Raw genomic sequence first — 144,179 nt, 5'->3', positions numbered from 1 at the left:
GTGAAAGTTTTAAACTATAGATCGTTAAATACAAATTGAAGATACATACTAGTATAATAATAATAATAATACAGATCAATAAGTTCAAAACTTTGTATAGTCTTTTGATGAGAAGCAAAGTTTGTACTGTTATTTAAGTGTAAGTTATAAACAGTATAATTATATTGTTTACAATGAATAATTTGTATTTTATGATTTTGTTCCTTTAGACATTAATATAAAATCTATATTTAATATTATACATCGTTAATCATAGGCATTTATCACGTAAGACTGTTCTTCGGTTTGCAATGGTTATATTTTACCTTATTGGGTTTGATACAATACAATATGTGAATATACATGATAATATTTATCATATTACGTAACCAGTAAATTATTGTCGCTTAAAACCGAATACCTATTTATTCGCGCGTGTGCCTAAGATTCACGATCTTGAAAACTATTCTCTGTTCACTCGTGTTTCGACTATACGTGATTTCCCTCAGAAAATCAATAAACTTCCTTTGAAACGCCAAATACTGAAGTAACATATCATACACACGCTCGTACGCGTGCTAAAGTCGTGAAAACAGAGATTATGTAATATATATATATATACATATATATATATATATATATATATGTATAGAATATTCGATCTTGAGTACACGAAGTGGCGTTTTTAGTGTCACAGCCAAAAACATAAAGTAGTTATATTTATTTATTAACTTGTTTCTAAAATTAATTTGCCAATCTTTACTCTTAATGGTAAAAAAAGAAGAAATATGTATAATAAATTGTACATACTAATCATAGAATATTCTAATCTACAATCATTGATATTTCGTATGAATTAAAACATGTAAGTTTCCATATCACCTTAGATAACATATATTTATATCTTGTATAATTTTATTTGAATTCATATAGTATTTCACATGCATGGAATATTTTTTCTTTTATATGTAGAAGTTTTCTCATAGAAGATGTTTAATTTCATGCAAGAATGATTGTAACTCATATTACGTAATATTAGATTAATTTTCTTTTAAAAATATCTATATTCCATGGGTAGTCTATTTCATGTTCTATAACTATTTAATTCGTTTATTAGATAGTATTTTATTAGAATAATTATGGTTTAAAATATAATTTATGATATTTTAAGGTTAAATACAAGAACGCAGTAAAGTTTTTTCATTTGATTGTAAGGATAATTATTGGGCCGATAATAAATACGTTCATAGTCAATAATTATTATAATATAAATTATAAATTCACATTTGGCGGGAGAATAAAAAATAAAAACCGCAACTCGATACTTAGGATTACATAATAAATATTAGGTCCCACGAAATGTAGTGTTTTATGTTGTTATAATATTTGTCTTAATTCTCTTTTCCTGTTCCAGATTCGAGCGATCACGATTGGCAATCATAAAAGAAATTAAATTTTGATTTGAATTCGGTTTGAATCGCATGCAATTGTTTTATGCACGGATAGCAATGCGGTGCGAAATATTAGAATCCGTCCGCCGCATCCTGTTAGCGCATGGTGTGTGGGTACGAAAACGATTAGGAACTCGAGGAAATCGCTCGGAGCGCGAGGGCGAGTGTATGCAACGACACTGCAAGGACGCGCTAGTGACGTTTCGAAAAACCCTTGGCGCGAGGAGGACGAAGCGTCGGCCAAGGAGTCACTCGCTCATCAGTTCCCGCGGCAGAGATATATCGTCCTGTGGCCGTATCGTCCTGCCCGTCACCGCGTCAACTACACCGTCCCCTCACCTCGCCTGCCCTCGTCACCATGCGGCCGTCACCACCGCCGCTGTCACCGTTTCACCGCTGGTGGACGGTGGCCGTGGCCATCACCGTTGCCATCGCGTGGCCGTCATTGCTGTCCGTGGCCGCTGCGGCCGGTCCCCGCGTGTACACCGCTCCGCTGGACGACACCGGCCGATCCGTGGTCTACTGGACGGTTGATTACGCGTTCCGTTCCGTCAAGTTCGAGGTGCACTTCGCGACGGACGGCGGTCACTACGACTGGCTGGCGCTGGGCTTCTCGGACCGCGGCAACTTCACCGGCGCCGACTTTTGCGTCATGTGGGTCGACTGGAAGGGCGTCACCGGCATGCTGGTGAGGAACGATATCTGATCGTTTTAATTATTTATTAATTATTCCACGCGCACCCGACCATCGCTCGACAACTCTAAGGGACTTTTTCGCTATCGCTTGTGCTTCTCGTATAATGCAGTACTTCGACGTAGTTTTCACTAACGACCACGTTCCAAGGCATGCTTTCGACCACGGTCCCGTTGAATACGATCGAAAATGGAGTGCCGTTGAAACGTCATTTAAAACCCTTGACCATGTCAATTTAAAATTATTTAAATATGTACACACTACGTATTACGGACGACAATATCGTATTCCTAAATGTCGTAAAAGAAAACTTGCAAACGAATTGTCCTCATGGATAATTAAGTTATTTAAATAATCCTACCGGATATTAGGTGTCCTAATAACAATTATACTAATTTATAAAAAACAATGAAGAAAAAATCGCAAGTTAACGGTAAGACTTAGTGATATCGATAGAATTATGTATCGTTTCAATATACGTTTTTCGGTTTTAATCCGTTGTCATAGACGAGCTTGATCTGTAGATTAATTTTGATGATCATCAATCTTTAGAAAAAAAAAAAATAAAAAAAAATAGTAGAGGAGCTCGGTTCCACTGCGCAACCCATCCCCCCCCAATTCGAGTACTGATTTATTTAGAAGGAGAAAAATTTAGATAGAGAAAAAAAAGTCTCTATAAGTTTCCGGTATTCAAGACTGGGGTTGACAAATTGGTTAATTAAGTATATTTGATAATAATATTGCAGATGATGAATTTTTAGTTGGGTATTTATAGTTTTGATGATCATGTTGCAGACCATTGACATTTGTCGAATAAAACCGTTTTCTGTAGTTAAGACCCGTAATTATTAAGCTTTCAATTGTTTAATTAATAATTAATTAAAATGTAAAAACAATTATTATTTTTAAAACTTATGGTTTTATTTAAAAATACATTCTCATTGATTCGATTTCGGGATTTACGTATATTAAATATAAAAAACAATTGAAAAATTTTCGTAGTTGCAATACAAAGGATTATTTTTGAGTTATTTAATCTAAATTTGATGAATATTTTTAAAAATGACCGTGACGGCGAAGTGTATATGCAATGTCATTGCACATTTTTGTGTAAGCTGACTATAGCTGCCTATATAAAGAATTTATCAATAATAAAAAATAAAAAATACACTCAAATTACACATTTATATATATTTACACAGTTATATATAAGGTTGTGTTCATTTTATTTTCATTGTGTCATACTGAATACAATCAAAATATTACTCGGCTAACATGGTGGCCGTTGCACCCAACTTAAAATAACTTAATCAACAAAATTTAATTATAATAATAATAATAATAATAATAATAATCATCTACTTTTTTTTCTTCTCCCTCGCCTTTCAACTATTTGGTGTTGGCCACCTTTGACCTAAATCTCCACTCGTCTTGATTTTCTAAATCCTCTACGCACACACCAACAAACCTTATATCAATATTAATCGTATCCACTCATCTCTTTTTTGGTCTTCCTCTACCTCTTTCTCCTTCAACGTTCATTTTCATAATCACTCTTATTGCATTTTTTCCTCTGACCTCATTATATACCTAAATCATCTCAGTCTAATTTCTCATATCTTATCCACTATCAACGTCACACTAATTCCATTTTACACATATTTGTTTCTTAATCTATCTTCTCTTGTTACTCCACTTCTCCATCTAAGCATTCTTATTTCCGCAATACTCATAATCTGTTATATTCTCTTATCAATTGTCCAACACTTCGAAATATATAGTATAATTGGTCTCAATGTACTCCTTTAAAATTTACCTTTCAGCTTCATTGGAATTATCTTATCATATAAAACATCCGATGCCTTCAATTTCTTGTTATCTTACTCCAAAGCCATACTCTATATACTCTGTTTTATTTCTACTAACTCTCAATCGCTTTCCTTCAAGGGATAACTTTCACTCATTCAATCTATTACAAACTTATTCCAGACTTTCTCCTATCAAAACTATATCATCAGTAAACATCATATACCATGGTATCTCGCTCTATACCTCTTTTGTATCTTCATCCATTACCACAGAGAAAAAAATAAGGGCCTAGAAATGACCCCTGATGCACACCAATTCCTACATTAAAGTATTCTGCACATATATTCCACACATTCTTTTGATACTAGTCCTTTAGCCTTCATACATATCTTGAATCAAATTTATGTAAATTTTTAAGACCTCTTTAAAACTTTTCTTGGCATTCTGTCATACACTTTTTCTTAATCTATAAACACCATGTATAGTTTCATAATAATAATAATCATTCTGCAGGACACGTGGACGAACGATGCGGGAAGAATTTCAGTTGACGAACGACAGGATTGTGATGAATTCGATGTTGCTCGAATTCATGGAGGAGTGATTGCTTTGACTTTTACACGGAAATTCGATACGTGTGATGACGAACGCGATTATTTGATCGAAGTAAGAACAACTGGAAATTTAAAAATATTATTTAAATTTTGAAAAAAATAGTTGGATCAATTAGATCCTCATAACAATTTTTTTTATTTAAACTTTTAATAGGTAGGTATTTTTTTTAACAAAATTAACGAAAACGAATAATATTTTGTACAAAAATAATAATATAAAAGAAAAAAATTCATTGATGTCAATTTATTTAACTTTTTCATGATTACATAATCTTAATATTTTTATAAATCTGTTTTAAATGTATATTTACCATATAGCTTGTTTGAATCTATTTAGAATCAATAAAGTTTTCTTAAGGACTGGTAAAAATTGTCATATTACAAATCATGCATTAAATTAGACCTTAAATCAAAATTATCTGCGTGTTTACGTGCTATGCTTACAGCATTATTAAAAAGCAAAAATTATTCGTAAAATTAAAATTTTTCATGGAAGGGGTGGTTTATACTAATTCCCCGGTGAGCAATAATGGTATTACATTTCGAGTTGGGACGTGCGCTCCGGCCAGACGAATTTCTAATACGATAGCATTCTACGCGTGCCTACTAAAAGTTTTGGCATCCTGTTAGGACGGCACTACCCATTTGGTGTGGATGATGGGCGGTGGTCCGTTGTTTGCGGTAGACGGGTTGCTGGTGTCACAGGCCAGAGCGAAGGGCATGCAACGAGTTCAGTTGCTGAAAGCGGAGAGGCCGCAGGTCAAGTTGCCAGACAAAGTGTCGGAAGTGGACGTATTGGCGGATAAGGTAAAAGTGCCCGCGGAGGAGACGACGTACTGGTGTCACGTGATGAAGATTCCATTGGACCTGTCGTCAAAACATCACATCGTCAGGGTAAACGCGAAACGTATTTAATGAGATAATAATAAAATCGTATTTTCACCTGCTTATTGTAACTCCAGTACAATATTAATTTGTTGTATTATACTACTATTTGCATATGGCTTTATTCAATCAGCAAAAACAAAATATGATTCATTTATAAGAAAATTAATAAGTAATTAAACAAAATACAAATTATAATATACAGGTATATATAATAATAAAAAACTGTCTTAATATAACGCTGTTTTTGTGTTTTGTATAACCGATGGTTGTACACACACGCTCGGTAAAACGTTGTTGTTTCTGTGCACCACAGTTTGAATCGGTCATCGAAGAGAACAGCCGCGGCGTGGTGCACCACATGGAGGTATTTCACTGCGAGGCCGGTGCCGACGACCAGATGCCCCTGTACCGGGGTCCTTGTTTTTCGGAAAAACGGCCGTATAAGACGCAAGTGTGCAAGAAAGTGTTGGCCGCCTGGGCAATGGGAGCTCCTGCATTCGTCTATCCTGAGGTTGGCCACATATGTCTGTAAATAATGATACCGCGTTTGCTACTTACAACATCGCTCGACTTGCATTTCTCACATTATTATTACCTAACTGAAACGGTCGCACATAAGGATGGGAAAAATGATTCGCTTAAATGATTCGTCTCATTTGAATCAATTCACTAAAACAACTTATTCTTAGATTCGTTCACTGACTCGCATTTGATTTTCAAAATCAACGGTCAGCAGAAAAAACAGCTCCCTCTGTTTTTTGTGTCCTTAGAATAATAATGAAATTTTTATGATCAAGTCAATCGGCTGTTCAATAATTGAATTTGAAGTACTTTGTCCAAAAAAAAAACAATTAACTCAATGTCATAGATACCAACATTTCGATCACATAAAACCTTATTGCAACTATCAATCTCCTCAAATCCAACGGCACCCACTCAACTGATGAGTATCCCAAACCCAAAGAAGAATCATCCAAATGCGCACTATGTAAATGACTCCATTCACTTAACTATCTTTAATGTTCAGATTATAAAAATGTCCAACAGTGAAAAAAACCCCTATCCAAAAATTCCTTTTAAAAGAAACGAATATTTCAATAAAAATTAATAGTATTTGAATAACAGTTTATTTTGTATACTGTCCGGGCGATTGTTAACTCAACCAGAATATCGGTTAAGATAAAAAAGTAATAAAAGGTCTAATGTAAATTCCGTCAGTTTTTTTTTCTTACCTATAATGGGTATATGTAAACTCCGCTAATTTTTTTGTGTTTTGCCTGTGAATCCTTTCATAGTCATCTAAAAAATTCATTTTAGAATGTTCATATTTTTAGTAAAGTTCTTACCGAATTTCAAACCCATACTTATATAAAACTAAATGGCATGGTTAGGAAAAAAGCTAAAAGATTCGAAATAAAAAAAAAAAAATGACAGTATTAGAGGATTCTATAAATAAGTATACTAATGGAGTAATGCATGACTTAGAATATTTACAAATTGTATCACATAATTTTAGTTTACATACATGACATAACTATATACTTGATTATACTTGATTTTCTTTACTGGCGGAGTTTACATGAACTCAATTTACTTGTTTTTTTTTCTGGTGGAGTTTACCGTAAAAGAAGGTACTTGTGGCGGAGCTTACATGTGCCCATATTGTCCACCGGGTTTTGTAATTTAATGTGATGATTTCTCTATATTTTTTAAAACTTTAGCACATTCTTTCAACGCAGGGGGACTTCAATGCATAACATTCACTATGGAGTTGTTACTCTAATAACCAAAGAGAAAAGTTACTTCCCCTTATTTTAAACGATGGTCAGCTTTCGTTTGTGTCTCTACCTGGTCCCACTTATTAGCCTTATCATTCAAATAGAAACCTTGACATTCTTGATTTTTTCATAACTAATACTCCAAACCACTTAAATATAGTTATCTAGAGTATCAGTCATGTATACAGCGACCATACTCCTATACTCTTAATAGGAGGATCTCCTAAATTAAATGTTCAACTGTTGTTCACAAAAAGCTATTACTTGGGATAAGTTCAAAATTAATTTAGACAACTTAATCGATCTGATAGTTTCATTAAAAACGCATGACGAAATCGGAAATGCAGCCATATATTTGTTCGAAATAATAAAAAAAAAGCCGTTTCTTCAACTAAAATCACCCCCTCTAATTCTTCACCCAAAAAGACTCTCTGCAACTTTCACAACTTATCTTTGGTCAGGAAAGGTGCGCTAGATCTTCGTGGCAAAACTCATTTTTTTCCAGCGATATTAACAATATTAACATATGATTGTCGAAAATCTATATATATAAAAATTTCGTGTCACGATGTATGTTCGCGATAATCTCCGAAACTACTGGACCGATTTTGATGAAATTTTTTACACCGTGTGTAATTTGGTCCAACTTAAAATATAGGATAGTTTTTTTTTCAAATTTTTTAATATTTTAAATATTTTAATTAACTTTTTAATAAATGTGTATAATTGCATGGTGTATTTCGGTGTATTTCTATCACCGGAAACATCGATGAAAATTTAAACGCCAATGACATCGGAACTGCATGTATTTTACCTTCAAGCTACATCGGCAGTCCACGGAGCATGCAGGAATACATACAAGATGCGATGACTTATGTACGTCATTACGGTCGACCTGATTTGTTTGTTACATTTACGTGTAATCCAAATTGGGAAGAAATAAAAAGTTTGTTATTACCAGGCCAACAATCAATACATCGTCACGATATCGTTACACGTGTGTTTAAACAAAAGTTAAAATCTTTAATTAATTTAATCGTAAAATATTCAGTTTTTGGTAACACACGTTGCTGGCTGTATTCTATTGAGTGGCAAAAGCGAGGTTTGCCTCATTTTCATATTTTGGTTTGGCTTGAAGTTAATCGCGCCGTCTCGAGTTTTGTTTGTTATTTTTATTTATACAGTTTAAAAATTTATACATGCTAAAAAACCAACTAATACGCGGGAAACGCCGTGTCGGGATAGCTAGTATTATATAAATATAATATAATTGAAACGAATTGATTGAAGTTGTTTGAACGATATTGAAATAACCGTTTTCACTTGAATTTGAATGAATTCGTTCACTGAAATGGCTTGTTTATTTTGAACGAATCGTTCGTGAACGACTCATTCTTTGTGGCATTTATATCCGTTTTGATTTCTTACACAGGAAGCCGGACTGCCAATTGGAGGTCCGGATTTTAATAATTACATCATGTTGGAAGTGCACTACAACAATCCCGGATTGAGAAAAGGTAATAATCACTTAGATAATATGTGCATAAATAATACTATTAAAGGTTAGATCAGTGATTTAAACTGAAATATACTTATGACGAATATAAAGAGATATAAACCCTTTCATAGTTAGGTATGCCTATTATGTAGTATCAGATATTGAAGGTTGGATTTATTTACCTCCTAAATTCCTTATATATTTTGTCATAGTTGAACCATGGGATTCATGGTATACCATTTATACATACCATTCTCTCTGTCTATGGTTTCAATCTGTAGATTGGTTTGCAGCCATCTTCCATTATTCCCTCTTATCCGCCTTCCTTTTCATTTCCACATACGAGTCATCCAATGATATGATCCTTTATTATCTGTTGAATGAATTCCAATTTTGTTCTACCCCTACGATTCTTTCTTTTTACTGTTCTTTCTTTTATCAGTTTCAACAATTTATCGTGTCTCCTGATATGGCCTATCCATTCGTTCCGTCTTCTGACTATGTTATTCCATAGTAACTATGTTATACCATTGTATGGTATTATATCGTTATAATACATGTGTTTCTTTTTCGTCTTTTGACCACCGCGTATTTGTATTCTCACAGCATTCGAATTGACAATGGTAATGCAGACGGACGCCGTTCGATCACTATAAATATAACTCTATAAGTCCAATTAGCGTGCATTATTTTGTATTAGTGGTACAGATCTCGTCCAAAACTGATTAGTTTTTGATCTCGAAGTCGGCTATATGCGTCGTTCACTTCAATACATAATATTACGTCGTGTATTGATTTAAAACCGACCGTTATTTCAAACGGGATTTCGCGCATCGATCGTGTTATAATTTGTTAAAAATATGTTATAAACCACAGGTGTGACGTTACAGGCATGGTGGATAGTTCCGGCGTCCGCTTGTACATTACGCCGGAAGTGAGAAAATACGACGCGGGTGTGATCGAATTGGGCTTGGAGTACACTGACAAAATGGCCATACCGCCGAAACAACAGGATTTCATACTGAGTGGATACTGCATCGCTGAATGCACGGCAGTGGTACAGAACCTTCACACACATACATGATATCGAATACTATTTGCGTGTGCAACGCGTTTAACCAGAACAATATATTTTTATTTTTATTTTCTGGTTCAGCTACCTTAGGCGTACGGACGAGTTTAGTTTTTTTTCCGAATAAATTATTATTCACTGTAATATCGAACGGTTATAAAGTCAATTTGAAAACGAACAGCGTTCCCCGTAGAACGTGTACAAAAGATATTATAACCGATAGCAGTATATTTCAAAACGATGAAGGTTTTACGTATATCGCGAATGATTAGCAAACAATTATCAAATCGAGTTATCGTTTTTCATGTATTCAATGAACAAAGAGTAATGTATACAATTGGTCAGTCAGTTTATAACTGTTGCGGTGGAAAATAATTTTCTTAGGCGTAGATCAAAATTATTCATCTAGCGCTATCTAGTTGTTGAACTTCACTACTTGGTACTAAATACATTACTACGTACATTTCGTCGAGAGATCTCGTTCGCTTTTTCACCGCGAACAGCTCCGTTTACTCTAACAAATTACTTAATTCGAAAAAAAAAAATTCATACACTATAGTATAACCGTAGACTAAAATAGTAAGACCATTATAATAAATAATTATTTTTTTATGTTCAGTGATATTTTCATATATTAAATATAATCTAACAATACTATTACACGATTAAATATAGGTAGGTAGTATATAACATCTAATTATTTTAAAAATTGTTGTTTTATATCTTAAAACCTCTCTAGATGTCGATCGTAAATATAGTTTTGTAATGCTCGAAATATCATGCGTAAAACAACATTTAAGTCCATGGGACAAAATGTATTACCTAAAAATGCATTATGCCAAATTACATTTTCAACTACAAACCATTTTTACTGTTATCTTAACCATTTCTGTAATATATTGTAAATTGTATATAAAAAAAAAAAAAACATTTTCTAAATATTTTTGATGATATTAATAATGATTTTCTAGAGTATTCCACCGACGGGAATTGAAATCTTTGGTTCGCAACTACACACTCATCTGACTGGCACCAAGATCTACACGAAGCACGTGCGCGATGGACAAGAGTTGCCGGAACTCAACAGGGACAATCATTATAGTACACATTTCCAAGAAATTCGCTTACTCCACAAACCAGTTCTAGTGCTTCCTGTAAGTTATTTTAATATTTTCTGGTAAGTTGTAGCCGCTTTTTTTTTTTTAATATTTACTTCTTCTTCTAATATTGATGTTGCATTAATCAACTTTTAAAAAAACTTGATTAAATAACGTACTAAAAACAATCTAAATCATTAGAAAATAGATCATAGAATAATCATTTGAATCTTAAATGTTACATATTTTTTTTTTTTTTTTTTGTTTAATTTATTCGTCATTTTTAAAAAATCTATAAAAATACATTTATCAAAATATGCATTTTTCATTGACTGTTATTCAATGTTCAAAATAATTATTATATTTTTTTGTGCCAAATAAACCAGTGCGAAAGGATGCGAGAGAATGAGATAGAGTGTGTGGAACATTGGAGCATAAAAATGTTGTAATTATTTGAATAAAACTTGTTTGTCTCTGAGCGCTGATATAGCTTATCACAGATTTGTGCCATGATATATTTAAAAGGATTTTGTGTCGCGAGGTCTTGGAGCAAATTACACACCTCCTTGTGATACCGGCAAATGAAGAACTACTGTTTGTCTACGAAAAGTATATACACATATATATATATATATACAAGTATTACATAGACGTAACAACGTATACAATAATTATGTAATGGATATTAATAGCAACTTTTTTTATTTTCTTACAGTAGGCAATTGCCTATAAATCGTCGTCGTATCGTCACAATATAATAACAATAATATAAAAACGATAATAATAAAAATCATAATAATAATAATAATAATAATAGTAATAACAACTGTTACCGCAGTACGTGCGTATACACAGAGTTGTTGCAGTCGTTGACGAACGAACAATAGTGTATCGGTCTCCCCCCGCGGAGAGGCATGCTGAAGGTGGCGGCGTAGATAAATGCGCGCGTGCAGTATACCTAACTGTGTACATAATATGTATCTATACTGTGCTCATATACGATACGTATAATACAAGGCGGCCCTGGTGGAAAAACATAATGGTGAAAAAGTAAAATATAAATAAAGCGCCACGTAGACCCTCAGGTTTCGCCAGAGTGCGATCCAATTAACCGATAGAGAAACACCGTCGTCGTGTACATTATACATTTGTTATTTTTTTTATTTATTTTTTATTTTTCAATTAATTATTAACACAATGCCTCAGCGATCAATAAACCGAAATCATTCGGTCGTCGGTGGTTTATGTACCGTACAATGTACATAATAGCGCATGCGTGTACGTGTGCGTCTGCACAATTACCCAGGTATACGTATAGCAAAAGTCACGGAACGCGTAGTGCACACGACTTAATTTAGTAGGCAATATAATCGAACACGGAAAAAATATTATCATGTTTCTTATGGGACATCCGATATCAGTAGACAAAAAATTATGTTCATAACCGCAAGATCGCTATTACACCATTTGTAGTACTTGGTTTGATAATACATGTTTAAAAATAATAGAACATTCAACGTCAACGTAAAAAGACACGCTTTTATAAGTGATCATTGTATCCTGACTCGTTGGACTAAATAACCTAGACAACATTTAAGCTGAAAAAAATATGGTTTACCGCCGTGGTCCGGTTGGTCCATAGCATTCAGGGACATATTTGTATGAGGAGTTAAGAGGCCTCAGTTCCATGAAATTTCACAAAAAAATGTTGTCTACTATTACCCTATAAAATGTAAATTGTAGAAGCTCATGTTATCATTGATATATGGATTATTAGTTTCAAATTGTATAAATATCTGACATTTTCGGCCGTAACGATCAAATTGAAATTGAATATAAATTGTTTCATTAGTATTATGTTAATTTTCTTTTATTATGTAGGTATTTTATTTCTTTAATTTAGTAAATGATAATTTTAATTATGTTGATATTTTATTTTATCTCATTAATGATTAAAAAAAAAATAGATGATTACTCAGTAAAAATTATAATTGTTTACTAACATTTTAATTTTTAATTTTTATTTAATTTTGTTAAGAAAAAATTCTCCAGCCATCCAAAAAAAAAAAAATCTTAACACGCCCACTGATATTATTAGTGTATAATATAACAGATAAACCATTATTATTCTACTTTATAATACCTAACAATGATAAACCCGTTGCCAGCACCCCCCAGTATGAAATACTCTAAACATTACTTACAATTATTAACAATTATTATCTTAATACTAATAAACAGTAAAAAATTGAAAAAAATAAGTAAATAAGTAGCACGCGATTTGCATAAATTCGCACGACACTCCCTTCTCCTATAAAATCGAAAATCCAGCGTGGGTTGGCAACACATTTCGCTAGCATTTCCCTCTGGTCAAAATTAACATATTCAAAAAATTTTTTTGCATATTTTAGCATTTAATTCGCATGAAATAATTATTATAAATAATATATTATTATAAAATAATTATTATTATGATAAATTAGTAAATATTTCAAGTATTTAAATTATATGTAAATTATACGGTTTAATTTGAAATGGAACAATATATTGTTTCATATAATTTTTTAATACTATTGTGTGTAAAAATGTCTACTTTTCTAATTTTTTTATGATGTAGAAAAATGGTCAAATTTAGAATTGTTCCTAAAAAATTAAACGCGACCAAAGGTTAACAATATAATTGAATAATTTTTCGTTGCGTTCATCAAAATTAAAGATTTATATAATTATATTTGATTTTATAACTGTGAACAATATTCTAATAATTTTACCTAAATGGTATATTTTTTTAATCAGAATATAAGGAGAGCAAAATAGCTTATTTCACACATAATTTTCATTTGATATTATAAAATTAACAGATTACTTTGTACAAACGAATTGGGTCTTTTCCCATAAGAGTATGAAACCTTCCAACCTACGGCGTCATTTTGAGAAAAACAAGAATTTAACTAGTCTTTGGATTTTTTTTATAGACAAGCTAGGAGAGTTATAACAAAATCATAAAAAATTTAAGAAATCGACAATTTTAAGTAGTAATAAAAATGCCACTTTAACTTTGTTTGAAGAAGTAGCTCAACTTGTTGCAAAATCTGGTAAAGCTCATAGGCGAAGAACTAATTCTTCTAACTGCAATCGTATTTATTAAAAAGGAGTCCCCAGGACCAATTTAAATTTTAGTTAGGGGTCTGTGGCTTCATACTAATTGGGAAGTTCATCAATCGTAATTGATTCAGCTGTATTATAGCTGATCATAAGCGTAGGGGTATCTAGTGTCAGGGTGGGAGGGTCATGAATTCTCAAAATAATAAATAATGTGACAATATTGAACTAAAACTGTCAATATTTATTTTTATTGTCTATTATTTAGTTCGCTTAAAATCGATGTCATATTAGTTATGAGTTTATTTGTTTATGTTTATGGATACTCTGAATTGATCCACTTAAAAAATGTTTAATTTTTTTTTTTAATTCAAGTGTAACACCAAAAGAAAAACGTATTTTTATTCATCAATAATAATAGAAATGAATAAAGAGGTATGGAAGGAATAATGATTTGCACGCAATTAAAATACTTATTTATTCAGAATGGTACCTAGTTAACTTAATTAATAGTTTTGTTTGTCCTATATTCGATAAAATATCGATTTACATATTTTTGTATCTTAATGTATATGTATATATATTTACAGGGTGATGCGTTAATTACCACGTGTCATTACAACACAGAAAACAGAAAAAATATCACACTCGGTGGTTTTAGTATAACCGACGAAATGTGCGTCAACTATGTATACTATTATCCTAACATAGAATTAGAAGTTTGCAAAAGTTCAATCAGCGATCAAAATCTCAAAAGTTATTTCAAATTCCTGAACGAGTGAGTATATATACATATAGACTGTATATTTATGTTAAATATTTATAACATAATGCATTGTATTAATTTATACAATAAACATAATATATATTATATATACACTAGTATATTATTATTTTTTATTATATTATTATTTATTTATGTATAAATGATATTATATAATATTCATATACGTGTATATAGGCGTATATTAAACCGTGTACTTACTCGTAAATATGATTACAATACGATTATTGTTGTTATATGTATTATTGTTAAAATGTCACATTAGTTATGAATCATGATCAAAATAATTTCGCGGTCGTAGACCGATTACTAGACAACCCATGAATACGATATTATTAATATTTTACGAGTCGGTCGTCTTTCCATGTACCTCAGGTACATCTTAGGTACATCTCAGATATTAATTTCAATAAATAATGTACGCAAATATACGTAAACATACACTCAATGCAATTCGAAAGTCAATCATTGTATTTCTAGAATTGTTCTCTATAGTAGTATATATACATATAGGTGTGGTTTTATCGTGTGAATCAATAAATAATATAATATTCGTGCGTAATGATATGTTTTGTACCATTTTAAACGCAAAAAAATAATCAATATTGGGTTTCAGAATTAATTAATTAATTAATTAATTAATTAATTAATTAATTAATGAAACTATAATGCTACAATACGGTAAAACACTATTTACAGTGTTCTGTAGATTTCTGTAACTTTCTAAGTGGTTATGAATATCTCTATGTATTATATTGTTAATTAAATAAACCGCTGTTAGAATATACGTATATATATATATATATATATATTCCTTTTGTGTGATCCCTGGCACCATGAAGTTAATACTAATGCAGTATACCAATATAAAATATTTGTACATATGTAAATATTTTATAAAACCGTGTAAAAAAAAATTAAAATAAATTAATACGATATTTATGCCGATCAAATTAATTGTATTTATTATTAAAATAAGAATAATTTAAACTCAACGATTTATACATCGTGGACATCAGTACAAAAAAGAATAAAAGATGGTTTTGCATTTATATAATTCATAGAATACTTTAAAACATTTGTCACAGATCAATGTTAATCATAACTATGGTTTTTCACATTTGTGAAATATCAATGAATTTGAAAAAAAAATTTTGATCTCGTCTTAAATCAATAATTTTGTTGATAATTTGATACTGCACTATAATTTGTTTTTGAAACTAAAGGCTTCTAATATGTTAGCCACTTGGTCAAATTTATGTTTCTTGAGTTTTCTATTTCAACTGAAAATAAAGAGATATTATTGTTAATCATATTAAATTATACTTTACATTGAGGTCCAACATGACTTAGTTTAATGTGTAAAACATTAGTATTATTTCCCTTAGAAATTGATTTCTAAACTAGGTAAATCGAATATTTTATTAATTTAATTTTTTTTGCGTCCTCCTTTATACTCGGACCGTAAAGAGAATCGATTGCGTTCGTGTGTATAAATACATAAATCATAAAATAAATAACTTTTTATGATCGATATAATTGTGATTAAGCAATAGTCACTGACAAATGAACAGAAAAGTAGTTCGATAAACGTGCCGGAAAACTCATTCAACATGATGTAACGTTACAGTTCAGTAACTAATGTTATGATCAGGGGACGGACTTTAATGCAAAATACATTTTTTAGTGGGTAGAATAGGGCAATGCTTTCTAAGTGTATAATTCGATTCATACATCAGAGAATTTAATAATGAAACTTTTATTTTACATTTTTTTGCATTTTTCAAACTTTTTCAGTTTTTAAAGCATTTTTTGACATTTTTAGAGCATTTTTTCATTTTTAGGACATTTTTCATATATATTTGGTGCGATATAAAACTAATTGGTGTCCGATTATTAGTAGGTACTCATAGAGTCGTTAGTCGTGTTCGCTATCGTAATTCGAAAAGTGTGAAAGATGCCGAAAATTAAGCCGTCTGATCGTTGTCGTTCACGTGTGTTTGTACGAGAATTCGGTGAAAACAATTATTAATTATTAATTAACATAAAACATTTTTCAGGCTAAAAAAAAAGATAAGCGAAAAGACAAAAAAGTTTTTTTTTATTGTATATATTTAAATATTTTTTTTATAAGATAAATTTTTTATAATGATGAATTTTTTATAAATTTTAAGTTTTAATAATATTATACACACACAAAACTGTGCAAAATTTTGTTTTTATCGAATTTAATAACATTTTTAATGTTTTTAGTGCATTTTTTTGATATTAAAGCATTTATTTAAGGCATAAGGTCGTATTTTTTAAGGACATTTTTCTTATTTTTTAAGACATTAAAGTCCGTTCCCTGGTTATGATGAACTTGTAAAATAATTATATAACTGAGTCTATAACTTCGGGATTTTCAAATAACAACGGAAAAAACCGTCTGCCCGCAGGTGGGAGAGACAGCGGACGTCACCGGAGCGGGCTGTGAGCGTCAACTACAACGGGATCGAATGGACGCCCATGCGAAGCCGCGTGTTGCACCAGGTGTACGAGGAGAGCACGCTGTCCATGCAGTGCAACCGGAGCACGGGAGAACGGTTTCCGGGCGACTGGGAGAACAGGCCGTCCACCAAAGTGCTGTACACGCTGCCGCCGCCGGCTAGGAGCTGCCGGTCCCCGTTATCCACGTAGTCCTGGAAAACCGCTGCAGATGACCGAACGTCGTGAGCAACAACATCCTTCCGGCGCGGCACATTCTCGTCTCTACATCATCTTAAACTTCGTACTCGTAGCACGCGTTATCACTTATCACAATATTACACACCGCCCATCGCTATCCACGACACAGTTCTAAAAGACAAAGCTAATAAGTCTTATTTCCCTTTTGGATTTCCGTGGCTGTTTCCTTAGCGATATCGTTTTTTCCCATAAAATTGTGTTAAGATATTTGAACGGATTGACTTTCTTCGAACGATTCGCCTTTAATACACAATCTATCCAATTTCTTATTTCAATAATCATATATTCAGTTTTTTGTTCTTTAATGTGTAATCCTACTTTCTGTGCCGCATCGTTTAGTCTTTCGAAGAACCGCCTTATCCTATCTTGATATTTTTCTATGAGCACTCCGTCTTCTGCGTATACTTATATAGACTTTATACAAAATCAAAACATAAGCGATGAATACATTAGTTTAATGTCTAAATATATACAAACGTTACATTCTATTCTAGAGTTTATGCAGGTTAAATCAGTACGATGATTATCGATTTTTTTTTTTTTTTTATAGACTACATGACATACAAATAACAATTTATTATACAATTATTATTTTTTTTTTTTTTTTTTAATTAATACAATTATTGTTATCTTTATATAGCGATATATACTACAGTCAATCTGATTTCTATTTCCGAACGCTAGTGTATATAGACAGTTTTTCGCAGAAGTTGCTCTTTGATACGCATGCTGAACACGCATTGAAAAGCGGCAGTAGTAGCGACACTCTAGGGTTTAGACATCAAGTTATTTGGTTATAACACTATAAAGAATATTTTCCAAGTATTATAATCAAACAATTTGCATATTGGTAGAAAATAGTGAATAGTAATATTCGGTCGTATAATATTGGTCGCATGTTAATCGCATGTCAATCGTGAGACATTGAAACACTATTGTGCATATTTGGTTTTTCTATATTATATTAAAAATAGTTATACCAGTTTTTAAGCTGTACTGTTTAAACAATAGCCAAAGTATTTTATCGTTATAATGATACGATTCGGGATCGCAATGTTTTTAATGTTTTGTAATGTATGACAGTTTTAAATCAAGTTAATGCATTACACTGAATAATGTTGAAATCATCGTAGTGTTTTCAATATTCCATTAAATTACAAAAAAAAAACCCAAGAAGTTAAAATATGTTAGTACATTGTATTTTCATGAATTGTTGTAAATGACAAGTCGAAAGTTTAAATAAAACGATAAAAATATATAAAAATGAGTAGAACATATTATTTTTATTTTTTAATTGAAATATATAGTATTTAGAATATTTGAAATTCATTTTTTTTTTTTACAATAAGTACCTAAATGTTGTGAAATTAATATAAAACAAACATAAAAGTACAAATAAAGAGAAGAGGGAGCCCATCAGTGTGGGAACTTTCACACATTGTTAATGAAAATCTTAAGTCAAATTTTCCTTTTTCAACTGTGAACGAGTAGATCAAGAAAGCTTTGTCGTCAAATTATTATTATTATTTATCTCAAATAATAAATATTTGAATATTTATCTCATTTAAATACGATTTTAAATATAAATTTTTTTAGCTATAAAAGTCTTTAATTATTATTGTTATACCTATAATAATTTTAACGCTACTAATCTGTATTAACGACAAAATTATTTTGTGACCAATTTTATGCGACCTATATAATTATATCGTGTAACTAAATTATACAAAATCCTTAAAAATATTAGCTTTTTAGTCCATCTGAACATCGTACAAAAATTATTTTATAATGTAAATTGAAAAGAAAAATGTTTCAGTCAACAACACAATTTGAGACATTTATAAAGTGAATATCCATGACAACTGTTATTCCGAAATAGATAGTTCACTAGTAGATAAATCTATAGAATTGTGTGTGAGTAAAATTTAAACTAATAAAATATTTTAATAATATTAATGGAATTACATTTTATTTTGTACGATTTAAGCAGATAAAAATGCATTAAAAATATTTATAAATTGTATGGAAATGTCGTATAAAAAAATAATTAAAATGTTATAAAAGTGTTATTGTAATGTATTAAAAACAATTCGAAAGCTATAAAAATAAAAATTCAAGTTATGTGATATAATATTGAAACATATATGTAACAGAATAGAAAATAGAATAGAATAGTTCTGTCTAAAAAAAAATAACGAGTACATCTTATCCGTTATCCGTTACTTACAAAGAGTTGCATCGAGTCATATATCAACCAATTTAAGTTAGTAGTCCATATATATTATACGTTATACAATATTGTTTTTCGCGCAATGCATTGAATTTTTATAAAACGCACATGATTTGATCATAACGTTTTATTCACTAATCTATATTATAATATGGCAGATATTAATAAATAGCAACACATAATATGTTTTTAATGTTTATTTGAAAATATTATAATATAGTAAATTATCTTTATAAGAAAATGAGTTAAGCTGTTTTTTATTCCATTGGGATAAATTAAGAATATATTTAAAAAAACAATCTTTATCAAGAATGTGAATACAAAAATTACATTTTGTACTCGTACTATGTACATGGGCATTGTCACAGAGGGATGATATGGGGGATGAATCCCCCCGTGGCCTTTTTTTTTTTTTAGTAGGATGGATTTTCATAATTAACAGATAAGTGATATTTAATATTTTAATGAAAAATAAATAAATATTTTTTTGACTCGTTATCATTTTCCAGGCAAATATGCAATTGGTATACAAATAACAGATTCAGACCACGATTGCAAATTAATATCTGTAATCTAATATTATATTAATGTAAAGTGTAAACAATAAATTAGTCTCAATATACCATCGGTTATACAAGTCAGGCGCGTTATACAAGCCAGGGAGGTTATTACAGGTATAGTAACACCCCCCTCAGCAGTGGTATACTTGATATGTTTGATTATTTTGCATGACTTATGTATCATAAGTCGTGATTAACACTTATTTATCAAAATGAAATATATATTACGATAACAATAATGTAAAGCACTAAAGCCGGGATCCGGCATTAACTAATAATCATTAGTTTAGTATCATTATAGCTCTAAAAAGTACACAAATATGCATGCAAATATGCTTCTAAAATAATTAAAATATACATTCTAATATGTATTTATATGCATTAGGAAAAAAAAAATTACCACACAGTACACAAAATAAAACGTGTCTATCGGAAGTAAATGTATCTTTAAACTCCGAAACAAAACTTTGTAGTCGGCTTATCGTAGACTGTTGTACTTTTGGCATTACACAATAATAAATATCTCTTACTGTTCATCGACAAAATTGATTACTTTACCAATTAAGTACCACTGCAAGCAATGAAAGATCTTTTTCCTCTTTACGACGCTTAAAAACATATTTGAGGAAGACAACTGGTGAAAATTGGTTGAACGGCTTAGCAGTTATGAATATTTATCGGGATTCAGTCGTAACCACCGACGAAATAATAGATATTCTAGCTTTAAAAAGTAGACGCATTAAGTTAATTTAATTAAAAATATTTATTTTATTTTATTTATATTAATTATCATAATATATAAATGAAAAATTTAAATATACGTCAAGTAATCAATTTCGTGTGTATAATTTTGTCAATTAATTTTGAATAACACCCCATCACCCTTAGAAATTTCTAGCTACGCGCCTGATACAAGTGATAACATTTATATTTATGAATTGTTTTTAGCGATTGATGAGTTAGGACTGACGACTGATTTGTATTTTTATTTTTGATCAAAATGAAACCAAGTAATTCAAACATACTAAATTGTTTTAAAAAAAAAAGTTGGTTCCTCCTACAAGTAGCACTGATATAGAAAGGTGTAGGTGAAGTAGACAAAAGTTAATTGTCTGAGCAGTCTGATGTAAATTGCTGTATGTTATTTTTATGTAAAAAAAAGGCATGTAGGGGCTTGGTCCCCACGGCTCATCTTTTAATACATTTTCATGTCCACTTTGAATAAAAAATACTGAGAATGCTTCTGACTATGCACCTCCACCAGAGAAAATAAAAACAACCAATCCAAAAGCTTTATATTTTGTTACATTTATGTGGTAACTTCTTTAAAATTATAATTCACTAGTGCATTAATAATAAATAAAAGGTACATTCAAATTATATGAATTTATATATTTATGTATAAACAGATTCCGGAATTAAATTTATTGGTATAATTGTGTCATTATTCGGCGAATATTTAATATTCAGGCTATAAAAAACCCGCTTTAAATATTTTTTCGCTGGTGTTTTATAACTATATTTTAACTATATTTGTCGTCAAATAAATTATAAATATTATTTTTATTGATATTCGAAACACTAAACGTGAACTACACGTTTATGTACGATACGTTGTCGCGGGGGCAATGCATATTAGATCGTTGTTATTTTTAAGTAAAAAACCGTGTTCGTGTGTCGTAGATTCTTATTAATAGACGTGACTTAATGCGTGTGTAAACACACACACACACACAGACACACACACATATATATATATATATATATATTAAGGGACTAGCTTAAATCCATTTCCGATATGTTTAGCTCGTATCGAAGAAAATGAGAGTGAGAAGAGTACAAGACGGCGTTAAAAAATCTGGTTGGACCGACCGAGATATAGTGTGATATGTTATCCGCCGTTGTTTAACTTTTACACCGAGCGGGTGGTGGTGGTGGACCATGATAATGGTCGATCCATAGTAAACACTGCAGTTTATCACTACCTAGCTGTTTTACTAATACTCAGCGTTTCATCCAATATTCGAATCGCAACCGAATGAAAATACATTTTACAACGACGACGCAGCATTATAATGACACGTATCACGCAATCGTGTATGAATACCGGTTCATATAATATTATTATGGTTATTGATATCGTAGCAGCAGCAAAAAAGAATTTTGGATATGTTTTTCGAAGATTTGAATATTTCCGTACCAATTAAGCAGGGCGATAGTATGAGAAGAGAAAAGAATATCAAGAAATCCTTTAAAGAAATAAGTGTCCTGGAATACAAATACCCGGAATCGTACAGACTCATAGAATTCATAACCTTATTAAATAGAACTTTGTATATGTAAGTGAAGTGAAATGTATGATTAAGATTCGCACGAAAAAATGTACATTTATTTGTTTGGTCTTTCTTGCTGTGCCACTGGACATCACGCAAACGACCGAATACAAATATGAGTACTACATAATATACATCACATGTATACTGCTCAAGTTTGACATATTAAAGAATTCTTCTTCTTCTCGTCCCACCGAATCGATTGACAATTCAGAATCTTAAGTGTACATTTTTATAGACGACTAACTGATTCACCTTGATTCGGCCGAGTTATATTTTACTATTATAGAATAGAGAAACTATTATTTCGACGTAAAAAATATGCAGGTTGAAAACTCATAGAAATGTCGTTAATGAAATTTATTTTAATTTATTTATACTATATTAATGAACGTGAACAGCAAATGGTCTTTATTAAAATCTACATTTAAAACAAACACAATAAATTATTTCCTATTGGTAACTAAAAAGTGTTATATAATGTTTATGTTAGCGACGATGTGTATAGTCATGACACTTTATATAATGACTAGGAATTTTATGTAATATAAAACATATTCGGTAGTTTATACAATTATTTAAACGACCTAAGAATAATATGAAGTGCCAAACAATGTATAAGTAATATGATAAACTTTATTGACATTTGTAATGTAATATCAAAAAGTTATGATGGGTTCCGATTGTTACTGTTACTGAGGTAATGTCGATAATTATTTATAGCTGTACTCTGTATTTGTAATTTTTACGTTTCAGTCAACTAAAAAATGTCGTAAGTGTATAATCGAGTGCATGATATGAAACATCACTTCAATACTGAGTTATTAAAGCGACAATATCATGTAAAAATTAGTGTATTTTTATTTAATGAATCGAAGGATCGTAATTCATGGCAGAATTCTCTTTATTTACCCATGAATTAGTTACTCTTTCGGATTTGTAGCTGTTTGATTGGTTGGTCGTTTTGTACGGTGTTAATATGTGTCTTTGCGGACGATTTTTTGGCTTTCTGTATTCGATGTCTATCCCTATCCTGGCTGAGATGAGCCTTAATTTCTACAGACGATTTTCTGGCTCTCGGAACACTATATCTATCCCAATCCTGGCTGCAGTGAGCCTCACGTTCCGTTGACGATTCTTCATCTCTAGCTAAACGTGCTCTTTTGGCATTAACTGTACTACGACCTACTACTGTGTTCGAACAACGACTTTCAGACATGAATTTATAATTTTTGTACAAAATTGACTCAGTTCAATAAATTATGGTTTTAATCTAATCTTATTGCAATGGTAACACACCATACATATAAATCAAATTAATTAATAATATAAATATAAAAATGATAATAATACAGTCTTCAGTTTTTTTTTATTACAAAAAACCTTCCTCTTTAATTACTTTATTAATTAAAAAACCCGCATCAAAATCTGTTTGGTACGTAGTTTTAAAGATCCAAGCATAAATAGGGACAGACGCGGGAAATGACTTTGTTTTATTATTTGTACTATTTATAGATATACATATATACTATTTATAGTCACTTGATTAATGCCATATTACCGGGCTAATATCGACTTTATCCAAATGTTATAATTATCCGTCACATGCACATACTCACCCGAGTTCGTCTGTCGATATTTAAAAAAAAAACGACATGCACAATTATATTATTTTTTACTTACTCGTAATATATATGGGCGGACTGCGTCTTTGATTATATGTTTTCTGTGTGCATTCAGGTGAACAAGTATTAACGAAAAAGATATAATTTACTATATTTCTATTAGGAAAAAATTTTACTGCTTCATAACCTACGCGAATTTCGTTTTCGCTCGACCCCGAGGCGAGTATTTTTCCCCAGTACTGTCAGAACAAATTTACCGACACACGATATGTAAACTTTATGAATTAAAATGGTTCCTTTTGGGGCAAAATTTGGTCGCTTATCGTAAACGCATACATGTTTTTTCGTATGCGTTTATCACCTCAAGATTACGATTCGTACATACACATCACAGCGATTTTTTTTTAACCAGAATCATTTCCTAAAACGTGGTGATTATATATATTTCACTATTACGAGAACACACTTTTTGCTCTCTGAGTTAGTAGCATTACATTCCACGGTCATTCGGGTCGAGACTTCGTAGCAGCGGTTATAATATTCGATAAAAAAAAAACGATTTTGAGCGGTGTGTTGAAAAATTCGTTGCCAATTCAAACTTTTTATATCCAAAACATTCACTTAAAAGTTGAAATTGCGAATTAAGGTGTTTTTTTTTGTACAAAGGAATTCCATGGCGAATTGCACGGCCGATAAAAATACAAATCGTACTATTATAAGGACATTAATCCGCATTTTTTGTTCAATAACGAGTGCTATTTAGACTCGATATAAAGATATATATGAAGATATTAACGCTACTGAAATTATTATCGCTCTAAAAATGGTATCAGATTGCAGTGTTTGCACGTAGGTGCCTATAGTGTAGAAGGCCGCGTAGCGCATTTCTTTAATGTTCGTTTAAGTAATGTACGTCATGCAAGTAATTATGGAATAACAATAACAGTATTACACTGTAAAGTATCATATTATGAATGACCGCGTGCAAATGTTGAGGTGTACTCCATTACGAACACGTTTAGTTACTTTAACGATCATTGTTTTTGATTTGATTTGTTTCTATTTTTTATTAAGTTACGTTTAACATTATAATCGAACTTACTTATAACGTCACCATAAATTCATATATGTACAGAAATAATCGCATTATACGTTGCACGAGTGTGGTGATTAGCGTTTCGAGGTTTATCGCGTTACGACTATATTTGATTTTATAACATTGAAAATGTGGGTAAATCGACAACAAAATATGTAACAGGAAACTATAGTTATAACTATAGTATATAATTTTATATATAACCACTAGAGGTTTACGTTATTTCAACATACGCAAAATACAAAAACGATTGAGTTATATTCTTCGTTACTGATATAGTGATATTTAAAACCGTTACTACAGCCACTACCTATAATTATCTATTTATCTAATCCAATTTAACATTCATTGTCCATTGATGAAATTTAGTTTTGCATTTCTATCATAATGTGATTATGCCGTTTTAATTTCATCTGAAGTGTGGTTTATCTTGTAGTACGTCGATTTCAACTGCGATCAGTTAAAAATATTGTGCTAGAACGGAAAATAAATGGCAATAATATAGCTGCGATTATCGCTGTGTTCCAAACTCTGCTGTTCGAAACGAAATCTCGCCTGTATGAGGTACGTTTATTTGATTTCTGAAGTCACCGTGTAGTTGGCGTCAAAATCGCAAGAAATCATTAAGTACTTTGTCGTATAACACTCGTATGTACTTCAAATCAAATAATAACACTGATTTTTCTTTAATAAAAATGTGCTGAGGTATCTCCTGAAATGTTGTAAATGGGGCCCTACAATTGAAGTTTATCTCGTGCAAAAATGTATTATGTCACAGATAGTGTATGTTCAGCAGCAATGGACTACAAAAATACAAATCATATATAGTTGAAGCTATCTAAGAAAAATTTACAAGATTTAAGGAAAAAATATTCATTGGGATTAATATACTACAATATTAAATAAAAAATTAAATTTATATTACACGTTTTGTTAAGATAGGGCCCAAAAGAACAGTAGGTACCCCTTAAAATACAGGTCTGCGCACACCTATGCTTCTGCAGTCGAAAAACCGTTCAGTACTTTTTTTCTTGGACAACCGTATTGTGCATTAATGAACCATCGTTTTCTCAACGTATTTGTATCGTTGGCCATATTCCTAATTTTCCCAATTCTCAGCGTACATTTACACTCATATATTATTACTAAATGTATGGTATCCATGTATTAGCTTATTTGCATGACTTGTATATCTACTCAACAAATAAAATTACAATTCCACAATTTCCCACATAATACTAACAGTTGGTGCGGCTAGTAGTTGGTGGTGACGCGCGCCGGACGTCACGGGTTAGCGGAGCGTATTCGTGGAGGCAGTGGGTTGGTTGCCAGAAGGTCGTGCGCGGAATTGAATTATTTCGAGCGAAAGGAGCAGAGAAAGAAAAAAGGTTTTCGGCGGCGGGGCAGTTCCCTTTTGTCGGTGTTTTATAAGATTTACTCGTTTTTGAAACAGGGCATGGTATGCGTATGTACATGTATTTCGCGTGTATATACGAGTTTATATATATATATATAAGTAGATGGAGTAAATAGATGTAGCAAAAAGAACGATCGTTCTTCATTTGTCACGGGTCCGTGGTCACTGGTCCCTGACCTCAGAGTGTAGTTATGAGCTCGCACATGTGCGTGTGCGTACAACCGGACCGCTAATACATCATAGTCCTTTGGGGAAAATCTCTCTCCTTACCTCGCCCGTACAAGTGGAAGTCTCACTGTATACTAACGATATTATATATATGTACGTGCACTACTTTTAGCCAATCAAACACACGTCGTCGCCTTTGCACCTCGATAAAAGTACGGCGGCAACGGACCAAGATCGATTGTGCTAAAAGCCTGGGTGTGTTTTATTTATGGCTGTACAGTTTATCTTGTTTACCAGGGCGTAATCGAGTGATGGAGGACAGGGTTTTGGGGGGTAGGAGTCGGTGGCCATTATGTGTGCGTAGGGGTATATTGACCGGCCAACTAATTTTTTTTTTTTCACTGAAAATCAACTTTTTCACTAGAAAAATCCACACCGATAGTGTATATATGATGTAGTATACGGCGTTATTATTAGCACGACGTCGATAAATATCGTATCCCCGTTCTCGTCCCAATATCTGAGGCTGATTTACGAAATAATGAATAATTCAAAATGCTACGGATTTTTGCACCGCACACACATGTCATATTATATACTGCTCCTCGCCTCCCGTGTTCCGCTAACGGAATATATTATTATCATCATGGCGACGACAATGACGGTAACACTGAGACACGTCATAAATCTCCGACGACCCGTATCAAAACCTACTATATATAGATTAGCTGACCCGGAAATGCTATGCTATTGCTGGATTTTATTTTATATATTATTTTTCTGTCTGGGTGTATTTATTTACCTATATAAGTATGAAAAAGTATGATCTGTATGTAATCAAAAAATATAAATGTATATAATTGCCACTGGTTACCATTTTTAATTTTCTACCGACATTGGTTACCACACTGATATACGAGTCAGTTATTCTTCATACGAGACAGTATGTTTTTTTTAACACAAAAAGGATAAAATATAACTAGATGAAATTGGACACATATAAAATCAAAATCGTTGTAATAATAACTAATAATGGGTTTGTTTTTATTCGTGATACCAAAGTATCTACTTACCAAAAATATTTAATATGTAAACACATAAATAAATTGGTTTTCGGTGTGGATATTGGAGCTATCGAGCTGTGGATTCAAAACTTCTTCATAGAACGTGGGAACGCGAGAACAGGTTTTTCAAAAAGACATATGAAAATCGGTTCAATATAGTTTTATATATGTATGGACCTTACGTAGCCTACATAGAATAACATGTAAACGACATGCGTGCGAGCATTGTAGTTGAAAATTATTTTCTCTATAGTTTTTAGGTGTAAAAGACCGATCGGACTAATTATAATCCGAGTGATTGGGAAAGGGGGGGGGGCAAATCGCAAATTGGTGTTTTTGATTAAATTGCCTTACGAAATTTTGAGCGAAACGACTAATGTATCGTACTCTCCCGACCACGCCCTATAAACGCTTTTTCGGGAAGTAAATGCACTGAAACTCGAATGCATTTTGAAAAGTGCTGGACAAAGATTGTAAGAGTAATTTTCGATTTAAGTAGTTTTACCGATATGAAAAAAAAACCTAGAAATATTGTTGAATATCGTCTCACAACGGCTATAAGTCAACAATTTGATTAGGACAGAACCAATATATGTACAATATTGATTCGTATTCGAGTTGTGGTAATATTATTTGTTCATGATTTCTACGTGACAGATCCCCAATGATTGCGATAAGTTTACCGCGATTCGTTTCCATGTGTAATGTGATTCGTTTAATCACCGACACAGAAACACGATCATGATACGTTACTAGTTACAACAATTATCATCGGTCGGACCACCGGGAATATAATAAAGGCACATTATATAAACTTCATTCAACGACGCTGAACAATATATAACCCGCGCATATGTAGACCCGGCTATTGTTAAATCCGATTAAAATGTCAATGGGTCATGTGTATAGTTTGACAAAACCAAATATTGGAACAGCAATTGTACGCTATTCGCAATTATGAACTCGAAAAGGAAATAAAATCAAGTGCAGTACCGTATTGTTATCGAATCGTCCAACCGTTTAACGACACTTGAAGAACACTTTAAAAGGTCATATCGATGGTCTCCCTCCGGCGGTGATTTACATTATTTTAATGATGTAAGAGTGAGTTGTACGGTTGATTAAAATACTCAAGTTTGTTATATATTAAAAATTCATATTATACCTATTCGTGTATTAAATATATTGGACTCGAAAATGGAATTTTGTTCAACATTTGATGTTGAATCATTTTACATGATGTGCAAGTAACACAAAACGATGTAACCCATTGTATTTTAATAGTGTATCGGAACAGTCAGAATACATAGAGGCCGAATAAGAAAAAAAAAAAAAAAAAAATACGAAAACTCCATGAAAAAGGGAATGTGAAAAATGAACGTCAAAAACGATATAGCGACCATACCGGGACACTTCGGAAAACTAAAGGAAAAGGAATCTAAGTCCCCTCTAATAGATTGTACTAGTATAGACGGAATAAATCTATGTATAGGTTAGTAAAATACTTGAAAACGAACATAGGGTAAGCAAATGCCCGCGCATTTATTGTCGTAGAAAATTAAACCGATTATACTAGGATAACGTATATTACTTTTCACCGACTTTGCTCTAAAATTAGTGATGCACAAAATGTTTTATTCGATGCACGCAATCTGTAAACTGCGTGCTTAGAGTTATGTTTCAAAACATTGTAATTTATAATATCGCTTACAAAATAATAATGAAATTATAGCGTTATTACTCCGGCACATAAAGTAAGAGGAAAACCCAATGATAAGGAGGGTAAGTTCAGGAACGTATTAAATTATTAATATGAATTACATCAGGCAATTTTATTGGCTATTTGAACAACAATTGGAACATTTGGACACGTATTATGAATGATTTATCGATTTTTCGCAGTAAGCTGAAAAGAAACGTTGAATAAATTTGTCTTTTAGCTGCCCCGCCGCATTGGACAGATTATTTTGAGAAAAAACATCGTGTGTAAATTAGATAAGATAAACGAATGGAACGTTATAGTTTTTAGCAGCATACAACAAGGGCATATTTGAGTTATGGCCATGGAGAGGGGGGGCGAAATTAATTTTTCTTTAATAAAAACTTAAAAATAATTTACAGTTCATTCATTACAGGAGCGTATCTAAGGGGGTTTTCGGGTCCGGACCCCCTATTGAAATTTCTACATACTCAATGGTTTAATAGTAAATAGTATATAGTGTATTTTAATTTCCCACTATTTGCAATATACGAGTACAAAGTTTATAGATTATATAATAAATCAATAATGTATAAACCATGTTTAATTTATACTGCTTAATAATGTATTTTTTTATAATATTGTACTACCAAATAAAAATTTATTTCAAATTATAGTATTTATTTATAATAGTAAACCTTTGTGTAGAATATGTGTGATGTATGTATAACTATTGTGACTATTACTATAGTTATTAACAATAATCTGTTGGTAATAAATTAAACTATAATTATAACTAGAGACAAGATGAAATAAAAATGTTGGACCCCCTCCCCTCTAAAAAATTCCTGGGTACGTTATTGGTTCATTATCTACAGCTCATGTTCCTGTTCCTCATTCAAGTGAATAAATAAAAATAAAAGTACCAAATTGAACTTAATATTTATTTAATAAATATATTTAAAACCTACTGTATATAAAAAAATATTAATAATAACAACACAAATAGTTCTTATATTAAAATTGTACCTTTAGTCTGAATCCTGTATAAAAAAAAAAACAACAAATAATCATAGTAGTAATAGTACTCATTAATTATTTTTTAAAAACTTTAAAAAACAATTAAGATAGGTAACTTAATTTAACAAATATCTAAGTAGAAAACATAAGGTTGGTAAGTAGTCAAATAACAAATTTCAAATTTTTTTTTTTCATTTTGGCAAATTTGTTGATTGTTTCATCAATGGATACAATTATATTTTTATACACACGCAGCAAAGCCAAACCAGCTAGTCTATGCTGGCCTATTCTTGATCTTAACCATGTTTTTAATTCAATTATGATATATGAAGATAAACAAAAATTGATATATTATTTAATTTATTATCATATTATAATGATAGACTAGTAATTTATATTTTTAATTATTTATACATAATTTTTTTTAAACAAATCAATGTATTATATTCAAAAAAAATATGAACCTTGGTGGGGGGCGAATGCCCCTTTCGCCCTCTCAAATACGATCTTGGTATACAAGGCGTTTTATAAATATCTGATGTTCAATAATTTAAACGATGTATTTTATTGTAAGTATAATATCATAATAATGTAACTACTGCAGTTGACGAAATTATAAATCAGTACCATATGCATTGAAATCTCACGTACCTATGACGCATCGATATAATTGACGGTAAACCAAAATCATTCTCTTCGAACTTTTACATTATGTTATATTTACAATGCGAGAGTAAAATTGGTTTCACATTAATCGAAGGCACTTATGCGGTCGACACACATACAAATAAATTTATAATTATCAGATCATAATGTTGTATCTCGTGTGACAGTCGTAAGATTAATTATGTAATAGTTTTGCTTTGTTTTTTTTATCAAGAGTAAAATTCACAATCTGTATACAACGATAATAATAGTAGTTACACATATAGTTATCGAAAGCCCTGGAACAGCCCTTGGACGGTTTTCAGGTATGCGCACAGCTGATGCATTTCAAATGTTCAACGAATTAGACATCGGTCGAAAGGTTGTACACATATTATAATGTATATGATTTCACCGCGTCGGTGTCGAATTTACAATGCGGTCACTCGAAAAATCTACTCCCTTCGCGCGGTCTACGTACTGTATACACTTATGTGCATCGCAATAGCTCGCGTAGGTACGTATTGTAAACACAATACATACGAGTGCATTATTTAATGTGTGTGTAAAATCGTGAAACGGTCGCCTTGTACGGTAGAGTTGTACCGTTTGAGTTCGCATAATATAGCGCGTATACACATTAATTCGCGTGCGCGCGCGTGTGTGTACGGATTGTGCACACGTATAACCATCGGCCAACGTTCGCGTTTAAGTTCCGATTTGTACAAAGTCACCGTATATACGTATATGTATACGTATTTATTGTGTGCGCACAATGGGATTGAATTATTCATGTATCGTGCGTCGGGACGGTGGCAAAGGGGTGGTTTATGGAAAGAAAAAAAAAAAGAAAAATAAAAAAAATACCGAAAATATAAATTACTATAGCAATGATTTGTACTCCGTTTCCGAACGCTTCCGCTTCATTAACAACAACGACGACGTCATCGCGTACAATTGAAAGAACCACCGCCGCTAAGTCGTCGGGAAGGAAATAAAAAAAAAAATAACAATAACGTATACATGTATAACTAATACATGTGTATATTAATCATGCACACGCGGTAGTACATATTATAATATGTATATCGAAAAAATATGGCACAGGCGAAACGACGTCGCCGCCGGTTTGGGTTGAACGAGTTTTTAATTGTTAATAATAATAAAAAAGTCGAGTGCGCTGGCGGTAATAAATCATTAATGGTCTCTGATATTGTTATTTTTACGAGTTTACGAGTGTACACTACGTGGGCGCGAGTAGGGTGAATTTCTCTCGCGTACTTAATAATATACATGTAACGTGCATATCAAACATGATGTGTACATGCCCGCGCGTAATATAACGAACGAAATTCGTTAAACACGTGCGTTTCGAAACGTTCTCCACCGCAGATGGTTTGCAGCGTGTATTATTTTATTATTATTATTATTTTTTTTTTAATTTTAGTCTTGTTCCGAACGAACGGTTTTTCATTGTAAATACTTTTCGATACGCCGCTTCCTCCACCTTCTCCTCGTCCTCGTCCTACTCCTCCATTTCGTCCGACTTCTCCGCTACATCGTCCAAAGTCAATGTATACAATATTGGCAAGTGTGTATTATACCATTATTATTTTAATATGGGCTCCTACACCGCAACCACCGACGTGCAGTATCCTAACTGTACAGTGGTCAAGAGGCCACTCAAATGTGTTCGAAACCGACTTTAAGCTCGTACTCCGCAGCTACCACTCGAGTCTATGGCACTCGCGGGTTAACCCCTCTCGTCGTTTTACATATAATTCGTACCACACGCATTTATACGCACACGCACAATAGCACGCACTTATCTCTTTCTCCTTCTCTCTCTCTATCTCTCTCTCTCTCTCTTCTCTCCCCCGTAGTGTACCATTAATGTACCGTATTATTATATTGTACACGATTTTTGTTTACTCGATCGGAAAACATATATACCTACGGTAACAATATGCGTATTTAAACATTACACGTGGACAACGAACAACGTTCATTGTTATACATCATCGTTTTCGATACGCGAATGGGATAATTTTATACAGCGTGGAGGCGGCCGACGACGTGTTAAAATTAAATAAAAATAATGCTGAATTGTACGCAGCCCAATGTGTGTAGTAAAATCGGATGATGACTGTTTCAAAAATCACCAAGATTAAACCGTATTTTTCATCACTCGAATGTGCTCAAATCGATCGTGATTGACACATTTATTTGTACACACGAAATCGAAAACGATATTTGTGTTACTGTTTCCAAGTTTAAGAGTATATTGTGGTGTTCATGAAAAAAACTTTATTCAGATCTAAAAATGCTACTTATCTTAAATCATTTTTGACCGTAATCGAAATGTTGATGAAAAAAAAATGTGCATGAATGTATACGTTTTTTCTATTATACAACGATCCGATCAACAGACGTTCTATTTCCAGATGAAAGTGGAAAGTATAAATTGATTATTTCGTGAAGGGTAAAAACATTCGCTCCTTAGGGATTTTGTCTGGTACTTCACGCTTAATTGAGAAACTCGAATTTTGCTTTGAGTTTTGCAGTATCTATTTCGAGATCTCTTTCCGAGACGATATGAGTGCCACATAAATAACTGGTGTGAATTCAACAAACTATAGCGTAGAATAAAAAATAATGGATATTACGCGTCTATTCTGAATTAAAACCATAATTTTTAAAACATGTTTTATTATGATTGATCGAGATTTTTTTTTTTTTTAAGAATATTACTCGTCGGAATAATTTTCAAACCAACATTGAACGGTACGGCACTTTCCATTCCTGCACAAACACGACCCAATATCGCATATAAAAATGGTACGATGGAGTAAAGACTTATAGAATCATAGAGCCTTTAATTCCGCATACAAAAATTAGCAAGAATTAAAATCGGTTTTTCGTTGTTGGCGATTATTGTTTTACTGAATTTTTCAGGAGCGTTGACAGCAATTCCAATCTGCGTTCACCCCTTGATAATATTGACATAGTTTTCAAACCAATATTTTATATCCGCTATCGAGCAATATTATTGTGACTATACACTTATGATAAAAAAATAAAATTTGCTAAATTTTCCCGTTTTTTCGCGTAATAATATAACATACTATAAAACATATAAAATATATTGTACAATCGAAGGTAAATTATTGCGCGGGAAATGCCTGTAAAAGATATCAAATCTGCCATCAATAATATATTACAATATCGTAGAAAATTTAAATAAACTGACGTTTATACAGTTATCGTGTGTTATAGCGCTGCGTCATAGTTTTTAATATGAAATCGAATACTATCATACGTGATCGCCGTCGTCACAGATCTGTCACAGAGAGAGTGAGAGAGAGAAAAATAAATAATAAAACACGCATAAAATATCGTTTCACGATAGAAGGGTGCGATAACGTGTACGGGACCGATGCGCGTTTTCGTATGTCATATGGTGGAAAAACATCGCGTAAAGAGTATTTTATTATACTAAACACATATGCAATTATCACATTGACAGTTTCAATTAGTTATCGTTTCTGTCAAACGGTAAGGTTTTTATTTCCCTCCTAAAATGGCACTTTACATCCCTTTCGACCTATACACGTACTTCGTTTGTTATCGAACGGTGCCGTGTTCGAACAACGGGTTATTACTATTCAAAGATGCATAGATATATTTGATCGCTGCGCGCAGTAGTTAGTTAACACACGCGTTATGTCGGCTACGTTGCACATAATCATCGTTATATACCGTATTGCACGTAAGCACAACGTGTGGGTTAAGTGTGCGTATACTAGTTTTTGAGATCCTTATCGGCATACACGTTATTACAATATACAAACCCGTACTATATAGAGTGTAATATAGTGTAACCCGAACTATCGACGAATTCCCGCCGGAGAGAGTGGATCATCTGTTACCGATGATGAGAGGGTATATATGTATTTATATTGTTGTTGTATTCGTATACATTGTATGTGGTGACGTAGAGCTATCACACACATACACGCAAGCGTGCGCGTTCGTAGGATAACGGGGTGAAGGATTTAGTGTCCACGAGCGCTGTTATCGAGATTGTTGCGGTTCGTTAGTTTAGTTCCTTTGTCGGTTCTTCTTTGGACGCGAGCGTGTGTGTTCACATAAGGGGAAGTAAGAGAAAGACTTAGGGGTTGCGCGCGCGTGACGGAGTGACGGGAGGAGGACGGGGTTGGTTATTCTAATTTATTCCTTTTAACTCGGCGATCGCGCGGAACCCATTAATCCCGGAGACTTCGACGGGACAGCCAGAAAATCCACCGGAATAGGTTGCCGCATTTTTCAACCCCCCGCTACTGATTTTCCATTCCTCAACGCATACTGACGCATCACCCCTACGACTCCTCGTTCGCCCACACATTATTAACCCGTAAAAAGTTTCAGAACTCGTATACAGAGCACGCCGCTTGTACACATATAACTATAAATGTATATTTTACGACGAAATTCGCATACGTGTGCGTGCGCGGGAAAGTGTGTGTGTATTGGTGCACGCGCGCTCGATTGAATACATTATATCGGGTTCGCAGACAAGCTCCATTAGCTTCCGGTTTTCTAAAAACGAGACCGAATTGTCCTTGTCCGATCGCTTTTCTATCTCGCACGCACGGTATAAAACATGAATGCACGCGTGTGAGTGTACGTGCGTGTATTTCATCTGTTTCTCTTCCACTTCCACCGCAATACCCGGTAGTTTTCCTTTTCGCATCGAGGCCAATAAAACTCGGGGATGCATAAAATGCCAAAATCGTTCGTTTCCAATGTGGAAATCCTTTTTAAACGGGTCTCCATTCGATTTGCGTGCGTGCGTACATCATGTTATGTATGAATATATATATATTATACCTCTTTCGAGACGTTTGCATGTGTTCCGCAGCTTTTACTGCGCTCAATATATGTGAGATGTAAGCCAATAAAAATGACCAACGACGAGACGAGTATCTTTTTTAAATAACTGTACAGTAAAATAACTATGTTGTAGTAAAATCGTATACGATCTAATAACTATAAAATGGCGCATACGTCCACACACACACACACACACATACACACATTAGATATGCATATTCTAAACGGCAATGTTAATATATATATATACACATCGTTGCTTTCTGGGTGTTAGAATCTGTACATAGTGTGTTAAATTAACTCAACGCAAAACACACGCGATCCACAAAATAGCACCACTGTGAGGTTTTTTTGTTGAAAATCGCGTTTCATATGTAGTAGTACCTAGGCATGACGAGAAGGGGGAAGGGATGATCCACCTCGGGTCCGGGTTTCTCTCTTCACAGCCTTGGTAGTACCACGAAATAGATAAAAGTAAGTTCCTTAAATGAATTGTTCAAACTCGGTCACTGGCTCTTTACTTTCTTACGACTTTTATCAATTACTTTCTATTGCATGACGTGTGCTAACATTTCAACTCAATCCGGCTTCATACGTAATAAAGCATTTGTTAAGATTTAAGAAAATTCTTTGAAATTAACTGAGTGCTTATATTTTTCGGTTATTATTTGTTCGGGTATAATAATATTGTCTGTTTTATTGACTAGACACGCGCAAAGCCAGCCTTTGAATATTTTTGTGGTTTTTTTTTTTTTCTTAATATATTATTAGTGCTTTGCTTATTGAAGTTTAGAGAGTTTTTACATGAAAACCTGAATTTTGATTTGTTCCGAATACCACAATATTCCTGCGAAATGTGTCGAAACTGAAAATGTCAACGATATCACAGAAAAATTTAATTTACGGATGTTTTGAAATTATTATGCTGCAGGAAAATAAATAAACTTATTTTAATTAAAAAAGATCCGATACACAAAAGTACTTAACGGAATGTCATCGTTAGTAGAGTAAAGAATTGTTCGTGATATATACGTACTTTTAGGGCGAAAATATTGAATCTATTCTATTATAGCATTATCATATTATATAGCAAACAATAAAAATAATTTATTACGGAAAACCAATACTGCAGTAGTGCATAAAATGTTATAAATGATAAGATACATACACACAGGAACGTAAATATAAGTACGAATTGTACACTGTAATATTGGGCGCCAAGAACAAGAAAACACGTGAAAGGTTTTTTAAACCTGTTCATAATACGCCAATGAAGACCAGCAGCCCAAATAAAATGAAAGAATACAAGAAAAACTGTGCGTGCGCGTATTTGTGGCAGTCGGTAGATTCGTATTGCTTATCACATTTTGTGTACGTGTACAACGGTCGTGATTTCGGCGGAATTCGGAGTCGCGGAAAACCGCAGCAGAGTGCCGGAAAGACGTGCGCGCGGTGGAAAACAATATTGCCGGGGGTTTGTGTTAGCCTAGAGGGTGGTGGTGGTGGTGGTGATAACTAACCGGGGACGGGATAGGCTGTGGCGGCGGAAAACCGAAGAAAAGAAGCTTTGGCGTGCACCGCAGGGGCGTCAGACCGATACCACTTAACCGTCTACTAAGTAGCTTAAATCTTTTACGACACACACACAAAAACAGTAATATATAAACCGGGGCATTCTCTCTGAGCGCGCACTGTGAAGTCGCCTTGCACCCTCGGTGGGGGTGGTAAAAGGGTGTCATCCCCTTAACTTTTATGTATATACACACACACACATATATATATATGTGATGGCGTGGTCTATATAATTCATAGGATAACTGAGATTTTCGTTGTCCTTCCGTCTTTTTATTGTTCTTGGGTATCGCTCCGCAAAATAAATGCGCCAATAAATCAACGGCCCTACCGCAGTCGACGACACAACATCGTATGCACTCTGTACGTTCATATATATAAATGTATAAAAGAGTATTATACGCACTGCACATAGTACAAATATATAATTTATATATGTATTTTATACGTCTTACGCTGTGTCTCGCATTGGCGTGTATACGCGTTTGCAAAAGTTATGACACGCGCAACACTTTCGACGAAAAACCTTTCGGGTGCCGATTGTGTGCTTGTGAGTGTAGTGGTTTAACGCTTCGAGGAATGCGTGTGTGCGTGTGTGTGTGTGTGAACGTGTATGTAAATATGTGTGCGCGTGTGTGTAGACGATGACGTTGGTTGTGGATTTTTCCTGACGCCACCCATTCACTACCGTACACATATATTACACACATTGCGTAGTATTATTTACGACAGCTATACGATACGATAAATAACGTTATTATTATTGCATTTATATACACATTATAACGATACTGTACGAAACGTCTCCACCACTTTATGTCCTCGCACTACGTACGTATTACGTGCGCGCACGCATGTACAATATGTATTGTACGGTAGCGTTTTGACACAATTTTTCGTTCAGAGAGACCTCGGTGTTATGTTGACGCGACAATAAAAACCCTACGAAAATTCTCCGGGAAATAATAAAATGGCACGTTCGAATCCGCGTTCGAACCCAAACACATTACTGCCCGGGAATGTGTTGCTCGATACATTTAAAGAGAAACGCAATGGTCGTTAAAATGCTGGTATTTTGTAACGTTAAAACTCTCCGTATAATAACATAATGGATATTACCATTGCCGTAAAGAAAAATGGTTAAACCGAAACACCTAACAGAAGATTAAACACTATGGCATCGGAGTTCAACGTTTTAGTTTGCGGTCCTTTTTTATAATTATTTGCAAAAAGAGCAGGGTTAGGTATACTTTTTAGTAAACTCAAGAGAAATATATTTCTGATCTAAAAATGATAAAAATTATCGATGTAGATTCACGAATTTTCAGAATAGTTCAAAGCCATGAGATTTTAACTGTAATATCATTTTTACGTGGAATTTCATTTATAACTGCAATACTTTATTATTACATATTTTACGACACGATATTCTACAATAATACGATATTAAACCATACAGTATAAACTACGATATAACGTTTTTATTTATTTATTTATTTATTATTTTACGTCCCAATAGCCACGTCCAAATTATACGCGTGTGGTAGCTTGTGCGAGATCGTGTTTAATGGTTTTATACGTGTTTTGCGTGAAATAATCTAAGTATAAATATAGTGTGGATTTATTTTTAGTGCAACAATACAACTCTAATACCGTTTAAAAACGTATTAACCGCACTTTTAAAGTCGTCGCGTGAGAGACCGCGATTTTTCATCGGTGCCGTGTTGATGACGCGTTGACAATACCCACTCGATAAGTCAAAAAGTGGTGACGAAATAATAGAATAATTAAAATATTTGTTCTACCGCAGGTACGCCTCGGTTTCACAATTATATACTCTTATAGCGCATTTGATCATTTTCTAAAATATTATACAGCAGTTGACAATGTTGTGGAAAAACACATTTATTTGTCTTCCTACCAGGGACCAGAAACGTAACCGAAAAGAACCAGTACTGGAAATGGTTAACCTTTAAAATTTAGGAACCGTAATTGAAACTGGAACCTTTATTTCCAAAAATGAAAAACCGTAACCCTAACCGTAACCTTAATTATAAAAGGGTTAATTTAGATCAGTTATTTAGACTAGTAAAACTATGGTAATGACTATTTTGTCTGTCCAATTGTCGGTTCAAAAAATAAAAGTCAAATCTTTTAATGTTTTTATTATTTTGTGTTGTAAACAGTAATAGTGTAATGCATATAATTAGTAAATTTGTAATATTATTATTATTATTAATTTTGTATGTATATTTAGAGCCGGCTTTAGGATGGAGCGAGGCCTAGGGCAATATTTTTAGCCGAAGCCACTGAATTAAATTTTTTGTTTATAATAAATTTTATAATAATAAATGTTAACCAAAGGATACTATTATTAAGACTTATTTTATTTTTATTTAAAAATGAGCATTACATTAATAAAAATTAACTATATCATAATAATTAATAATTAATAGTTTACAAGACATTATTGTTTATTTATAATTGATCGTTTGCCTAAATATCATAAATTAAATTATATCATTTACAGATTAGAGAAAATTGACTTTTCTTGCTTTATACTTAGCAAATTCATTAATTACTTCGTTGTAGTCTAAGTTTGAAGCTATATCTTTTTCAATAGATAATATTGCAAGTGAAGAGAGTCTTTCTTGCATCATTGATGTTCTTAAATATGATTTTATCAGTTTTAATCTAGAAAAATATCTTTCTGCGCTGGCCACAGTTATTGGAATAGTTAGTAATATTCTATAAGATATATTAGCATTAGGAAATGAATTTTGTAGATCTATTATAAATTGTAATACTTCGATGGACGTATTTATTTCTACTGGTAATATTTGTCTGATAATTTTTAACTCAGATAAAAGTTCTGCGCCATTGATGTCGTGTTTTTCACCATCTCTCAGGGAAATGTCCAAATCAAAACAGCATTTCATCAAATCATTTTCACTTAAATTACGTAATTTTTCAGGAGAATATAAAAACCCAAACATATTAGAATACTCTTTAAATTGTAGAAAACGTAATTCCATAGATTGTATAGCAGTATATACAATTTGATAAAAATATTCAATTTTAAATTTTTCTTCTGGTGATTTCTGAGAATTAATTGGTTCTTCGTCTTGCTCATAAGAAAAAAATCGTTTTCTTTTTCGAATCATTGTTTCTTTAAACACAAGGTTAATATTTAAAATAGTTGATATCTCTTTAGCATCAACTATTGCAGAATTAAATCCGATATCTCTATAATTTTTTAAAAACTGTAGTAAATCTTTTAAACCGTTGATTGCGACATCCAAATTCATATCTCTTAACTGTAATATTTTGCTAACGCTATTGACCGATAGGAGAAGATCATACCATATTATTACGCTCACAATAAATTCCAAATTTTCCAATTCATTTATCGCAAGTGATTCAGCTTCATTTTTTATAGTAGGTTTAGTTGTACTTTCAGCTACTTCTATAAGAGCATCTCTAATTAAGGCAGCATGATATCTTATAGGTTTTACGCTATCAACTCTACTTTCCCATCTAGTTTCCGATAGTCGTTTCACTGAACAATTAGGCACATGTTTTTTTAAAATAAACCATCTTATTGGAGAAGCTGCAAATAACGAATATATTCTATTCATTGTACCAAAAAATGTCATTGCTTTCGAATTACATTTGGCCATATCTCCTAATAGCAGATTTAGATTATGACATGCACATGGAGTGAAAAATGCTTTTGGATTTTTTTAAAGAATTTTAGCTTGTACTCCGTTATACTTACCTTTCATGTTAGTGCCGTTGTCGTAACTTTGCCCTCTACAATCTTTTATATTTATGCCAATTTTATCTAACTCCGAAAGAATAGTTGAACTAATATTTTCTCCAGTTGATGAATGTATTTCTAAAAATTTAATAAAATGTTCTTCAATTTTAATTTTTCAGAATGCATATCAACACAACGCAATATAATCGATAACTTTTCTCTATGACTTAAATCTGGTGTACAATCTAGTATAATTGAATAATATTTTTCTGAATTTATTTTTTTACAAATTGTTTTTGATACAGAGGATACCAATATATTAATGAATTCATTTTGTATAGTTTTTCCTAAATAATAGTTATGTATTTCTTTTGATTGAATTCTTCGAATATGTTCTGAAATTATGGGATAAAATTTGCCTAACATTTCTATAACCCCCAGAAAATTACCATTATTTGAATTAAACAATGTGTCACTTTCACCCCGAAAAGCGAGATTTCGTTCTGATAAATAATGTACAACATAAAGAATACGAATTAAAATTGCCCGCCAATGTTCTGTTTCCTTTCTGATTAATGTTAAATTTTGTTTATCAATTGTTATGTTTTTTTTTCATTCTTATTTCACAACTAATCCATTTTTCAATGTTGAGTAAATGATTTTGAGAACACTCATGACTTTTTATTCTCTCTGCAATATGTTTCCAATCATTAAGTCCATCATCCGCCAAGCCACTATTACATGCATTTTCAAAAAGTTTACAGCAAAAACAATGAACCACATCTTTTTTTCTTCGAATAAACTACCATCTACGTCTAACTTTTTCACCATTAGATAAAGTTCTATAAAAATAATCAACTGAGAATTTTCTCTTTCTCTCACTGACACTAATTTTTATTGTAAAATCGTAATTAAAAATTTCATTTGGACCTTTTTCAATAATTGTATCTCTCTCTCTAATACTTAAACTATGAGGCCATTCACCAAAATCTTCAACATTTTGAAAAACACTATAATTTTGATCATAAGTCATTTCATTTAAATTTGAATTAATACTTTCTACTTGATTCATATTTAAATTAATATTATTAGAAATTTCTTGTTCGTAATTAAGACACAAAACGGGATCGGTCAAAATTACATTTTTGGGCGATTCATTCAAAGAGGAAGTACTATTAGGAAACAATGGGGCTTTATTTTTATTCTGCGATTCTATTTGATTTATATTATTTTCTTGTGGAAGTTTTAAAAACTTTTGAAAGGCACCAGTTTGACTCTTTAAGAATTTTTCTTTTAATTTTTTTTTTTTTAATTTTTCACTGCCCAATTCAAATTTTCTAAATTTATCTCGATCACGGCCTATTGTAAAGATAAAAAACTGCTGAAACAAGAAATAGTGAAATATTATTTTAAATATTTCCAATAACAAATAAAACCACAATCATTTGTCATTTAAAAGAAACCTTTTAATACTTTTTGTTTGGGAGGGGGGGCGAAATTTGTGTTGTTTGTAAGAAAATAACATATTTAAATTTTTAAATTTTAAGATCCTTCACTTCACTCAGAATCTAAAAATGGTTTTTACATAAAAGAGCATACTTAGTTATTATAAGAAAAAATATTTGTATAAAATATTTTATATTATACTATATAGTATTGCATGAATTCTATCCATTTTAAAATAATATAAATCCACGCTTTAGTTATGAGTAGAGTACGGATTTATATGCACTAAAATGTACCAAAATATGCCATCTAATATGCTGTCAAAATCGTAAAGATGTGCAAGAAAAATAATTTATTGGTCAAAATAAAAAAATATAAGAACATTATTTACATCAAAAATTTGTACAATAGTAATAAAAATATTAATAACGATATATTTAAATATTATTAAAAAGGTATTATAAATTAATTTATTTTTTTAATTTAATTATTATTAAAATAAAAATATTTATATGAAAATATTTTTTTCCTTAATTAATTAAATTATTAACTTTTGGAAAGAACTCCTTTATTTTTTCTGAAAGACGATTACAAACATGAGCAGTACATGTTAGATAGATCATATTATTAGTATAAAATATTTTCAGAGACGTCCCTGCTTTAATCATACTATAAGACGCTGTGTCTGTTAATTATTTATATATTAATTATTAATATACACTGTTTCATTTCCTCAACTGTCTATAATAATTAATAACTTAAAGTTATTGATAAATTAATATAAATTAATTATCTTATCTTTATTTTAATTTCTATTTAGTGCCTATAAAATTTACTTTTGATTTTTTCACTTGACGAAATATTATTGTATTAGGTACCTTTTATTAAAAAATGTCTCTTCAGTATGCAATAATTTTTGAACTTTGTTGCAATATGCGAAAATATACAATAACTATGAAATATGCAGAAATATGCGAAAAAAAATTAATTTCAATTTTATTTATGTATGTTAAATTGTTAATGCTCTCATTTGTAAAATGATAAAAATATAATCATTGAAAAATTAAGATTAATTTTTATAAAAATATTACTATTTTAAATAAATGGGTAATAAGAGTAATTACTTACGAAAGTAAGATGCTGCTGGTTAGCGTTTGATGGGGTTTCGAGAATGAAATTAAAATAATTATGATTCTGGATGGAGTCATTGAGTCACTGTGGTGTGTGACAAATAATAGCCTAATTGATAATAACTATAAACATCATTGTAAAAGGTTCGATGGTGAGAATAGGTATGATTATATATATTATTCTCCATTGGCATCGATAAGATATGAAAAAAAAACATGGAAAAACCCGAATTGAGTACTATTAAATTACTATTCATAGCAATTTGAAACTTCATGCCCTCATATTTATTTAATATAATTTATAAAGCAATATAACTTTAAGATATTTTCACGCGAGGCCGAAAATGATTTATAAAAGCGTGAGGCCCGGGGCAGGGGCCCCGCCGGCCCCTGCTTAAGGCCGGCTCTGTGTATATTAATACATTACATTTTACTATGAGTATATCATCTATCTTGTCTATTAAGTATTAAATATAATCAATGTTTATACAAATTTGTAGCTAAAACAGTAGCCAGCATTAACTTTGATTCCTAATTAAAATTAAATTTTAAATTAAAGATATTTATTTCAACAAATAATATTCCACAATATTACAAAATATTTTACAAATTTTTACTATGAGTTGGAATATAATAACAACCTAACTCAAAGAAATATAATAGATTGATATAATATATAGGTTAGGTCAACCTAACCTAACCTGTATATATTTATAATTTTTTTTTTTAAATATTTATAATACCTTCTATTTTTATGAAATGAAACAATTATAATTTAAATAAGAATAAATAAATAATTTCAAATTATTTTTAATAAATCTCTAGTAATCAGAATTAACCAAAACTAATCGGTTATAGAACACTTAATCTTTTAAAAAACCGAAACCCTTAAAAAATTAATTAAACAACCAAAACCGAAACCGGAACCGAAAAAACCTATAGGTTCCAGCCCTGCTTCCTATACCATCATTCACCGTACCTTACCAAGTCCCGCAATCAAACTGTTATTAATGTTACCACGTTAATGCATGTGCTCATAACTAAAATGCTTGTTACCCATACCTGACAATATCGACATTTAGCCAATACACCAACTTTTAAACAAAAATGACACATAAATAATAACAAAATTTCAAATGTGATTATGACGTGAGAAATTGGATCAATGGTGGTTAGTTGCAGTGCACAGAGTGACGACTGCTTTTACGCGTGTCGAATACAGGATATTATGTTCGTTGACGTTTCGCTTAACAGGATTTCGTAAAGTTGTTCGTTTCAAATATTAAATAAACCGTCACGTGTACTTTGGGGTTAACGACATTATTTTATTACGATTAGCAAAGAGTGTATGAACATGTGTGTAAGTGTGTGTGTGTGTATATTTTTTAGAAGCGATAAGCATAGTAAGGTGATATTACGAGGTAGTTGAGTAGATGAATATTATTGCAGTGCCAGTTTAACATGAATTTTAATCGATAACTATCATTATATTTTTATCGTTTATTTTGGATATTTCGGTGGACTCGATTGATTACATTAATGTGATAACTGTACTAAATAAATATGCTTTTAAATTTACATTTTTCGACAGCTTATTGTATGTAAATAATATCCTTGATATTCTAATTGTGTCAATAATATTTTAGTGTTTGTGTATAGTCCGATACCTCGTTACCAGTATATTATTAATGTATATTTACTTCATAATAATGAAAACGCCGAAATCTTATTAAAAATAGCAATATACAATTTTTTTTTTTTTTATTATTAAAATATTCGATTAATAAATAATTATTTGTTGAACAACTCCTATTTGACCATGGAAATTTTTATTTCGTAACGCACTGGCGAAAATAAATAATAATAGTTGCTAATAAAATGAATAACAACGCGTTCCACTAGAGTTTAACAACCAACTGCTTTTTATAATGTCGGCAATGATAACTAAAATGTAATATTAGATTAAATTTCTATGATTTGTACGCAATGTACATTTACGTATTACGTATACATACGTGTACAATAATATGTCATTATACCCATTCATTTAAATATAGGTGTATTACGACTTGAATTTAATTATAAATCTAAAGATACGCTAATGATTGTTTCCCATGATTAGTGATATAAGTCATTATTTTTCGAAACCCGTTTTAATAACATGTGGAAGAAACGAACGCAGCGCTTCATAAAATGTTCTAGTTTAACGTCAACATTTCCAATAATTGGTTCGTTTTCGTTCCACTACTATACCTAGCTAAATATTTCCTGGAGTATTTGATTTCTGAAGTACTGCAATTATGTTATAAATCCAAAACAGAATGTATAAAATTAATATCCAAGATAACCTAGAATTATATATTCGATCATATAATACTGATGTGTATGTAAGATGAATCTGAGAATAGGACGTCTACAGATCTTGAAAAACAAAAAAAAAAATTGGATTCCTTCAAAAACTATAGATTTGTGCGCACATATACGTATTACATACTTGTATATAGTATATATATAACTTTCGATTTACCAATTCGAAATATATAATATAAGGGTGGAATAAAACATATCGGATGAAACCAATTTCGTCGGGCCGATGATTTCCAAAATCGTTTCCGGTGTCAATTCGAATTTGAATAATTCATCTCGGAAATGCTCGCGGAAAAAGGGATCTTTCTACCCTTCCGGCAGCGCAATACAAATATACAGATATATATAAGTACACCCACACAGGGGTTATTATTTTTGTTCGCACCTTTCAAGTCGTCAGAGGCAACGGTCCCTAAGCATTATAATGTGCGCACGCAGCGAGCGTATTATGTATTATAATATACTACCCTTTTTTGGCGAAGGTCCTGTATACTAAATCTACCCGTAGAAGGTACTGCATTACGATTCGTGCGGCTCGTCACCCGAGGCGGAGCGTGACATGACTCTATCCCTGGCAAATCTGACTAGTGTTGCGATATTATGTCAAACATATCTAATCGAATTCGTACGTATTTTGAAAAAATTTTATTCCTTGCATTCAAAACCTATCTCTTTTGTTAAACGATTTTTACTTGTTCTCGGTAATCGGAAACGAAGAAGAAATTAGAAATCATCATTGGACAAAAAAAGAAAAATAGAAGACGATTTACCTGTATGTTAAACGTTAAAAAGTCTATAATTTATCGTTTACACGCATTCAATTTATGAGGTATTCTGATATTAAATCAGCGCATTTAACTATAAATATTTTTCATTGGATTTATAAAAAAAATGTTGTAGAGATCGTGATGAGATAACAAAAAAATTATTAAAACAATAAGCAAATTTAATAAAAGTTCCTCACACGGACATATACTCGTATGACGCGAATAGAATGACGGACGGGCATTTTACTAACTGTACCTTAGGTTTCTGATAGATCACATTTCTGTTGTTGGCTTTGTCTATTAAGCTATTTTAAATGACAAGCCGGTAAATTATAGTTTAAGGGCTGGTTCTAAGTGCACGTAGTACTAACTATGGTCGTCGCCAAGAGGATGTTTTAATGTGTCTATACAGATCGTATGTATATTTTCAGCCGAACAACGTTTGATGGTGTCCGATATTCAAAGGTTTTACAGTAATATAATTCGTTTTATTACACGTTTGCCGGTTAAAAATGATTATGGAACAAACGATCGTGGTTGATCGAATCCTCACGACGCGTGTTTGCAGTTATTGCTATTGTGGCATCCGTTATACACGTTCTCTGTTCAGATGTTGTAATCAAATTTTGCGAACCGTCAGCAGCTCCTCCGCCGTGCGTCCGGCCGGGAAACCCGTAAGAAGGAAACGATATAATAACTTTGCGGACCGTTCGGATCGTCGGGATAAACAGATTTGTCTTGTTTGTGTATTACGCAGTGCTGCGGACGCGATGTATAATGCATTAAAACTGTACGGGAGAGATGTTAGGGGACGGGGAGGTGATCGAGCCGGGTCGGATGTGTAGTGTCTCGGTCCGCTCCGAGCCCGGTCCAATTACGTCAAGTCACACGACGGAACGCGCGCGCGCACCTTATCCGCGGTGGAAAGTGCTGCCACTCGCCCCGTTCGGCGGGCGCGGCAAGAGGCGGTTATATACGTATACATACATCCGTATATATACGGCTAAAAACACTTTATGAATACGTAATAAACCCGAGCGGAGTCTGTTTAAATTTAATATTGCTGCTCGCGTATTATAATGTATATATATACAGTTAGGTAGTTATAACGCGTTAAAAACACGAACCGAAAAGCCGACAATTTGCGCACATTTCATCCCTTCAACCGTCCCGAACCCTCGACGACCACCACACTGTCCACTAACCACCGTGCTCCCCGCGTACACATACACTGCCGCGTGACGCAACGACAATCGCACTGACATACTTGGTCATTTCGAATTCCGCAGATAATCCAATTGAAACGGCCACACTCCGCGTCCACACGAATATAATTTATGCGCGCGATACGCGTACCCCGGGTCGTTGTTGTGTTAAAAGCATATTTTGTTCGAAACGCGCTTCGGGAGTAAAAGTATTCGTTAAATTATCTATTTTATCCTCCCCCCTCCATGTTTTTAGTATCGACAAAAATGGATCTACGTTTACAATTTGGATCGGGAGAAGGGTTAATTAAGGAGAAAATGGGAATATTTAAATTACGATACCTCGCAGGTTAACGAGGAATCTTAATGGAAACGTTGTGGTGGAAATATTTCGGTGAACTCGGTCGTTTTTCGTATATTCAAATATTTTATTTGGTCGCAAATACACGCATGTAAACCATAAATGATTTCAGCCGATGCAAATATTTAAAACCCTTTTATTTTACGAAAATTAAATGATAACACAATGAATCGAGATTAACATTTAAGTTTTGACCCTTCTTCTATATATTTTTTCTTATATTTGCTAATTTGCCACTGAAAGCTGTTATTATCGCCGTATACGCGTTAACCTCTATATATTTTTTATAGTATATAGTTTTTCGGATGGATTAAGTCTCTTTTTATCAATTTAGTTATTATTATCTAAAAGTATATCTAAAAATGGAAATCATCATTAATGATGTGTACCTTACTCGTGTATCCGAAATTTGGGTTTGAATATAAAAATAAATATGATATGGTTATGATATTTATATAATAAAATTTCATTATAATAATTGGAATGCATAGAATAAACCTTTGCGAAGTGTAGAAGTATCGAATTTTAGTCCCAGATAATATCAAACGCTTTTAGTGAATAAACACATGACACAATTATAGCTCCACAATATACAGACAACCCCAAGAGAGGATTTGTTAATTTATATATACATAATGGAGGGATGATTAAAGTTTATATTGTTCCATTATTTAAAATTAGTCTATTCCCTTAGGAACTTCCGACAAACCAAATTAGTGAGTCTTGAGCGGTTGTATTGAAAACACTCTATACAAACTACATTAAGTTTCCAAAACTATAGTTCTGTTGATTTTGGATTTGGATATTGACTCAAAAGCAATGCATATATTGAGGTGATTATTATAACGTAATATTATTATAATATCGGAGTATTTAAATGTTGCTATTGTCTTACATGATTATGCTCGTACTCACGTATCCGTATTAAAATATATGATCCATCGACTATTCTGACGTTAAGATACCTGTTATTTTCCAGTTATAATAATACGTTTCAATATACTATTCGGTTAGCAGAATTTTTATTATCATATAAAAATTTGTTAAGATATAATTTCATCGATTTTGTCTCAAACTTTTTAGGCTTTGGTAAATGTGAGTTCTTCGTTTTATTACTAAACAAAAATCATACAACAGTAGTTTTACATGTTTTCTGCGAGGTTATTAAGCCGTCGGTACTCTTTCAGTTTTAGTTTTTTTTGTTTTGTTTTTTTTGTTTTTTTTTTTTTTTATTCAAGTACTATAGATCACTGCATCACAGCGTTTTATATAGTACAATGTTGTACTTTGACGACACAATTGGAATTTGGGTTGCGGCACAAATATTTATTTTTTTCGTAACATCAAAATGCATTTTATTATTAACTTGTGTTTATCATTTTTTTTAATCGTTGCAATAGTTCTGCACTGCAACACCAAAAACGTCTAGGTACAATACATTACCTAATCGTATAAACAAATACACACTCACAAACACACGAATTTAATGTATTATAAATTACACAACATATACGTTTACAATACGTGGCCAATAATGCGTGCACATAATATATTAGTCGTCGATTCTTAGTCCCCCCAACACACACACACCACCGTATACCTATATATTCACGAAGTGCGTGCGTGTGTATACAAGTGTGTAGTCGCGGGATTATATTATTATGTTCGCGAACAATGTACTCTCCGGCTGCTGTTGCGGTGGTCTCGCCGGGGATAATGCATGCGAAAACTATCGTATCAAATTAGGAGCATTTAAAGCGTTTTCAGTGTCCCATAGAAATTAATGACCCGTGTTGGCTGAAGAAAAGGGTGGTCATTGTTGCCGTGACTAATTTTCACTTTCCGCTTGCTGACGGAACGCTGCAGAGAGCTACTACCCCCGTCATAGTCCACGGACGGGGTGATTCCGATCGTATATATAAGTATATTCACACGTACGCACTACGATGACGAGAGAATATTATTGGTTACGGCGCGCGGTGCATTTTATATGGGTTTTTGCGTCGAACCGCGGCGAATCGCCTAAAAGCGTCTCTTTGTGCACACACACCACCCCCGACGACGGTACAATACATTACAGTCTAGTGCAATAATAATCCGTTCGGTTCATCGTTGCTGCGCAATATTTATGTGTATTAGCACAAAGGATCGTATAAGCGAGGCATTTACCACGTTTTTTGTGAAGTCTTTTACTCAAATTTGCAGAATATTTTAAACAGACAAAAAATCTTCAGCGCGATCGCCGTAGACTCGAGCGAGAATCAATGTTTACTAATTATGATGGGTGTACAGATTTTACATTGACTGTGTCAAACTGTATCGTTTGATATTTGCAACAGTGGCGTGGCCAGGATTTTTCTTCCGGGGGGGGGGGGGTGGTCGGTTTTTTACACAGCGGTGGTTTAGTTTTTGCAACTGATGCACAATATTATATGCATTAAATACCTACTATCACAGATAGATAGTAGTAAAATATTTATGCTAAATTTTTTAAATATTTTTACTTAGCGATTTTCATAGACCATTAATGCATTTTTTTTAACATTTCTGCAGCCCCCTAAGTCCCCCCCACCGTGGCTACACCACTAATTCGTGCAATAATAACAATACATATTTAAACAGATAACAGGATGTTATTACTGACGCTTCTAAGAATAGGTCACACTTTGGCATAAACACAAACAATTCATGGGAAAAAAACCATGTACCTGAACCAAGCATCACTAGCGATTCCGATGTCTCCATCTAACACCTACTATTAGAATGTCGTTAGTTTAAAGAAGAAATAAATAAATACAACATCTGAAATAGCCTCTTTCGATGCCCCAATAATGAACCTTCAAAATCTACAACACTCTAAAATGTATTAAAAATATCAATTCATTAAAAACCATATAATAGTACCTAACTAAATGTACTTATCTATTTTTTTCTTTTTTTGACTTATTAATTTAAATTATGTTTATTAATATTATTTTTATTTGCATTATCAGCAATTCAACCTTTTCTTTATTATATTTTTATAAAAAAAAAAAAATAAATAAATAAACCTATATCCTGATATTTTAAGAATCATTATGTAACTATTATTATATTGCTTCGGTACAAAACCATGCTTTACTTAGATACCTATGGTCAATAATTGTACAGATAAAACAAATATTCGTGTTATCTAATCTGTATAGGTATGTGACTGAAATAAAATGCTAATTTGTCATGGTTTGATATGGCGCTAACAGTGTGACGGACAATTGTATAGGATAAGATCTTTAGTTTTTTTTGTACTCTGACATAAGAATACAGGTGAGTTTTTATTTAAATTGAACTATTATTTCAGTTTATTATTTATTTATATTGTATAGGTTAACTGTGACTATTATTTTCAGTTACAGTTAACCTATACAATACGTAAAAGAATATGTCGAAATGTCGGTCGAAAGAAAATCAAGTGTTAAAATGAATAAAAAAATAAAAATTAAAAATATACACCTTCAAGCAGACCTTAAACGTTATTAAATAATGTTATAAGTATAAAGTTAAAATAATAACGGGGATGACAAACATGCTTCACTTTGAGTGGATGATTTTGGTATAGAAATATCTGTATGATTTTGTCCGCTTCGTTTTCATGAAGCATTACGAACAACTACGTTTTAAGAACAACTTCACAGGTGTATATTATTAGTATACATATTTATTGAGTATTATACATTTACAATATGATTTAATATTTTTAATTAATTTCAGTAGGTATGCTTTTAATGTTTTACATTTTTCATCTTGTTTATTTATAGACTTTTATAATTTCCGTACTAAATAAATACTTACCGTCAATCAACTATTATAATCGAATTGGAATATATTGCCGTGAGTAAAATTATTATTACTATTATAAGAGAGTGAAAATAAATGTATTTTCCACGCGCGCATCGCTCTCGCCACGATCGGAACACGCGCTCGTACATAATTTATTGGAACGATTACGGGTCATTTAGACTTTTGGATTGTTTATTTTTTTTTTTTCGCGTGCACCGGCTGCTGCAACACGCTACAATATTCTGGCACCGGGCCCAGACCGTGCGGACTATGTATAGCCTGTGATGTTCATATTCGACCGAGTGGACGTACAGTACACGAACTTCAAAGCGGTGGTGTGCGTCAAGTGAACGAAGAGCGAAATTATTGAAAAAAATTAAATAAATAAAAACACACAATCGTCATGGCCATTTAATACGACTGCGAGCGTTGCTCCCGACGTGATGCCATGTTATATCATAATGTAGTTCTCCTCTCCACTGTACAATATCTATATACATACACATACACGTGAGCGCATTCGATCCGGTATAACGTTCAGCTGGTGCGTGTCGCATAAATAACAATAAATGATGCTAAATTCGTGTGCCGTTCATAAATGGGCTTCTCGTCGTCGTCGATGATGATTGTCGTAACCCCATCGGACAAAAGAGATTCGCTACACACACTCGTATTCGCTACATGTACGTACACACGCGCGCATAGATATTATACTACGTACGCAGGACGATGGTTTTTCAGAAGGGACAGCGGCGGCGGACCTTTTAAACTTCCGGCTCCGTCTCATTGCTCATGCCCCTCCTTCGGTTCGCCGAGTCGGTACTGAACGACGCCGGTTTCCGGTTCTCTTTTCTAAATTGTTGTTAAAGCCCGTCCGGGTCGAATATCGTTCTTTTGTCGTGCGTTTATCGGCGATACACGCGCCCCGCGCACAGGGGTTGCATGTGCTATTTACAGATATGATAATGTACATGCACGCGCGTGTATGCGTATATAGAACAAAACAGTTGAAGTCCGAAACCAACCGTTTTGTGTGTACGGCGCGATGACGGCATTCACCGAGTTAGTTTTGTTAGTTAGTTAGTTCTGTGACCCGAATCGATTTTTCGGAAAAAATATATATCATACACGTACAATGTCTACGCGCGCACACCAAACCATACAAACTATGAAGTGCGACACGTACTGTTTCAAATGTTTCCTGTTTCGCGACGGAAGAGTGTAGTCGAAAGAAAAAAAAAGTACAATCGGAATTCAACACTGAAATAAGTTTTAATAAAAAAGTTTTTAGAGAAAGTGATTGTTTGTGAAAACTCCATTAACCTCTTTTTTTCAGTCACCACGTTTACACACACATATACGTAATACTTACGGTGTATTATATTACTGACGAATGTATCATAAGTGGATATATAAAAGAGTACCTTTTGTGTGTGTATTGTGCGTGTGTGTGCATGTAGTGGGGATGTCAGGATCAGGTCAGGTAGGGCCATGGTCCTACCGAAAAATAACTGACCTCACCAGTGGTCTTACCACTGGACTGATCTTAGACATAATAATATAGTAATTTATCGTTAGTAAATTTATTTTTAAGTAATTTTTTCATAGTATTTAAAATTATATAATATAATTCCTAATTAGCTTATATTATTGTAATTATTTTTTTTTTCTCAAATCTTTTTTTTTTTTTTTTAGCACTATCATATAACTGTTGGATTCCTATTAGGAATTAATATTTTAATAAGCGTTTTGCCTGTTGGCCTTACTTAAAAAAGAACCTGGTATCATTATTATCTGCGTGTAATGTAATTTTATTTCGATCCTTGATAACAGACAGTTTTCAGATGTGCTATATCGAATTGTTCAACGACAAGTGTACGCACGTTGTATACCTATTATAAATCTACACTACAAATGACATAAAAACAAACAAATCTCCTGTGATTTTATTATTTACTTAACCGATAATCCCTTTTTGCAAATAAATAAAAATATGATTAGTTTCGAAAGTTATTTTAACGCAAACAAATTCTTGTACAGCGTTATTATATAGTTTAGTAGTATAATATGTATATTTATATATAGTGGCGCAAACAAAGGTGTTTTGGGTGTCTGGACACCACCTTGAATTTATAGAAATTTAATTTGATGACTATCGAAATTTTTTTTAAAAATGCTAATATTTTCGATTTATCGTTCTCAATTTTACGTCATTGGAACCTGTATAAATACGGGTTGAGCATTTAGCATTATTCAGATGTAGATAGGTTGTTCTATTGGCAGTGTTTTACTGGCCATTTCCCGTATTAATAAATTATTGCTCGTCGTGGACTTTGTTACAGCCACATCGCCGCGAGTATATAATTCTTAGCCCAGAATATCTTGTTATTTTAATTTTTTGTGTTTTTAACTGTTTGTTAATTTATTGTGATAAATTAATAAAACAGTAAGTTTATAAGTTTAATATACCAGTGTTAAATTTATTCACCTACCTATCTCTCTCAACCCACGTCTCAAGATTACATACAACGTGCTACGACGTTAAATAATTAATGTGGTACCGATCGTAGTGTCCTGCACAACGATCACTACAAAATTAATGCCAAGCATAGAATTACAGGTTCGAATAAGATAATACAATAAATATAGTATCAATAATAGTGATTCGAAATTCAATAATTATTAGTTTTTTTAAAAAATAACTGTACAGGTGTATACATATTATATTATATATTTACCACTGGCGGACATCCCCATTTGAAAAACTCCTGGTTGCGCCACCGTTTACGTACAACAGACGATTACGTTAAAACGTTTTTCGTTCGTCAAAAAAACGTGCCAATATTAGGTCACACAACGCTTTAATCCACGACTGTATTGCATTGTAATTATTAAAATTATTTTTGACCGAAGGTAATTATACGAAATTCGTTCAAACGTGCACCGCCGCGTTCACAAAATATTGTTTGTCCAAAAATTGTTTTTCGTACAGAACAAAATAAAACGAAAATACATGTATAAGGTACAAATATGCGCATGTATACGCGATACAGAGACACGTAGATGATGTGTATCCGGTAATCGCATTACCTCGTGCTCGGTATATTACTGCGTTATTAAATTAGAACCATGTCATTGTCGTGCCGTTCTTTAATTATTATTGCCGAGACACGAGCTATATGTATGTATAATATAAATATACGTTCGTATAAACGTAATTTCAATTAATTTCAATCCACCTTATGTGCTGATTCGCACGTAGATATATATTTATACGGTTTCGTGCCATGACAGAAACGAACGAATTCTTGTCAAGTTTCGTCGGGCTGACGATGGTTATGTATATCAAGCAGTTATTACAATGTACACCTTCTACATAGTGTGTTTCGGTATATACCGATGGATTCGTATAAGATATAATACCGAAAGAATAACAAAGACGCGGGAATGTGCGCGCACACGTCCATGTTATTACAATCGTGTCGGTTTCCCAAGATATCATAGGAGCATTGGATACAGACATAATATTTATTATTATACTATACGTATTATACTCGTAGTATAATTTTCAGATTTTGAACTAAGCAATCTTTAGATTCCGAAAAACCTATTGGTCTTATCATAATGTATTTATTTTTGTCCGTCTACAATGTAAACTCTGTACGATTTTGTTCAGGAGGCATTTAATCATCAAAAAATGGGGAAGGAAGCAGTTTTGTTTAGTTGGCACTTTCAGGAGATCATTTTTCGAATTTCTCGACAGTTTTCCAAATAATTTGTTGAAAAAAAAACTAGCCATGAACCCTGATATTTTGCCTCTTTTTCATAATATAATATATATAACGATGTGATGATACATATATATATAAATTACGCCGAATGTAGGAATTCCGCAGTATGGTTAACGATTTCGAGAAATTGGCAAACATTTAATTTTAATTAAAACATACTTTTTCCGTGCAATTGTATGTCCATACAGTTGTTGAATACGTGAATTCGGCAATGGTAAAGTATGCATGTATTATATATATACCATATTATGTTGTGATAAATCGAACAGAATCCTAGTAAAACAATATTATAGATGTTTTTTAATTGTTCTTTCATACCAATCAAAATCAGAATTTTAGATTCTGAGTAAAACGAGGACTTTATTGGTTTAACAATGATGTGAATTTTTTATTTTTTAAAGTTTTTTTTTCAGCTATTTTAAAAAAATTTAAATATTAGCTTTATTTCAAAAATGTTAATAAAATAATTTTGGTTTGACAAAAAATCTCGATTCTGAGTCTTTTTATAAATTACAAATTAGAGAAAAAAAAAAAATTAAGCTTTATATCAAAAAAAAAAAATTACGAAACGATATAAATCACGAAAATTCATTATTTACGTATAAAATGTATAATCCACTTTTACTCTACAAAAACATGTTTGATATATTTCCTGAGTTTAGGGGTGGAAGGTTGGAACTCTCCCCATTGTGTACGCTTCTTCGAGTATCAAATATCTTCAGAAATACAGACTGATCTACGCGACCTCTTTCACTCAGAATGGTTTTCTTTCTCAAAATCGGTGATACGTTGGTTTTCAGTTTAGAAGACCAATACAGCAACCATTCAAACGTTCTTGTATTCACCCGCCCTATGAGCGTTGCTTTTATTTCCTGTTGTGTATTCCGAAGCGAAATATTATGATCTCTATGGCCGATCGTTACCTAGAAATGTTCGGCCATCTCGTAAGAGTGTACCGAAATATTGTGTAAGTGTTCACGACGAAGACGGTGTACACACTCGAGCTTCGTGTTGAATGCAATCACGCGTTGCGCACGATAAATATTTTAATAGCGCGTACAGTCGAACAGTGCACGAGCGTGATACGCTGGGTGTGCGGTCAGCGGTCTACGTATAAGTACAGAATGTACATTAATACACATAGTCGTCCGGGCGGAGAGAAAATACGATTATTAGCAGCATAATGTCGTCTTTCGGTTGTATTTTAAATTTTTTTCGTTGCGGAACGTGAACGGAACGGAATCACGACCGGCACGAAGAGATGAGGAGCAGCAGCAATCACCGGACGCTCACAGATACGTTCGACGCTGCGGTTTTCCACCATCTATGTTGTATCGATCGTTAAGATCGTGTAAAATTATACACCCCGACTTATAACGGTTTAACACGATTTACGGATCGAATATCGGTCCGTTGGATCGACGGAACCGTGTTGAACGCGTGATTGTTCCCCCCCCCCCCCCCCCAATGTATCGATGCGTTCGGAGCGTCTCTTGCGAAGATATATCGCAGCAATATATACCGCACGTTTCAGGGCTCGTTTCACACACATGTACACATTGTATTGGTAAATAACATAATACGTTGACCAAATGTCGTTGGCTTTTCACAATGGGCGACCAGACGGTTATAGTTGGTTTCGTTAGCTTGATTTTTGAACCGTGCCATTATTGTTATGCCCACGTCGCACCGTTTGGGTGTTGTTTACACGCGATAAAGTAATATCACATTATAACATTAACACACTGTTTTATCGAGTATAATTTGTTAACAAAATAAAACGGATTAAACGCACGTACCGGCGCGCTCGTGTACTTTATTTGTACTTAATATACCAAGCACTCGTAAACGGATTTCAATTGAAATGGAACTTAGAATTTCGTGTATAACGGTGCGGTGCTTTGGAAATATCGTGATGAAAAGGGACTATTCGATACTTTAAAAAAAAAAAAAAAGCGTGAATGTCTATTATTCCCAGAACGAGATAAATACCAATGTTTTTTTTTTTGTTTTGTTTGGAAAATAATTACAATTTCATTTAAAGGCCCAACATGTATTTACTGCGGTTCTGAATGCGATTTACAAAACATGGTGTGTTTATTAGATACCTAATATCATAGAATTATTAAATAACTAAATACCCATTTGATTATTCACTACAATGTTGCGAGTAAAGAATATTCTAATGCAGCTTATTGCCCAAAAATATTCCCACGAGGAATATAAATGAAAGATTTTTTTTATTTTTGGTATAAGAAACATTAATTATGGTTTTCAATAACAATCTCGTTGTACACCAGCTAGCTACATTTTATTTATAAATAATATGACGCGATTTAACAACCGCGTTATATTTAACAATATAATATGTTTTTTTAAACTATACTATCATGAAATTATTATTAAATGTAATAAGTATAATTACAAATTCAATATAATTTGTTTTTATTTATCTGTGTATTAGTAAATTATCAAATTTACTATAAAACTGTATAATTACAACTTATATATTTACTAATCTAAATAAGTTTTCTTAAACATGGGCATGAGAAGAAAATGATTAAATATTTATTAATTTGAAAAAAGTTTCATTTGAAAGATGATAGCCAGTACCTGCACTTTAATCTAACCAATAAGTGCTGCTATTTAAATATCATTTTTATGACTTACATATACAAATGACGGTTTTCAACATATACATATAATTTAAATTAGTAATTATAATCTACTAAATATATTATAACTAACCTATATACCTAAAGTTGAATGTTTGATGCGATAAATTATATATTTTGGATTATATTAATATTGATGTAAAACCAATAGTTAAAAACTAATAATTTTAATGCTTCAAATACGATATGCTTTAAGTGAGTGTACACTGTTTGAACAGACATATTTTTAATACCAATAAACTCTTTGTATGTTTAGAAAAAATCGTCTATTGAAGTCTATCGTCTTTTTTCTTTACACTTTGCTACACATATGCCTTTGTTAAAAATTACTATGTAATCAAATACAATACTGGTATGCATTTAATCCTAATAACAGCCTATCAAAAAAACACAGGTATAATAAACCGGAACAAATGGTTTTTTTTCTTTTCATTTAATGTGGTGGATAGAAGTCGGTAAAATATTAAGTGTAAACACGAATTAAAAGATAGGCGCCAGTGTGCACGGACAAAAAGACCGCAAATCGATGATCTTGATTTATTTTTTATTTTTTCTTCCCATTTCGATCAATTACTCAGCAAGCTATATATGATATGTTTTGGTTTATATATATATATATATATACATATGTATGTGTGGTGTGTGTGTGTGTGTGTGTATTCAATAATTGTGCAAAGAGGAAGTATTTTGTCTTATATGTAGAAGCCGACGTACACGGAGGGCGTATCTTGTCAATGATCTGGACAGCAGGTCTGCTCTGTATACCTATATATACTATAACGACCGCACAGAGAGCAAGAAGGCTTTTTGATGGAACATAAAAGATCAGGAAAAATACCGCTGAAATTAAGGTTTAGATTCCATATTGACCGATGTATGGTTTGAAAAAAAAATCAATAAAATTAGGGCTGTTATTATTTGGAGTGATATAGATTGGTTATTGGACTAGTGGTTTTATTTACAATCACCTTCCATGCACAATATATCTTCGTTGTTTCATGTATATTATATAAAACTCACATTTATTCAACACATTTTTAGATGAGGCGTTGATTGTTCCAAATTATTATATTGCTAACTATAGTTTGAGTGTAATAAAATGATTACATTTCTGCAAAAAAAAAAAATGAATAAAAACATTTTATATTTGTTGCAGATTGTGGAAAATATAGTTACTTGATTAATTCATAATTTTATAAAAATATTATTATAACTATCCACGGCGTTAATTATTGACAATATGTTTTCACTGTACGCGTGGATTGGAGATAACTTTTTTATTAAAATAAAAAAAAAATTAAATTTCTCTAGTAATCAAGATATCAATAAAACATTTGTAACGATTACATAAAAAACTATTTTTATTTTGAGGAAGTTAAACATTGGTATTACTTCCAAACATTAATTACATCGATCTAAAATAGTAAATCGCGATTTCAATTCCGTTTATGTCGGCGAGGAGGTATGTGGGAACAATAACTTATAAGTTTTTTTCTTAGTTGATGCAATTAAATTATTTTGTTTATCGATGTTGGTTTATTTCTTGAAATATTTTCATGCAAATCAATAATTATAATTAACTAAAGGAAGAGTACAAATTGTATATTTTATGTATTTTATGAAGGCATTTCATACGTACCTATACGTATTATAGATAACGCGGATGATACGGTATTCAAAATATGCTAAAATTATAGGTCACTGCGACATGTCGGATTAGCAAAAGGTTTAAGTCATGACTCAAAATCGTTGAACTGTACGTATAATTCAGGATCCCATGACTACAAAATTAAAATTATTTCTTTCGGAACTTTGAAAGCCAATTACAATAAATTGCTCAAACCATGCATATTAAACATCGTTTTTTTAATAGTTATTATCCGCATTTAAATCGTAAATTGTATTAACAGTTTATTCATACTATACATATTACAAAATTCCATGCATAAACAAAAATGTGTTTCTGAAGTGGTTGAGGTAACTATTAAAATCGTAATCTATACTCAATTACTCTCACTGAGGCGGCTAAATGAAAATTAATTTTTTTATCTTCAAAACCAAAGTTTTAACAACTTAACTTTAGAAAAATATCGTCTTTTTCTTCTCCTTCGCCTTTCTCCTAACTATTTGTGGTTGGCCATTCGTAGAAAATTAAAGAAAATAACAATAAAAGATAATTATCATAAATGTTAAAATTAATACTGGGATGATATTTCCTACATGTTGTTCGTATAATCAATGTTTATCATCAGTTTTGAGCTTATCGTAAGTTGTTCACATTCGTGTTATTTGAATCAAAAAATATGTGTACCAAATTGATTTGTATGAGAATTCTGCAATATTAACGGTGGTGAATTTTGTTTATGATGACGTAACATACTAGATTACAGTTCTAACAGTGTAAAATAATCATTATTAGACAAACTTTATTTTAAAATCATTTTTTCAACCAAATTAAAAATTAAATGTCAATGTTGTATGTACTTATATCGGTTGGGAACGCCTTAATATACCCGCACGAATTAACAGCTAAATTAAACGGTGTGATATTTTTATTTTTGCTTCATATTATGATAAAATTAATCTCCTTATATATGTTAAATCATAAAACACATTTTAGATCTGTTTATCTTCAGTTTATGGTAGAATTCTTGTACATTACCGTGCAAATTGATTTGTTATACCAAAATTTTTGATTCTGACGACTTGTGAAAAACATGCAAAAAGCTCAAAAATAATGTTACACATCGATTCATAAGAGAAAAACGTACAATAATATAATCTTAGTTTTTATTTTGTCATTTAAGATAACTATCTAAAATCGATAAAACCGTGATTTTGAAGGAAAATAAAAATGTCAAAAAAAAGTCCAGAGAGTGTTGCTAGTTACCCTCAATTATCCCGGAACACTGCCTAAAAATTCTATTCAAACGTATATAACATACTAACGTATAACTATGATTGTATAGTACTACTTGCTTTTGTATACTTTCTTGTTGCGACGCGTTCAAAATACATAATATATGCACATCTCTACAAGAGTGGTTTTCTTGGTTGTGCGTTTTCGGCGACTACTTATCGGGCCTAACTATGTAACATTTATGTACATACATTACAGAACGATCGCGCCATTTTATTTTTAGACCGCGCAAAACCACACGCATCTATATGTACAACGAGTTATTATTTTCACCACTCCGTGGACGATATTGTCACGTGTAGGTACGGGCGAGATGATAAAAAATAATATAAAAATACAATTATTTATTAAGCATTTTAGTATTATTAAGTATTTACAATGTATCTTTCCTACCCCAAAGGCGTATTCGTGTTGAGGCCATGGGGGGGGGGGAACTAATTTTTCTTCAATACAAATTTAAAAATAATTTACAGTTGATTACAGGGACGTACCCAAGGGGGGGTTTTCAGGTCCGAACCTCCCTATTGAAATGTCTACATACTCAATGGCTTAATAGTAAATAGTATATAGTGTATTTTAATTTCCCACTATTTTCAATATACGAGTACAAAGTTTATAGATTATATAATAAACCAATAATGTATAAACCATGTTTAATTTATACTACTTTTTTAATATTATTTATTATTGTTAATTAAATAATGTATTTTTTTTATAATATTGTACTACCAAATAAAAATTGATTTCAAATTATAAAACTCACTTATAATGGTAAACCTTTACGCAGAATATGTATGATGCGTGTATAACTATTGTGACTATTACTATAGTTATTAACAATAATCTGTTGGTAATAAATTAAACTATAATTATAATTAGAGAGCAGATGAAATAAAAATGTTAGACCCCCCCTCTAAAAATTTCCTGGGTACGTCCCTGGTTCATTATCTACAGCTCATGTTTCCGTTGCTCATTCGTGTGAATAAATAAAATACAATTACCAAATTGAATTTAATATTTATTTAATAAATATATTTAAAACCTACTGCATATAAAATAAGTATTAATAATAACAAAACAAATAGTTCTTATATTAAAATTGTACCTTCAGTCTGAATCTCGTACAAAAAAAAAACAACAAATAATTATAGTAATAATAATACCTATTAAATATTTTTTAAAAACTTTAAAAAAACAATTAAGATAGGTAAATTAATTTAACAAATATCTAAGTAGAAAAAATAAGGTTGGTAAGTAGTCAAATAACAAATTTCAAATTTCTTTTTTTCATTTTAGCAAATTTGTTGATTGTTTCATTAATGGATACAATAATATTTGTATGCACATGCAGCAAAGCCAAACCTATTAGTCTATGCTCTCTTATTCTAGATCTTAACCATATTTTCAATTTACAAAAATATATTTTTGATCAATATTTGCAAGTCAAAAAAAATGGAAACAAATATTGTCAGCTATTATGATTATTATTTGAGTTAGGGGCTTCTAGCTCTATAAAATACACAAATATGCATGTATTTGTGCACAAAAAAATGATTAAATACCTATGCACAACAAAAAGTACCAGATATTATGTTGTAAAAAAAAAAAAGAAAAAAAAGTAGGCGAGTAAAACTATTAAGGACTTATATAGCTTTAATAAATACGAAAATATAAAACACATATAAATGCACCAAAAACTGACTTACGAGTAAATATGTGGTAAAAAAAAGTATTATTTTAATTTACTTTGTATTATTTGATAAATACCTCGGTTATGTTTGAAATGTATACTATAACCGTAGCAATATCTGTGGAAGATAATACCACTATTCGTTCCACAACCTAAAATGTTATGATATATGAAGATAAACAAAAATTGATACCAGTGATCATATTGACATTATTGAATTTATTATCATATTATAACGATCGTTATATCGACATACTAGTAATTTATATTCTTAATTATTTATACATTACATTTTTTAAATAAATCAATTTATTATATTAAAAAAGAATACGAGTTATGGGGGTGGCGAATGCCCCCTTCGACCCCCCCCCCATCAAATACGCCCTAGTCCCACCCCGTCGCGTAATGTTATAATAATTCCACACGAGTGTGTCGCTACCGTATATTTATGTACACCGTGTGATGGAAAAAAATAAAATAAAAACATTTTTATATAAAAGGTCAGCCACGGGCCGCGGCTGTAATCGTAAAGTGTATACCGCACGTAATGTGTATTGTACGGCTTTGCGGCCGTGCCGGGACGAGTGACGATACGCGCGCACAGCGTTGAGCGCGCGTTAATTAATCACCGTCCGATGACGGATTATATTAGGTTGACTTAATGAATTCCAAAATCGACTCCGGTTTAGGACGGAAAAAGTTCGCTAATGAAAGCACTTAGGGGGTAACCCTTTCGTACAATAATCATCACAAAAACCGGCCCCTGCCGCGCACCGCCGCCCACCAGACGCGACACCTTTTAAAACGATTTTCGCGCGCGAAACATGTACAACCTTACACTTAATATTTATGCACGAGCTCTCGAGCGGTGTATGATGCGACGTAACCGTACGTATAATAATAACATCGCACCGCGAACTCCAATGGCAATCGATAGGCGAATCCGTGACCACGCCCAGCCCGGCCCTGTTGGCCCGTATACGGTGTGCGGGTGCAAAGCACTCTTAAATAATTAAGTCGGATCGTCGTCGCCGGGAAATAATGCGAAAGAGATGTTTTCCCGTCGCAGGGGGCGGCGGTCCGGGTCGACGACGACGGGGTCGGCGAGAAGGGTTCGTCAGCGGAGGTCGGCTCTCGGGTCTGCGCGTAATAATGTTGTATAGGAGAACCGGCGCATCGCGACAGTGGGAAAAAGGGTTAAAGCTCGCATAAGGTTCGGTCTCGCAGGCGGTGGAGGCGTTTGCGGGGGGTCAGCGGCAAGTCATTAATCATAAAATGTTTTTGGCGCGCGCGTTACGCGGAAAACACAATAAGGGGAAATTCGTGTCGATCCGCGATAATAAGCACCGCTCTCTTGTTTATTGTAATATTACTGTATATTACACTACTACTACTACTACTACTACTACTACCAGCACCACGTGTATCATAATATCCGAAAACACTTTGCCCATTATATATACATTATAATATATTAATATATATTATTACTATTATTACTATTATTATTATTATTATTATTATTATTATTATTATTATTATTATTACTATTATGTATCAAACTCGTGGGCGCGATGACGGCATTGTTTAAGGCTAATGAGGCCGTTTCGACGGTGGAAACGGCCGTGGAAAGAGTGTGCGAGAGAGAGGGAGAGAGAGAGAGAGAGAGAGAGAGAGAGAGAGAGAGAGAGAAAGAGTGAGTGAGAGAGAGAATAAGAGAGAGGGAATGATCGAGTGAAAAAACACAACCGTTTTCATTGCCACCGCCGCGGCGTCATTAGCGTCGACTGCGACGACGGCCGCGCACCGTAATTAACTTGTGTGTGAACTTTTTATGCGCCCGGCAAAGTGACATATTGCGTTCGATATATAATAGGGTGATGGGTGCGCGCGCGCGCGTGTATGTTTGTACTCACACAAACGGTGTATTATATTATAATAATATTATAATAAACACGTGACGTGCGAGGCTTATATGCGACGCGACAGTGATTAGTGTGTCCGGCCATGACCGGCGTCCATGATGCTTTTAAAAAAACGGAGAGAAACGTGTCTATAATAAATAATAATAAAAAAAAAAACGACCAAAGTCCGTGATGGAAAATTTGAAAAGCCGCGAAAAAAATGCACTACCGTACACGAGGACAATCATAATATTTCGGTTTCATGTTGAGATAAAAATAATTTATCTTCGTTATGTATATCAGATTCAAATACCGCTCGTTTACCGACTGGTCAGCGTACATTCAATACTACCGTACCCATTAATTTTAAATGCATTTAGAAATGTACCTATATTATTACGTCCAATGGAATTTTCAAAAATCGCATTTCCAATGGTCAAAACAGTTTTGGACATTGGACTGGGCTGCACATTTCTTTATTTTTGTTTGATTAAGAAATATTTTTTTGTTATTGATATGTTTAATAATTTAATAATAGTTTAATAATTACATCACATCAAAAGAATGCGTGATGATTGTGCCCTTTCTTCAACTAAATATTTTTCCTTATGCCGAAATAGTAACTGCTGTGATTTTAAATAGTAGAATATTTTTCGGTTAATACAACTAATGATTTATAATTTTATGACTAGTCGGTGAGTACTCGATAAAGAAAAATTTGAATATTCATTGTGCAATGAACTGTTGAACTAATCTGTGTCATGACGCCGATAAAGCAAAACCAGCAGAAAAATTAAAAATTCCCCCTCAGCTTCCATTCCATAGTACATTATATACTTAAACATACTTATATATTTATTTACTATTTACCCGAAAGAGGACTAAAATCTAGAAATCCGTTATGGACAAACATTTAGATCGCGAAGGAAGAATGGAAGAAGAGATGAGCAGATGAACAATTATGTAATCACAATTTAGTAGATCATCCAACCCTAAGAGAATCTGGTTATAATTTACCAAAAACAGAACAAAGCAGCCTACAGATATGCTGCTAATTATCTATAGACATTTCGAAAAATAGTGAATAAAATTAATGATTTCGTGTTAATTTACAAAGTTGATATTTTAATCATGTTTATTGGCTTGAAGTTATTAATGATTTAATATTCACTGATTCATAATAATATTATTTATTATAATTTATAAACATGAAAAAATAAAGTATATTAAATTAAAAAAAAAAAAAAATGTTACGGCATATTATAATATTAGTTCTAAACACTAATATTTTATAATAAAAATTTCCTTAATTTATTTAAAACATAAAACTGTCGATTAAAACTTACGATTCATTATTGGATTTACGAGTGTTTAAATTGTTTAAGAACCATACTGGGGCGCACACAAATAAACAAATAAATCATTAAATGAATAATACATTGCCTATAATTATTTGCACAAAAGAAATCTATTTTTTGAACATTAATTCTTTCTAAAATATTTTTCTACATAAAATATTTGCCAAAGATGATGTTGACCGATATTTATTTTTTTTTATATGATGCTGTTTATGATTTATTGCAGGACACACTCGTGTCTTTAGTTCTTTATATGTAGTTAACACAAAATTGTAGCACTCCGATACAAATTGTTTTTCCATTACAATGATTCTCCATTAATTTCGAATACAAACACAAAGGCTGGAAGTATATTATTATCCGACAAACATATAACACCTAAAATGTATACGGTTATATCTGACCTACTACAAGAAAAATAAAAAAAAATAGTTTTATTTTCATCTAAAACTTCAGTTTGACACATGTATTGTGATTTTACAACATAAAATCATGTAGTTCAATGCTTCTATTCAATAATTCAAACTTCTTAACTTCAAAGCGAATTGTTTTCGTATTTATTTAGTAAGTATTGATCGAAGTTTTTTTTGTTTAATTTTAATAATAGTACGAACCATCAGATCAAGACAAGAAAATTAGATAACATAATAATTAAGTACAATCAATGAAGTAATAAGAAAATTGATTAATGATTTAGGGATAGTAAAAAGTAGGGGTTTCATCTTATATCTTAATACTCTAAAGACTATAAATAGGAGAGTTTAATAAATAGTTTGATGAGGGAAATGGAGTATGAAAGAGAGGAGTGCTTCAAGTATGACGGGGAGAGACTTTAAAGTTTACTAGCCAAAATAGTGTAGGACAATCAATTTAATTACTTAAATAGTCTAGAAAAAAATATCAAGTTAGAATTATGCCATTGAATAGTGAGACTACTAAGATTTAAAAATTTGAGGACCGGGGAGAAATCATGTGGAGGACAAGGTATCTTAAGAAAATAAGAAGTAACTTTTTAAAAGTTTCGTTGAAATCTTTCAATAGCAATGGAATCGTATTCGACTTTATACATATTTCATGCACGTGATTATAATGACATTTACAAAATGAAAATAGAAAATTGATTCATATAGGGTTTTATTATCCAGACGAATAAACATGAATATTGTAATAAACTAGAGTGTTTTATTTGTACCAATATAATTTAAACTGTATGCGAGTTTTCTCGTGCATGTTACAATAAAATGCGATTTTATAACGATTTACAGATGGAAAGAAATAGCAAGACTATTCATTTGAATAACTTCTTAGAAAGCGTTCCGACATTCGTTTTTACTTACATACAGTTGTGTACTGTATACATTACATAATATGTATATACATATAAATCACACATACGAGGGGTTTTGTTATTTTAACTAATATACCTTATATATATATAAGCGTGAAAATATATTGGGTTCACAGTGAAATAGTATACGTGTATTCTTTATTTACTGGTTATAAAATTTTGCTAGAACAAAATATACGAGCGAATAATAATATTATTATATAGAACGTGTTATGGTGTGTGCAATTGTGCAACTTTTATCGTTTTCGTCGAATAAGCGAGTGGCTACGTATTAAATAATTTATGAACCGACTCGATTATTTTTTTGCTCCGTGAAATCAGTGCAGGATATTTCACACTAAATAAACAGCATCGAACGACCAAGAACAACAACGTATATAGGGTTGAAAGTTAACTTTGCTGCAAGCCGATTAAAAACAAATAGTTGGGAGTACGGATTAAAGGGAATTGTTCCAAACCATCCTCCATTAAGAAAATATTTATATTGACTTATGATCACTAACGCACTGAAAAACTATCTAATACAAAAAGTACATAAAATATTACTACTGCAAGGTTTGATTCGAATAAAATAATAAATAAAAAAATACTCTTTTTTTTTATTTGTTACTATTTTGATTATAATTGTATTATAAGAAATAAACATTTTTGTGGTTACCGCAATGGACAAATTTTTTTTCTTGTTTTGGCTTGTACGCTTGTTGAATGGGAAAAAAAAAATTAAATTATTAGGTTTCGCATTTAATGTTAATTTAACTACTTAATCAAAAGTTCTCAATACTAAATTAAATAATTCACATATATCTAATGTAGTTACGTAACATATGAATACTGTTATTTTAAAGTCTCTACAACATAAAATAATATTATAACTATAACACATACAACTTAATTGGAAACTTTAAATCATAACGTGTTTCTATCCGGGAATTTTAAAAGTCAAAAAATTAAATTTTAAGTATGTAAAAGGTTTTTTTTAAATAATAATGCGATATGTAGTAAGCACGCGTAATACACGTTTAAAAAATGAAAAACGAATCAATACAGTTATCTGCTATGTTCAAACACTTTCATCGTATCGTTCAGAATATCTAAGATATAAAATACTGTGAAAAAAAAAATACAAAAATAAAAAATACTCTAGGGATCTAAATCCGTCCTACACGCTTCTTCCGAGGTCAGTGATTACACAAATCGTGTGGTTTTAGTATTTATCAGTGTACGGAACGGCGTATCCGTTATCCGTAGCGCCGAGGGGAAAGTACGTCGTGGCGGTGGAGATACGTTCGTTTGTGTGCGCGTGTTACGGCGTAGGGCTTAATTAGAATAGTGTACGAGTCGTTGACAAAGCGTACGACGGATTGTTAATGAGTAACAATCAGTGCGCCCTCGTCTGCGTATTTATTACGTACTTGTACATTTATGTACACGAAACGATACACCAACTTCTCTCCTACTCGTCTTTTCGCCGGTCGCTCGTTTGCGCGTTTTATATGCGCTCGTATACGAATCGAAAACACTGGATGTGTGCGCGTTTGTGTGAAGTCCGCGATAGGACGTTTTAATTGCATTACCAGTGGCGTTGATTGAGTGGTAGCGTACACTGTACCTGTAGACCGCAGTTGTGTCTACGCTTTAATTGCGCGAGGTAATAATAACGATAGTAATAACGACAGCGACGACGTTAATGCAATAAAGCTCGGACGCGGAGTGTATTTATGATCGTCGAGGTGCGCGTAAATAACAATCGCGACGAGGATAATGTAATGCGCATCGTCGGATGAGCGATACCGTCACGCGCGTAACGGGAGTAAACTTTTCCGCGCGAAAACCCGTAAAACAACTACGTGCGGTGACGGCACGAATATGGTATGATACGCAGAGGTGGAACTAGGGATTTTTACGTCCGGGGTAAATATTAAAAATACGCCCTATCACAGACCAATAATCAAATACTATTCTGGAGAATTTTTTTACATTGAGTAATGTGATATCATACTCGTTGAGTTTTAACCTAATATCAGTATTGTACAAAGTCAAAAATATTGAATTAGTTGTTGATAAGTACAAAAATTACACCCTCTAAAATGTTATGTCCGGAGATGATTTCCTGACTTTCACCCCTAGTTCCGCCCCTGATGGTACGACTTACCGCAGGCGGTGTTCGTGTCGCGTGTTCGACGATTATTGTCAGACGGTGTTGAAAAATTGTCTTTAGCGAACATTTGGTGCGCGCAGTGTTCGTCGCCGTTTCGTCGCACAACCGTTGGACACCGTTGGCCCACCCGTTGCTCCCAGACCGCGGCGCGACCGAACACTCGTCCCACTCGAAACACTCGACCGTTCGTGGTACGAATTCTTTTTGAGTTTTTTCACTTTTTCTTCGCACCCCGAAAACAACTATCCGTCCCTTCTGAACATTCGAACGCCGTTTGAATACAGTTTTCGACGTGAAAAGTTTTTGCGCGAAGTTAATGGCGCCGAATCCTCTGCTTAGATCAGGCCGCGGCCTGATCACATTTTTAAAATGAGGCCGAGGATCAGAGAGATCTATGGTTTGCACTTTGCAATATTCTGATCTCGCGATTATTTTCGCGAGAAATGCTGGACGGAATCTGTCGGATCGCTATTTGTATGAAAGGAACGGAAACATTCAAATGTGAATTACCTAAATTGAAATACATAATAAAATATTTTTCGGCACGGTGTTTTTCGATACATGCCAAACTAGTATGAATCATGTTTAATATTTGTAATGTGAGAGCACAAATTATTTTTCTATGCAAAGTAAAAATGAGGACTTGTGGCCGCTGGGGTGCTTGAGAAGCCGTTGTATTTTTATTTGGTTTGAAATTTTAAAAGTTCGACGCCACAGCGCGAAGTGGTACCCACAATTCAATGGTCGGACAAAAGAAGTTCCTCAGTGAAAAAAAAAAACATTACTCGCTTGCAATATATGAAATGTAATTCGATGTTCTGTTGGTGCATTTGATCAACATTTAATAATACATGCACCGTGATTCAAATTTATCATGATTACTGATTAACGCATTACTCCGAATCCGGGATCCCTTTAAGAAGTATGCGTAAATAATGTTACGTACGTCAACAATAACGTTGCATAAACAAGCACGAAACGGAAACAAATGCAGTTTATACGTTCATGTGAAGCGTTGTTTGTTTTGCACTCGATGACCGCTCAAAGAATATCTCCTTTTAACCCAAAACGTGCGAGTAAATAACTGGCTGAAAGCGTGCTGTCTGAACAATGTATCTAAATAAAATTATGCATCGATAGAAAATATAAAAATCTGGAAAAATCGGTTTTCGATATGGTTTCAACAGTTAGTTAGATTTACGCTTGTAACAAAAAAACAAAAACAATTATGGTAGTTACAGTTCACCGTACACTGTCTGCTTCCGTGCTAAAAATTGTACTCATTTTTGTATTTATACATTTTAGGGTTGAAGAACCGGACGTTCCAGTGTATTAATAATTATTATTATTAATATTATATTAATTAACTTAATATTATTTAATGTGTTTTATACGAGTATTATTTATAATATTCACGTCTAGTTGTTTTTTGATTCCCGACTGTTTATTAGCGGTGTTTTTAAAACGTTTATTTATTTAGCATAAGTTACGTCGTATTAAGTCTGCCTACACGGAATAGGTAAACTAATCGGTAAAAATCAAACGGTTCTACCGTGAAATGAATCTACCCCTATATTATTTATTATACGGCGAACGTACAGTACAATGTTGAATGTATACAGGAAGAAAATCAATACATTCAATAGTTATGTTGGCCAATAGTCTATGTATATAGTAGTAATTAAGTGTTTTTTATATCAATTAAAAAAATATCAAACACAAAATTGATACACACAATTTATTAATTAATACTAGTGTCATAGCAATTCACGTAGGTTACCTTTTTAGGATAAAACTTGTATACGTATGAGTAAAGCTACAACAAGGTTAATATTATATAATATTAACAATAATACGTATACGCGTGTGCGAAATAATAAATAATTGTTCAGCGATAGGCAAAGGCGACTAAAGTAGTTTTGTTGATTTAAAACAACACGGAAATCGCTGGTTCAAACTTCAAAGTTAATTTTTAAAATACATTATTGACGTGTGCGACCCGAGGTTTTCTATTCGTTTCGCACACACGCGGGTGAATAACTGTAATCGGTTGCGTTTATATAACATAAGATAATATATTACTATGTGTACAAAACTGTTTATAAATAGCCCGATGACGAATATTTAATGACTATGACTTATATTTTTTCGTGGGTTTTGACTTAATCAAACATTGAACCCTTATCAGTCCGGATGATTTTTGCGAAGAAACGATATTGAGATGCGGTCATTTGACGTTCGTGAAGTGCCTGTAAGTGTAACACCTCTATAGCGACGCGTAGTTGGGCTACTTAGGTACGGGTTCGCCTGGTGTACACTTACGGTGTACGTGAGTGTAACACCAACAACGCGCGTACTGACCAATAGGTCGTCTCGTGCAAATCGTCATTCGAACACGTCACATCGCGCGGAAATCGTCTCGGTTTTTGTCGAGAACGAATTATGCGCGTGTTTGGCGTACAACAACACACGCGTTAATATCGTTCCCGTTCTCGGCACCAGACCCCACAGCAAGGGGTCGGAAGCCTGGCCCTCGACGAAGCACAACAATCGACGGTAAGTTATTGATAAACGCGTCGTCGATTATGACCGTGAAAGTCCGTAACCGCAGAGCCGCGGTCGGCGCAAACGTTCCGAAAAGCTAATTGTGCCGTGAGAAAAACGCCATTTGCGCCGCGCAGCTAGTACGCGCGCGGCTTTTCCGTTTCCTTTTATTCGTACATCGTGCACGACCCACGACCGCAAAGCTTTTCGTTTACGATTTTTCCGTTCCTCCCGTCCAGCGCCGCCCTTCCGCGCGCTTCATAATAATTATTATTTCTATTCGTTTCGGCCCCCATCGTCCGTCGGCCCGTCGATTTTTTTTTATTTATTTTTTTTCATATTTATTGTTATTATCGTTATCGTTATTATTTTTCTTTTCCGTTCCTGTGTCATTGTTATTAACAAAATTATCCGGACGATTTGATAATAGACTTCGGCAACGAGTCGCCTGACAAACCGCATTTAATGAACCCGAAGTTCATTGTATTGCCGGCGCGACCGTCGCCTAATCATCGCCTACCGGATCGGCACCCATTGTGCCGCGGACGCGTTATTAATGATCGCCGCCGCCGCCGCCGCCGATAGTAAACATTCGTTTTGTGAGCCCTTAAAACGCACCGTATATACGTGGTGGGTATGTGCGCGCATTGGTTTACGCGTGGAGAATGTAAAATAACAATGAAGAATTGCGAAAAAAATAAAATAATAAAATATTAAATCGTATTTACACGCGACCGAATTCCGTCGAAACGCGCGTGTCGCACGCAGTGGCCGTCTTGACAAGACAATATCGTAAAGTATTTTATAAAAATAAACTGTAAACGATCCAAATAAGATACAATAAGGTATACCGTGCAAGCGAATATTACCGTACGATCAACCTCCGGCAACGGTTAATTAATTCGTTTCCGCGTCCCCTCTGATAAGTAATTATCTTTTACTGTTATTGATCTCAATCATGCCCACGACTTCAATGCGAACATTGATTTATGCGTTAGTTGACGGTGAAAAAATTAAAAAATCAGAAGCGAGTTCAACAGCTGCACGGTGGTGGGCTCGACAATTCTACGTCTCGTCCGCGCAGAACACGCAAAAATAACTGCTTGGCGATTCATAGGCGCATTATAATGTATTAGCGATAATCTACACGTGTGTTGCTCAAAGGAATCCATCGATTAGCGGTTGGGTTTCGGTTGAAGGTAACTAATGAATATATCACATGTATTATTGTCGAATCATTACACCCACCGAAATCTGCCATCACACGCTGTTACGTAACATCTCACGTTCTCATAAATCTGTTACCGTGTTATCAAACACGAATGAAGATTATTCATTTTTGAGTATCTCAAGCTTGTGACAATAATAATATTTTAATGCTTTGTTGGCACTTGGCATTTTGCATGTGAGATGTGTACTAAATATATACATAGTATTTAGAGTCATGCAGGGACAGATTCAGAGTCGGGGAACTGTGGGTCAAGGCATTTCATGAGGCCATTTATTAGGGATGAAACTGAATTAGAAATGAATACTTTGTGAGAAAAAATAAAACACAATATGCTTATAAAAGTGTATAAGTATATTTATATTACATTTTAGAATTCGTGATACCACCGATAATGACTTATTTACGATTAATAAATATAATCTAATTTTATCAGCGCAACAAACGTACTGAATAAAATATGATTTACTTAACTTTCTACTAAAACGATATAATTTAAAATATAAATTATGAATTGAAAAATTTTAAATTTTGAATATACATGGCATTCATTTTTCAAGTAACTCCGATGGGCCAACTGTCCAAGAGTCCAAATCAAGGTCTAAAAAGAGAAAAAAATTTCCAAGGAGCCAATTTTGTCAACAAATATTAAATGTGGGTTAGCTGATCCTCTGAACCCCCTCTACATCCGCCCCTGGAGTCATGTATAAAAGATATTTAAGAAGTAGGAAACAGTAGCCCACTTTATCATACGATAAAGAGTGGAAATATTTTATAAAGATAATAAAAATAATTTACTCAAATGAGCATCAAACTAAAAATGTACACAAGTGTTTAGCTGTATCATAACAAAATGTAGTATTTATATAGTGTGCATTTGAACTACATATTTTGGAATTGTTGAAAGTGACCGGAAGTGACCGGCCGACGTTATATGAAAGTACACCAAAAATGATAAAGAAATACCTTTGAAAGAGAAGGTCTAATTTTTTATTTTTAAGTTTTGGATAATTTAATTTTTTTTTAGCAAAACTAAACCTACCATGTTTTTATTTTATTTTTTTTCAACATTTTTCAATATTTTAAAGTAATTTTTATTTTATTTCAAAGCTAATTGATTGAGCTATCAACCATCATACGAATTAAACCAGAAATTTTCAAATTATTTTTATAAAATTTAAAAAAGTAAAAAGTTTTTATTAGAAATTAGTATTTTCAAATGTAAATTTCATATTAATTCAAATAGTTTCCAAAAAGTATTTTATTTAGTAGTTAGTAAACATGACAACTAAAATGTACCAAAGAAAATAAAATCAAACGATAAACGATTGACGACCGACTAACAACCGACACTCAATTTTAGAAAAAGTATCACAGCATTTTTTGTCGTGTTTTTTGATTTAAGTTTTCTCTACATATGTCAAAAATTGTCCAGCATCAGCTCATTAAATCCTGTGTCAGTGTCATGTAATTCCAAATTGAATTTCTACTACAAAACAAGTACTTAAATACTATTTTATTTAGCATACAAGACTGTCCAATTATTGACAAACTGAACACTATGTATCCGAGTTTTTCCTGTATTCGTATTGTATTAAAACAAGATTCTTTAACGATTTCGTTAAAAAGGACGACAATCAAATTGTTCTATGTAGACTGAGCACCGCATTGAAAATCAATACTAACGCTTGAGCTGCTATGATGGTCGCTAGTAGTTTTAAACAACGTGTCTTCCCTATTCTCAAGTTGCACTTCTTTTGACCTAACCATTAAACGTGGCAATAGTTCCCCAAATTCATTAAGAACCAGGAACAGTTTTTCAAAAATATTTATTAGTTCTATGACTTGATTTCTGTCTACGTTACCATAAATAACCGATTCCATAAACATATGTGTCCAGTAAATTCTTCGACGTCTTCGATTAAAAATAAATGGCATGTAATAGTTCATTAGGGGTCCATGCATTTTTCGATAAAATTATAGAACTGTATCTCATTGCACTGTGGTATTGCTCCATTTCTATATTTTCAATAAAATTCTTCTTCCTTAACCATTTCAAAACGTAGTGGATCAACTTTAAAATTTAATAGTTTATCCACAGTTTGTTTTAATAAAACAACCAATTTGTAATTAAATCCACTCAATTGCATTTTAAAACCAATTGCATCCCATGTGTACTCAATAAAATCTTCATTAAACAATCTCACGAAAAACTGATAATAATGGTGTGGAATTAATCAGTTATTTCGTTATTGGTAAAAAAATCATTTGAAACAAATACCTTAGGGAATCTGAACACTGTGTATGTTTTAAACCATGATATTGAGATTAAAGATTTGTAAATAATTTATAGATGATCCGGTTCATCTATATGAATTGGCATTAGACTAAAATCAGTAGCAATAAATTCATTCTTCGATGGCATTTTTAAATCTTCGCATAAATTATTTATTTCCCACTCGTTTAAGATATCCGTTGGTATTTTATTAATTTTGTATAATGTCCCGTAATAATTGTCTACGGAATCAGTTTGGTTTCAAATGTTTTCGAAACAACTGTAAATCTTAAATTATCAGGTCTAACATAAAAGTTTTTGAATTAGATCCGTTCTTCATTCTGGTATTAAATACTCGGCCGTTAAAACAACTTTTATTTTGATAGTAATCATTTGTGAATACAATTGATAAAATTTAATATAGTCCATAGGCGATTCATTATTGGATTTATATTACACTGATATTTTTATTTTTATCGTGGAACCATTCTTGGGGTCCTATTCGTTTCAATATATTTATTTATTGAAAAATTAATTTGATACGTCATCAACACGATCAACTCCTTTTCTCGTCAAATAAACATCAATTTAAAAAAGCTCAACGCCCCTAGCTTCAATTCTATGACTACACGAAAGATAGTGGACCACTCTCGTTTTTTTTAAAACATCAAAGATACTCGAAGGACCTTCGTGGCCCAATAAAGTACTCAAATACTAACTAAGCATGCTTTTGTAGTATTTGCTATTTTTAGGAATAGGAAATCTAAGACGAAGTACTCTGATATCCTTTACTAGAACAACAAGAGTTCTAGTCGTCAACTGTTCTTCTTTATAAATGAGATTAGTCCAATATGGCATGTTAATATTTTTTTCTCAATATTTTCAAATTGAGATACAACCAATTCTTCTAAAGTATTTAAATTTTCTTTTTCCAATTCCGCTAAATGCATTAGATGTGAAGAATACCATTTAGAATCAAACTCCAATAGTTTATCACGTATACAAATATTTTTTAAATTTGGAATATCCCACAAAGTCTTCTTTATTCCCGTTCCAAACTGATTGTAAGCATGAATTGGATTGGCTGAACTTTTTTGTAACTGCGTTAGATGTCGAAAATCATCAGCGACATTTTTTCATGCTCAGAATTGATAGCATTGTTTTCTCTTTCGATTGCACTCTTGGTGAATAATTGTTCGAGGAAGAATTGAGCAAATCGGTCCAATGATGGCCGAAGTAATTCCGTCTTGGTAGAAAAATAATAATTCGTATGATTATTTGCCGTATTCGCGTTGTGGGACCCTCTATTTTGTGTTAAAAACAGAGCAAATTCATTTACTACCGGATACTTTTTTTTACCCATAAACAATACGTGTTCACAAAAATGAGCCAAACCGGGCAGATCTTTTGGTTCACTTAGACTATTGACTGCTACTGAAAGAGATGCAGCTCAATGATAGGTATCCAGATCACTGATCAACATCACGGTAAGGCCATTCTACATGACTATACCGCGATATTTCCATGAATCAGACAGACTTTTCAATGTCATCAACGTGCCGTTCGACTTTTTTAGATGTAGTACTGAGGGGCAATTAAAAAAATCATTTTATTTAATAAGAGTAAGAGTGCAACAAAAATAAGTAGGTACCCGTTCATTCGTCGGTGACTCATTGCAAGTCAATTGGCAAGTCGTTGTCCATCTAGTCGTCGTCTTTTTTGTGCAGTGTTTCGACGTTATAGTTGATTATGATGCGTCCAACTGTTCTCGCCGGAACTCATCGGACTTGGCTTCACCTCGGTGAGCGGTGCTGACATACTATGTAACAAGGTTTATTAAAAATTATTTTGTAAACTTTAATATACACCGAATTCTCTAGATCAGTGATGGGTAACTCAAAGTTACTAGAGGGCCAATTTTTAGAAAATTTAAATTCAGTGGGCCAAAACATAGGAAAAAAAAGGTCATATACACCGAAATAATAAATTTAACACACATGACAGCACGACACTAATGATACGAAGAAACTGATATAGTTAAATAATTCAGTACAAACATAGACCTTATACTAATAGACGGAGCATCACTGGTTGGCGGGATTGGGTGGTGCGGTCACCACGACTATTCTCATATCAGTGTTGTCATGTCTGACAACATAAAATATGTTTATTCTCATATTTATACAGTATATTATTATTAAAACATTTAAAAATCAATTTGCATAATAAATAATCCCGTAAAATTAGTCCCTAAAAGAATAACCTTATAATAAAAATGATTATGTTTTTACCTAATTATAAACGTATAATATAATGATATAATATATATATATATATATATATATGTATATATATAATCTTATCATACAATAATTTTTAAAATGCAACAAACGATCGCTGAACCTGAAATTCTATTGCGCATGTGCGTAGTAATTGAGTAATAATAGAATAGCGCTCTCACGTCTAACCGCTGGAACTATACCCATGCTCCGTCTATTAGTGTAAGGTCTATGAGTACAAACAGCTATGCTTGAAAGCTATACGTATACATATATATGACATTTAGACATTTAACAATGTTTAATACCTGATAACAATTATTATGAGCTAGAGTATAGACGCTAAACTTTAAATTTTTATGATGCAATATATGATATAATATTTATACTATTTATTGGGAACGCATATTTTAAATGTTTATACGGCTTATAGTTATAACGCTTATTGATCATATATACAAATATATATTATATTATCCTAATAAAGATCTTACGGCAGTTTTTATAATCCGTTGCACCATCTTTATTATGCCCTAACGTTAAAAGTTTTATTCATGATGTACAATTGTGTTGCTTATAACGTTTCGACTTTTGATTTTATCATTCTATTCTCATGCGCCTTATTAGGTAATGCATTTTGCGCAATATAGGGTAGTGTTTGTACGGTAATGAAAAACACCGATGCAAGTAATTAAAGCAATAAATATTCAAGCATAAAACTACTCCAATATTATTCGAATTTTATATTTTATTTGTTTGAGTTTTTAAAACTAACAAACATTGGGATTGGTATTAACATTTTTCCACCACTAAATGCCACTGCTCCTGTAAGAGTAGCTTCTGTAATAATGTGTCCCTTTATTTACAATTTAATTAACAATTTTATTGTTTTTTTAATTGGAATTAATCCAATTTACCATCCAATTATTACAATGGTTTGAGACGGATCTACCAAATCGCTGCTCCAAATCAAAATCTATCTGGTTAACAAGAGAATGCAATAATAACCGGGTTGCTATGAATTAGTTAAAAATTATCGAAGTCGATGATCAATAAAATTAAGAAACGTGAAGTTGAAAATTTTTAAAATTAAATACGTTTATAATGTGTATAATTGAATATTCCTAACTAAAATTTTCACCCCAAGGTATCCATGTATTCATATGGACATATCATTACACAAGCATACAAATCATCGAATTTTTTTTTTAAATGGTTTTCACGTTTCATAACAATACCTAAGCCGTAAAAATCTTTATATCGATGGGTCGGCAAAAATATGATTTCTTTAAAATACCGTTCGAGTGTAAATACTTCACGTGTAATGTATAGGAACATAATCGATATTGATAAAATGAACGCTACATGCGGTATACTGTAATTTATTATTAACTCAAACAAACCGCAAATACGCCCACGAAATTAGTACGGCTGTCATCTGTGCATATGCGTGTAGGTACGTATCACGTTTGTACCTGCAGCAGTATACCGAATAACTATTATCGCGCTCTGCAGAAATCACGTAATTTCATTTTATTCGGTCGTATTCTATATTATTTAATATACTGTGTGTAGGTAAAAAGTGTAGCAAATGTTTTTTGGGGGGAAAAAAAAAATTCCGGCCGAGTTCGCAACAACGTTTGTCCCGGGGGAACTCGTGCTTACGAAGTTTATAGGTCTTTGAAGCCAATTGTTTTACACAATTGATCAAACTGAAATGGAAAAAAAGGGATATTTTCTTTTATAAAATAAATCTGGCGAAAAAAAAATAAATGAAAATAAAAACCAAAAAGAAAAACAAGATTTGCTTAAGTGGAAAGTTCTTTTTATCACCGTGCCGCAGCCACTGCCGCGAGCTTAACGAATCGTTTTAATTTCCATTAGACCGGCCCCGGGCTCCATTTGTTCTGTACGTTTCGGTGGTGTGGGTGGAGTGGTGCGGACTCTCGGCCACCCGCCGTAAGTACGTCGCGCGTGGTTCGGCCGGAAAACAATGGATGCTCAAATTGGAAGCCCTGCGCGAATAAAAGGCCACGGCGAAGAAGGTATATACATATAATGTATAGAAGTAATGGGACGGTAGAGGAAACGGAGAAAAAAGTTTAAAGAGAAAAAAAAATGATCGAGTTAAGTATACCTTAATGGCGTACGCTTTTCTCCAACAGATTCGTCTGAAGCGTGTAGCGTGCGTGCGGCCAGTGCCCTCGACGGGTTTAACGTTTCAATTGATTTATTTTCCACCGAACGCCGGCAACCAATTTTCCTTATGTACTCACGTGGATACACGTACTCCGTATGAGCATTTGTGTGTGTGTATTTGAGGAGGGAAAAGGATAGGTGGCGTGAAGACGACGAGACGATTGCCAGGATCGCACAGGCCAGGGTAGATTGTCGATGCGAAAAAGCAAGGGGAAAAAATATAAGGAAAGTTTTTGCCACGAAAAACGCACTTTGTTTAGTGGCCCGTAAAAGCCCCCACGCACGCGCATCGAGTCGAAGATTTTTATTTGAACGTCTCACTGTCGACGAACGTAACTCGATTTGACTATTACGAAATGACACAAAATGGGTCTCAACACATACATACACACGTATTGTATATAATATATATTCTCTGTTTTCTTCCTTTTGTACGCGTATAATACACACACACACACACACCTTAAAAACGATTTATGCGCATAATATCTTTATATGTGTACTATATCCAATGGTACTGTATGTATATACGTAACACCCACCCTTTAGAGATATCAATAGCTTTCCTTGTAAGAATTTACTTGAAATCACTTGCAGGGGTTCTACTCACATTTATATACATACATTGTGTGTGTGTGTGTGTGTGTGTGAATGTTATTTTATACCGTAAACCGCATTACGCACTACGTGTATAATGTATGGTACATAACATTCCACACTATGTGCGTGTATGCGATGTGTATTAGAGTGTGTGAAACAACGACATTTATAGATTCTTTGACAAAACAAGTTCAACAAAGTGAGACGGATACGAAAAATAAGCAATAAAAAACGCGCACACTCAAACTGTATAAACAGGAAACTATTTATATGTACGCAATGTAAGTCTATACATTATACCCGCGTACTTACGTAGTCGTACGAATCGTACGTTTCACTCGGCTCCGTCGTCTCCTATAGGCTTTTACTATATTATTATGCGTAGTGTTGTGTGCACACACATTACTCCTCCGGACGGCTATACATTACTATAATACACTGAAGCTATTGTCTCCGAGGCGAATCGTACTTTTTCACAAATGTTTAACGTAGTTTAGATTTAGAACACAGATATAAAGTGCCAGACATTGTTCTCAGTGAGTTGGAAAAAATAACGAAAATTTACATTTCAATTTCTAGAAAATTAATCATGAGATTTATTGAAGGAGAATAATACCGTATATAAGTATTCATGCGTTTCTATGTTCGGAAAAAATATTCACTTATTAAAAATCTTTAAAATTGTTGGTAGGATGTGTCTTGTGTTCTGTTTATATGATCGTGCGCGTGCGAATAAATTATAATTATGAATTTGTCTAAGAATTGTATTAGATTGAAGAAAAAAAAATCGGGCATATTAAGACCATTCCAAACACAATCATCGAAAGAGTGTTTCAGTTCGATCGGTGAGTTACGAAAAATCATCTCGGTTAGAGTTGACCCAAGTGTTATTGCGGTTTTAAGTCGGGACGCCGAACTGCCGAACTGCGTACAAAAATTGCGTCCTAAAGTTCAAAATTTTGGTCGGCGTGGAAAGCAGCGAGTGAGTCAACATGTTTGCGAGTGAGTCAACATGTTTGCGAGTGTGTAAAGTGGACATCGCAAAGTCATGATTGATTTCGTGCACCGAGAACGAGACGTTACGTTGGTGCTAGGTAAAACGTATAACGACCGACGAACGATATGAATCGGTTCTCGGCCGACGAGAGAAATACGGGCCGTTCGAGCGACGGGGAGAAAAATGGAAAGGATGAACGAGACGACTGCGTGCACGGGTTTACGCGGATTGTACAGAGCGCAGTCGGTAACCACGTGTACAAACGCGGTAACGTTTGCAGGTGTGTACCGGTAATACGCGCGACCGCGTTCACTTGCCGAGCACCCCGTGCACACGCGGCGAGAACAAGAGGCGGAGCTCTTCGGTCGGCTTTGCTTCGCCCGCCCGTCGGTCCGTTTGCGCGCGTACAACATAGCGGTTACCCGCTGCCCCCGGGATGGCCGCGATCTTGATTTCCCGTCGCCGCCGACCGCGTATACGGATAGGCTATTGCGCGTACGTATTATATTTTACATATATATACATTTTTTTTTTTTTTCATACGCCTACAATAGCGATTTCGTGTTCCCCCTCCCCCGCGGCCTGTGTCCACGACCCGTTGGAGTTAGTGCGCACGCCGAAAAGAACGATAGGAAATAACGCAATTAGTGGTCGATCGCAGACCATAAGTCGCACCGGGTCGGTCACAAATCACCCGCGGCCGACGCGTTGTTATTAATGATGGTCACGCGACGGCCTAGGTGCGAGAGGGACAGAGAAACGGGTGCACCGCGTCCAATCTGTTGTCTATTTGACTATATTATTATTATTGTAATATTGTGTTCCGTATTCCTCCGCCCCGCGCTACCGCTCAGGCCTCCGCGCCGCGGCCGAAACTTTTCGTGCGTACGCCGGCAACGACAACAACAACAGCAATATTATGACGACCGGTCAGTCGACGCGCACGTACGCGTGTGCGTGCGCGCGAACGACGAGTGTGTGCGCGACGGTTCATTGTCTAGTTAATTTTTTTCAATCGGAACGAACGAAACAAAAAAAAAAATAAAAACTGTACATTCGTGCGCGCTCGCCTACAGCTTTCTCCCCCCCCCCCTAGTTTCGTTTCGTCGTAAAAAATAAATAAATAAAAAACAAAATAAATAAAGCGCGGGGGTAGAAAACCTAACCTACCGGCCGTGCACGAGGGTGGATTCTATCCCTTTTATATCCGCATCCGGACATCGCTTGTCGTATTGGTTTATTTCATTTAGTCCGGATGCGTTCGTTTTTATTTGCCGTAAATTGTGCCAACAAAACGTTGCCCACTATTTTTTTTTTTTTTTTTCATTTTATTGTCGCTGGTTTTTATGCCTTTTTCTGCTCTTTCTTTTTCGCGAGCGGCGCGTACACACACGTACACGCGCACTGTTGTTCTATTATCAACGTTTTTATTTTATCGCTTTCCCGAGTTGTAAAAAAAAAAAAAAAAATTACACGAAACGAAATAATAATAAACATGTATATAATATAATATTGCACAAGGAAATTGAGCTTTTCAGAGAACGGGGAAAAAAAAAAAGATTTATAAAAATAAAAGTCGGTTCAAATCCACTATTCATTTTTATTGTTCGCTTAATTTACAAACACACACACACATTTGTGTTTTATTATTATTTTTAAATTTTCGTTTTTTTTTTTTCTAAAGGAAACCACATCGTTGAATTGTTATCAAGTTAACTGGTAAACAATGCGAAGTATAATAGCTGTAAAATACTGCTTGTCTACTCGCTTATTATTATTCGGTTTTCGTACACACGCATACACGCGCAAACGCACGCGCACGTATACCAGTACTTTTCGCATTGTACAGTGTACAGTTATATGCATAAAACGTGGCAATAAAATCAATTTTTACTCGGCGATTTGTATAAAATATACACTTTTCATGTTTTTAACCGCCATCGTGAAAAGAGACCGTCGACGCACATAAACGTATTTGTGCTACTTTGATATAGTCTTCAACCGAAAACCAACGCAGAAAATAAATCCGGAAATATTTTACCAACGTCCGGATGTGTTCGTTAATGCGGATGAGATTGTTAAAATTAAATCGTTAATGCGCGATTAAATGTACTTAACGACGTCGCAGGGTAATACAACACGGCGGCCAAAATCGTCGTTCTATTTTCAACGTCAGTCGCAGGTTTTTCGACCGGAACCGATTTCGAATAGAGATTCAAAGGTATTTAGGATATTATATTTAAGTTCTCTTCGCCTGCGTACAAAAAGCATAAATGCGCTGCGTAAATATTAGATCTTTATGATCATAAATATCAACAGGTGTTCGATTTGTTCACGATTCACTCTGTTCTTATTTCCTTTATGACCGTTTTAAACATTTTGGTACATATAATATATACTATAAAAATAATATAACACACCCATTAAATACCTTTCATCGTATTCGATTGATTTATAGAAGTACTTATGATCGGTTGTGTTTTCAAAAGTAAACGTGATGATGTTGTTTTAAATTTTTATGTGGCGCAAAATATTTTTATACAACATTTGAAACGAATGATTATAGATTTCCTGAATGTCGTAATCGGAAGGTATCGAGTAGTGTATTGCTGCAATATTTATGCGTGTGTTTAAGGTGCAACACAATTGTGCACGTTGTACGTAGCGCATTCAAGAAGAACTGACAAATCCGCAAGATGCCAACATTTTAAGAATGGCAATTAAGACTAATTCCTAATTCGTAAAAGTGAATGATTTATTATGCAGGTAAGTTAGGCAGGTTATATTCTTATATAAACTTAATAATATAATAAGATACCATAGTAACGCATCTTTTACTCGTATTCGTTGCATTATGTTGTATTGTATACAGTGAGAAATTATAAATAATACTTTTTACAAAGTCTGTTGTTAATAATTTTGGTACGCTAAATACAATCACACTATTATAAACGTTCTTTACTTATAGTATGAACCGTATAGATTTTGATGAGAAAACATATGTCTCGATATTGGTCTATTGCATAATGACTTCTAAGTATATTGCACAGAAACATTCATAAACGTAACTTTATTTGCGATTTCGTACAAAAAATACTTATAATTTAATCACACAAATTATAATATAATGATTATTATTAATGTAAGATTTCGATAACATTTTTTCTTGTCAAACGTGTGGCCTATGCGGGTGTAGAACGGTTTTTGGATCAAAATGATCGTTTTAATATTAGCAATCAATGAACAAATAACACCATTCTGCTGCTGCATTACGACGGGCCTGCATGTAGACCAGTATGCAGAACGAAAAGTCAGAAAATAACATCCATTGGTGTACCGGTGTTTTCTTACAAGACGTTCATTATTATGAACTAGATGAATTATCCGGACCCGAATGGGCGATATTGTGATTGTTTTAGATTAGAACAATTACTAAACCTAAAAAATTAAGGTTGAAAAAAGCGCACAATCATTGTATACTCTTATGATATTATTTGTATTAATTTATATTATATTAATCTACATATTATCTCATTCGATAATTATTGAAATTAACATACTGAGCAAAATATAATAGTTCCCAGGTAAACAAAAAGTAAAAAATCATATATCCAGCCCAAAACTGTGTCTACCCTTGAAAATGGAATTTTCGAAAAACCTCTTCTCATCGTACATCTTGAGCAACAAAAACGTTATCAAATTTCTAGTATATGCGTTTTTTGTCGTTTTTGAGTTGCAACGATTAATAAGTGAGTGAGTGGAAAGTGAATTATATATATATATAAATGTATTTATAAATTATTAACACTTACGATCATTTTCGTTAATAAAACAACATAATAATAATAATAATAATTTGCGTTTCTACGTCTGTTGCCAGCATGATCTGTAATAACGTATAGATTTCCGATGACCGCAAACTCGTTGAATAAATATATAAACAATAATACGACCGCGACTTGCTTACAAGGGCCCACACGCTATGCTGCACACACAATCACCCGTCCATATGTGCACGGTACAATATGTACGTGTGACGGGTTTTGTTGCACTTAAAAAATATATGAATAAAAAAAATACACGCATTTGTTATAATATTCTCGTGGAAACGATACGCACTGGTCGTCGGTCGAGATTAATGAAAACTCAATACCCGCGAGACATATTTGAATTCCGAGTCATCTCTAGTGTGTGACGCAGTTCGCGCGTTAAGTTATAACACGCACTCTTACTGCGAACGCGTATTTTTCGTCTCGGATCGATTTTTCAAATCTTTATATTTGTCTCCGTTAATTATCGGCAGTACGTGCGTGTGTGGGTACGCGGCCGTAGTATTATCTCGTCAGAACTCCGAGGATAACGCGATATTTTCACACGAGTCTACTTTGTATTATTGGTCTAATAACTCTAATAATAATAATAATAATAATAATGAAACCATGCGGGTTCGTTGTGTTATATAATAATATAAACTACTGACAATATATACATATTATGACGATGCACAGGTACAGCAGGTAGATGTACTGCGCTTATGAACGTAATTTGTCTCTCAAAAACCAAAAATAGATCAATTAAAAAAAAAAAATAATAATACGGGAGACGGAGCAGAGAAAGAGCAGAGTAAGGTCCGACTTTAAACGATTTACGTCCCGCACGGTGAGTCGACATGTGGGGGGAAGGAGGAAAACAAAATAAAGGACTTCGGGTAATATCACGCCTTCTGCGTGGCGGCAGGGTGATGCGGTACTATTCCTTTTGTCGGCCGAGCCGCCACGGGGCGGCTTATAAAACAAACAAAAACGGTTTTTGTAATACCGTCCGTGATGCGGAAAATTTTAATTTTTTTTAATGGTTTATTTGTACGTGAAATGGGATTTCAGTTTTTTCTTCTCTCTCTCCCCATCATTACCTATCCATATTATATACCTGTACGCACTGGTTATATTATTCGTTCCATAAGTTCGATTAAACACTCCGCACACTACAAGACAATGCAATGACCGGGAGATAAAATACGTCATATCGTGCGAGAACGATGGGTGATGGGCGATAAGGGAGGAGGGTGCGAGAGCTGACTGTGGATTATTATGGACTAAATTACAAAACGCGGTTACCGTACGTGTACCAAAGCTAATGATGACGGTGAGGTGCTGCGGCAGTCAAATAGGCGTTTACGGCGAATCGTTTTTGGGCATTTGAAAAATTAATAGTCCGCTCGTCTTATGTTGGTTTCATCAAACCGTATACACCACTAAACCGCTTGAAGTAACGATACACAATCTACCGAGCAGCCGATGATCAAGCAAAAAAATAATAATTTATTTACGAATAAGTTTTATGCATTCATGCATTCAGATTAAGTATTACAATTGATAAAATAATAGAATAAAACAACAATTAGTAATTGGTTAATACTCGTGAAAGATTATATAAATTAATGTAACCTATACGTAGAAATTAATAAATAAATGCTCAGCCTGATGTATTATGACATTAGTATGATTATATTTAAATACGTGTACAAAACGTTTAAATACAATACACAGACAACATATTTATTATTTAAACATTATTTAATACTTGTTTATATTATTTACTTATACATTTATTAATTTGATACCATAAACTGTATGCATTGTACGATTGGCTTAATATAATATACTAAAATGTTACTCTGAACAATGAATTATAATTATGTAACTATACAACATTATGCCTATATAATAATACAACTCATTACACTGATTACCCTTGTTCGAGAGCGCGGACCTAAAAAAAGTTGATTTTGATTACACACAACGAAATTACTTTTCGAGTGTCATTTATTTATTTATTGATTAACACTCGCAAAGGATTTAGCTGTATGTCTACAGTGGTTTACAATAATTAATATCTAATAACCTTATACGACAATTACATCTATATGGGTACAATTAACGAAATACACGAAATTTCAATTTAGTTACCGAGTGAAAATTAAAGTAGAAATTAACTAGTTTATTATGTGATTTAGGAAAATGGTAATAAAACGAAAATATTATTAAAAATAGAGACTCTAAACACTTTTTAAAGTTAATACGAAAATAAAACACCTACGGATTTTGATCGAAAGAGATAATAATTTTAAATTGATTCGTCCTCCTTAAGCAAATAGACTTCTTAATCATGTATATCATGTGATTTTTATTTTTACTTATACTTATTATGCTAAGTAGTATAAACCTTATAATTATTATAAGTATAAAAAAAAAAATTGATTCGACTGCCTAATGAAAAATAGCCAATGTATATTTACACAAAAATGTAAAATAATAATATTAATTTTGCTTTTATTTTATTTTTATTGCGAAATTATATTAATGAAAACACGTTTTATTACGAAACTTGAATTATTTTCTCGAGGTTTTGTAACAATATTTTTAAATTGATAATTTTATTAAAGGTATTATTTTTTTTTACATTTGAATGAAAAATTTTATTTTTATTTTTCAAATGAGATTGAAAGTGTATATTTAATTTTTAAAGAAACGTTTTTATGTTTAAAATAACATTAACGTTTTTAAGACTAGAGAATTAATGTGTTTTTGTAAAAGAAAAATACTTAAAAAGTTTTTTTTTACTATAGTTATTTTATTGTTAAATGCGAACATTTGTAGGGTGCAAAATAATATTTTAAACTATAATGGAATAACTTTTTTTTGAAATTGGGAAAAAAATATACGAAATAAGTTTTTTTACGCTTTATAGTGCTTATAAGTTACTTATATTGAAAAAAAAAAATGATCATTTGAAATGAAACAAACATTTGATCCAGTTAAATGGTGTGTACTGTAATTAGTTGTTAGACAAAAGATATTTTTACGGCTTTTTTAATAATTATTCAGAACACAAACAGGCATAATTTTCTTAAATTATATACACTTACATTTCTCGAAATAAAAATATGCAGTTATATAATAATATCAGTTCGATAATTGTACATATTTTTCGTATTATTTGAATATTCTACCCTTTTGAATCATTACGATATTATATTATTGTGTTTCATCCCAAACATCTGCTGGCCCACTCGGAAGAGCATCGCGCAGGAAATATTATATTATGTTGCAAGTCACGATAGTATATTACACTGACGTTCATCTTATTCATATACAATACCCACTGTATTGAGAACGGTACCGTGTGCATGCTGTTATTGAACATAATCGTTAATTATTTTAATTAGTTGCACCTAAAAGTAATAATAATATAATCATAATATTTTTGTTTGAATGTGCGTACGTTGAATGGAAAACGAAAATCGGCGCCATATGGACTATTATAAGGACAATAACTTGTCCATGAAACGCGTTTTCAAACCGAATGAAGCGCGAACGATTAAGTTTGACAAAGATAACGAAATGTTAATTATATTATTATTACGTTATACCATGTACGAACGCAAGGGGGATAGGGGTTCAAAATAAAAAAAAAAAAATTGTAAAAAAAATGGCCTGATCTACAAATGCAATAGATATTTCAAAGTTTCCAATGAGATTTGCAAATAAATTGTATAAATATATGTTATATAATGTGTAACATATATTTTTATCAAAATTTTACTTATTTTCAATCTTCCCCTCCCGTCCTAATATTCTCAGCGTTCACCGCTGTTATACGTTTGTAAATTATATTTCACAAGCGCAGCTCTGCGCATCCTATATGGGTTATGACCGACTAAAATTTAATGACATTTGAACACGTGGAATTCCCATAGATCGACGATACAAAATCAGAATTAGTAAACTACCAGGATCCACTGTTGGATTTTTTCTTTCTTCGGTCTTCACGTATTTACATAGTACCATGCATTCGGTGTGTATAATACTTATTTCATTGAATATCTCCTCTGGGCACCCGCTAAACACCGGCCCTGTGAATCAGTGGTTCTCAGTGGCGGCGAAGTGATCAAAAAATACTACGACATTGTACACCAAAGGGCTCTTCACCGTTCGATGTAAGAATTATACAAATAACACTCATACGTTAATATAAGATAATAATGGATGTAATGATAAATGTAGAATATACTTAGGTAGTACATCTGTAGTAACATTTAATTTCATAAGTTTTGATAAATAGTGCTATCGTTGGCGAACCGCATCATGCGGTCTAAAGGGATTATTAAATAATTGAAAATAATAAGGGATTATTTTCGCCATGATTGGTAGTGCACGTGGGAACCGTAAAAAAAACACGAATATCGAGTAGTGCGAAAATGGTCTTTGAAAATGACCAACGAAAGAAGTGTGGGTGCATAAACCGTTCGCGTATTCCGCGCGAAACGTTTACGCGTTCGAGAACCCGTTTGAGAACGCCGACAGCGGAAACAACACCTGACTGGACCTATTTAATTTTTTTTTTAATACTTTTTATTTTTTTAAAAAAACACCCCTCGCCATATAAAAACGCCGTTGAGCTTCAGGTGGCGGTACCGACCCGATCGCGTCAAACCCAACCTGATAGCCGAGAGCCGAAAAATACACGCGACCGAGGTGCGGAGGCGAAGAGAAGATTTCGGCGCTCTTGCCGTGCACGGCATACCTGTACTCGTTACGGGACGCCCCAGTTCTGTCGCTGCGGGGATTTAATCGAATTCCCAGTCGTGTATTATTTGCGACCGGACCGAGGGTCTGAAGGTGTTTATAAATATATATATACTTACACGGTATTGTGTACGGGTACGCGTTTCGTTTAACGCTGCGGTTTCTGAACGCGGCAAGATCGCAAAATATATGGTCGCTGTCGAAGTTGACGGGGATAATTACATTTCGCCAAACAGTAATTGTACCTAACCGCTCGAGGTGTTCATAACAATACTACGAGGTGTGCACCGCGATCCCGACGTGTACTGCGATCGATCCGTTACCTCGTTTATCACGCATGTTGTGCCGTCGGTTCAGCGAGAACGGTGCGCGGCAACCGAGAAGAACGATAGATCTCACCGGAAAATCGAAAACTAACTGCGAACAAAACGCATCGGAATCATCGTTTTAACCTATCGATAGGCCATTATTTTTCTAAACACGATTTAAACGAGCGAGACGCTGGTATTCTATTGAATGCTAGACGTTTTTAACGTCATATTTCGCATAATAACGTTTTAAATCACTCTCCAGAAAAAACAACGTAACACATCGCCCTACGTTCATTTCGAAACCACGGTTATACCATCGTTTATTTTATGAACGAATAATTCAAATAATTCAGTTATTATTATTTTTTTTTTTTTAATAACATATTCGGTAACGGTTTATCATATTGATGGGGTCATATTGATTGCCCGCAGTGCATATGCTCAGTAGTACCTCGATGATTGACCGGGTAATTTTCATAAAATCACGTGTAAATGGACGGTTGTGTTTTTTTTTTCAAATATTTTTACGCATAATATTCGGGATCACCAAGATTGAATACACGAAAGTGCAGATTTCCGTTTCGCACACTAATGACCGCGTATCGTATTATAATTACCATCCCGATGTCGATGCGAACAACGTCAAACGAAACTTTCACCGTTTAGTCAAAAGTTTATTTTAGCACGTCCGAACGGTTCGATTTGCGTACACGCGCAGTACACATAATTGTATTGTTTATGATCGTGAAATCGTGAGTAGAAAGGTTAACGAAAAGAAAAATATCCAATTACCGTAAATATTTTTTCCCTAGAAACAAAAACTCGTGATTGAATTCCGACGAATATCAATTAAGTCGCGTAATTGAGTTTGTCGCGTGATTTTTAATGTTTTTTTATTTTTTTATTTTGCGTTTCGTTTTCGCGTGCCGAGTTGGAAATCTAATCGAAATACATCGTCCGACATACGGTTGGAAAGTATATATAGTATATGTCGTAACACGATTCACATGAAAACTACAAAAACAATAATATTCATATATATATATATATATATATATGTGTGTTATAACTTGCCAACGATACAAAAATAAAAAACAACTTACAGTTATTAGCGGATAAATAACATTTTACTTTCTCCTCGTCGATGGTAAAATTAATTTTCTAGTCTAATAAGTAGTCGTTGTATCCGTACAAACTATATTGGTGTTGCTGCTGTCGCTGTGTGTGTGGAACACACGGGCTCAGGGCTCCAAGCTTATAATAGGGTACGACGATAAAGATAGATAAATGTGTAGGGAAAAAGAAAATATAACCATTTTATTATAATCGGTGGTTTTATTTCGTTCTGTACACGTTACCGTACGTCAACGTTTCTTTCGCGGCTCGTTTTACCGAAATTAAAAATATAGTCTGGTCACAATTTATTAAAGGTAACGGTTGCCCTGCTGCTGTGCGAGGGGTGGGGATTATAAATTTTATTTAAATGCGGGCCTAAATTAGTGTAGTTGTGACACTGCTTTGCACTTGTATTGCACGAAATTAAATTATATCAACTCGTGCATATGCGTTACAATATTATGTCTACCTAACTGTACGTAGTAAAGTTGTATGTTACATAATGTTATTCTACATCAGGGATCGGTAACCCGCGGCCCGCGAAGCAATTTTTTATGGCCCGCACAAACGTGATTCCTTTTTGTGTTTTATTTTTGTTCAATAAAATTTTTCATACAATTTTCAATACTACCTATTCAATTTTTTTTCTTTATAAATAAAATTTAATCTAATGGTTAATAGTTGATGTTTATTCTATATAGTTGTATAGTCAGTTTAATCTATAAAATTGTTTTTATTATCTAATCGAAGTCGAAAATAATGATGGCTGTACTACTCAGTCATAGGATAAATTAAATATACTTAAGTATATTTAAAAATTAAAATTTTAAATATATTTAATCTACGTATTTAATACATATGTATCTAATATATTTAATCTATGGTCATAGTTACTTTGCGTTTGTAGCAATTAGTATTACAACGTTATTACGCCCGTACATGTGACTGTTTGCGTTTGTAATAGTTTCATTTTACAAGTAAATCCAAACATAATAACGACTAAAAAAAGAAAAATTGTGATAAACATCGTTTTTTTAATAATTCTTGGGTTGATAACTTTTTCGTCGAAAACAAAGGTAAGCCTGATTAATTTGTCAAAAAATTAAATTTTTTCTTAAAAGCAATTTTTTCCTGTAACATTCGTATTCTTTACACTCATATTTCTATGTAAAATAATCAAATATAATAGCAATACAATTATTAGTATATAATATATACTAATTATATTATCATATGTAAATTTTTTTTTTTTAATGTAGCCCTTGATAAACATTTGAAAAAAAAATATGGTCCTAGTGGTTCAAAAGGTTGCCGACCAATGTTCTACATTATATTTTTATCGTGTAACCTATCGGGCGTATGACAACATTCGAACAAAGAATAAATAAATAACTTTAAGTTGGTCTAACAAATTATGTTTTTATCTTTGATTTTCAATGATCAAACTTTCAAATAATAAATCTGCATCCAAAGGATCGTATGCAATAACTTTTTAGATCAAATAGGTTAGGGTAAGTTGAACATTCATGTGGAAAATTTCCGCCTGATTTAAACTTTTTTTGGAGTTGGAAGTTGACGTTTTTGATAAATTCCGAATATTAACAATCTATTCTACTTTTAAATTCCTAAACATTCGATTAACAATAATAATGCTTGATTAGATAATGTTATTCAATTAAACAATTTAAATCATAGGTTATTAATCCGGGGTCCATGGACCCCTTGGGGGTCCGTAGATGACTACTCAGTGGTCCACGGGGTGGCTGTGAGTTTTTTTGAAATAAGCCAAAATAAATTTGTTTTGATAGTATTTTTAAAATAATTATAATTGTTAAAACACTCGAAAGCCATTTGAAAGACAACAATGTTTTTAAATATAAAACTTAGATTACGATAATCTTATATGCCATAAAAAGCTATCGTAATCGTAAAATAATATAACATGGCAATACAATCTAACGAGCAGTTCAATTTAACACTGAAATCTATCACTTCTGTTGACCCGTCACCGTATAATAAAAATTATATTTATTTACCTATATATATATAATTTTTTTTTTTTGCAGGGGGTCCGTGATTTTATTTTATACTTTAAAGGGGTCAATGGCTAAGAAAAGGTTAAGAATCTATGATTTAAATGATAAGATAATTCAGATTTTTAGTTAAACTACATGGTCTTGCATTAAATATTGAAAAACTCTTTAGTACAATTAATATTTTTGTATAGTTATGTTTATATAGCAATTATTTTCTATATTTCTTTATTTAAGTACTCCAAGATTCTCTTTTTCGTACAAGTCATGTTGAAGAAATTATCTTCAATCACATTTTCTTCAACTGTCCATCACTCTTTAATTCACCGTTAAAACTATTTCAATTTTTATATAGTAACAATATCATCTCAGATGATCCATAAATTATTTTAAATTACTCATCTAGACCCATTATTAATATACTACAGTTTTTCGAAAATGCCGAATTTTTAATTTTATTTAAATGCAATCAACTTTTTTTTTTTTTTTTTGTATTTCATGGTACTGAAGTATTCGTAACATTTGTTCTTGATATATACATAAACATATTTTTGTCTTTTTCTTTTTTTTTTCATTTATATATAGTTTGTATAGCTATAATTACTGAGCTGTAATAATTTTATTATTGGATGTTAATAATAATAATAAATAAAGTGTTTCAAGTTTTCTTTTATACTAAGGAATTTCCGAACAAATTGGAAAATTTCTCACTTGGAATACCTTTTGAATATCATTTATTATCCCACACACGATCATTATAACTTCAGAATCCCCATGTAACAAGTATAACTATAATTATATAACTCTAAGTATAGTAATATATCATACGCGTGCCATGATTCGTATTATAAACGTTTATTGACTATTCCTCCTGAGATAACCAATTGGTTTCTGGCTGAATTATAAGAATATTTTTTTTATTATTTTTTTTTTTTACGCAAACCTAATAATCCGTAGATATATTAATTGCCATCAGTGTTGTAAAATTAAGTAATTTAAGTAAGGCGTTATAGCTAATGTTGGAACAATCCGGATATTCGGATATTTCAAAACAAGGATAATATTAATTAGGATATCCGTGATCTAAATATGTTTCAGTATTCGGATTTTTTAGGTAACTTACGCATGATGCATACAGATATAATATTGTAATGGTTTCAAAAGTGTTATTAAATTTCGCATTATTCTCAATCGTCTTCTATTAACTTGAACATTTTGACAATTTTTTTTATAAATTATGATTGATCAGCTATTGTAACTAATATTCGCATACTACGGATAATCGAGAATATTTAGATTTTTGTAATTTCAATTATCTGGCCTATACACTTCGGTTATCCGAATATCTAAAAAAATCCAAATATAGTTATGTCTCAACATTATATTTAATCACACATCTCTAACACGTTTATTACATAAATATACGTGCGTGTGAAGATTTAACCAGATTCAATGATTAAGTCATTGTGACGGACTGTTTTTCTACGGCTGATACAATATTTTTAATTGCCATAATATTTATGATAGAGATATGGCTATATTAGATACGCATCATGCGAATAATTTAATAATATACATAATATTTTCAGACCAATTCGCAGTTATATACAAGCTTTTATTTTCTCCTATTAAATAACGAATTGCATCTATAGGCGGATTTAGATGTCTTAAACGACATGCTCGTATCAGTAAACTTCAATAAATTATAAGTTATACCACTTCGTCGGATATTCTTCCCGATTTCCGATGTAATTTTTATTTATTAAATACATTATATTCACTGTTGATAATCATGGGCGGATGACGATGTATTAACGTTGCTTAATGAGCACAATTTTTATTGCACGTTTTGCCTTACCGTGTTTATGGAAAGTAGTGATATTGATGGTTTCAAGGATGCAAATATTACTGTCAGTCTACATAAACGAATAGCTTCCTTGGCCTTATTTGTTTGTAAATTTTGAATTATTCAAAAATATCAAATTGCTCAATTATCAGATGATTATGTATCATTAATTAATTATGTTAAAATAATGTTTGAATAATTTAATGCGATGTTCATTGGCATTGTTATAAAATCAAAACCTCACTTCCTTTTCCAATTATAAAATTATTTCACTCGTTTATAACGCAACTCGTTAGTAATGATTGTAATTTAAACAGGTTGATGAGTTAATGTACTGTCAACTTCAAACGTTAACTAGCTGTCCAGTTTTCACAAAACGTAAATTACAATTAATGCTAAGAAAAAAAAGAAGAAAAATGTAAAAAATAAATGTTCTATTATTTATAAGAAAATTATTATTTATATAACATTATAGTGCGCTTAATATATATGTGGAACTAGACGTTTTCATTAGAATGGGCTACTCATGAGAGTCATTTTTTTCCATCATATTACCTTAATACCTTATTACCTCAATATACCTTAAAGAGAGGAGGGAGATAAAGAACACTAACGTCTTTTATTACAACGAAAAGTTATAACATCAGTAATTATTGATGGTATAAATCTAAAATTGTGTAACTTTTAATTTAAACTTAAACCATGCATGTTAAATATAAATACTAAATACATTAAAATTTTTACCTTAAAATTAATACTTTTAAAGCTAAACAATGTTCATAGAGAATATTTTTTTTTAAATTCTTTAATCTTATCATAGATGTCGAAAATTTTTGCTATGGTTTGTTCGATGTATGAAAGAATTACATTTTCTAAATGTTCTTGAGTCATGGAGGCTCATAGTTTAGTTTCAAAATTAGTCAACATCGAAAAAGCTCTTTTACATTAAACATTTGTGACAGTTATTATGGAGAAATCTTTTAAAACTTTTATGTGCTAAAAAAATAGTCTCGATACAATTTTCTCTTAACAATTGTAACACAGTCTTTATTCATATGAATATTCATACTATGTATCCCGATATATCATATATATATATATATATATATATATATATATATCACCTAAATCCTTGTTTCATGACTTTAAAAGACATATCATTCTCCATTTCATCTTAAGACAAATCATAATGATTGGTCAATATACTTATGTCATCTTGGCTCAATTTGAATTTTAACAGTATTTCCATTACAGTTACGATTAAAGTGGTTTTTTCAATGAAACGCTTGTCAATTTGTTGTAATAATGTATGAATCAATGGAAACATGGTTTTTTTTCGAATTAAATTTCTATTGACAAACGAGGAATATTATTAATATTTTCCAAAGCTGTCAAAATATTTAATCTAGGATCTTGAAGTATTCTAATGACTTATATAATCGACTGTAAAATAGATTGCATCAGTTCGAGACAAATAATAAAATTAATATTTAAACATTGGGATATAATACCCTTTCCTTTAGCTTTTATTTCTGTTCGCTTTGTTGAATAATTTATTTCTTTAACTATCTATTATTACTATAACTGTCTAATTATTATAGAGAAGTTGTCTCAAATTGATGTTACGGCATTTTTCCTGCAAGTTCATCTAGTTGTTGAAAGGTATTTTAAATTATTTCATATTTTACTCGTACTAACACTTTTTTGAATATTTTTTAAAGTAGATAACCTTCAATAAAATTGTATATTATTTGAACGGTTAAAAAAAAAAAAAATCAAAAATCATACTATTCTCTTTCCGTGAAATGTAAGAATTTACAAGGGCAAGGTTTAAACAATCAACAAAAAAAAAAAAAAATAATAATGTAACTATTGTACATGAGAAATGGATGGACAATCTGAATCGATTTGAAAGATTGATTCATTTTTATAAAGATTGATCCAAATCGTTAATCCGATTTTTTGGTGAATCTAATCGAATCGTTGATACGATATTTTATGCGAATCAAGTCATCATTAATTTTTGATCCGATATCCTTTTTTTTTGTTATTTGTTCTTATTGCGCCGTTTTTATTCTTATTTAAATTGATTCACTATCAAGAATTGCCCAACACTAAAAGTTATTACGCATTTCATATTTTTATCTAATATTCTCTTGACCACAGGCAAATCTGCAAAGAGTATCATCTATAGATTGAAAAAAAATCTTTTATAAAGTAAATCAATATTTTTTTGGATCGATTTTTTTATTACGATTTAAATATTAAATAATATTTTATTTATATTTATTTAATTAAATAAGATATTAAAAATGTATTATTTATTAGTAGGTAGTTTCGAGATATTCCAGAAAGATGAATAAATCGATTGGTTTATTTTCTGTATCATCAAAGTATCGTATTACGATTGCCATTTGCTCAGTCCATCGATCGTCAAATAAATAATAATTAAATTTGAGTAATATGATAAGCGATTACCGATTAGGAAATTTAAACACATTAGGTAAAAATGAGAAAACTTAAAACGTGTACTGTACATATGTACGTATGGATACTCGAGGGCAACATTTTTTAAAAATAAATACCAATAATTTAAAAACTTCTGATAAATATTACGACGGCCAGTTTTTAACTATTCTATATAAATATAACGTAGAATAATTTTTTAAAATTGTTTTCTCGTTTACCTAATTACCTATTTATCTAATACCTAATTTATTGTATAACATTAAAATAAAAATTATCATTAAAAAATATGTTCTTGAAAAATGTATGCATAAATACGTATCTAATAAGCCTGGTACAGTCGGCCCAGGTTGTAGTCCCGCCTATGCGTATTTAAATATACATAAATAAGTTTTTGGTTTTATTGAAATATTATTGATAAGTAATTCAAAATTAAGTTAAGTAAAATAAACATTACTGTATATTTTAAAAATCTTTGTGTTGAAATAACTTTATTTTCGAGTCCTTGGTAGTCATCTTTTTTAAATTATTGGACACTATTAAAAAATAATTAATTAAAATTATAAATGCATAATTTACTATCATTGAAAGAAAACGTGATATACCTGTATTATATGATTATGTGCCTGCACGTTTTGTTTTAAAAGGTCATTGAAATTAATAAGTATTCTAACGTTCAACAAGGATATTTAGTAATTAAAATATTTGTGTTATTAATATATTATTTTAGCATACACGATTGTAGTTAATTTAAAAGTTAATAATTAATTAGGTACTCAAATCAGCTTAAGGTTTATTTCTCTGTGAAGTTAAGAATAAATTCAAATGAGGTATAATGTGGTAAATTTGTTTGAATTCAATAAAAAGCTTGATACTTCTATACATTTCTATATAAGTAGATGATGTCTACGTTGCCTTAGGTTTAGCCAATAAATTTTTGGAATGTTAAATTAAACGTGATGAATGTTCAAAATACAACATGATGCCGTATTCAAAAAATGATTGGTTTAGAAAGTGATATTACAATATTGTCGATTAATATTATTGTAACTAGATCTCGTTTTAGACTGCTAATTTAGAAGTTCAAAGTCTGAAAGTGGTCCAACTGCATTGGTACCTATAGACGATCGTTAAAATCACGAACTGTATTACGAAAATCGAATACACTAGAATTATAAATTACATAGGACAGTTGTATGAGAATATTTCAATCAAATGTTTGAGAAAATTCTTCGATTAATTTTAATTTTGAATATACTAGTATATACCTATATATGTGTACAATGGGTAAACCGAATTATAGCATCTTATTTAATATGAAAAACAATATGATTAGATTTGTCGAAAATATTAGATTGGAATTTTGTAATATTATATTATTACTGTTACTGATGATTTTATCAAGCAGAGAACGAAAATAAATCATTAGTATATAATATATATTAAGTGCATACAGGAAAAAAAGTTTTTAGGAAAGATGTTGTACATTTCTATACACATATACTATATAAAATTTTACTATATAAAAATATATTTAATAATATTCATGAATTTAGGGAGAGGGTTTGAACTTTTACTCCTCCTCTGTGAATGTACCTGATTAAAGTTTTTATACATTTTAAATTTATCATGGCGGTACTATTGCGCGAAAAATTAAATAGATTTTAACAAAATAGTTGTGTTGATTGCAGTAATATTGTGGCAACTAGAAATGAATAGCTCTTACATAAAAATTACTAATGGCCGTCAGTGTTAGAGTTATAAAAATATTTTTGTTGAACGTAATACTAATGAACAAACCAAATATTAGTTTTTTAAAAAAAAAGGAACAATTTTGTAGGTAGTTTACGAAAATTTTCAATAAATCTAATCAAATTTCTCATAGCTTTAAACAAAAATATTTAATCAAATCATGTTCGTAATGTATTTTATTTATACGTCATCATTTTTATCCCTACAAATCGCTAAGTTTGAAAACTAACGGTCATTTTGATTGAAATTACAATATTTCTATGGGTTCTCCCAAAGGTATGATTGCGATAACAGAACGCTTAAAAAAGTAACGAAACATGTAGTATAATGTTGCGCAAAAGTCAACAGCTTAGGTGTAAACGTGGACCTAGGTACTGGGTAAAAGTACAATTCGACCAAGGGCGCCCATATGATGTTTTTCAGCACAGAACGACGAATTACTGCGGATCATGATTGATGTCTGCAAATATTAGAAATCGTGCACAAAGAGCACAAGTACGTTTCTACGGGATTTACTGTTCGCATGTCGGGAATAGCCTAGCGGATGTAAATAAAAGCAATCGGCTTGTAAGACGTCGAGCCGGAGATCCTGACAAAGACGTAAATTTTTCTCCCTCAAATCATCCAGTTATAAAACGCACGCACCGGTAATAATTTGAAATCACACCTCGCACATTCGCGAATATTTATAAAATGAGCCCGGATGTTCAACAACATAACGGATTTTCTTTTCTTTACCATGTCCGCGTCGTCCTCGGTCAAAACGAAAATATTAAAAAATAAACTGCGATGGAAAACCGGCCACCGATATCGTGAGATACCGAAACGAACGTACATTGTTGCGGACGGAACACGCAGGCAGCAAATAACGAGGCGTCGATGTTATCACGGTATAGCGTATATTAAAACGTGTATACGCGCGTATAATTTGTGTCGGAAGAACGCGCGTGAGATTCATGTGCTCGAAACGCGCTTTGTTCGTTGCGCGTACGCCGTCGTGCACAGCTTGCAGCCCAGGCGAGTGTTGAGATTTATATTTTTTGCTGGTAATCAAGGGGGAGGGGCTGATGGAAATTCGTAAACATGTCTGCCAGAAAACCGTTAAGCGCGAAATATACGAATAATACATTTCCACTCGTACTGTACTATAGTATTTATTCGTTTATCTATCCGGTTGCGGTCGTAAGTACAATTACGTAATGAAAATTTGCAAATTAGATCGACAACAATTTCAACTCGGGTGGCACGGATTTGAACGAGAGATAATATTATGTTATCGCATAGGGAATAAAAACAATAAAACGACAATCGTAATAATTATAAATTAAATGTTTAGAAAACAAACCGAAATCATTATCATCAGAAATCGACGTTAATTTTAAAGTTAATAACACTTAATTAATATGAAACATATTTTTTTATTTTTCAATAACATTTTCAAAAAAGTAATTTAAAACAGGGCACCAAAACGTTTTTATAACGTTATAAGTATAATGTTCAACTATTCAAAAAACGATTGAAATCGATAACAGATAACATATAGGTCAACGATAAACGATGAAAAGAGATAACGGATATCGGTAAACGATAAAGGATTGAAAACGGTTAACGAAACGGAAACGAAAAACGATTAAAATTAATATAGAATAACGGAAAACGATTAACGATTGAATGATAAAATAAATTGCCATGGGAAAATATTTATAACTATCAGTGAAATTAAATTTATATTTAAATCAGATTTAGAACATAGTTATTTTTGTAAAATTGACTTAAATTACTAGGTTATATAAACAAAATAAATATAAAAGGATGTTTAAAACAGCAATAAAATTATGAAATAATAAAATATAAATAAGCATTACCAATTATAATTTATAAATATGCTTTCTGAAATCACGTCGGATATTGTTGGCGCGGAACCCGTATGGCTTGCCTCATCGAAAATAATTTCCGTGAACACAAAATAACTAGGTTTTTTTTTAGTAACTCATAAACAAGAGAAAATGGCATTTAGACATACGGATAAAATTCAACCGTTCGTTTCAAGAAAAATGAATTGTTTGACACTCGTCAACATTTAAGGAAAGGCCGTTTATGCGTGCGACAGTCAATAAAACTCGTTCGACCATCCTGGAGATACTTGAAGTACGTGTTTTTTTCCATGGCATTCGTACAATCAGTACCACCACTGTTATTTGTCAGCAGCGTTTTAAATTTTAATCTGGAAGGAGATGCGGACCCATCGGCACTGCCCCGTAATAAATACGTTCCCGGTGCACGTCCCTTTTCGAAGAAATTCTCGTCGGACGTAACGCTGCGCGCATCGGGCGCACCACGTGTGTAATTCAATAATAATGAAAAGGACGACGTACCGCGCGCGCCGGGTTTACTATGCCGTTTCGTACGCGACAGTAATGCGTGGCCGCTGCTCGAAGAATTCGGAGGAACCGCCAGGGAAAAAGACGTATAATGTGGGCACGATAACGATTCGAACGCGCTGTACGTTTTTAACGCGGGTACTTATTAGCGGAGCCGAGTGAAATACGAACTAATAACAATCGTACAAAACCGTTAATAACGACAATAACAACCGTAATGGAAACGACGGAACACAGCAGAGGAGACGCGCGTGAAACCTGCGAGCACGTACAAGTAACGAGACGTCTATCGTCGTGCGCACAGGTATAGGACGTAAGGGACGGGTATAAGGAGACGACGACCGGGGCGGGTATCATTAAAAGACACCGGCAGGGGCTCGTATGATGATCGCACGCGCGCGCAAGCTATATAATCAAAACGGTGTGGCTCCGGAGGAAAATAACGCGGAGTGGGCACGGGGGAGGGGACACGGGAGGCTCATTCGGTTCGTCCGAGTGCACTCGCTCGAATACAGTCCCCGGTGTTCGTGTCCCCGGTGATAATAATAATCGCCGTCGTTGTCTTTCCGTAAACGTATTCCGAGGCTATACATTTCCGACCGCCATTAAACCCTACCGTAGCCGACTGCTGCAAGACCGACCGTGCGCGCGCCAGTACCAATACCGTTTTTTATCGTTTCCCAAACCTCCCCCCCTTTCCTTCCTTTCGACCGTGTGTTCCTTTTCGTCGTGTCCTGTGTCATTACACGTCCGTCCGTCTGCACGTATTAATAACGCGTAATAGTACTTATTATACGTATCACAACCGGCCCACTCCGATCGTGACGGAGCTCCGCCGAACGGAGGGGGGGATTAGGGGGTGGCGGCGAAGAAAGAAAGAGCGATATCGTTGTGCATCCGTACGTGCATACGAAACGGTTCGTGCGTTCACGACTATGATATTTTTTTATTTTTTTTTAGAAACATTTTTTTTATTATTTAATTAACACAATATTAAACAGTGTATTTAAGTAAATAATAAAATACTGCGAACGCGTTGATCGAAGAGGATTTATGCGCATTAAACCGTCATGAAAACAGTACTATCTGCGTATCCATCGTTGGTACGGGAGAACGAAACTAACGAAACACCTCGAGTCGTTCAAATAATAACGCATCGTTCGACGGACCGTGTAACGTCGTTTTAAGCGGCTTTTTAGACTTACGCTCTCGCGGATAATGACTTTTGACCGTCTGATTGTATACTTAAATGTTTTCGTGTTATAACACTTGACTATGCAACTTACATTTTTGTACGTTATAGTCGACGAGTGTTTCGAAATCCAATATGAAGACAGTGCGCACTACGTCACACTAACTCGATGCATATATTATATGAAATAACTGGGTAGAAAAAATGCACAAAATCTGGTATTATATAATTTTATTTTTAAAATTCCATATTATCTTTGTACAGTTTTCATATTATAAAAATAGTACCATAAGTAATTCAATATCTTACATTTAATGCCTTACATTATTACATAACATGAGAAAATAAAATGATGTAATACCAGGATTCGTACATTTTTTCTACTCGGTTACTTCATACATCAATGGTTAATATACAATAATTAGGATTCTAAATGTTAAGTGTTTACTTTATCCAACTAGTATAGAATATATGTACGTTATCCATTTAGTGTGCACTTTAGCAATGTTTTGAACTTTAGCCGTAACATGTATATATATATATGTGTGTGTGTGTGTGTATGTGTGTGTTCAAGAATATAGAAAAATGTATCCAGATTGTAAAAAGGAACCGTCAAAAAAATATACTAATAAAAATCTTTTATTATATTTAGTTAACCTGTACCAAAATAAATATATTTGAGAACATGACATTTAAGATTAAATAAATAAAGATATTTTATAATATACAAAGTCTAATAAATAATATTTACCATTTATAATAATATTTTTAGTTGCCACACTAAAAGTACTGAGTAAATGGTATTTTTATATATTTAAATCAATATATCTTATGAACAGTTAAATACATGAATGTTGATCAGGATATAATTTAAAGACAATTTTGTTTTATTTAAAACATATAATATAAATAATTTCGATTTATTTAACGGTTTTCAAAATATTTAAAAAAAAATTAAAAATTTCTCATAAATATTGGAAAATTGAACTAATTCAAACTTTAAGTATAAATCGGCATGGCTTAACTTTATTTAATTGACTAAACATTTTTTGTGGTAGATTTTTTATATGCATACAGACGTTTTTAGAGGGTCATCTCAAAAAAAATTTAAATTTGAAAATTAAGGAACACCTTCATATATATATTCATATTTTTTATTCAATCAAGCGGGATGAAGCAAAAATAACGAGAAACAATATATAACAGAATATATTATATGCATAGTGTAGAGCTCAGTCAACAAAAATATTACCTAGATAAGATACAGATAATTATATAAAAAATTGTCTACACAGTTAAAAATAAAAAATATTATTTTTATCAAAATAAAATGTTATAATCTAGATAGTTAAATAGATAAATTCGTTTATTTGCACATTAATAATGAAAAATTTAGATTTTTAATATTTGTATTTAATTAAAATATTTTAGTCATCATCCAAGATCTTTCCTATTGAATCAAAGCATATGCCCAGAATTTATAATGTTTATAATTGTAAAACTTAATCATCACAAAATATTTTAACATTATAAATTAATGTTAATTATTTTATTACATACTAATTTTTTTAAACGATATACTTATGTTTATTCATAAAAACAAATTAGTACACCTACTGATTATTTAAAATCATTTTTTTTTTTTATTTTTTTTTTTTTCAGAGCTCTTTGTAAGAACTATTATAGCTCAAAAATTACTGAATTATATGCAATAGCTTAACAATTAATTACGATAATTGTATAAAATTAGACATAGTACGTTATTATAATAACGTATATATACATAATACAATAAACTAAAAATAACAGCAATTTTAAATAATAATAATACGTAATCATATAATAACAAGATAATAATATATTATCACTATGCTAGTGAGAAGGTAATATTATTAGGGGATATAAGTGGTCCAGAGAAATTTATTTAAAGATAACGTAAGAAATCAATGTTGTTTTTTTTTTTTTTAGAGGAGGGACGAAAATAGGAGAGAAACTAATAGTTATTGAACTATTTGATAATTTTATTTTAAAAAAAGATTATAGAAATAAAAGACGGGAGCAGATTTTGTTAGTAGGATTTGTCTATTTGATTTTTTTTGTGGTTTACCATAAGTTTTTAAACACTGGACATTCTTTATATGAGGCTGTGTGTGATTCTGCGGATAGGACACATCTGGCGGGTTTTGACGGTAATTCGTTGCATTCCGGAGTATAGTGTGGGTCTCTATATTTAACACATCTCGGGGATTGGTGGCAAAATTACTTGTGTGAAAATAAGCTTGACAATCATGGCGTTGTAAAGAGATGAGTTTTTTCTTAGGCAATTCTTTTTTAATGTTAGTTTGAAGATGTAAATATTATTTGAAAATATCAATATTATTTTCGGCAAATTTTAAATCAATGCGAAATAACGGCAATATGCATTTTGTGATAAGATGTGTAGTATTAGTGACCCAAATAACTTCGTGACTCATATATTTTAAACTGACTTGGATATCTTCATCAATAGTGGACGGGTGGGGGTACTTGATAAATATGGTTATAGTTTTGAAAGTTTAGCCAAGTATGAGTAGAATTTGATAATTATCATTAAGTAAGGTACTTATAAACTAAATTATAATTCGTTGCACCATCGGTGCGAATAATCAGACATTTTATTGTATTTTTAAAATATATACCTGATGAATTGTTAAGATCAAGTAATGCTATTTTGAGAACGGAAAATTTGTTATCATTACAATGATAAAAGTAAGGTGAAATAGGAAATTTATTTGTAGAGAATTCCACACAAGTGGACTGTGTGTTTTATTGGTTTTAATATGATATTACGATGGGTGGAACTGATGGATAGCTAAATATTTTCTAATAAAATAGCGATTTGGTGTGACGAACATTTTGCTTTTTCTGTTATTGATTTTTATAGGCGAAGATGATGATGAAGATAAATTGAGTTAAGAAGTATTCCGAGTCATGTTTGAATTTACAATAATTTTTATATACTCATTAGTGAAATATAAAATAGCAATGAAGACCTGTTATGTTAATAGATCACTGATAACTAACAAATCATTTTACATATACTTCCAACATTTTTTTTTTCTTAGTTAAAGGAATAAAAAATTAGAAACATTAAATCTAACAATAATTAAAAGTCTTGCAATAATGGAAAACGCAGATGAAAATGAAATTAAGTTTAAGGAGAATTCGGAGTTATAATAAAAAATAAATTAAACTATGCATTCGATTATGATGTTGGTTTACAAAAAAATTAAAACTATTAGACATATTCTTATGACTAAAAATGAAATTACGTCAAATTACGAGTATATTGAAATAACACCATCCAACACATGTGGTATGAAATATGGCCCATTATCCTCGGTCGACGTTGAATCCTATCTGCCGTAGCGTTCAGCTAGTGCATTATAAAATTAAAAAAATATTTTCCCAAAACTGGTATAGTATAAAAAAGGGAAGAGTGTGTGTACATGATAGTAATAATAACAATTTATTTGCTTTAAAAACAATTTGAAAATATTTAACAATAATTTTTAACTGATGAAATGTAATATTTAACATATAATAATAAATGAAGTATGTCCTTGAATTAATGAAATTGGATTTTAATCAAATATTTAATTATTTGATTTTAACAATCATAACAGGTAAGAAAAATAAATAATAATGTAGTACGCATTACAACACAGATAATTAATATTTTATGTTTTGTTATAACTGGATTTATAATTCAAAGGTTTATTAATTACAGTCGTACAGATAAAAAAATTGAGGAATAAGATCAAGTCTTATTTAACGAATTTAATAGTTACATTTTGATTAGAAATTTATATTTTGTGTATGATTTACAGTTTATAATATCAATTAGTCTATTTTATAGCAGGTATATTCTACTTTACTAAAGTATTTACGGGTTGACAATTTTTTGATTGCTTCGATAATTATACCATGTGAATGAATTTTAGTTGAGAATAAGAATTGTAAACGTTCAGTTTTGTTAGCAGGTGCAAAATAAAAATAATAACAGTTCAAATCCGTTATTACTAAAAAAAAAAAGGGGTAAAAAAAAATATGCAATTTTTTGCGTCATACCACGTTTTTACTATACAGATGCACCTCCGGTGCTGTGAAAATGAATAACCCGAAACAAATGTAGTCGACGAGGCATCTATTCGTAGTACTCCATGTTATTTTCACCGTCAAAAACTTGTGTTGTGCACGCGTATGTGATGTTGTACGTATACACGCGTGTACACCGATCCCGTCCTATGTATTCACATGTGTATTCGCCGCTCGCGTGCATATCCACGAAGAGTTTTAAAATAGCAATCAAAATGTAAAACATGAAACCCTCGCGCGCCTTTTTATCCGTATACACCATGCGAGCAGTGCGTATAATATCCATACGTGTCCGTGCGTGCGTGCGTCGGAGAGGTGAGACGAACACCCCGAGGACTCCAGGGGCGTATCCGACGGGATAGTGGGAGGTCGGTGGAGCGGAAGGACGTGAGGTACGGGAATATGCTAAAGAAAAACGCGAAGAAACGGAGATATAACGCGTGTAAAGAAGTCGTGGCGTGCGCGTATCGCCATACGGTGTGGAGGACGGGGAAACGCGGACATTAGCATAGCAAAGGCGTTTGACAATCAAAAAGGGCTCAACGCCGTCACGGCTCGGAGAATCCGTTCATTTCGGCATGCAAATCTGCGGACGGGACCGCGTCGGCGGCGGTGCGATTGTGCGGCGTGCGTGCGTGGCGACGACAGATTGCTCTCGCGGGGGCGGCGGAGACCTTATGGAAATCGTCGAGCGGGAAAAGTCGTGAAAAATGATACCGCCCGGCTGCGCGTCTTGTATTATGTACGTGCATGCATACCACACTGACGTGCACGCACGTACCACGGTACGCGGATAATATACGCGTATGAATTATAATATATCCAATACAGGCGCAGACGTTAAGATTTTTTTATTTTTATTTATTCGCAACAGACGAGAAGGCAGACAAGAGTCGGTATTTTTTCTTTTTCAAATTTTTTCGTCAGACAAACATTATTTTTTCATTTATTCACGATTACGTGGAATGAACGACGTGAATACTTCTAATGGATTCGGCTCGTATTTAAAATTAAACGGCTGCAAAGAAACACAGACGAATACAGAGAAAATCGGCCAGGTTTTTCTAACCGAACGTTGCAATATCATCTGGAAATGGTAGATAATTTTTCTGGGTGTACGTACGAGGGGGGACAAATTCGGATTTGGAAAACGAGCGTAATTGTGGAGCCCTTTTCGAATCGAAAGCGTTTCCATTCATTATGATATGGACCTGTAGATGTCCGTAGTATGAACATAATGAATACAATAAAGTCGATTATGATTTATGGGAAGTGTCATCGACGCGATTGATAACATATATATGTACTCGTAAGAGAAACTTAACCGATTTTTTAAAAAAAAACATGTTATCGCCTTCAAAATAATATCCTCGGAAACGACGGATGCGACCAAGGTATACTAATAACAATGTATATAATCCGACCCACGGCTACGGTACCGGAAAATCTTAATACCGCGGATGGCTCACAATTTAATTGTTTCGATAGACAAAACACCGTGCTTAAATTAGTTACTTTTGATCCTGCAGCGGATAGCAAACGCAACACGATGCGACGGCAATGGATTTCGGCGCGTCGATATTTAATACGATTTTTACGTTCGGACAAAGCAATAATTTCCGCCAGAAAAGAATGCGGTACGTTAGACAGCTTAAAACGCATACATTGTACAGAATGATATTTTCCACGTCGACCGTTCATTTTTCTCCTCCGTCTTACGTGTTTTCGAAAAATGTATTTTTCTACTATGTGTCGAGCAATACGCGCGTCACTCGGCTACTCGTCCCATGGAACTGAAATGTTATTATGATTAATATCGGAAAACGATTGGCCGAGTCGTAGTCGATTCGATAAAATGTTCCGACTCGGTGTGTGAAACGTATGCTCTCGTCACGTACGTGAAGTTGGCCCACCCTTTTTCACGGTTTAACTTGAAACCTATACCAATATTTTGCGAGTTATTTGCGAGAATTTGCGACTTCATTTTCAAAATTTGCGAGTAAGCCGTTTACGAATTATAATTAATAAACAAAAGGGTGGGTCAACTTCACGTAGCCTCTCCAAGTGGCCCTAGAATTTCAAAGTTGTTTAACATTTTTAATTTTATTCAAATTATTTCCAATATTATAATTTTCAGATTATGGAATTAAATTATTATTATGGAATCTTAAAAAATTATTTTATCTGCTAATTCATTTTTACGAAAGGATCAGCGGCTGTTCGTGTGCACATGCACTACCTACCCAAACTCAAAAAAAATTGAAAACATAAACCATAATAATACAACTAAATACCTGTAGTGTTATTAAGATCATTTTTCAAAATATAAATTCAGAATAGTATGAAAATATTATAATATTTAGATTGGGTTATTTCAAAGGCCAAATGAGCAGGCGGTTGAACAGTATCGGTGTGTGTGTGTCAGGAGTGTAATTACGGGGGGGATATGGGGGATAGATCTCCCCCTATGAGCTGTATTTATATATTGTCTTAACCTCTTCATGCACGTAGGTATCATATGATACCATAACATATTATGGCGGTAAAATAATTTAGGTTACGTAAATAATAATAATATAATCTGATAATCAACATACGTAGTTTTTGTTCCATGAAATATTTGATGTCTCTCATATCATACAATTTATATTATCAATGCTCAAAAATCATAATACGTTATTATGAAAAATCACGATTCTTGTTATGTTTGTTGTTAAGTTTTATTCACTTTTAACTATTGTTTGACTATATTTTAATATTTTATAGTTTATTTATGTTATAAAGATTAAAGTTATCTATAGTTTTAACGAATTTATATTTATATTACTTTGTAATACACAAAAGTATACATGGTATCATATGATACTACTGTGAAGTTCAGGTACGTGTACATTTAATTTTATTTAAACCTACAAATAGCTCAAATACAAACTTATAAATTATTACAAAACTAAAAAAAAAACCCGGTTATAAATATTTATCCGTAAACGTATATGTTTTCTTTAATACACCAAATTGTCAAAATGTTCTTTTAACCAACATTGAAAATAGTAATGAGGATCCTAAGGTTAAAACTTTAAAAAGATTGTATGCTACACGATGGGTGCAGCATTATGATGCGGTAACAGATTTCATTGAACTATTTGCATTCGTAGTTGAATCATAGGCACAGAAAATATTCCTAATTGGAATGATTCCACTGCAACGTGCCCTAATATACTATTAAAAACTATTGATTCAGAATTATTTGTATCCTTTCAAGTTATACAAGTAAATAGTAATTAATAAATATAATTAATTTTATTTTATAATAAAATATTTTTCCAATTGGTTTTTTCTTTTGGATTACCATTGTGTAAGTTGCTACAAAAAGAAAAAATTGATTTAAGAGAAGCAGTAAGCCTTGCTGAAGATATTATCATTGTATTAAAAAATATCAGACTAAATTGTGATACTGAATTTCACATTCATTGCCCCCACAAGTTTGCCATACAAATTTATTTTGATCCCCCCCATGAAACATTCTCAATTACGCCACTGATGTGTGTGTGTGTGTTAAAGCGGTGCAGTAGTGCACACTAATGCTGCGCACATTTGTACAATGTAAAAATTAAAACAAGTCAAAACACACAACACGTGTTATAATGGAATTGATGTGCACATGACCAATTAAAATGTTTTCAGCGAATTATTTTCGACGTCGCCGCGTCGGTATCGGCATTATGATTTATTTTTACTCTCATTTGTTTATTATTTTCTGATTATTGACTAATAATAATATTAGTCATTATCTTAAATTCAACACAATAATTGTGTTTCTATTTACTATTGACCACCTAAGTAAAAAAAAAAAAAAAAAAAAAAAAACGTTTAACGTTTTAACGTTGTATATATAATACTTGTTATAATTTTTTCGGATGTGCTCTACTTCATTAAAAACCCACGAGCCGCCACTGGGAAGAAGTTTTGACACCCTGGAGTTTATGATTTCTGAAAAAATAATTGGTTTCAGGTATTCATATTATATAACCTTAAAAAATTGCAGAAGTGTGTTAGAATAACTAAATATGTATGCCAATGGTTCATTTTGCTTGTCAGTTCTTTCTGAAAAATATAATTATCATTATATTTTGTGGTTTAAGGATTTTCAATTTAATTGATCAACAAAATATATAATAACACCAATTTATTAATGGAGAATATTTTATTTTAAATATAGCTCTTTATTTGGATAACAAATTTAAAATTCAAATATATCAAATCATTGTATTATGAAGTGTCTTTAATTGGAAAACCCATGAGTCCTCTGGAAGGTTGTATTGTGTTGCTATAGACCATAATTATAATTGAAAGACGTGTCTACAACTAATAAGTCATAAGTTACATATTCATAAGTCGTAAATCATAATTTTTAGGTAGGTAAATTTATAATATAATAACAATGGAAAATGTGAAAATGACCGTTCAAACATATTTAAAATAGTATGATAATTTATTCTCTATATAAATAAAGGATATTATTATTTTATTTTGTAAATGTTATTAATAAAGTAAAATAACAGGTAGAAACAATGGTTTTTGGTAATTTTTTAGAACTATTTAAAAATTATAGTATCTATATAAAATCACCTTTCACCTGTACTGTACTCTGGTTAAAAATCTGAGAGTCATAATCTCATTTTGGGAAAATATTTTTATAAACTTAGTTTTTAATGAAAAAAAAATATTTTAAACTATGTTTAAGACTTACGAATAAAATAACAATTAAAAACTGTTTAAAACATAAAAATCATTGTTTTAAACAAATAAAACGTATTTTATGTTTTTTTTAAAAAACAAAAACTGATTTTTTTTGCAACCCTAGCTGTGGTAACAAAATATCTTATCTACAACCGGTTATTACTTTGTTTTTTTTGAAAACGGGCCATTGAAATTCTAGGGCGTATTAAGTGTGCTGACTTCACGGTAGGAAAATAAAATTTGCAGGTAAGGGGTAAACTCGCAAATTTTGAAAATGGATTCGCAAATTCTCGCAAATAAAGACGCATCATTTGGTATCGGTTTTGAAGTTCTAGGGCGTCTTGGAGGGGCAACGTGAAGTTGGCCCACTCTTCTGTTTTTTAATTATAATTCGCAAACGGCTTACTCGCAAATTTTGAAAATGAACTCGCAAATTCTCGCAAAATATTGGTATAGGTTTCAAGTTAATCCGTGAAATAGGGTGGGCCAACTTCACGTACGTGCTCTCGTCGGTGGAAAGAGAGTGGAATAAAACGACTGTTTCTAGAACGAAAAGTTTGTAGATTACAGCGTTGGGCATGAGACGACGGAAAGAAATCGTCCTGTGCAATCGCGATAACATCCAGTGACATATATTCGATAAAAGGCAACGATACCAGCGGGGACGACCGCAGTGTGGGTCGGTAAATAAAAACTCACTCATCGCGCGCGCGGTCAGGTCTTATAATGACGACCGCAGGACCCCGGCAGTGTGTACACAAATTAGGTGCTTAAAATCGCATTAGCCGTGATAGTGGCGCGCGTTTATTATACAGTTTCTGTGTGATATAGTTGTTATTATTATTATTTGTCTGGGCGAACACAGGAATACGTAGGGCCACCGGACAAGATATGTCGTGCGCAACGTTAATTCGGGTAATAAAAAATAATTATACGAAAGGAAATGAAATAAATACCACTCGGCGACCGTTGTACAAAATGTAATACGTGCGGCGACGGTTGTCCGTGTAGTCTTTCTTTCGGTGAACTACGACGAAATGTTCTGGAAACGCTTTGGGTCCCGGAAATGTCCGTGCACCGATCCCGGAGATCAACGGCGGAGATTACAACTGTAGAGCGGTCAATTAGGCTAAAGTCCAGTCGGCGGTGAACATCCGCCTCCGGTGAGAAATCGCCGCGGCGTATTGAAAAACGGGCGGGACGGACGGCAAACCGAAAACAATAGGTACTAACAGATTTTTTTTTTTTTTAATGGATTGTGATTTTCATAACAATAAAATATGCGAAACGATCGGATGGCCGGCATCGTGGACTGCAAGCGGTAGATCATATTATGGCTGTGTGGATGATCAGCAGTCGACATTTGTTGCGGTCAACTACGACGAAATAATGCACGATCGCTTAGTTGAATCTGAACAATACGCCGCGTTTACATTTCAATTGTCCAAAATCGTCGTAAACGAAACAATGTCGGCGCTGTAGATGTTTATCGGGTCCGTACCGTGCACGGAGTTCGCACGATATGTAGGCGGTATCGTCGCGGCGTATGTTTCCAGTACACGTTTGAATATTATTTTATTTTTGAACGGGCCCGGTACAAAATTACGATGTAATCGCCTGTAGTAGATACGGTATTAGTGAAATGATGAAATAACATTTAGAACCGATTACTGAATAATGTATTTTGTGCGATTTGTTCTATTCTAGTCAAGGCTTAAATCAAAATAATATATATTGTTTACCGTTATGCAAATTTTCATTATTCTATAAGTAATTACGACTTTATGGTTTCCAGGAGTGAAATAATGACTATTCAGCGTATGAGTGACATGTGTATACTAAAATCAAATACCTACTATACTTTGAACTTCCATGGAAAATTAAGAAATTAAGTTTAAAAATACCAAAAATATTTTCCCGACATGAAAATGCAAACAAAACGTCATACCAAATTATAATAATACACGAATTATGATTTTGATTACAAAATCTATATGTATATAAGAAAGTCAGGTTAGTTATAATTCAATAACGGCTGGACCGATTTTGATGATCTCTGATTTATTGGATCCGTCTCCGTACAAGAATAAAAATAACTCTAATCTTGACAAGAATACAGAAAATTATCTAGATAAGTAAAAACTTTATCTTAGATAAGTAACTAGATAACTTAGAGTTATTTATCTAGATAAGATAAAAGATGAAAAAAAACTCTATCTAGATAAGTCCCAACACTGCGTGCATGTTATTATCTTAAACAACGTCATAAACACGAGCAGTATTCAAATCGGATACTCCGACTCTGAACAAACACAATATTGTCTTGTCAACTTATTATCTAAGTACAGCTGCGTATAGTTATCATAATAATATCTTAATACAGATGCGCCGTGTGTCTATCGCCCGGTAAAACTTTTAACGAGCCCGACGAGCTGGTCGATTCGTGATCGTCCGCATAATATTATGGTTGTTTGATATTAGTTTCGATGAACATCAATTTGCGTACACGTGTTTTACGCATATCGTCGAGCATAATAATAATAATAATAATGTTATATCGTATAAATGAGAGACGCTGTGTATATCTTAAGTATACGTTGCTTGTCGTTTGGTTTAGCCTTGACGACACAGAGATGGCTGTTAAGAATATTCAACACGCATATAACCCCTTGGTTTACGTAGGTATATCCGTCCCAGACGTTGATGCCCTAAAGAAAAATCTAGTACGATTATGATATATTAAACACAATAAATGCCTAAAAATTTTCATTTGCTAAATACATAAAAAATGTTCATAAAACTGTTTAAGTAAATACGATTATTTATTGATTTTTAATTTATGAATAAAAATGTACATTTATACATCCGTATTTTAGCTGATGAAATTTGCGTTTGCCGGGAGAAGAAAACAGTACAAAATGCAAAACCGAAGTTAGTGGTGACGTGGGTTATACCGTCGAAGCACATTTTAAGCTGGTAAAGCCTATGATTCGTCGAGAAGAGATGCAAAAAAGTCATCGAAATCCTAGGGCTACGTACGGACGTCTCGTACTCAGGTGTATGCACATGGCGAACACGAGCAGCGCGCGGTACACTTATATATTACATTTTACGTGTATAATAATCCATCTCGGCACGTATACATAAATATATATATATATATATATATATATATATATATATATATATATCTGTACTACTATACACTACTACACGTACGTGCACACACGATACGTACACGAGGCGACTGCACCCGGGGACCTGGGATTTGTATATATTATATATAGTTTTACGGCGACAGTGTATGGGCATGAATGTTTAATGGCGAAAATGGCAGTTTGAATAAGGGTTTTGTTATTCATGGTTTGGGAATAAGAACTGGTCCCCGAACGCGCCGAAGCCGAAGCCACCGTACACGCGCGTAATATTTTACAGCGCTGGTGCGCGTGTGTTTACCTCGTTTACGCGTATATATATATATATATATCACGGACGCGCTCAGACCACGGCCAATCGAAAACAACATATTTTGCTGTTTCCGCGCGACCTGCTCTTGGGCACATCGCATCCCTCTTCCGCCCGCGAAACGACTAAACCGTCTCCGCCGCCCGTATGTTCCGCGCAATTTCTATTATTTTTCATTTTTCATCCCCGCGTCCTTTCTTCTTCGCGCTTTTACGCGTCGTCACGACGTGTACACGTAACGCGCGCACGATCTTTTAACCCGTACAGTGCACGCATCGCACGCATACCCTCTGCGCGCATTCGACACGCGTTCCGATCACTGCGATTATTATCCGTCACGTGTTCCGGATTTGCGCGCTCGTGTATTACCGCGACGTCGGCGGTGCGCCGCACGTCATGTGGACCGGCCACGACGGGAACAAATCGAACACGGATCCGGGACATTCAACCTTTGGCACCGCGGTGGCCGGCAGTGCGATACACGCGCGTCCGCGGGCGTGCCTAGAAATTTTTTTTTTCTGGGGGGGGGGGGGGTTGATAACTTTCACTTGACAGGGGAGTTCAATCGTCAACATACATCCGTGATCTTATCCGCGACCGCAATCGCTTGAATAATAACCTCGGTGGAGGTTCATGAAATTTAACTTAATTTTTATTAAATTATTAAATATTTGTTTAAATGTCGTGTTGCTGGGTTAACCTTCTCCTCGTCGGCATGTTTCTACGAGCGTCCGTTCAGGTGAAACGGTGGTTTTCGCCATGCGGGTTCAGAACACAGCTCGCCTTGATCGTGTGCACAAAAGTTTTTGTTTTCCGAACACAGGTGTCTGTAAGAGGAATTATTATTATTATTAGCTTGTAAACCCGTCCACAACATGCAATAAATACGTCCTAAATTCTGATATTGAGTGATTCAAACACGACGTATTTGTTCACCTTTTCAAACGTACTATTCTAGAACTAAAATAAAAGCCTATTAGGAACATTACTGCGTGTATTCTTATCGTAGGCAAAATATTTTTACGAAAATAATAAAAACCTCAACATAAGTACATCGTGCATATAATTGAAACAGTTCTGTAGGACACTTCAGCGTTGTGATTACACGCGGGTGAAGTTATCTGTAACAGAGGTGCGGGGGTGGCCTATAATTTAACTGAAAAAGTTATACATTACTTATTTAACTTCAAATTTTAGATATGATAAAACTCTAATTTTGTATATTTTTTCTTGTTTTTTCGATTAATTAAATTAAATAAATATTAAAATAACCTAAAATTAACGATTTAATGCGAATGAATAAATTGTTTGTATACATTAAGTATGCATTAGATCCGTTTAATGGGGATACTATAGATTCGTACATAGGGCGATAGTTTATTTGTTCCCATTATCCAACCAATTAACCGAATAAAAAAAAAAAATTTAAAAGTTATGCATATACATAATATTCATTTTTACATATAATATGGTCGCTTCTTCGAAATCAATTCATTTGAAGGTAGTGGATCTAATAAGGTTGAGTATCGTTGATTTAAAGAATCCCATGACTGAAAATGAAAAGGCGAAAAACACGTCTTGCGGTATAGTTTTGTATGTAACTGCGAGAAGTCGCGTTCAAGAAAGGGAAAAAAACCAAAAAAATAACCACCACGAAACATAAAAAATCGCTTATTTATAATAGGTGTAACATATATATATGTTGAACATAATGTCGTGGTTACATAATACACGCGAGTACGTGATTTGCATAAGTGACGCGCCTTATTCGTTAATGAAAATCCGATTTCGTTTGCGGAGCATTTTTATTATTATAATGCGTTCTACGCGAGTTATAAAAAGGTCTATTATAATATTATTTTACCGACGCGAGTCGTGCAGATTCGTTTTCTTTTTATTTCTTAATTGTACAACAACACTCGTTCGCGAACAAAAACGGTTCGCCCCCGCTTTTTTGTTCAATACCGTTATTAATTAAACAGAACAATATAACTGTCGTGCGTATTTTCGCATTTGTTTATTTGGCGCACGGCACGACGCACACTTGATAGCATTGTTGTCCGCGCAATCAAGTGCCGTTGAACAATATTACAATAATATAATGCACAACGTTGCGTTATAATACAAGTGCGAGCAAAACACTGAGTAGAAACGGAAAATAAAACAAAATAAAAAAAGAAAAAGAAATCACTCTCCGCCGTAATGTACCGCAGTCAACTAAATGTAATACCATGCGATTACCATATTATTTTATACACTTATGTGTTTGAACGCGAACTCTGAGTTGCAGTCGCGGCTTTTCGAAATATTTCATCTACCGATTTCGTCTTACCAACGGTAAACAATGTACACCTCCAAATCAGATTCGTCGCCCTCATTCAGAACGTTACTAGCAATTCGACGGGGTTTTCCATTATTTTTCAGGTCATGTATACGATTTCTGAGGAAATGTAATTACATTTTTTTTATTTAGTACTACTGCGTTTCTATAGAGTGTCTCAGTGGCGGATTGAATTTCTAAATCTCAAGGAACAAGTTTCACAAAACCAACCACCAAATCACCAGAATGATTTTATCAAACAACCATTATCGGTATCATCGCAGGTCACTTAAACGTGGTGGTTCTTAACTCTATGCTGTATGCATAATCGAAAATAAACGCGTTGCGGATGAACCGTAAATTGCAATTTACAGCATGTTGCATATATTTCAGATAACCACGCGTGGTAGATACAGGACCAATAAAATTATCACCGTTTGTGGTCCTAAAATAAGCCGCTCCTGTGGCGTCCTTTATCAATGGACTTGGATTTTTTTTTTAAAAAATTCTCTGAGGATCCGTTCGAAATCGACTCGCGCGCGTTACATCTGTACAACGAGGTATTTATGAATTGTACGAAATGGTTGAGTTGCGCACAAGAGCATTATTATGTGTTATTGTTTTCAAGAACACGAGCAACAAGACGCAATAAAAATGTACCCCATTTGTGTCGCGTTACAAACATAATACTTTTCCGGAACGTTTTCTGTAAACTCGTTACGGTCTTGAAATGTTCGTCGATAACGTCCGCGTAAGCGACTGCAGTGTGTGTATTATGTTTCGAACGCACATATACACTTGCGTTGCGCTCGTGTGCGCGTGTACCGAGGCACCGCGTGTTTTATAATATAATATTACCACGTAGGTACGTGCATGTGTGTATCGTACATGCGTGTTATCGCGACGAGTAAACTCCGAAGACATTTTCTGGTTTGAAAACTCGAGATTATTCGATGCACAGGAAACTTAAACGAAAAACATTTCAATTCGTACGGCTTACGTGTTTTATTATTACGTTATGCAAATCAGTTGTGCCGAATCTTTCGAACGCGCGTTCCGCCGTGGTTCATTGCGCTTTCGATTTCATTCGAACACTGAATCTCACCCTTTACTCCGCGCATGTACATATTACGTAGGTACCGTATTACATATTATGTGTACGATGTACACGCGTGAGCGAACCTCTCGTCTACCCATCAGTTGTTGGCAATTACACTCGTGTGCAATCTCATACACGTCAGAACCTTTATATTTAAATTTAAAATATATATATGTGTATTAAATATTATATACGTTTATACCGTCTTGCTATGAGAATATCGCGTGCAATTACAAAAAGAGATTTTCAGTATTGTCACTATTAAATAGTCTTTTCTTTTTATTTTTTTTTTTAATTGATTTCGTCATTAATGCATAATCTGAACATAATATTATAATACATAATAATATTGTACATAGTTCATCGTTAGTATATGCTCTGAATGCTAAGTTTTTGTATGTATACGTACTTTTTCGTACACCTTTTTGTTTGTAAATCGTTTTCGACAGGACAAGTAAATATTTTGAGTGTTACTTTACTCAAAATTTAACGTTAACCTACTTAAAAAGAAAAAAGTTCAACTTTCAAAAAATAAGTGACTTTTTTATTTAATCTGAAACTCTATTTGAGGTGTACTTGTATATATATCTTATTTTTTTCAAACTTAAATAATTTTATAAGCATCGAAACAAACATTCATGTATCTCGAAGAGACCAAAATTGTTTTCAAAATATTTTAGTGATATTTCAATATCACGGTAATGGGGCTAAAAATATATGTGTTTTTCTCGACGTAGGCTGAGTGTAAGTCGGAAAGGTCTCATTCGATCTGTCAGATAATACTATTTAGTTTCCACAATGGAGCAGTGGAGTGTCGTTCACCGTGTGTTCGCGTACGACTCATTTGTCAAAAACAACGAATCGGTAGTGAAAGTACAGCGTGCATTTAGAATTAATTTTAACATTGGCCGTCACGGTACGGTTCCCGATCGGAAAACAATTATGAGATGGGTCACTACTTTTCGAACAACGAGAATAATTACAAAAACAAAAGTCACCTGACCCCGTACGTACTGTAACAACTACCGAAAACATGGAAAAGATAAGAACCGCTGTTCTCCAAAATTCACGACGCTCGGTGCGCAAATTAAGCTCAGACTTTACAAATTAATCGTTCTTCCGTTCGACGCATCGTCAAGCGTGAGTTGAACTTCCATCCTTATAAGTTGACAATTGTTCAAATGTTGAAACCTACTGATTATCAACAACGTTCAGAATTTGCAATAGAGATGCTCTCGTTATTTGTGGTCAATGACGACATGCTGTTATTTATGAGTGACGAAGCGCATTTTTACCTCGACAGTTTTGTAAATAAGCAAAATGTCAGTTATTATGTTGCAGAAAACCCTCAAAGCCTCCACGAACGACCGTTGCACAGCCCTAAAGTGATTGTTTGGTGTGTAGTTTCAAAATAATTAATCATTGGTCCTTACTTTTTTGAGAAACAAGGAAACACGGTGACTGTCAATAGTGCCCGTTACATCGACATGCTTAATAACTTTTTAAAATCAGAGTTGCGTAGAAGAAGGCGAATTATCAACCCGTCAAATGACTAGTTTCAACAAAATGGAGCACCTCCTCACACTGCGATCGCCACAATGAACGTCGTACGCGGGATGTTTCCCGGCCGCCTCATTTCACGTTTTGGAGATATGCATTGGCCTCCTAGTCACCTGATTTGACGGTGTGCGATTTTTTCCTTTGGGGTTATCTTAAGTCACGTGTTTACGAGTCTTAACCACGTACATTAGACGAACTTAAGGATGTAATAAAAACGGAAATTGCATTGATAGACGAAAACATGCTTCAACGCATTCACTCAAATTTGTTGGACCGACTTTCTTCGTGCTACAAACAAGATGGACGTCGTATGCTCGATGATCTTTTCAAAACTTAAAATGGCACTTATTTGTGTAATTTGTGTATGATAAAATATTAATAAAACAATTGTAGGTACGTCTAAAACATCATGAGTTATATCTATTTGTTTTTGTCCTTATTCCCGTGACCTACTCTGTACATATGTATTTGTACATAGTTCTTCTTTTTCAAAACCATTCTCCTAGTACACGCGCGAGCAGAGTATACATAAATACAGTATATATCATACATAAATAATATATAGTAATCGTTGGATTATCGGACGTGAGCGTATGTAGAATATGTGGTTCGGTTGTCGGCGATCTCAGTGCGAATGAATGAACTCGAACCCGGCACCAATAACGGCGGTGTCGCCCAAGGCTGTAACATTTAGAAGAAAACTAATTGTCGACGGATACAAATCCTGGGAAAATATCGAACGTTCGACCAACGTCGTCGTGCAATTATCGTATTAAAATGCACACGCACACACACACACGCTTGTGCGCGTGCGTGCACGTTACGGCCGAGTTCGAGTACGCATACCCGTAGTGCGATCAAACCAAACGGAAATGGATTAAGAAATCGAATTTTAAACGACCCGCCTTCGTAAATAAAATGTAATCGCCGATCGTCTAAACGAGAATGTTTAAAAAAGAAACGAAAAAGAAATACGCGTTTGCTGCTCTCCGTCCTGTCGAGAACCATCCGCATCGCTGCGTACCCAAACACGTACGCTTACGTACTCGTATGGGAAAAAACGATGCTCGCAAGGACACAGAAAAATCGTATCATTACAGCACGACCGCGATAATACGATTTAATATATATAATATTACACATATATTATTATGTACACACCGCGGTCGCCGCAGCCGTCATCGTCGTCGGGACCGGTTATTTTGGTATCGCGTAGCAGTCGCCGTCGTCGTAATCGTAAATACAGCGTTGTCGTCGTGTATGCCGTCTTTTTCATTCTTTCTCCTCTATACATACATACATATATATATATATGTATGTATGTATATACTGATGGTGCACGCCTAATGAAACTGTAAATTAAATATCATTTCATTTCATTTTGATCCTCCTACCCTCTCGATGACGGTTACCACGGTTGTTGTCGTTGCTCCTTGGGCGTGGATTTACGAATCGATTTACACACACACGCACGCGCGCGCGCGTTCAGCTTCCCTCATTTCGTGATCGGCCCGCCAATTATACCCCGAGAAACACTCAAAAAGTACACATCAGGTACCTCTTGGTTGTACACCACGTACACCTGCAATCCTAAACTATATACTTTAACGGGAGAAAACAGTCCTGCGACGGTCGCCATCACACCCCTGTTACACATTTATATATATTTATATATTCTTATGCCGGGTATATCATTACAGAACCCTTTGCAGCAGACGGAAAATCGAAAATTATAACCAACGCATAACGCGTGTGCAGCGACTGTTCATTTGTCACTGCACGTTCGACATACTTAATACTATTATATACATACGTATAAATATATAAATATTTTTCGTTTGTTAAATAGTCGAATACATTTTTACATGTAAATCGCATCGAAACATTCCATCATATTTTCAGCGTTAAAATAATAATAAATATTTTAATAACGGACGAATATATCCGGTTTAGTCGCAGCGCTCACCAAAGTAACATGACGCGTAATCTGACGAGTGATATGACCAATAAGTAACAAGTGATTCGTGTGACTAGCACCAAAATGACATGATTTTCTAATGACAAGTCATTTTTATGTCTTTTTTTTCATTTGCCAAAATGTCGTCTAAGGATGAAGACGTTCTTGTTGCAATAAATGTAGTAAATTATTTAAATTGCAATCAAGGTTCTACTGTCCGCAAATACTGAGTCCATCCATTTTGGCGTAAAAATTGCTATTCATATGGTGTGTACTCCGTATTTAAAGAGCTAGACGATCCTGATCGTTTTAAAAGGATGGAAAAATCGATATTTGAAGAGTTGGTTAGGTTAGTTGGACCAGGTATTCAGAAAAAGACTTTTTAATTTGTAGCACACGTCATCAACCTATCGAAAAATCTATGCACTTCTCCACGTGACAAATGACAAAAAGTAGTACAAGCTCTATTATTTTGCGCGACAAATAACAACAATATTACACATGATCTGAAATGTGTTGAATTGGTGAGCGCAATTTAGTGATTTTTCGTTATAATTATAAATAAAATTTTCCGAATGACACGTTACTAACACGTTACTTGTCATATCACTCGTCATGTTACTTTAGTGGGCGCTGCAGCTTACAGTCTCCCGGTCGCTTCGATAAAATTTTCGTCGTTATTTGATCTCAAACGTTTTTCCTTTTTTCTCGTTTATATAACGTACAGTATATAAATACACTTGTTTAACAGAATTTTCGGTAACAACTTTTTGGCAAAAATAGCCAACACAGTCCTTATTGATTGGCCGTCTTCCGTCGTATATGGATTATATATTTTAGTAAAAATAAAGAAAAATAAACACCATCGGAACATATGACGATTTTCTTTATTTACTATAAATATGTTTTTCTTTGTATACAATATTTTATACATGACAATATTATTACGTTGTTAGTTGCGCTAGTTTGTGTGGGAAACGGTCTAATCATAATATTTAACTATTTCATATGCAACATATTATTTTCGTAACCGTTTCACATACAAATGAGTACAAGTAAAAATATTGAAGTTTTTTGAAAATCGGGTGTCGTCAACGTTAGCACAACGAGTATGGGTATCAGCGAACAAACCGAGAGAGACACCGAGGGATAAAATCTCTTCCGCGGAGTCATAATATCATTATGTTTGTAGTTGATAATAGATTTTTAATCGCTGAAATGCAAAGAATGTGATACCAAGCGAAAATCGCAATTCTGTTTTTTCAATGACAGTTCTTACAACTAGTACAATTTGAATGATGAGCTCCTCTTAAACTGAAGTTATGTTTAGTAAAAGTGTATTATTTAAAACGAATGAGAAAAATGAAAAATACGACCCCGTCGGTATAATAATAATAATAATTTACGAACGGGTGGAAAATCGATACGCTTTAGCTTCGAATCAACAGCAGTCCCGTAAGTAAACGTATACGTCTACGTGGCTACTTCATTAATGTACTTATAAAGTAAGCCTCCGGTAACAACCGTATATCATACGATACGAATCCACGTCGACGGTGTTAGGTTAGGTTCGCCGCAGATAACGTATTACTACTGGTTCGTGAAAATTACATATCTTACCCTCGTGCGCGGTCCGCTTGCACACAGCTATAGGCGCATAAAGGTGGACGCGTAACGCGTTCGCTGTGTTTGTGTCTACGTATATATATTATATACTTCGTAAACGCCCATATTTATTTCATTCAATCTTCTTCGGTACGGATATAATCGCGGCGCTGTTTCATTCATACTGAAATATCCCTCGTCAAAAACACGACTGTGTTTCTTGATTTATCCACGAAAATCACTGCGTCCGAATCGTAAAATAATTCGTTCTTCGTGCGTACCTAGAAAATGAGGGCAGCAGTGATGTTTTACATTCGTCCATGTATTCTTGCCGGCCAATCAACACCTATATCCATGTAACACCCAGTAAAATCCCCTGGAAGGTAATTGCGTCCTCGATTGCAAAGGTCTTGGGCACTAAGGGATTCAAGAACAAAAACCGTGAGAAACTTGGTCTTCCTACGAATATATCTCGGAGAGAACATCTCGATAACATTTCAGTATGTTTGAGTGGTTATAGTATCGTACTATTCCGAACCCATATGATTGTCCTGCGGATAGACTTTGCGGCGTAATTCTTCTCACGGTTCGTTCGCCGCTAACTTTGACGGCTCTAGAAACTTCGATATTTTTGCATGCGCTTATTTTAATGCGAAATTATCCTACTAATTTTTGTCACAATATATATATATATAAGTATACATTTTATACGACTCCACTATTACCGTCGCAACGGACGCGCGCACGGACCGATGCGCCGCACGACATTGTACCGCGACCGTAGATGTTCCCGGGGTCGAAAACGTAGACGGGTCCGTTGTTGTCGGCGCACCCCCGCACGTATTTGTGCCCGACGGTCGGTGAGTGAAACGCGTCCACGAGAAACAATAACGCGTTGTACGTTGTGTTATTATCTCCTCGTATATAAATAAACCGAAATTAAATGGCCGAAAAATATCATTCGAAAATAGGTGCACGTCGTGCAATAATCACACGGTACATAATAACATGACTGCGGTGCGCACGACCCGTGCATTACAACGGGCGCGCATTAGACGTTATTACTACGGGTTATTACCGGGCCGGTGTGTCTCAACGCCAAAACTTGTGGCGTGTACGCGAGACGTTGCGACGTTCGACGGGACCGATCGAACGCTGGTCGTAACGTGCTGTTACGTTACGGACGGTAACGAGTAGAGGAGAAAATGAATTTGTCGGCGCAAGGGCGGATCCACCGTGAATTTACGGTCGGGACACTTTACGGAAGAAATTATACGATACGGTCCATCGTAGGAGTGCGTACAGATGTATTTGAGGGGGGCTTAGACACCCGTCCCCTCCGAATAAATGTGATTTCACCGAAACTGTCAACGATTATTTTCCTCGTCTAATTTATTTAGTTATTTTAAACTAGGGATCCCAGATTTATTTTTTAAAAATACGGGACATTTTAAGTCATACCAATTTTTGAAATTCTCATTGGTGTTAATTGGGGGAGTGGGTGAGAGGACTTGTGTTAGCAATTTACCTCACAGTTACTAAATATACTATAAAATAAAGTTGAACACAATATTTGATACTTCAAACAAATATAAATTATAATTAAAATTAAAAACAAATAATTAGGCGACTTTGCTGTTTTTTTAGATTTTTTTTTTTATAATCACATATTATTAATTATCATTTGATTTAGATATTATAGTTTATCAATAATATACAATTTAAAAAGCTCACCGATATTAAAAAAATTAATTTTTTATATAAGGTATTTACGAAATAGACTATACAAAATACGGGACAAAAGTGTTATTTTTATACTTGGGTCGGGACATCGGGACACTTTATTCAAATACGAGACAATACCGTAAAATACGGCACGTATGGGATTCCTATTTTAACGTACTTTATTTTCAATATTGTTTTGTTCCAACGGGGTGGCACTGGCCCCCATGTAACCCCCCATGATCCACCGGCGCGTCGACGATATATATTTCTTCGCCGTCATCAATCGCCGTCACTGTAGTCGGGTGATGCTTACCGTGAACTTAGACTCAAGTGTGTGCTACGGAAATTATCGTTACATCAGAGACGTGTAGCTCGTGTGTGTGTGTACACATTTATCCGAGGTAAATTTGTTTCGATCCCCACGTCAAGCCATACGCGTACACGTTGCAGCAGCATGCCGGTCCGTGCATTGAAAACGTCTCACCCGACGACCCTTTCGGCCCTATACGTATAACGTGTCTGTACACATGTGTGTTACGCGTGTGTATCGTTTTTATTTTATTAATTTATTTATTTATTTTACTTTTTTGTTTTCTTTTTAATAATATCGATTGTTTTGTCCGCGCGCCTTTACCCAGCCCCCGTGCACCCATCTAAAACAGTGGATCCGTTGTGAAAAAACATCCTATTCGATACCCCGTCATTACACGCATGCAGACCGTACGCGTTGTTCATTTTTTTTGTTTTTCGTTTTTTCCATGGTCTTCATTCACATGCCATCTGCCAAATCATTATTAACGCGCGCGCATGGGAAACACTCGAAAACCGATCGTTAAAAAATTATTGCACGCGCATCGGTCCATCATAATACCGTGTACACACCGGCCGCGTGTCGTTTCACGCTTGTATGTTCATAGACGTATCGATGTGTGTGATCACCGCGCGTAGATCCCTTGCCCGTAACGTACCGCGCAACCAACAAAGGCACGCGCGTACCAACCACCGCAGGGTTGGTCAGTCATTGACGACAGTGTAGGGATTAAATAGAATGTTGGATCATCGCTTGTCGGTTTTTTCGACAAAACATCAAAGAGGTCGGGGGCAACGTCAACGCGCATACCGTACGTGCACTTATGCAATTTGTCTTTACACCCACCGAAGGCTATAATATTTGTTGTGCGATGAATTGTCGATAAATGTTTGAACTGAATACTCTCTTAACTTAATACGAAAATGCAGTCGACTCGAAATCATATTTAATGTATTGAAAATTTCAAAAATTACGAGGAAACTTGAAATTTATGAATTAGCAAGATTACTTATGTTGATTATTGTTTTTTAGCATTTTATGTAAGTTGTACTCGTATGGTTATTTTATATGTCTGAGACATTAACAGTTATAGGAAGTTTTCGAAAATTATATTATGTATATTTAAAAATACTTATATATTTATGTGCAATAAATGTTGTTTTAACTCTCAGGGCACATCTAGGATTTTTTTTGTAACTAGGGTCAAAGAAATAGCTCTCAAACTTCTTGTGTGGAATTCAATTCTCTTCTCCCTCCTTCAAAGAATTGAGCCAAATGACTACTGCTTCCAACCGTGATATTACCCACAAGATAGAATGCGACGCACATGAAGTAGCCACTTTGGAGGCCCGAAACAGCTGGACGTCTCACAGTGGGAGAAATACGAGTTTTAGCTGACTAAAATGCACATACAATTAAACCATCGTTTTCATTATTAATTTATATGAATATTTGTTCACAGATATTTGGTGATTGTATATTGTAACGCGTCATTTTTCCCAATAGCTTAGAAAAATTATTAAAATGGACGAGCTGATGTCAGATTTAGAAATTACGATTTTCATTTAAATTTATGATTATATGATTTAGGCTTTAAATAATTAAATTATTTACATATTAATTTTACCCTAAATAAGGTAGCAAATATTTTTTGATACTCTTAGGAGTTTAACTCATATATTTATGTAAACCTAATTACGAGTACTTCAATATGGTATACTAATTTTTACCTCCTGCACCCCTCATAATTGAATTATTGATGGTTTTTTTCGGATAAAAATTGTTTGATATATGTTTGGAAATATATTCACAGCCGTGACTGGAAATGAACGGTTGCCAATTTAAAGTAAGGGGAGAGTTTGAATTAAACTAAATTGGTTTTTTTTTTTATGAACAATAAGCATCAAAAAAAATTCGTCAAGGGTAGTTACGACACCGTACATTTTTTCATTTTTATTTATCATATTATTGTGTACACGCGTAAAATGGAATCTAAAAGGATTATGTGAAAGACTAATGTAACACTATAGGCATTACTACGCACCACGCAACATGCGCACTCTTCACGAGCAATCTGGCGTGACGATCCACGATCGAGGTGGTAGTAAAACGGTTGGTCGCGTTGTCGAAACGGTAACCGGGTGAACACGACGTTTCGCTCGGACATAGGTACATATCGCTTTTTATTTGCATTTTTGTCGTAATCTTATGCGACCGCCGCGGCGGTTAGATTAACTAACCTAACCTAACCTAACCTAACGGCGCGCCGTGGACGATATTGCATAGAGTACATAAATGGCTGTATGCAATGCGTAGCTCACCACGAAACATATACGTACCACATGCACGGTCACCATAGACGTTCTCACGGGAGGTTTTATGGGGGATGGATCCCTCCAATAGCCTTTTTTTTTAGATAAGATGGATTTTCATGATTAACTGATAAGTGATAATTATATTTTAATGAAAATTAAATAAATATATATTCTTTTGATTCGATATTATTTTCTAATACCTATGCGAATATGCAATCGGTATACAATCAACAGATTACAGACCATGGTTACAGATTAATAATCTAATATTATATCGATGTAAAATTTAAACAATGAATTAGTCTCGCCATACCATCGATTATACAAGTGATAAAATATTTGTGTTGATCAACTGTTTTTAGCGATTTGTATTGTGTATTGATGAGTTACGACTGACGACTGCTGACTTGTATTTTTATTTTTGATCAAAATGAAACGAAATAACTCAAGTGTAATAAATTTTGTTTCGAAAATTAAAAAATTATTATTACAACTTCATATTTTTCTTAATTTGATGTCATTCATAGAATCGTCTTAACGGATTAATATTGTTGGCCGTTCATTGAGAAATTGATGACAAAGAAGTTATTAATATAATGGCTTAAAAATCGAGAAATCACGATATAATTTTGTAAATTTAATATTCTAATCAACAATATAATATTTTTCAATTTTAATTTAATGCATGTTGTTTTTATATAAAAAAGGGTGTGGGGGCTTCATATCCTCCCCACACAATAAAAAATCCTAAAAACGCCTCTGATGATCACCAATACCTAACCGGCCAACACTTGTGCACCGCACATTAGGACGCATAATCCTTTTTTCTCGAGAGTTTTTCGTAACCGTAGACCAAACAGCTATACCAAAAGATTGATTTGTATCTTATGCCGTGTACCGATAGCAATTATAAGAATTCCTCATGATCCCATTGTATATAGGTGCACACGTCCGTCTATGCGGTTGAGTAACACCGCTCCGTCAGAATTTCGAATGGACTAAAACCTTTAAGAGTTCACATTTTTCATTAAACATTTTATTGCTCACAGAGCCGTGGGTTCATTTACCATAATTCAACGAATAATAATACAATTAAGACTCGAGAGTTCATGTTCAGTTCTGGAGAAAAAATCGAAAAACAAACATGCATAACAATCGCAGTAAAAATATTTTCCATTGTTCTGCGTGCACCGTCAAACATTCGTTTAATACATAAACGTGCAACGGAATTAAATTTTTTTTTCTTCGTTTAAACGAATTTAAACCGTTTTTGTAATATTTCTAAAGCGATCTTTGTTCCAGTTGGCCGCGCAAATTCTTACTTCACTTAATTGGCCCCCGCAACAGTTTTTCAGCACTTAAAATGGAATATCTAATAAACATTTAATGAACTCGGTCACCCGATGACGTTAACGCAACTACAGTATAAATATAACTACTACGATGGTGATGATGATGATGATGATGATGATAATAATAAAACATTAATCGTCATGCATTATGCATGGGCGGCGCGCGTCTACGTCAGCATTAGCGGTCTGGTGGTGGAAACGCACGCACGTTTAACTATTGTAAAAATTTTTTTTTTTCCGTACTATTCATTTTTCTCGTCGAACGCGAAACTATCGTCATCCGCGCGAACATGCAAACGTTAACTTGAAACGAGCGCGCGCGCATACGGTTACACGTACATTATATAAACTATACAACGCGTACCACAACGGTTGAATCGCGCAAAATTTTAAACGGTGCTATTATAATTGTATACGTGCACACGGATATATGTATTTTCGGGATTGTGAATGGACCTTAATGCCTCGAGAACGTATGATTACGCAAGGGTTTCTATTTTTTTCCTCCGTCGTTATCTTATATATATATATATATGTATACAAAACGAACTATATAATGTACGCGAGACGGGACGAGGACGAGGGATCAAGAATTGCAGCACCGGCGTAATCGTGTACGGTTTTCGGTATTTATTATATATATTACGCGATGCGGATCCATCATTGATAGCTGCAATTATTAAACTACCTACGTACATAGGTACCGAGCGCGTAGTAGTATTATACCAAAACGTACCTACAAATAAGATATTATTATGTCGTTCTGTGTAAACGCCCGCGGCCCTACGGAATATCAGTGAGTGAGTGCGTGTGTAGAATCATCACTGGTTATTCACGCGCGCGGTTGAATGAAAGTACTCGTTCGCGCGCGCGTGCGTACGTGTGTAATGCGTGTGTTCTCTATAATTTTGTCAATGAAACGATTCGAAGTGGGCAGGTAGATACGGGTTAGGTGTACCTTTTTTTATTTTACCCCAATAAAAAAAATTAAAAAAAAATAAAAACGTTTTAATTCAAAACCTCGCACGTATTTCTTTTCCTCCCCCCCTCCCGGCTCATTAAACCACCTATACGTTTGTACGTGATTCTCAGTCGCTGCCGCCACCGTCGCCACTGCCGTGGTCCTCGTTCACGTGAACGGTCGGCGGATCGAGGGTACGGGAAACCGAAAAGAATCCGTGAAACGGTTGCTGCAACCGTGCATTTGTTACCGCAGGCCTTCAAGCGCGGTATGCCGCCATTGCGACCAGTCGCACACCCACTAGTGCCGAAAACCTACCCTCGGGGGCCCGTCGAACATCTGCACGAATATCGCGCTCGCCACCTCCGTCGGTGTCCACGCGCTGTAGCTTGACGGATGTGAACGCGACCATGTTTTCTACGGATAGTTCGAAGCCCGGTTGCACGTCCAAACATGATCTCTTTCCCATCACTGCACGCACACGTTTCTGCCCGATCCATTCCGTTGATCCAGGATTCACCGTGTGCACGTTCCCATTCTGGCCCTGCAACCGATCGGCACAACAATCGGGACGAAACGAAAATTACTCGTCGTATGTCAATGTGGAGAAATTTGCCATTCCAACAACGTGCACTACGTACAACGTCTGAGTTGTACAAGTCATGTGGATAATTACATACATACCAGATAATGTATTCAATCACCAATACTGACAGTGTTGGTGAAATTTATAATGAGCTTAATTTAATTTTTAGAAGAATATTAGAATTAAATGCAATTATTCGTTTTATATAATACTTATCTTAGTACGTCAAAATCGATAAAAATTGAAATCTAACGATAGGGTACTGAAATAAATGTTTAGTATGTGTAATTGATGTAATTTTAAATCAAACACCAAAACGCATTATTTATAGCAATATATACAATGGTCGTTCAGTGTTAACGAGGATCAGTGTAGTGATCGTTGTACAGGACACTACGATCGGTACTACATTAATTATTAACGACGTAGCACGTTGTATGTTATCTTGAGACGTTGGGTTGAGAAAGATAGGTAGGTGAATAATTAAACACTGGTATATTAAACTTAAAAACTTACTGTTTTTATTAATTTATCACAATAAATTAACAAACAGTTAAAAACACAAAAAATTAAAATAACAAGTTATTCTGGGCTAAGAATTATATACTCGTGGCGATGTGGCTGTAACAAAGTCCACGACGAGCAATAATTTATTAATACGGGAAATGGCCAGTATAACACTGTCTATTAAAACTACCTATCTACATCTGATTAATGCCAAATTTTCTACCTGTATTTATATCAGACAAAGTGGTGTAATTCCAATATTATTCCCTTCCACTGATAATGTAATGATTTAGCATTATCATGTTAAGAGGTGAAAAACTACTTGTTTTTTTTCACCTTTGCCCTGAATTTATTTCGCGTAACATCTCACTATTTTATATCACATTATTTAAATAACATTTATATAATTTTACATAACATTGTATAAGCAACATATAATATTCATGTAATTATTTATACAACATATTTATTAATAGGTACTTATACTAATTTGTATCACATTATTAGATTATGCTGAGCATTGGGCTTACTTCAATACAGATTGAATATTGAATATTGATTATTAAATACGCCTAGCCTTGGGCTTACTGCATCAGTGTCCGTATAATATACCATATACATATATGTATTACAACTAACATTGCATTTGAGCAAATCTATAAAACCTAGAAAATTTGATTATTTCATAATTCAGTTTTTTTTCAAATATAACCGTGTCATCTTCCGGAAACGATGGACATTGCATCTAAAGTAATTATATTCGTCTTGTTGTATTATTGATCTCCACTATAATATACTCTGATATATTGTACCCCTTACCTGTAAATATACATTTATTATAATATTATGGTGATTTCGGATTCAATTTCTAGTAATTGTGAGTGGTTTGCGTTTTAATCTGAACGGATATTTTTATAATTATATTCTATAATAGTGACGAAAAAGAAAAAGTATACTTAATCCTAAAACGAACAAAAGAAAAATCAAAAAAAATTAACGAAAAATCTACCACTTCTATAGTGTCGTAGTGGAAACAATTAGATTATTCATTAGTTTCTCACAATTAATCCTACACGATATTTAATCTAATTACCGTTACGAGAAAACAAATAATAAATGAATAAGTTAACGAACTACAACCGTAGTAATTTGCACGTGATTTTTTTTTTAATTTATTCGGATAATTATGTACTTGATACGTACTTGCATTTATTTTGACCATCCACGCGATCCCTTTATATAAGAATACCCTGGTCAGGGGTTCCGAACTATTTCCATTGACTACATATTTATTTTCATTCTTCACCGTTTTATATTGCTATAGCGAAAAATAATGTATACTATACAAAATAACTTCTTACTTTTGAGTCTAGTTTTTTTTTTTCTTTCGTTCCCATAATGAGCTTTCGAGACGTATTATTATATTTAACTTCAAACATTATTTTTTCGTGATACCTGTCAATTATATTTCTACGAGTTCATAATATATATTTACGCACTTATAACATATATATGTGTATAACAGGTATAATCATTTATATTACACTTTTTATTTGCGCGGATATTGAGAATTTTTTTATTTTATTACACGCCAAACGAACATTTATAAAGGGTATGGATGTAAGCAGACCAAATAGGGGAGACCGGGTCTAGTTGTAACACTTTTGATATTTATAGCTGTATCTTATAAAATAATATTCACTATTGTTTTTTTCTTATAACAATAGATAGAGAATATTGTTTTGTTTCATAATATTCATTGTAGGCCTTTAACAATAAACATATAAATGTATATAAAGTTCAATAAATGATTTTTTTTCTTTTTTTGTTACAATCTACCCCAGTATTGGAGTTAGTTGTAACATGGTGTGGGATAGGTTGTATCACAAATATATAGTTTAATTTTTATATACATAAAAAAAACAAATATAATATTTCAAAATAAAACAATTCTGTAAGAATAATAATAATAATTATATAAATAATTTAAAATAAAGTAGCTCTCTGATATTTTTTATAATTTTTACACGTAGGTAGGTATTATAACATTATTAATTATTAATAACATCAATATACATTTAAAAAAATAGTACACATGAAAATAAATATTTTTTCTTATGTAGTGTCTATGGATGTTGAAGGTTCTATAAAAGTATAAATGTATATTAATAAATGAATATGTTATTTAAAACTATTCAAGCGTAATATACTTAACTAGTGAAGTGGTTAAAAATAAATACTACGATAAAATATGTGTTACGATTAGCCTCAAACAGTTTGTTATATTGCAGATACCCCTAACATTACTTTTTTTTATATTTATTGTAATTTATCAAGTAGTATAATACTAATACTAATGAATATTGTTTTAATTTAAACTAATTTAAAGTCCACAACATTTGGATTTGAGTAAAACTTAAATTTGTTATCAAGTTTTAAAACTGTGAAAACAAGCTATATTTGAAAAATAATTCTGAATATAGATTTGTTCTACGTGAAGTTTTTTGTTACGATACTATTAAATATTTTCAAACGAAAATAAGTATAAAGTCGTGTATTAAAATCGAGTACTACTCGAGTTGACTATTATTGACTTTTACGTGTCTATACGAGTTAATACAACGATCGGAGGTGGGGGGAGGTATTATTTCAAATATTTTCCAAGCCCCTCAAAAAGTAACGCAAAAACGTTGTAAGCACGTTGAATTTCAATTCCACGTTTCATTAATTTGTGTATTTTATTTCTATACATACTGAAAAAAATTCCGTTCTAAAATGCGATTAGGTTTCCGTCTACGGTGCGAATGTAGCTAAAATGTATAAACATAATAGTATTTCCGTCAAAAACGCTGAAATATTAAGTACGAACAATAGAACTGCGGTACGTATATAATAGATAGGTACTTAAATAGAACAAAAGCAATAAAGAATATCGAGCATTTGAACGGAACGTCATTCGGTGTTTAATAATTCAGCAACGTATTAACAGTATAAGGATCGTTATGACGTTTCGTATTGATTGCAATTCCATTTGTGCTTATTGTGCCGATATCGTCACGATTGCACGTTGTGCAGTACGCGCTGCTAAAGTCAACGTTGCCGCCCGTCGTAGTGTTTATAGTACACAAATATATTATCAGCCCGTAAAACGCATATAATGGCATTGCGCCATATCGTACGATTCATTTACAAATCAACGACTTTGGTAACCAATAGGGGATGAGGGGGTGCTCGTGCGTGTAAGTAATGCAATATGTTGAAAACTCTGCGCGATAGATTGAGTACTGCGCGTTTGTGGTGTTTGCATACACGCGCGTAAAGAGACAGGTAAAACGTGTATTTAATCTAAATAAATTAATATGAAACGATGAGGTTTTTTTTTTCAATTCTAACGACAGATGGTCAAGTGCACTTTGCTACGAACACTAATACATTGTGTGCATTTGTCCTAAAAAAAAAAACGTTGTACCGCAGAATAAAATATTGTCTTGTACTCTTTGACAACATAATTATTACATCGACGTGTTGTGGTGTTCGTGATGTGCACCCTGCGCGCTCCGTATCATAAAAAATTATGTTCCGGATCAGCGACGACCCATTACGCGGCCCTTGAACAAATTTTGTTCGGCTCGCACTAAAAATAAATTCACATTATAGAATTTAATTTATTATTTATCATCTTATCTTATTATTCCTGTTTATTTTATCGTTTCCGCTGTTTTATCACATTTAATATTATCATAAACGTATTATTCTGATAAATTAATAAATTTAATACTTGCTTACGGAAAGTACTGTTTGTACTATTATAGTTATAAAATACTAAGTTATAATTAATTTATATACATAATTCATACATTTTTATATTTTTCAATCATTACTATTAAAAATAAAAGCGACCTGCGAATTATTTTAAAAATAATCATTTGGCTCATTCTATAATCATAAAGGAGACCACTGTTTCAGATGGAAATTCCGTCGAAATTATTCTCGATATCTTGTCGCGCTCGGTATCGCAGTAGATATATAAACGTGTTATATCGTGTTCGTCTAGAATAATATGTACAAATAATATTTTTAAAAAAATCGCTCACGGGTCGAAATCAACACATGGCGCGTATTAATATAACATACTGAAGTGTGTACCAATGAGATAAACGCGGGGACCAGTGTTTGGGTATGAAGGTCGTCCCTCACAACGCGCGGTCCAACAGGTGAACGTTAAGACCGACCAAACTTTGATCCGCGTGTCGTACCTACACCCGCGACCGAAATGTTCACATTAACGGTTTCTATAAGTGATAGGTATAGTCCAGATTTAGAAAATCCGAATTCTTGACATTCAAAATCCAAAATCGGGATTTTATCCTATATTCGAATTTTGGATTTTTAAAAATTGAATCCGTAGTATTTTATGCACGACTTATGATAAAGTTTTGATAACTTCGCATATCTTTTAACGAACCAATCTTTCGGTTCGATCGCAGAACTCCTCGGTCTTACACAAACAATCCGAAGTTTTTTTAGCCCGAACTTCGAATTGCCAGATCCGGACTCGTCGTACGAAAACAATGCGTGCGTACCGTGCGGCCACACGCGAACTCGTGCACACCGATGCAATTTCGGACGATCTTTTTTCGTTTTTCATCGGTCAGGCCCGGCGGCGACGTTCGTTTCCGTTCGCCGTCACGTGCGTATCATAATCATCATCGCCCCGCGCGAAACGTACGGTCGTAAACGAATAATATTCATGTGCTTACCATCGTCGCCGGGCCACCGTGTGCACAACGTACGATGTCGTTCGTCGGCAGGGCCGAGAAACAGGAGAACGATGGGCGTCGCTGCTGCTGCTGCTGCCCGAGGAGAGTTGAACGTGAATCGAGAAGGAAAGAAAGAAAAAAAAAATCGTACTCGAAAACGGCTCGCGGGGGTGGGCGGTGCGCGTACATGGAAACGAAAGAATTATAATAATAATAAAACAAAAAACGTTTCCAATTTGCATGATGATTGTGCGCGGTCGAGGCTGAAATTTATTAGTACGGACTTGCGCGCCGGTAATTGACCGGACACGTATTTTTATCGGCTCACTTATCTGAGCTAATTACTCCCACCCGAGACGACTGCTACGTTGCTGCAGCTGCTACAAGGTGTAGTTCGCGCGCGTGCGTGCGTAATATTCAACTGAAAAAATGATATATGCTTTTAAAAGTTTCAAACGCAATATACGACACGCTATACGAATATTTGTCGTTAAAAAGTACCCCTTAACCCTTGCGGATCCACTCCCTTTGGCAGCCATGCACGTTACCATTTTTGCTGTTGTAGTAGTTATTATTATTGTGATTGTTATTGCGTTGTGCGACGCGATTATTACCGCCTGCAAATGTAACAGCTTACAACTACAAGTATGGAAAAATATCGCAGGTGTTGTTGGAAACATATGACGGCGCTCGAATAAAATTAATAATAAACACGTCGTAAGAGTCATCTTCACGAATGACTCGTCCGGTGTTTTGAACTATTTCATATTTAATAAAATTTCGAACGGTTTGAGGGGATTCAAAAATATATGCGTCTATTGCGCAGTAGAAGATAGGGGTTCACCCCCTCCATTAAACCAAGAAAATTGTATTATAAATAAGTGTAATAGCATGTTAATGAGGTCTACTTGCTACTGATGTCCAGTTAAGTATTAGGTAATTAATTTAACTATGGTCTAGGATAGATTGCATAGACCTAAAAAATTAGGGTGGAAAGATTGTTTTTATACCTTTATTAAATAGATTTTTAACACAACTTAATGATAGATATTTACAATAAAATCTTCTTAATAAAAAGCTTTAGTTGTCTTTAAGTAGAGAAACTAAGTTCATCGATTTTAAATTTTAGATAAAATGAAATAATAAACTTTGGACATTTATTGTTGATTTGACAATATATATATTGCATTTGAAGCTACAGGAGAGTTGAAACTAAAGAGAAATATTGTAGAAATTTCAAAACTAAAAATGCAAATGAAACATTTCATCAGTGGGATGAAAATGTTTTCGCGACTGTTCATAAACTATTAAATTAGTGTGTACTATAAACTGTGTAAGTGTGCTGCAGTAGAACCAAACCGATATGGTTTTATCGTCGTTATTGTACTCTCAATGAACACGATATGTCTAATTAGTAATTTCAGATATAATTCGGTTCACGCAATACACGAAAACTTTAAACGTATAATTTCATCTTATCAACATAAGTAATTTTTCATAGAAGATTCAAAATAAAAAACACATTATACTATTTACGGTATTCATATAGCGTTTCTAATAATCCACGCATTCACGGTATTTTTTAAAACTTGAAAAAATATCACATAATATATAAATGAATAAGAATTTGAAATTGACAGTCTAAAAATATAACTTAAAAGTACGTGATTATTACGAGTTAATATTTTTCCGTAAAAAATATTCCATTGGTAGCAATTAATGACTTTTGATAAATTACTTCATATTTTACAATGTTATTCATAACTAAATAATATTATCACTGCAGACGTTTTAATAAGCCCTGCATGTAAATTCTCGTTTGAAAAAATTTTATATCTGCAATATTATCATCGTTTAATATTACAAATAATCTTTATTATATTTCCTTATTATATAGGTACACAAAATCTCGCTACGCAACTAGCTCTGTTCTTAATTTTGCGAAAAATTATAAAAGCAGCGAAATGTTGTTGATTGCTGTAAAGCGACAAATAAAGTGTATTTTGGCATCTACATTATGCTGTCATTATATTTTATCTTGTAAACATTAGAAACTATAATGAAATATAAAAAAAAATAAATATACTACAATGTTATAAAACTATATTATATGCTTTTTAGTTGTTAAATATTACCTATATTGGTTTGATATGGAAAATATTAATCGGGCTGTAACTCGCCCGTACCCCCCAAAAAAAAAAAAAAAACTCGAGCCGGTAATTTGGATTTAACCTTTTTTTCATGGATACCTTCGAGACGCAACTAGTATGTAGCGTTTTGAACGGGCGGTCATCGTTTCCGCCAAATCTATTTCTACTTATATTATTGTGATGGCGTTTGAGAACCCCTTGTTTATCTGCAGTTCTATCGATTATCAATATATATAGATTCGGGATAAGCCATAACTTTATATTGAAGATATATAAGAGGTAATTGATTTTACGTTCAATAATTTCCACGCATTATAAATAAATATAAATCGAACTATATAATATTATAAGTTATAACCTATATACTGCGTAGTTAGATTCTGCGTTATCGGGATTGGAGTTCTATGATTGAATTGTCAGTACCGTGAAATATTTGAATTTATATATATATAAATACAAGTTTAATTATACAATTAAATTGAAGTTTAAAAATATGAATCCTAAAATTAAATCGAACAATTTTTTGGGGGTCAATAAGAACCGCCTTTCCGTGGTGGCCCCTGGGTAACTCCAAATGGTTCTCAAACTATAATTTAGATAATTGTGTGGAAATAGATTTGGCGGAAACGAAAATCGAACATTTCCATTTTGACGGAAACGATACTTGGCGGAAACGAAAATCAAGTTTTTTGGCGAAAACGACTGACGCCCTTTTGAATGTATCCCATAATACAAATTTACAAATATCGCTTTGTCTCCGTTCGAAAAAACGCGTGTGCACCAGTATATTTTATGCGCGAATATACCGAAAAATTTCCATTTAAACTAAAAAATTATAAAAACAAGCATTATATTGTAAAAATTATAGGTAATATAATATTGTATTGGGATTTTTTTTACACTCAACACATGTACTACCTATATAAACCCACAGACACCACCGTGTTTGCCATATTTTTACACACACGGAATATATTTACAAATAGGTATCTATACTTATGTATACGATTATAACTGTTAATTTGTTTTCATCGGTTAATAAGAAGAATTAATAACCCCGTGAATTTCTTTAATTTAGGTGCACATTGAAAAAAAGAAAAACAATGGCGTCATGTGCATTTCGAAAACATATTTCGTTTCCACAATTAAACGCGACCGATTGTCTTCAACAGTCGTCCACGCGCGTAGGTATCATTATTATAATTCTACAGTGCATGTGTACTTAATTATCAGTTCGGTGCTTACAACACACAGTTAAAGTCGTATTATACGTAGACTTTAAGCATACGTTATAGGAAACTCTTACAGCAAAAGTCTGCGCACGCGTCTACCAAAAGATGTGTAATTTGTTCCACATTGTTCCACATAATATTATTATAATTTTTATTGTTTTTTGCTATATCGAACACAAGTACCGTTCGATGCATGAGTGTAACAGTTGTTACATCGAAACGGAATTAATGCGCACGCAAATCGCGAAGCGATACCAAAAGGATATTATAAGTTACAATATAACTTTTGTTACACATCGCGTTAAATACATATCAATTGTAAGCGATCGTAGTAGTAAAGTAGTTGCGTGCGCGTGCACCGAGAGAGTTCAACGAAAAAAATTTAAACATGGGTCCTTTTTTTGTGCAACCGTACTAGTTTTGAGAACTGGAAAGTTTTACAGAATTAATTGAAATTTTATATTTTCTGCCTGTACAGTTTTTGCGTACCCAAATGTGTATGTGATTTACCTGAAAACTGTACGGTTTCAGTTCCGTTTTATGTATTTCTTCGTTCATTCGTAGTTGTTTAATTTAAATTAATTCAAATTGTTGTACCAAATACGTCAAATCGAAAGCTCAATCAAATAATTGAAGAGCTTATTGATTTATACTGATCAGAACGTTGTCTCTGGTGAGCCTACGCTCCGATACCAGACCATTTATTTAATTTTCTATGAGATCAAAATATTAAAGATATCTTTACACAATGCCTTACGTTTTCGATATTTTTTCTACTATTAATAGTTAAAACTAAATCAATGTCTGTGAGCGCGTAATCATCTTGCGCGCATGCCACGATGACAAATGAGATTAACAAAATAGTTTAAACCTAAAGATTTACTTTAACGCGTGTAGCACATTGTGTGCATAGGTAAACGTGTACTTTTTACGTGTACAGTTTGCACGCGCACGCGAGCCGCATCGTGTACGGCCGGGCCTTACGGGGTTCGCCGGGACGCGAACAAGGGCATGGGAGCAACTAGAGCCCAAATATTGGGGGTGCTGAAATTGCTGAAAATTAAATGGTGTTTAACTGCAATTACTATAGATTATATAGATCTGAATAAAAAAAAAAAACAGAAGCGTAATAGGTGCCCTATTTCACCCCACAAGTACAATCAAGAGACGTGGCCATCGGTGAACACGTGTGCGTAAGACCGGTAAGACCGCGACAGGCCGGCGCACGCACGTCGTATCGCGTCGCATTGTGCTGTCGTGTAGCTCGTGATTGACTTTCGAAGGAGTTCGCTACTTGTTTCGACCCGCGGCGCACGCCATATTTTTCTCCCGTCTTTTTGTATTTTTTTTCTGTTGTTCTTTTTATCTCTTTTCCGCGCGTAATTAATACCTGTACACAGCACACGCGCGTACACACATCGCAACGCGTACGGCCGCGCACAACTACCGCCGCACAATGCTCATTATGCGACGACGATCGCTCTCGGTGAATAAAACAATGCACGTACGCGGGTGCCACGGGATGGTGACGATGGTGCGGGGGGTGAGGTGGTTGGGAATGTCTTTTGTTCGACGATCATAATAATTACAATAATAGAATAATATGATCGGACGTGCGTAGTTATCGAAGACGCCGTATCGCGCACAGCAATAGCACCGGTCGCACGTTCAGGGGCTGGGGGGAAGGCACAGGTAAACATCGTGTGATGCACGAGCCTTGCGCGCTAGTGCCGCCGTCCAAGGATAATACTCAGGATCCGTGTAGCGTTTGTGTTTCATTCTCCTCGGCCAACACTCCCGACAGAGGCCCGGCGTAATTCGAACAACGGCCCGAGACTTTGTTGGTCGTCGCGTTCCCGTCAAACACACTCCTCGGCACGACGGACCTCTCTACGCGCTTGTCATTCCGTACCGATCAGAGTGAACGACGTGCGACCGGGTGTCCGTTGTTTGTTCCGCTTGTTTGGACGAATGGACGACCAACAATCGATAGTCAAATCGGTAACCTCCCGAATCTATTCGACCAACAGTCCAGAATCCTTTGCTATATCTAGCATAAGAATAGAGGTCATAACAAGCCATCGGGTAGGTCTCGTACGAGATTGAAAAATCTAATAAAAAGTGACTTTGGTTGAGGATCTGTTCAGGAAGATTCGAGCATTCGCCGGAAATAGCTGGAGAGACGTGTGTTTGACGGTATGGGCCTACTGGCCGTTTACCCGAAAAAGAATGTTGACGAAAATGCTATAGAAAAGTTTAACGTGTTAACGCCCGACTTGTAGACTTCACGCGCGCACGTGTAGTTATCGTTTTATTAATTATGTTTCTCTTCAGCGCATCAACTGTACCATAATGTCTTCGGGTGATGGTGCTCGGATTCGCTGCACTTCTATAAGTGATATAATTCCGAACAATCAAAATATATTTTTAGATCGTAATTTACGATGACCTGCAATGGTTTACTGTTTTATTTTCGTGCATTTAACCAATATACGCTTTTTTTTTTTAGAATTATTTTATATTTTTAAAGCTGAGCCGAATGTAATATGATACAATCGAAACAAACACGCGTTTAATGGAAATCGTTCCGTTAGTTTTATTGAAATGTCAGAAATTTATTGGGAACGCGGTTCTATTTTCAGGAAAAAAAAACATCGGAATTTGGTTTATTATCTTAGAGGAAGATGAACAATTTATTTCATTCTTTGCTTAGTTGATTTATTTTTAAATATAGGTGATTTCAATAACTTTTAGAGCAATGAGAACATTTTTTTATAATTTTTCTTTAGAAATGTAACTATTTAATTGATTCGACGATTGATTTAAAATCCCGTTTCGAGATCGGTAATCCGAAACGTAGGCAGCTCGAGTTGTTGTTACTTTTTTTTTTTAAATATAGTTGTTTTATATGTAAGAAGCTTTTCAGACACTAATTACAAAGTGTTGATTGTTCAAATTCGCTTTATTCATAATTTTTCGAGTAATTTTACGTATTAATATGCACATAAAATGGAGTAAATGAATTATTAAAAAAAAATTAATTACGGATTATGTTAAAGATTAAAGCTTAACGTGGATAA

At 33.4% G+C, this 144,179-nt stretch overlaps 2 protein-coding genes and 1 pseudogene across 2 annotated transcripts in view; 1 reads left to right on the top strand and 2 right to left on the bottom strand.

The window, feature by feature from the left end:
• The window catches only part of LOC112690168 (dopamine beta-hydroxylase-like), a 21,670-nt gene extending 3,700 nt beyond the window's left edge, over window positions 1-17,970 (top strand). The window contains exons 3-11 of the mRNA XM_025564115.1: window positions 1,394-2,118; window positions 4,447-4,599; window positions 5,178-5,441; window positions 5,749-5,946; window positions 8,646-8,730; window positions 9,602-9,768; window positions 10,755-10,937; window positions 14,573-14,760; window positions 17,205-17,970. Coding sequence (XP_025419900.1) covers window positions 1,789-2,118; window positions 4,447-4,599; window positions 5,178-5,441; window positions 5,749-5,946; window positions 8,646-8,730; window positions 9,602-9,768; window positions 10,755-10,937; window positions 14,573-14,760; window positions 17,205-17,445 — 1,809 coding nt within the window. The 5' untranslated portion in view covers window positions 1,394-1,788 and the 3' untranslated portion in view covers window positions 17,446-17,970. The remainder of the gene's footprint in view (window positions 1-1,393; window positions 2,119-4,446; window positions 4,600-5,177; window positions 5,442-5,748; window positions 5,947-8,645; window positions 8,731-9,601; window positions 9,769-10,754; window positions 10,938-14,572; window positions 14,761-17,204) is intronic.
• A 23,005-nt stretch (window positions 17,971-40,975) lies between these two features.
• LOC112690174 lies at window positions 40,976-58,126 on the bottom strand. Its single transcript, XM_025564120.1, has 4 exons — window positions 58,042-58,126; window positions 41,594-41,713; window positions 41,037-41,500; window positions 40,976-40,984 (listed from the first exon to the last, which is right to left on the bottom strand). The coding sequence occupies exons 1-4, from the start codon at window positions 58,124-58,126 to the stop codon at window positions 40,976-40,978; spliced, it is 678 nt and encodes a 225-aa protein (XP_025419905.1).
• Window positions 58,127-72,642: 14,516 nt separating this feature from the next.
• On the bottom strand, window positions 72,643-132,333 carry LOC112690173 (annotated as a pseudogene).
• Between the last annotated feature and the right edge of the window lie 11,846 nt (window positions 132,334-144,179).

This window comes from Sipha flava, unplaced genomic scaffold, assembly GCF_003268045.1.
Source record: "Sipha flava isolate LNK unplaced genomic scaffold, YSA_version1 491_pilon_pilon, whole genome shotgun sequence".
NCBI classification, from domain to species: Eukaryota; Metazoa; Arthropoda; class Insecta; order Hemiptera; family Aphididae; genus Sipha; species Sipha flava.
This window is presented reverse-complemented; position numbering and strand designations above follow the sequence as displayed.

Coding starts and splice junctions, on each gene's coding strand:
- LOC112690174 (XM_025564120.1), bottom strand. CDS start 58,126: ATGGCACGGTTCAAAAATCAAGCTAACGAAACCAACTATAACCGTCTG. Junction 41,714..58,041: donor GCCAACGACATTTGGTCAAC/GTATTATGTTAT, acceptor TTAAATTTTTAG/AAATACATTCATCAACTGGA. Junction 41,501..41,593: donor CAACGGCACTAACATGAAAG/GTAAGTATAACG, acceptor ATCTGCTATTAG/GAGATATGGCCAAATGTAAT.